Source organism: Haematobia irritans, chromosome 2 (genome assembly GCF_050003625.1).
Source record: "Haematobia irritans isolate KBUSLIRL chromosome 2, ASM5000362v1, whole genome shotgun sequence".
NCBI classification, from domain to species: Eukaryota; Metazoa; Arthropoda; class Insecta; order Diptera; family Muscidae; genus Haematobia; species Haematobia irritans.
In genome coordinates, this window is record NC_134398.1 from 128,989,595 (window position 1) to 129,099,810 (window position 110,216).

General features: G+C 33.8%; 5 protein-coding genes and 2 long non-coding RNA genes across 7 annotated transcripts; 2 read left to right on the forward strand and 5 right to left on the reverse strand.

The window, feature by feature from the left end:
• Nucleotides 1–21,605: 21,605 nt before the first annotated feature.
• LOC142224004 (uncharacterized) lies at nucleotides 21,606–75,320 on the reverse strand. Its single transcript, XR_012718995.1, has 3 exons — nucleotides 75,236–75,320; nucleotides 29,550–29,838; nucleotides 21,606–22,402 (listed from the first exon to the last, which is right to left on the reverse strand). It is a non-coding gene; the product is annotated as an uncharacterized LOC142224004 (long non-coding RNA).
• A 10,512-nt stretch (nucleotides 75,321–85,832) lies between these two features.
• LOC142224005 (uncharacterized) lies at nucleotides 85,833–86,794 on the reverse strand. The gene is made up of 3 exons (XR_012718996.1): nucleotides 86,730–86,794; nucleotides 86,305–86,679; nucleotides 85,833–85,988 (listed from the first exon to the last, which is right to left on the reverse strand). It is a non-coding gene; the product is annotated as an uncharacterized LOC142224005 (long non-coding RNA).
• Nucleotides 86,795–91,478: 4,684 nt separating this feature from the next.
• On the reverse strand, nucleotides 91,479–94,664 carry morgue (modifier of rpr and grim, ubiquitously expressed). Its single transcript, XM_075296138.1, has 6 exons — nucleotides 94,341–94,664; nucleotides 94,075–94,260; nucleotides 93,035–93,187; nucleotides 92,373–92,962; nucleotides 92,139–92,310; nucleotides 91,479–92,074 (listed from the first exon to the last, which is right to left on the reverse strand). The coding sequence occupies exons 1-6, from the start codon at nucleotides 94,470–94,472 to the stop codon at nucleotides 91,958–91,960; spliced, it is 1,350 nt and encodes a 449-aa protein (XP_075152253.1). The 5' UTR covers nucleotides 94,473–94,664; the 3' UTR covers nucleotides 91,479–91,957.
• Nucleotides 94,665–98,081: 3,417 nt separating this feature from the next.
• LOC142226243 (elongator complex protein 3) lies at nucleotides 98,082–100,378 on the forward strand. Its single transcript, XM_075296140.1, has 6 exons — nucleotides 98,082–98,241; nucleotides 98,295–98,536; nucleotides 98,596–99,243; nucleotides 99,303–99,520; nucleotides 99,586–99,949; nucleotides 100,008–100,378. The coding sequence occupies exons 1-6, from the start codon at nucleotides 98,220–98,222 to the stop codon at nucleotides 100,164–100,166; spliced, it is 1,653 nt and encodes a 550-aa protein (XP_075152255.1). The 5' UTR covers nucleotides 98,082–98,219; the 3' UTR covers nucleotides 100,167–100,378.
• Nucleotides 100,170–101,343, reverse strand: LOC142225066 (voltage-gated purine nucleotide uniporter SLC17A9-like). The gene is made up of 3 exons (XM_075294840.1): nucleotides 101,264–101,343; nucleotides 100,734–101,197; nucleotides 100,170–100,673 (listed from the first exon to the last, which is right to left on the reverse strand). The coding sequence occupies exons 1-3, from the start codon at nucleotides 101,341–101,343 to the stop codon at nucleotides 100,426–100,428; spliced, it is 792 nt and encodes a 263-aa protein (XP_075150955.1). The 3' UTR covers nucleotides 100,170–100,425.
• A 734-nt stretch (nucleotides 101,344–102,077) lies between these two features.
• LOC142226242 (elongator complex protein 3) lies at nucleotides 102,078–104,374 on the forward strand. Its single transcript, XM_075296139.1, has 6 exons — nucleotides 102,078–102,237; nucleotides 102,291–102,532; nucleotides 102,592–103,239; nucleotides 103,299–103,516; nucleotides 103,582–103,945; nucleotides 104,004–104,374. The coding sequence occupies exons 1-6, from the start codon at nucleotides 102,216–102,218 to the stop codon at nucleotides 104,160–104,162; spliced, it is 1,653 nt and encodes a 550-aa protein (XP_075152254.1). The 5' UTR covers nucleotides 102,078–102,215; the 3' UTR covers nucleotides 104,163–104,374.
• LOC142226244 (voltage-gated purine nucleotide uniporter SLC17A9-like) lies at nucleotides 104,166–106,808 on the reverse strand. The gene is made up of 5 exons (XM_075296141.1): nucleotides 106,410–106,808; nucleotides 106,175–106,346; nucleotides 105,544–105,759; nucleotides 104,730–105,339; nucleotides 104,166–104,669 (listed from the first exon to the last, which is right to left on the reverse strand). The coding sequence occupies exons 1-5, from the start codon at nucleotides 106,475–106,477 to the stop codon at nucleotides 104,422–104,424; spliced, it is 1,314 nt and encodes a 437-aa protein (XP_075152256.1). The 5' UTR covers nucleotides 106,478–106,808; the 3' UTR covers nucleotides 104,166–104,421.
• Nucleotides 106,809–110,216: the final 3,408 nt, after the last annotated feature.

Sequence of the window (110,216 nt, forward strand, 5' to 3'; positions counted from 1 at the left end):
TTATCACTCCTGATATCTGCAAAAATGAGTCCTTACCTTACGTAGATAAAAAAGGCAAATTTGCATAAAATTCTCTTAAAATATAATTCCTGATTATCCATAAGTTCATGTATTCATGTATTTAATGTGATGTTCTACTTATAAAACGAATGAGCTCTCTGTGAGATTTGATTAATCCACCGAATATATATTATGCCACAATTATACTGAACATGTTATTGATTTTCCATGCATTCCATTACCAGTTTGTCAAGGATTAGCATTTGATTAATCTCGCTCTAATCTCACTGTGAAGTTGTCAGCGGAAATTAAACAAATAATTCCTCAACAATCGCTTATTCGACCATGATTCCATTAATTCTTAAGCCCATTAATTAAACCACAATTTCAGCAGCTCAGGATATAACAACTGGTTGATAAATTTAATGAATATTCAGTAGCATCATTAAAGCGCAACCAATAGAGAAACTCAATGTGAAATTGAAATATTAAACCAAATATTGGAGGGAAGAAAATGGGGAAACTATATTGATCAAAGCACAAAATCTATGCCCTCATTTATGGAGATGTAAACAAAAAAAAATGGACAAAAAAAGAAATATTAATGAATTTTATGAAATACACAGTAGATAGGGTCGCGAAAAAAAGTTCATGCAGTCACCCCCCCGTTTTGTAGCATAGTTGAAGACAATTTCAGAACACTAAAAGTTTTTTTTTTCCGTGCACCCTACGACCCCCCGAAATGCAATTTACTGTACTGTGACGTCATTTGAAGTCCGATCGAAAAGAAACGCATATCGTTGTTCATGGTTGATCAGGGGCTATATTTCGTGCATTGGTCATTTTTGACTCCGACGTCAAATTTGAATTTTAATTTTTTTATTTCGCTTCGTATACCCCTATGATGCCCATTTCTTATAACCATTATAAAGATCTTATCAAAATATGAAACTTTTGCTTTGGAAGTATTTAATTATATTCATAAACAAAAAAGTTACAGAGATTTTAAAAAGTCAATAGGTCACCCTACACCATCAAATAGCTTTTGCTGTGTTGTCATGATATCCGATCGAAACCACATGCACATCGTTATTCACATCTACGAAATTAATTTGAAAGGTATTTAATATACACAAACTGTTTATCTGTAAATTTCTAACCGTATCATTGTATACATACTCGTTGTGTGCACTACGGCATTTTCTGCGTTATGCAAAGTTCTTGTGTTTTTGCTTGAACAACTTGAGAGCCTACTGTTTTAAAATCTAACAATCAATCTAACAATAAAAGTAAGTGGTAACGGAATTGTGGAAAATTACGAAGATCGTTATGCTGCTTACACATTGGTTAAATTTCTGCCTTTCAACATCTGACTACGCCGTATTTTTTTTTTTTTGCGTTTTCTTGTCATTTTCACAATGGTGAGCAATGTTGTCACATGAGTAAATACTTTAAACAAGAAAATATTAGATTAGATTTGAATTTGATTTGAGTACATTTCATGTTTATTAATTGTACAATTTTATTATGCGGCTAACAACTTTTTAGAATTAATTTATAACAAATCCTGTCTAGAATCAAGTTTACTATGTTGTTGGCGACTTTTAATTTTGGATATTATATAACCCAATCGTTTATCGTCTGTAACATGACTAGTAGATTCATTTTTAACACTTGCGGTGCCTGCTTTCTTTAAATATAAAAGGAATTCAATAACTTGATGATTTGTTGGTAATTTAGTTTTGTCGATAACCCGAGCTTCGAATTTCATTTTGTTTTCACTTTTTTCAAATACTATCAACAGCCTTCTCTCACAAAAATATGGACAGACTTAAGAAATCATGTAGCGAAAGTGTTTGTTAGATTTTTTGCTAGAAGAATTTGAGAGCCTACTGTTCTCAAATTGTTCTAGCAAAAACACATGCACTTTGCATAACGCAGAAAATGCCGTAGTGCACACAACGAGTATGTATACAATGATACGGTTAGAAATTTACAGATAAACAGTTTGTGTGTATTAAATACCTTTCAAATTAATTTCGTAGATGTGAATAACGATGTGCATGTGGTTTCGATCGGATATCATGACAACACAGCAAAAGCTATTTGATGGTGTAGGGTGACCTATTGACTTTTTAAAATCTCTGTAACTTTTTTGTTTATGAATATAATTAAATACTTCCAAAGCAAAAGTTTCATATTTTGATAAGATCTTTATAATGGTTATAAGAAATGGGCATCATAGGGGTATACGAAGCGAAATAAAAAAATTAAAAATCAAATTTGACGTCGGAGTCAAAAATGACCAATGCACGAAATATAGCCCCTGATCAACCATGAACAACGATATGCGTTTCTTTTCGATCGGACTTCAAATGACGACACAGCACAGTAAATTGTATTTCGGGGGGTCGTAGGGTGCACGGAAAAAAAAAAGTTTTCGTGTTCTGAAATTGTCTTCAAATATGCTACAAAACTGGGGGGTGACTGCATCAACTTTTTTTTTTGCCTTAGGCCGTGACCCTACCTAATACACAGCATTCCTTTTTTTGAAAGACTCTAATAAGAAAAGGATTTTTTTTTTATTCAAAGGCTACGTATATGATTGGATGGAATTCGTTTAATGACTTCCTGAATCATTTTGGAACATGTCTACTCTTATTTTGTTGGTCTGCACGACAACTTTTGAAACAGTTCAACCATGTTTAGGTAAGTGTGTGTGAAAAATGAAATCACTTCGTGATATTCGTGAAATAATTCTGGAATATCAGGCACACGATGAAACTTACGTTCACAAAAACACGTCTATTATTTGAATACTCAAGATATATTTTTACACTAAATTATCCATTCTGAATTATTCTTTAAAAATATCATAAAAATTAGTAGATACAATTTTACTTATAAGTAAGAGCTACCGTGGTGCAATGGTTAACATGCCCGCCTTGCATACACAAGGTCGTGGGTTCGATTCCTGCTATGACCGAACACAAAAAAGTTTTTCAGCGGTGGATTATCCCACCTCAGTAATGCTGGTGACATTTCTGAGGGTTTCCACTTCTCTAAGTGGTTTCACTCGAATGTGGAACGCCGTTCGGACTCGGCTATAAAAAGGAGGTCCCTTGTCATTGAGTTTAACATGGAATCGGGCAGCACTCAGTGGTAAGAGAGAAGTTCACCACTGTGGTATCACAATGGACTGAATAGTCTAAGTGAGCCTGATACATCGGGCTGCCACATAACCTAAACTAACCTAAGATGGCAACCCAGAAGTATTTCTGAATATTGTCTTAGATGTTTGTCCTTGCTAATTTAGCAAACACACACAAAAATTTTGTTCTGATTCAATCGCGAAATTAAGTGATCAATCACGAAAATGATAGTATCAATCACAGTTTTAATTGGGCATAAAAAAATATTTGATAAAAAATTAATTTATTTGATTTGAAAATTTCAATTAATTTCTTAATTGATTCAATTAAAAATTTAATTGATGTTGATGGCAAAACTCAATTAATTTCTTGAATTAAAAACGTGACTATTTTCAAGTACTTTCTTATCTGACTTTGCGTTTTTAGTATACTTAAAAAATGTATTGTTTTAAATATTTTTTTATTTAAAAATTAAAAAATTTCCATCACCTTTTTAAGTGACTTAGTCTTCCGAGTTTGATTAAAAAGTTAATTTATCAATTAATTTTTTAATTAAAATACAAAAATTTTCAGTCATTGACTTAATTAATTTAATGCTTCTATCTTGATTAAAAAGTTAATTGTATCAGTTGAAAAATTTTTCAACTTCAATCAACTTTTCAATTGGAAATATTTTGGTGATATTATTTTCTAGGTCGCAGTTATAGTCCAATTGACTTCAAATTTGCCAGAAGTATATGTTTTAAGTCAGATTAAAACCGTATTGATTTTGGAGGATATCAGTTCAGATTTAGATATAGCTTCTATATATGTATATCTTTCGCCCGATATGCACTTATATGGAAACCAGAGTTTTACTCTGATTGGCTTCAAATTTTGTACAATTTTGATAGTATCGTCAATTGTGACAAATTTGGTTAAAATCGGTTTAGATTTAGATATAGCTCCTGTATATATAATTCGTCTGATTTACACTCATATGACCACAGAGAGTTTTAATTCGATTTACGTGAGACTTTGCACATAGAGTACACTGAATAAAATGTTTACGTGATATTAAAAACAAAATTTTAGGATGCGCAATTTACAAAATATTAAGGACAAATTTCTTTAAAATAATGAAATTTTATTTAAACTAAAGTTTATAATATTTGCTTCTAATATTTTTATACCCAACACCATCCCAGCAAAAAAAGCGTCGGCAAAAAAGTAATGAAAATGTTCTTTTTGGATCCGGAAGTGGTGCAAAATTGACGCAGAAGCAATGAATTTAACATGGGCTTGTCATAGGACGGAAATTCTCCATTTCAGCAGCCGTTGCACTGAATTTGCATCACTTCTTTAGGTGTGATCCGAATTCAATGCTTTGGATGCAAATTAACAAATTCTGTGATATTTTGTCAAATAAATAATTTTTATAATTTTCAATGGATTCTAACGCTTGTCGGAAACGTTTAACCTCAAATATTTTGAAAAATTCACAATTTTTTCAGATTGGATTTTGTATTTTTTTCGAAAAAAAAATTAAATGATTTGTACCATTTTATGAATTCTTACTCTGTTTGCGACCTATTTGAAACAACAAAAGTTAAAATTACCCATTAAAAGTATGAAAAAACCAAGTTATACAAAATTGAATTAAAAGAACTTCCTGGGTAGTTCAAATAAAGAACATCATTGGGAGTACATCTTCTGGAAGTGTTTTTAAAGTTGTGCCTTTGGAAGAACTTCCAAATTTTTTTGCTGGGCATAGAATGGTATATTTGTCATTCCGTTTGTAACACATCGAAATTTTTATTTCCGACTATTAAAGTATATATATTCTTGATCAGGAGAAATTCTAATACAATATAATCATGTCCCTCTGTCTGTTGTAATGAATATTTTGACGAGATATTTATAATTCCTTTAAAACTCAAAACAAATCTAGAATCGGATGTACCATCCATATATAGAAACTCTAAATTTAACTTTCGGAAGATTACCATTTGTTAGGGAGAATATCTGTCATCAAATCCACCTGAAATTCTATATAGGTTCAATTAACTTAGCTACGTTGATGGAGTTTTCAAAGGAAACTATTCAATTTTATTCATGGTGGTGGGTATTTAAGATTCGGCCAGCCGAATTTAATGACTTTTTTAACAATGCCAGGGCATTAGCCGGTCTAAATTTTAAGACTAAAAATTTTTTTAGAAGTATGTACGAGGTCGGTTCGGAAACTTTTTAGCCTATCAATGAAAGAGAATAGTTAATCAAAAATATTTTTATTTTTCAATATAATCTCCTGAAACTTCAATACACTTAGTCCAACGCTTTTCTAGCAATTCTATCCTTTGATTAAAATAGTTTTCCTCAAGGTCTTCAAAATAGTGGTTTTCAACTGTAGTTGCATCTTCATTTGAGGTAAAACGCTTGCCAGCAAGGAATTTTTTTATATTTCGGAACAAGTAAAAGTCACTAGGAGCTAAATCAGGAGAATAAGGTGGGTGGTCATGCAACTCGTACTTTAATTCGTTGATTTTAGCCATTGTTAAAACACTCTTGTGCGCTGATGCGTTGTCTTGATGAAAAATTAATTTTTTATGTTGTAACCCAGGACGTTTTTCTCGAATTTGTATATTTAATTGATCCAAAAGGTTGCATTAGTACTCTGAATTTATTGTTTTACCCTTTTGCAGATAGTCAATCAATAAAATACCTTTGAAGTCCCAAAAAACCGTTGCCATAACTTTACCAGCCGATTGAATTGTTGTTGCCTTCTTTGGGGCACTTTCTCCAGCTACAGTCCATTGTTTGGATTGTTCTTTTGTCTCTGGAGTATAGTGGTGGATCCATGTCTCATCAACAGTTATGAAACGACGCTTAAAATCCATTTTATTTCGCTTAAAACGATCCAAACAAGCTTGGGAAATGTTCATTCTTATGCGTTTTTAATCGACTCTTAACACATGCGGCACCCTTCTTGCAGAAATATTTTTCATCTGTAGTTCTTCATGCAAAATTAAATGGACTCTATCATTTGAGATGCCCATGATATTAGCAATTTCACGCACTTTTATTCGTCGATCATTTAATACCATATTATGCACTTTGGCTACAATTTCTGTTATTGTTGCTGTTTTTGGACGTCCACTACGTGGTTCATCTTCAATGCTTGTACGACCACGTTTAAATTCAGCAACCCAATTTTTTACTGTTGCATACAAAGGAGCACTTTCACTTAACGCATTCACCAAATCATTATGAATTTCTTGTCCCGATAATCCTTTTTTATGTAAATATTTAATGACAGAACGCATTTCTAATTTTTCCATTGTAAACAAATTGCGGATGCGTCTTGTTTGAATACCTGTTTCTATATGAAGGAGTTGCCAGATCGAAACAAAATTTAACATGTGTTCATAACAGAGATGGAAGTTTCCAAAACACTTAACTTTTTCTGTTTATACCGCGCTTTTTGTGCTAGGCTAAGAAGTTTCCAAACTGCCCTCGTATATGGGAACATAAACCTTTATATATTGCACCCAAAAAAATTGGAAGAAAGAAGACTTTTGATTAATTTTAGAAAATTTTGAATATTTTTAGAAAATTTTAACTATACAGTATTACAAGCGCTGGCATCACGCCGATATCACAAAAATAAGTAAATATTTTTCGACAAATTCAAGAAAATTTATTAGACATAAATAATTTTTTTCACTTGTTAAAGAAAATTTTGTAGTTTGAAGTAAAAACTTGGAGTTCAAAATTGCAAGAATGTCTTTAGTGACATACGAAGTTCATGATGGACGCTTTTGTAGTAATATTTACAAATTTGGAAAATTATTATTATTATTAGTTTATTTAAAATCATAATAAATTATGAAAATAAATACAAAAAAATGAAGGTACTAACAACTAAGGTTTTCGAAAAATAATGAACTATTTTGTGAGAAATACGAATTTAGTAAATCTCTATGCTTAGTTTGTGTATAATTTTTTCCGTCGTTTAGTTCATTTAACTAACGTACGCAAAAAAATTATTATAGTAAATGAAACTTTCTCCAAATATAATAATTTCATGAACTAGATAGAGTTAAATTCGCTTTAGTGAATTAGAGAATTCACTCCTTTTTGAGTGTAGTCTCCTAAATGTAGATCTACAGAGTAGTGCAGGCTTTAATATAGTCGGACCCGCCCGATTTTAGACTTTCCTTAATTGTTTTAAAATAGAGCAAACTAAAATTAAATTTATTTATATAATTAGAGGAAATGTAATTAGAGGATTTTCCAATGAAAACGCTAGTCCAACTCTCTATCAAATCAAGTTTTATTCCAATGTGTATGTTTAATATTGTGAACAAACGTGCAAAGAAAAGAAGAAAAAAATATATATAAAAATAATTTATTATTATTTTTAAAGCAAATAAAAGTCAGCATAACACCATACCAGCCCATGCAAAATAATAATAAAAAAAAGAACAAACACATTCAACTCACACTGTAAGAATATGGGATGGCTACAAAGCCAAAGCACCGGGGAAAATGTATAAAGAAAATGAAATACTGATTGTAAATATAAATCATATATAGAAATAAATTTCATTCCATTTCAGGGTGTTCTTTTGTTACCCAAACGACGTGATGTTAGTATGGTTGTACTTTGCTGTGCCCATTGTATACGTTGCGATGTAATTGAAATATTCTTTGAAATGGGCTGCTGAAACACCAGTACGAAAAGCGAATGGAAAATGTGAAGATCTCACAATTTATGATAGTTTTGTCTAATTAGTTTTGGCTAATTATTCTACTTGATTAAGCTTTAGAAACCACCTAAACATTTTGGTGTGGAATTTAAGAGTCATTGATTAATTTTACTCCATATCAGTGGGCTCAAGATTGATTTTCAAAAGGATGATTTGTTGCTATGAAGGCTATGGGTAATTCATCGTTAATTTCGATATTAGTGACATTAATTAATGGTTGCAAATACAAATGACAATCCTTAGAATAGATACACGCAAAAAAATTATTTATTTTCTGGGACACGAAATTGTAGACCTTGAAGTTTACTGTTATTGTAAAAGTTATTTCTCCCAAAAAAATGGTAGTTGGGGACAAACGTAACCACGAGTACCATAGACAATGATATATTTGCCTTTAAAGTGATAACTTTACAAAGAAAAGAAAACGTTTTTCTACAATTTCATTTCGGAGAAAGGAATTATCCTTTTGCGTGTGATTGTAAAATCGAATGTGTGATTTGTAAAAATCAAATTGTTACATTATCCAGACTTAGGTTGAAATAAATTTCAATCATAATTTCATAACTTTTGTGAAGAAGCTTTTACGAATTTATGAATAATTATGAATTTTTAAGCTGAAATCAAAACAACAAATATGATTGAAGAACAAACCAACAATAAAACAAGTAAAGGGTGATTTGTTAAGAGCTTGATAACTTTTTTTAAAAAAAAAACGCATAAAATTTGCAAAATCTCATCGGTTCTTTATTTGAAACGTTAGATTGGTCCATGACATTTACTTTTTGAAGATAATTTCATTTAAATGTTGACCGCGGCTGCGTCTTAGGTGGTCCATTCGGAAAGTCCAATTTTGGGCAACTTTTTCGAGCATTTCGGCCGGAATAGCCCGAATTTCTTCGGAAATGTTGTCTTCCAAAGCTGGAATAGTTGCTGGCTTATTTCTGTAGACTTTAGACTTGACGTAGCCCCACAAAAAATAGTCTAAAGGCGTCAAATCGCATGATCTTGGTGGCCAACTTACCGGTCCATTTCTTGAGATGAATTGTTCTCCGAAGTTTTCCCTCAAAATGGCCATAGAATCGCGAGCTGTGTGGCATGTAGCGCCATCTTGTTGAAACCACATGTCAACCAAGTTCAGTTCTTCCATTTTTGGCAACAAAAAGTTTGTTAGCATCGAACGATAGCGATCGCCATTCACCGTAACGTTGCGTCCAACAGCATCTTTGAAAAAATACGGTCCAATGATTCCACCAGCGTACAAACCACACCAAACAGTGCATTTTTCGGGATGCATGGGCAGTTCTTGAACGGCTTCTGGTTGCTCTTCACTCCAAATGCGGCAATTTTGCTTATTTACGTAGCCATTCAACCAGAAATGAGCCTCATCGCTGAACAAAATTTGTCGATAAAAAAGCGGATTTTCTGCCAACTTTTCTAGGGCCCATTCACTGAAAATTCGACGTTGTGGCAGATCGTAAGTCTATTCATGATGAAATGTCAAAGCATCTTTCTCTTTGACACCATGTCTGAAATCCCACGTGATCTGTCAAATACTAATGCATGAAAATCCTAACCTCAAAAGAATCACCCTTTATATACGGCCGTAAGTTCGGCCAGGCCGAAGCTTATGTACCCTCCATCATGGATTGCGTAGAATCTTCTTCTAAACACTGCCATCCACAATCGAATTACTTAAGTTGCGGTAACGCTTGCCGATGGCAAGGTATCTTAAAACCTCCTAACACCATCTTCTAAATTGTATGTAAGTCCATACGTGGTATATATTAAATCAAAAAAGATCGATCCAATACGTATATAATTCAGTTTGACAAAGTAGACATACAATTTTGACAAAATTTTCTACAGAAATAAAATTTTAACAAAATTTTCTATAGAAATAAAATTTTCACAAAATTTTCTACAGAAATAAAATTTTAACAAAATTTTCTATAGAAATAAAATTTTCACAAAATTTTCTATAGAAATAAAAATTTTGACAAAATATTCTATAGAAAGAAAATTTTGACAAAAATTTCTACAGAAATAAAATTTTAACAAAATTTTCTATAGAAATAAAATCTTGGTAGATTATTTGTGGCTCGAGTGGCAACCATGATTATGAACCGAATAAAACTTGAACAAAATTTTCTATAGAAATAAAATTTTGACAAAATTTTCTATAGAAATAAAATTTTGAAAATGATGAAAATTTTATTATGAACCGAATAAAATTTTAACAAAATTTTCTCTAGAAATAAAATTTTTACAGAATTTTCTATAGAAATAAAATTTTGACAAAATTTTCTATAGAAATAAAATTTTGGTAGATTATTTTTGGCTCTAGTGGCAACCATGATTATGAACCGATATGGACCAATTTTTATGTGATTGGACCAATTTTGGTATGGTTGTTAGCGACCATATACTAATACCACGTTCCTAATTTGAACCGGATTGGATGAATTTTGCTCCTCCAAGAGGCTCCGGAGGTCAAATCTGGAGAACGTTTTATATGGGGGCTATATATAATTATGGACCGATATGGACCAATTCTGGCACGGTTGTTAAAGATCATATACTAACACCATGTTCCAAATTACAACCTGCTTGGATGAAATTTGCTTCTCTTGGAGACTTCGCAAGCCAAATCTGGGGATCGGTTTATATGGGGGCTATATATAATTATGAACCGACGTAGACCAATTTTTGCATGGTTGTTAGAGACCATATACCAACACCATGTACCAAATTTCAGCCGGATCGGATGAAATATGCTTCTGTTAGAGGCTCCACAAGCCAAATCTGGGGATCGGTTTATATGGGGGGCTATATATAATTAAGGACCGATATGGACCAATTTTTGCATGGTTGTTAAAGACCATATACCAACACCATGTACCAAATTTCAGCCGCATCGGATGAAATATGCTTCTCTTAGAGGCTCCACAAGCCAAATCTGGGGATCGGTTTATATGGGGGCTATATATAATTAAGGACCGATATGGACCAATTTTTGCATGGTTGTTAAAGACCATATACCAACATCATGTACCAAATTTCAGCCGGATCGGATGAAATTTTCTTCTCTGTGAGGCTCCGCAAGCAAAATCTGGGGATCGGTTTATATGGGGGCTATATATAATTATGGACCGATGTGGACCAATTTTTGCATGGTTATTAGAGACCATATACCAACACCATGTACCAAATTTCAGCAGGATCGGATGAAATTTGCTTCTCTTTTAGGCTCCGCAAGCCAAATCTAGGGATCGGTTTATATGGGGGCTATATATAATTATGGACCGATGTGAACCAATTTTTGCATGGTTGTTAGGGACCATATACCAACACTACGTACCAAATTTCAGCAGGATCGGATGAAATTTGCTTCTCTTTTAGGCTCCGCAAGCCAAATCTGGGGATCGGTTTATATGGGGGCTATATATAATTATGGACCGATGTGGACCAATTTTTGCATGGTTGTTAAAGACCATATACCAACACCATGAACCAAATTTCAGCCGGATCGGATGAAATATGCTTCTGTTAGAGGCTCCACAAGCCAAATCTGAGGGTCCCTTTATATGGGGGCTATACGTAAAAGTGGACCGATATGACCCATTTTCAATACCATCCGACCTACGTCGATAACAACTACTTGTGCCAAGTTTCAAGTCGATAGCTTGTTTCGTTCGGAAGTTAGCGTGATTTCAACAGACGGACGGACGGACGGACATGCTTAGATCGACTCAGAATTTCACCACGACCCAGAATATATATACTTTATGGGGTCTTAGAGCAATATTTCGATGTGTTACAAACGGAATGACAAAGTTAATATACCCCCATCCTATGATGGAGGGTATAAAAACAGATGAAGAAAGAAAGAGTAAGCACGCTTAAAATAAACCCAGCCAACTGCACTAAATTGATGATTTGACTTGGGCAAAGGAAAAGCGAATATTTGTATAAAATTTATTTTAGGCAAACCCGTCTCTCGAAAATTTTTTTCGGGAGGTTCGAGTGTAAATTACATTGGGTTTGGTGAATTATCCGAATTTATTCTGATAATTGGTTGATAGTTTTGCTACAAGCAGAGGATACTGATGAGGAATGTGGTAATTCCGAAACGGCTGTCCATCCAACAATCTTGCAGTCTATAGGGTTTTGCCCAAATAAATTTGATAAATATACTTTTCCTCTGTTGGTTAAGCTACTCTTGTGGTTTAGTCAATGCAATGGTTTTAAGCTGAAATCAAAACAAAACAATGTTTGAAAAACAATCCAGCAATAAAAACAACAAAACGAATTTATGAATATTTTACGAAACATTCTGCGTTAAAATTTCTTCATAAAAAGCACGAAACATTTTCTTTGGAATAACGAAGAAGTTTCACTGAAGTTGTAAAATGTTCGTTCGCGATATAAAATTGTCATGGATAATGTACTTGAGTGTCCATTAGCATAGACATGCATTCAATTTTAGAATGCATGTCTATGCCACTTCTCATTTGGGTGAAAGCAGGCTATGAATAAAAGTGAAGCAATCAAACTAAAAATTTTCCAAAAACTTAAGATGTAAAGTAGTGATGACATTCTTCAAACTTTTTACCACAACCAAATGCACTTTGGACTATACAATTTCTTTTCTAAAGGTTCGATAATTTTTCACAAAAAGTACGGAAGTTTTTCTTTAAAAGTACAAAATTGTTTCATTAAAAGTACGTAACAATTTCATAAAAAGTATGAAAATTGTTCGTAAAAAGTACAAAACAATTGCATAAAAAGAACGAAATTGTTTCATAAAAAGTATTAAAACTTGGTCATAAATAGTACGAAGTTGTTTCTTACAAACTACGAAAAATTTGCAAGAACATTTCTTCGTAAAAAGAACGAAATATTTCGTACTTTTAATGAAAAGTTTCTTTGGTTGTAAAACAATGACAAATTTCGTAGTTTTAACGAAATTTTTTCGTTCTTTTTACGAAGAAAATTCTTTCGGTGCGCAAGAAAGTATGTTTTCGTTGGGTTTTCTAAATGAATTTCCTCTTCATTGTTTGACCAATACAACTAATCTAAAAATATGCAAATGTCAATAAGGACCTTTCAAAAATGTGATTTCGATCCGAAATAGTGCGCTCAAAAACAAGCAAAATGTTTGCAAAACCTGTGCTGCAAACGTTGTTCTTTTGTTATAGGTTTTTCATCTCACTAACCAAACCTAACCTTTCTTTTCTGACTTTATGTCTTAAATAACACACATTTTGAGATTTCGTAGTAAATATTTTATATTATATATTAGTATATAACGGCCAATATAATTTCAAAATCTTGCAAAAAATGTTGGGATAAAGGGTGATACGGACAAAATTTGGTCAATATAAACTTGACGTATTTCTTTCAATTTTGCATTTAAAAAACCTGAACACCCCTCATTTTGAAGGTGTGTGTGTAGAATGTTGCTCCTATTTTGATTTTGGAATTCACTCTTCAGTTGTCAAAATGCCGTCCAAGCAAGAAGAGCAGCGTATCAAAATTTTGCTCGCGTATCGCGAAAATCCCAGCTACTCGCACGCAAAGCTGGCAAAATCGCTAAAAGTTGCCAAATCAACCGTTACAAATGTAATTAAAGTGTTTGGGGAACGTTTGTCGACAGCCAGGAAGTCTGGATCGGGGGGAAATCGAAAACCGGAAGCCGCTGAGACGACAAAGAGAGTTGCAGGTAGTTTCAAGCGAAACCCTAACCTCTCTCTCCGAGATGCCGCAAATAAGCTGGGTGTATCGTCTACAACCGTGCATCGAGCCAAAAAACGAGCCGGACTATCGACTTACAAGAAGGTAGTGTCTCCAAATCGCGATGATAAACAAAATACGACGGCCAAAGCGCGATCCCGGAGGCTGTACACGACGATGCTGACGAAGTTTGACTGCGTGGTAATGGACGACGAAACCTACGTCAAAGCCGACTAAAGCAGCTTCCGGGACAGGAGTTTTATACGGCAAAAGGAAGGGGAAAGGTAGCAGATATTTTCAAGCACATAAAACTGTCAAAGTTCGCAAAGAAATATCTGGTTTGGCAAGCCATCTGTACCTGTGGCTTGAAAAGCAGCATTTTCATAGCTTCCGGGACTGTCAACCAAGAAATTTACGTGAAAGAGTGTTTGAATAAACGTCTGCTGCCTTTCCTGAAGAAACACGGTTATTCCGTACTGTTTTGACCGGATTTGGCATCTTGCCATTACGGTAAAAAGGCCATGGAGTGGTACGCCGCCAACAACGTGCAGGTGGTTCCCAAGGACAAGAACCCTCCCAACACGCCAGAGCTCCGCCCAATTGAGAAATACTGGGCTATGGTTAAGCGGAACCTAAAGAAGACCAAAAAACTGCTAAGGACGAGCAGCAGTTCAAGGCAAACTGGCTTTCTGCGGCGAAGAAGGTGGACAAGGTGGCTGTACAAAATCTGATGGCAGGTGTCAAGCGTGAGGCCCGGCAATTCGGATTTGGAAAAGCGAAAGCCTAACTGAATATTTTTCCTGAATTTTATACTAATTGAACTTGAAAAAGAAATTTAATTTGATTTTTTAAATAAACGATTTCACTGATTTACACGCGTTTTCCCTTGACCAAATTTTGACCGTATCACCCTTTATATATAAAATTATTTCCAAAGTAGTATTTGGTAAGAAATGGTCTGTCGATATCTGTGACGTATTTTACTATGCGTAGAAAACGTAGTAACCCTATGTAAAACACTTAGTTTTTTACACATATAAATTTTAATTCAATTTTAGCAATTTTTGAATTTATGAATGACTTAATATGAGAAACAAAAAGAGCAAGAAAAAAATTAAATGTTGTCCAGATCCGACTTTATTGAAATCTACAAGTGCAATATTGGCGTTTGACATTTCGCGCTGTCATGAAAACGAGTTGAATTAATTTATAAAAAACAAGTAAGGAAAGTCTAAAGTCGGGCGGGGCCGACTCAGGGATGGAAAATACAATTTTTAAGAAAGTACATAAAAGGCATTTTTTTGAGCGAAAAAGTACTTTTCACTAAATTTCAACAAAAAATCCATTAGAAGATTATTGTCAAGATCTCCTTTAGACTGAATTTTAAAGAAAAAAAAAGAATTTTGTTTGTCAACTCCTCATTTTTAAATACTTTTTCTTGTTTAGTTTCATATCCGCTTACAAATTTTCTGTAGATAAATGAAAATAAATTTTTGACAAAATTTTCTATAGATATAAAATTTTGACAAAATTGTTTATAGATATAAAATATTGACAAAATTGTCTAGAGAAATAAAATTTTGACAAAATTTTCTGTAGAAATAAAATTTTCTACAGAAATAAAATTTTGACAAAATTTTTTTCCGAAATAAAATTTTGACAAAATTTTCTATAAAAATAAAATTTTACCAAATTTTTTTATAGAAATAAAAAATACAACATTTTTTATAGAAAACAAAAAAATAAAGTAAAATTTTGACAAAATTTTCCAAAAGAAAACATTTTGACAAAATTTTCTGTTGAAATAAAATTTTGAGAAAACAAATTGAATGAAGAAACAAATTTTCTTAAAATATTAAAATATTTTGTCAAAACTATTGTACCATAAATCTGATATCGGCTCAAAAATGTACACAAAAGGTACTAAATCATTCGCGGGGGTACTACGGTACTGACCAGGGTGAAAAAGTATTGAAAAAAGTACTATAGTACTGCATTTTCCATCCCTGGGCCGACTATATTATACCCTGCACCACTTTTTAAATCCACGTTTTCGATAGTATATCAAATCCGTCAAATGTGTTGGGTGCTATATATAAATGTTTTTGTCCCAAATACATACATTTAAATCTGACTCCATCTGAACAAAATTTATAGTCTATAGACTTAAAATTTAAGTCGGCTAATGCCCTGGGATGGTACACTATGTTAGTAAAAAAATATGGGAAACATTTTAATCTGAATCAATTTTGAGGCAACTTCGCAAAAGTGTATTTAAAAGATTTATCGGTCGATAGATATGTATTAGAAATAAAGGAAGTTTTACAAGTTTTCGACTTAGCAGCAAAATGTGGGTATTTTTGCCCAAGTCGGAAAAAAATATATATATGAAAGCTATATAGAAATGTGAACCGATTTCAACCAAATTTAACATGCATATTTAGTATTTTAATTCTACTCCCTGTGCAAAATTTCACATAAATCGGACTACAACTTTAACCTCTGTGGTCATATGCCGGAAAATCGGGCGAAAGATATATATGGGAGCTATATCGAAATCTGAACCGATTTCAATAAAATTTAGCACACTCGACTAAACTACTAATTGTCCTCCTGGTGCAAAATTTCAAGCAAATTAGGGTAAAACTCCGGCTTCTGGGGCCATATAAGTCCATATCGGGAGAAAGACCCAAAGCAGGAACTTGTGCCAAATTTGAAGGCGATTGGACTTAAACTGCGACCTAGACTTTGATCACAAAAATTTGTTCAATTTGTTCGAATAGAACAGTGCTTTGAGGATTTATGACATAAATTACTTTTTTTACTTTTTATACATGTATATGAGATTTACGACGTTTACAACTTGAATAACGCTGAGATAATTTTTTAGTGGACTGTATTTATTCAATTCAGGTTATTGAAGGTTTGTTATCTTTCCTTGGTGCATCTCCATGGCATTAGAGGTTTACACCTCAGGTATATAAAACTCGTAAATATCTTTGCGCAAATTTTTCTTTATTTATTTGTGTTATTGTTGAATCTAATGACAACTAAGTTTCTACTGACATGAAATCACCTGTTTGCTTTCATTCACAGTAATACATTTGGTGTGTTTAGTTTGATTTGACGTTGAGTATGGTGCATTTAGGGGTTTAAGAGAAGTCGCTTAAACACAACTTTTTAACTATCGTTTGTAAGAAAAAACCAACTAATGTGGTTTGTTTACTTTAAACAAAGTTTCTTTACATCGGCTTGTGCGTGGTCAGCAATGTGGTCTATAAATAAAACTGCTTGACTGCATGGGTTGTTTGTTCGTTGACGGCTATAGTGATAGTTGTCTGTTCATGACACTTTGCAAATATACTTTTTGTTATCTTACAAATTAAACACATCGGCCCAATCGCCCATTACCAAGTCTTATTTTTTCATTCAATCAACTTCAAATGTAATACCATCAGCTGGTTTATATATTAACCTACCAAAGCTTGTGTTAATTGGATGTTATGGATATGTATATACACAGACGAAAAAGACTGTTTTTCATATGTTTGGGTATAAAAATTATATGTTTGGAACTCAAATTTTTTAACACTAATATTTTTAAATGCAAGCATATAATGTTCATAATCTAGCATAACATGTTTGGTACATATATGTTAATATCTTAGAACATACTATGTTTGGGACATAAAATGTTTGTAAATATAATATGCTTATATGCACACATATATTAATTTAGAAATAGCCTATAAACATATATGTGTTTAGAAAGAGAGACCTAGAGAGTATGCTGCAAGTACAATAATGGAAGTAACCAATTGGCGCCTTAAAAAAATATCCACACAAAGAAAATTTCATTAAAATTTTTTTCTTCCAGTGTATGCCTAAGGTGAAACATAATATGTTTTAATAATACAAACAATATTTTGGACCAATCCTGAAAATATATAAATGCCCCATTTTAATATTATTATTATTATTATTATTATTATTATTATTATTATTTTTATTATTGTTATTACTAATTTTAATATTATTTTTACCTCTATATTACCACAATCACTAAATCAAAGCAAAGTCTCAGTTTTAATATATATTAACAATCGATATGATTTTATCAAATAACAACAATGGTAGTTCCTCAGTCAACACGTACAGTATGATAAGGATCTTGTCAAAAGTACACAAAGGGCTAAAGATTGTTCATTTGAATGCTCAAAGTTTATTGAAGAAAATCGACGAATTTCGATATATTTTTGCTGACTCTAAAATAGACGTGATATGCGTATCGGAAACGTGGTTTCGGAGAGATTTGCCTGATAGATTTGTTCGACTCGATGGCTATAATATCTATCGGGCTGACAGGCAGGAACATGCAGGCGGAGTAGCTATGTATATAAGAAAGGGGTTGGACGTTAAAGTCGTATGCTCTTCTCTACCAGGGAGCTCAATGGAATATCTTTTTCTGAGTTTGACTAGTAGGGTATACAAGATTTTACTTGGGACAATGTATCGACCCAATAAGCGCGTTGATATTGACACACTAATGAGTGATTTGAGGCCAATCTCCCTATCCTTTGAGGAAATTATTATTACCGGCGACTTTAACTCAAACCTTTTTGTTGACAGGAGTATGATCAGCGAATTCAATGCATTAGGTATGTACTCCGTTAATGAACACATACCCACTCATTATGGCAACACATGTAATACATTACTGGATTTATTTATTGTGACATCCCTCCAGAAATGCGAACACTATGATCAGCTGACATCGTCTACATTTTCAAGACACGATCTAATTTTTCTTGCGTATGACTTCTCGACACATACTGCGTCACAGACCTTCAGTTTTAGAGATTTCAGAAACATTGATCAACATGATCTCATTGCCGATTTCTTTAACATTTCTTGGAATGATATTTATTTCTTCACTGACATTGATGAAAAGATTAAGTTTATGGAGGATAAATTAGTGGATTTGTATGAGAATCATGTACCATTGAGAACTAGGGTGAGAAAGTCTCAGAACCAACCGTGGTTCAACACTGATATAAAAAGATTGATAGCAACGAGAGATGATGCTTATAGGCGATGGAGGCGATTTAAGACATCCAGGCTTAGGGATGAGTTCAAAGTGTTAAGGCGCGAAGTGGTCAATAAAGTAAGGGAAGCAAAGATACGTTATTATGATGAGAGATTTAGTAGTGCACTTGGCAGCAGGCAGAAATGGCAGGAATTGAGAAACATTGTCGTTGGTGTCACTAGCAACGACAACCAGTGTGATGTAGATCCGGATGAATTGAACAGACGTTTCGTTAACAATGACATACCTCTTGCGAATGTACAAGCGTTATCTCATGTTTTGTCCTCTGATTGTGAATCAATTTTTAATTTCAAATGCATCTCGGCACATGACACATTACGATCGATATTGAGCATCAAATCATCTGCCACAGGATTGGACAATTTACATCCCAAATTTCTTAAGTTGATGATATATCCACTACTTCCCATTATAACACACATTTTTAACCACATTCTTACTGTGTCAAAGTTTCCTACAAGCTGGAAAATGTCTAGGATAATCCCTATTCCTAAATCAGGAGGGGAATTTAGACCAATAGCGATCTTGCCGTTTCTGTCAAAGGCTTTAGAAAACGTTATGTATGAACAGATTAATTATTTTATTACCCATAACCACTTGCTAACTGACAGGCAATCGGGATTTCGTTCAGGCCGTAGCTGTACGACTGTTCTAGTCGATGTTGCTGAGGGAATTAGGCAGAACATTGACAGGAACAGGTATTGCTTTTTACTTCTGCTGGATCATTCGAAGGCCTTTGACTCGGTATGTCATGAGATATTGTTGACGAAACTTAGGAGGTATTTTAAATTTGACGATACCGCTAACTCACTTTTATCATCCTACTTGGAAGGAAGAAAACAAGTTGTGTTTTCCAGAGGAAATAATTCGCAACCAATGGCTTTATCAAGAGGAGTACCCCAGGGATCAGTCTTAGGTCCTTTGCTCTTCTCACTATATATAAACGATATAGTTAATGTTCCATATGGTTGCGATATTCATGTGTATGCTGACGATGTACAGCTATGCTTTTCTTGCAATATCTCTGACACTCCGGCATGTATTGACGACATCAACATCAATATGGAAAGGATTAACGTATGGGCTGCGAACAATGGACTTCAGTTGAACTCCAATAAGACAAAGTGCCTCGTTATATCTAGGAATGGTTGCGATCTGAATTCACTTCGTCCGATAACACTTAAAGGTTGTGATATTGAATATACTTCATTCGCTAGGAATCTGGGTATAGTATTTGACAAGACACTTTCTTGGAATAGGCATATAGATAGCACTGTAGGTATGGTATATGGGATGCTTCGCTGCTTATGGTCAATTCAAGCCTACATCCCAATAGAGGTACGTCGAATGATTGCCAATGCGCATTTAGTTTCCCGAATTTTATACGGCTGCGAGATCTACGCAAATTGTGATGTGGAGCATATGAGAAAAATTAGGACGGTAACAAACGATATAGCCAGATTTGTTTTTGGTGTAAACAGATTTGAAAGTATCTCAAGTCATGCGAAAGAATTATATGGGATGCCGTTTAATAGACTGATGGAATTCCGCTGCTTACTCCTTCTACATAAGATAATTCATAACCACGAACCCAAGTACCTTTTTGACCGACTTTCTTTCCCTCGTTCGTCGCGTTTAAGTTGTGTCACTCCATTTAGATCACGATATTTAGTCTCCGATAGACAATTTTTTATTCATGCAATACGACTGTGGAACAACCTACCATCTAATCTGAGAAACATTTTTAATTTTGTTCAATTTAAGCGAATTTTGAAATCACACTTTGCTTTGATTGATTAATACATAATCCAATAAATCAAAAAATCTAAAACTATTGAAAATTATATATTTGCTATAATATGCTTTATACATTTAGAATTGATTTTTTTTCTTCTGTTTTGTTTTCATCATTGTCTTTAAAATTTAATTAAACTCAATAAATTTTTTTATGTGATGTTATAATTGTAATAATGACGATTTTGTTTATAGATGTTATGATTGCATAATTGTTTAATATTAAATACTACTGTTTTTACACAATTGTTAAATTATTTCTATGTAAATGTAGTACAGTTTATAAGTTCATACTTTTTGTACTACTATGTCAATAAATACAAATACAAATACAAATATATGCTTGAAGCAAAATGTGTTTGGGACATATGTTACAGAAGCGATTTTTTTGGGTGTACTATTTTGGATGGTATATACTTTTTGCGATAAACGTTGATTCTTTTACAGTATGTAAAAACAATTTCATAAGGACTAATTCAACATTTTTAAGATTATTTATTTAAATCAAAACTGGTTTTGTTTACATTAAGAAAATTTCTCCTCACTTCAAAGACGACTTTAACGCAGGGATGCAAATTTCAAAAATAATGAAAACATTTTTTAAAGCAAACATTATTAACTCCCTTTTAATAAAAAATTCTTTATTCTAATGAAAATTGTTATCAATATTTTGTAAATTGCGTATTCAGAAATTTAAATTGTATAATTCTCCATATTAGGTCATTATTATTTTCTTCTTTTGTTTTTTCAATGTAAATTTTTATTTTTCCATCACTCCAATTTTGAATCTACTATATCTTAATTTACATAGATACTGAAACAAATATTAAGAAAATGTCTTAATTTAAGTAAACTTTTGGTCATGTATATTTTTTGGATTTCCAAAATAAAATTAATACAATAGAACATATCCCTTGAGATGAGGTGCAATCTAAGTTGCAAATTTCATTTCATTGTTTGCAAACATAGTAAAAATCTAGAATGTATCCAATTCAGACATTCAGTCAGAATGATTCTGCAGAACAAATACTAAGAACTTTGCAAAAAGAAAAACAAGAATACGCAACTTACCTTATGCCTTTCGTTTGGAATTTTTGTTGTTATAGCTGTTGTTGATTTTGATGCTGTTGCTGTTGCTTTTGTTGTTGTTATTGTTGTTGGTATTGTTTGCACTTGTTCTTCAACAAACTTAACACATAAAGGAGTACTGTTTTGTTTTTGTTTGCTCCGTGCGAACGTGTGTTCTTCAATGGGAATATGTAATGGCGTTCGGGAGTGCAGTACAATAACAAACAAAAAAATAATCAGAGGTAAAACTTTTTCACTGATTAAGAGAAGAGAACAAAACGGAGAAGTTTATTTTTCTTTGAGTGTAGTTGTGAAGTTGTATGGCATACATTCATCCATCCATCTACCCACTTAGAAACACACTTACTCTAAACAAAGGAATTCCACGAAACCGGAAACAAAACACGTGTGTATTTGTATGTGTGAATGTATGGGATTTCACTTTTATGTATGAGGAGATGTGAACGTTTTCACTTTGGATTGAATATATTTGGTAAGTTGTTTTTTGTTTTATATTTAAACAAATGAATTTAGCTGTTAAACAAATGTGGGCTTTGTTGTGTTCTTTTTCACTTTTGTTGGATTTTTCCTTCTCACTGTAACCAGAATTGTTATGTTGTGTATATGCATGAAGAAGATCTGATTTTTTTCTGGCTTTATGGTGTTTTCATTTTATATTAAGTCAGGTTTTCTTTTCAATTGTATATGTTTTCACTTTTCTAAATGAGATTTTGTTTTTTCATCTTTTAAATTACACTATGGTATATATCAGTGGACCAGATTTATATTGTCTTTGCAACCTGTTAATAAATAAACAATTTTTTTGAAATTTAAAATGGTTATTTTGAAATTTAAAATGGTTATATAGGTCTTATTGTTTCTTTACACAAAGAGGAAGATCTCAGAAATTAATACAAGTATATACGGCCGTAAGTTCGGCCAGGCCGAATCGTATGTACCCTCCACCATGGATTGCGTAGAAACTTCTACGAAAGACTGTCACTTGGGTTGTGGTATCTCAAAACTTCTTAACATCGTTTTCTAAATTGTGAGTTAGTCCATACGTTGTATGTATTAGACAATACGTAGAGAGCCAGAATTGAAATATGGGGGTCGCTTATATGGGGGCTATATACAATTATGAACTTGATATGGACCAATTTTTGTGTGATTAGTGATCGATTTATCTGATGGCTATATATAACTATAGACCGATATGGACCTAGTTAGGCATGGTTGTTAACGGCCATATACTAGCACAATGTACCAAATTTCAACTGACTCAGATGAAATTTGCTCCTCCAAGAGGCTCCAAAACCAAATCTCGGGTTCGGTTTATTTGGGGGCTATATATGATTATGGACTGATATGGACCACTTTTGGCATAGTTGTTAAATATCATATACTACCACCACGTACCAAATTTCAACCAGGTCGGATGAATTTTGCTTCTCCAAAAGGCAACGGAGGTCAAATCTGGAGATCGGTTTATATGGGGGCTATATATAATTATGGACTGATATGAACCAATTCCTGCATTGTTGTTGGATACCATATACTAACTTCAGGTACCAAATTTCAACCGAATTGGATGAATTTTGCACTTCCAAGAGGCTCCGGAGGTCAAATCTGGGGATCGGTTTATATGGGGCATATATATAATTATGGACCTACTTCGACCACTTTTTGAATGGGTGTTTGAGGCCATATATTAACACCACGTACCAAATTTCAACTGAATTAAATGAATTTTGGTCTTCCAAGAGGCTCCGGAGTTCAAATCTGGTGATCGGTTTATATGGGGGCTATATATAATTATGGACCGATGTGGACCAATTTTTGCATGGTCATTAGAGACCATATATTAACACCATGTACCAAATTTCAGCCGGATCGGATGAAATTTGCTTCTTTTAGAGGCTCCGCAAGCCAAATCGGGGGATCGGTTTATATGGGGGATATATATAATTATGGACCGATGTGGACCAATTTTTGCATGGTTGTTAGAGACCATATACTAACACCATGTACCAAATTTCAGCCGGATCGGATGAAATTTGCTTCTCTTAGAGGATTCGCAAGCCAAATTTGGGGTCCGTTTATATGGGGGCTATACGTAAAAGTGGACCGATATAGCCCGTTTGCAATACCATCCGACCTACATCAATAACAACTACTTGTGCAAAGTTTCAAGTCGATAGCTTGTTTCGTTCGGAAGTTAGTGTGATTTCAACAGACGGGCGGACGGACGGACGGCTCAGATCGACTCAGAATTTCACCACGACCCAGCATATATATATATATATATATATATATATATATATATATATATATATATATATATATATATATATATATATATATATATATATATATATATATATATATATATATATATATATATATATATATATATATATATATATATATACTTTATAGGGTCTTAGAGCAATATTTCGATGTGTTACAAACGGAATGACAAAGTTAATATACCCCCCATCCTATGGTAGAGGGTATAACAAGTAAGGTCCGTCCGTCTGTCTGTAGTTGTTCTTTCTTATAAATCGGTACTTTCCACCGGACTATACACAGAAACCAACATAAATAAAATTTTTAATTAATATAATACTAATTAAAATAAAAATCTATCACGTAAATTAATTGGGGCAATTACATTAATTTTGCTAGATTGGATGCCGTTCGTTTTTTATGAGCCACTATAGTTTTTTCGCTAAATTCGATTTTGAGCACTTTTTGCAATTTTTTCAATTTTTTGCATGGTCATAGCTTGAAAAATTCATTAGTTCTTGACTCGGCCAACAGAAATCGGAAGGTGGAAAATTTCCATCTTCATGGTCAAAACTTCAAAAAATGGCGAAAAATTGACCATACTTTTTACCAAACAATCAAGGGAGGAAATGTAACCTATAAAATTATAAACAACTTTCTAGTACATACCAACTTCATATGACCACTCCCTGACAAACATTTTTCCAAAATTTATTTTGTGCACCTCCTCCTCCTAGAGAAAAATATTATTTATGGATGGGAAGACAACATTTTTGCCGCAAAAATGTTGTTTTCTGCCCAAACATAATGTTCGAGAAACTAACAGTGTTGTGACAAACGTTTTACATGTTCACCGTCCAAAACTAACATTTTACTCTAGGAGGTGGTCATATTCCTTCTTTGGTGTACAATTTAGTTGACATTTTCTAACTTTTTTCCTGGTAGGTTCTTTCTTTTTCTTTTGAGTCCCGCACACAGTGATAATTCCCCAGTATTAAAGGTATTAAATGAAAAATTTGAGCCATGGTGGTGCAATGGTTAACACGCCCGTCTTGAACACAAATGGTTATGGGTTCAATCGAGCAGTACTCATGATTCACCATTTATGGTATCACAATGGAATAGTCTAAGAGAGCCTAAAATAACGGGATGCCACGATATCTAACCTAACTTAAATTAAACATAGTATTGGGTGCACAAAGTAGAAAATCGGGATTGACAACAGACTATACATAAACTATACTCTTGTCATAACCTCATTCCATAGCTTGCGTTTTTAGTATGTGTCATTGCCCGAAGTGGAAAATTCATAATTTTATGGCTTTCAGTATGTTTCTTGCACACAAAACAGCATTTGCGAACAACTGCTCCAAAGCCAACAAAGGAAAGAGTTTTTGCATTGCATCGTTACTGGTGACGAAAAATGGATCCACTACGACAATCCTAAGAGAAAAATTCTATGGTTACATCGGTCATGAGTCAACCTCAAAGCCGAATAGCCATGGAAAGAAGCATATGAAGTCTATTTGGTGAGACCTGCTATACCCAAAGAAGGAAGAGTTGCCTTTTATATTTTGGGATTAGGCAAGTCTAGTCTTACATTCAACCAACTGACAGCCCTATCAAAAAGCTTGATATATTTGAGGTTATACGTACTCAGAACATTTTGACATGGGAACGTGTTGTTTACAGCAACTTAAAGATTCATCTCGCCCAAAAAAAGGAGTTAAATCATGAACATTGTCGTATGATTACTTGTTAGACGTTTCGACGTAGATTGACTCAACAACAGTACATCGATTAAATTATTTAAATTTTTGGCTATGAAGCTTCGTCAAGGACTAGAGTTTGTCGATGGTATGGTGAATTCAACCGAATCCAAGTTCACTCCAAGCCCAAAATCATTTGTTCTTTTGGAAACCATTGATGCTGTATACCAACTGATGTTGCAAGATCGTCATATGACCTATAGTAAAATTGAGACAAACTTAGGCCCAGCATACATTTCATATTGCATGCAAATTTGATGGGAAAAAATTTGTTCCCGCCTCATTTCTCAATCGCTCAAAAAGGCTCGCAATGATTGGTCGAAAGAAATGTCCAAAAATGCGATCGCAGTGCTTCGAAACAAATCTATGACATCGCGATAGGTGATAGGTTAGGTGGCAGCCTGATAATCAGGCTCACTTAGCCTATTCAGTCCATTGTGATACCACAGTGGTGAACTTCTCTGCTGCCCGATTCCATGTTAAGCTCAATGACAAGGGACCTCCTTTTTATAGCCTAGTCCGAACGGCGTTTCACATTGCTGTGAAACCATTTAGAGAAGCTTTGATGAATCGTGGATTTAAGCGTATGAGTCCGAAAATAAACAGCAGTTGACTGTATAGGTGTTTCTAAATCCATCAAAAATTGCTCGCGCACGAAACACTTCCAAGCAAATGATTGCCTATGTTTTCGTAAAAATTGAGCAATCGTATCTCTAGAAAAACGTAGATCAGTCCATTCTGGGTGGTACACAATCATTTGTTTGACTTCGCACGGAATGACATCTGTTTATCCCCGTACCAGTGTTGCCAGTTTGGGGGTTTCCCCCAAAATGTAGGGGGGTTTTTTACACGTTTTGGGGGATTTTTAGAGGTAACATTTATTTGGGGGGATTTTTGGGTGTAAAAAAAATCTTAGACCTTATAAAGTGGAGCAATTCTCGACAAAATTTGGAACAATTCTGGCATGCATTTTGAGAAAAAAATAAGGGAAGTCAACCCATGTTCCTAAATACAAGCAAGTATGCATTGACATTCTTTTTTAAACGCATCTGTTGAAGGGACATTTTTAATATTTGACACAATTAAAAATGGTGATGAAAAATGGATCCACTACGACAATCCCAAGCGAAAAAAAATCTATGGTTACATCGGTCATGAGTCAACCTCAAAGCCGAATATCCATGGAAGCATATGAAGTCTATTTGGTGAAACCTGCTACACCCAAAGAAGGAAGGCTGATGTTGCAAGATCGTCATATGACCTATAGTGAAATTGAGACAACCTTAGGTCCAACATACATTTAATATTGCATGAAAATTTGATCGGAAAAAAAATTGTTCCCGCCTCATTTCTCAATCGCTCAAAAAGGCTCGTAATGATTGGTCGAAAGAAATGTCCAAAAATGCGATCGCAGTACTTGATATATCAGGCTCACTTAGCCTATTCAGTCCATTGTGATACCACAGTGATGAACTTCTCTGCTGCCCGATTCCATGTTAAGCTCAATGACAAGGGACCTCCTTTTTATAGCCGAGTCCGAACGGCGTTTCACATTGCTTACGAATTTTAAATGAGAGGTTTTACTGGAAAAGTTGATACACCTCTGCCTTGGCGAACACCCCTTTTGATATAACTTTAAAAATTTGCTTGCTCTAGAGTGCCTACTGAAACAAAGCATGCCCAGTTCCGAAAAAAAACATTACCGAAAACGTTTTTCTTTTGTTAGTGTTTTTAAATCTCTAGGAAATTTTCAAATTTTTATCACCAACAAAAATTTTTGATTACAAAATTTTTATTTTGCAATAAAAAAAATCATTTTTTATCTCAAAACACAGTCCATTTCGCTTATATCAAGCACTGATCTCTTCTGACTTTAATTCTTTAATAATAAAAATGAAGTTACATAGTAAAAAATTAATATAATAGCATATAATTTCGTTCATTTGTGAAATATATGTAAAAAACCCTTTTTGGTGTACCGTCGAAGCAGTGACTAAACCCACGACCATTTGTATGCTAGGCGGACATGCTATTTTTACATCGGTTCGTGGGCGCCCAAAACTATGCTATACAAATATAACTGTTTGACTGTTTGCGTTATTTGTTGTTGTTGCGTTGATGAAAGTTTTTCAGCGGTGGATTATCCCATCTCAGTAATGCTGGTGACATTTCTGAGGGTTTCAAAACTTCTCTAAGTGGTTTCACTGCAATGTGGAACGCCGTTCGGACTCGGCTATAAAAAGGAGGTACCTTGTCATTGAGCTTAACACGGAATCGGGCAGCACTCAGTGATAAGAGAGAAGTTCACCAATGTGGTATCACAATAGACTGAATAGTCTTAGTGAGCCTGATACATCGGGCTGCCACCTAACCTAACCTAACCTTGCGTTGATGACTATAGCGATAATTGTCTGTTTATGACAATAACATCTACGTTGCCCAGTGGATAGTGTGTTGGTTTACAAACTCTATGGTCAGCGATTCGATTGTCCGTCCAGGCGAAAGGTAAAATTTTATAATTAAACAAATACTGTAAAATGAGGTGTTGGAAAACATGTTCTAATTTATAACGCTTTTTTGCTTTGTTGTCAAGATACAAAAATTCAACAAGTTGAAAGAAAATTTCATTAATTTTGAAGAATTTTTCAAAATTATTAAAGCCACACAGAAAAAAATTTCCGTAGTTAAACTAACGCTAAATTTAACTTATTTTTATTGGAAAAAAATTATTTGCTTGTAGTTAAATTTTATTATTTTTATCGAAATTTTCCACAGCTTAATGAAATCTTACTTTTTTTAAGTATGTCCCAAAAATTTTATGAACTAAACGTGAGTATACAGTTCAATGACCGGACACATAAGTTCAATATGAACTACAACAAATGAAAATTTTCGTACGATTCCCAAAAATAGTAAGAATGAACTACTGTATAGTTAAAATGGTCATGATTTGGCGCCAATGATTTTCTTCTTTACTTTTAGTTAATTTTTTCTTGTATGAGATGATGTAATTTCGTGAACTGCAGTTAAAAAGTACAACATGGCATTAAAATTTCCTGGTTTTAACAATTCTTTGTGGAAATCTCAAAATGTGGAGTAAAATTTAGTTCAATTTTCGTGCGTGGTAGTTCATTCTTCCTATAAAACAGATCACTTTTTTTCGGTGCAAGTTGACATTAGTCAAACAACATTTTCTTTCGTGTTAAGATACCCAAGTCGAATCACAACTATAAGGACAAAACGGCGTCATTGAAAGGCTTATTGACTTTGTGCCCAGGAAAAAATTTTTATTTCAGAGAAATGCGTCTTCTAGGCTAAGCAAAATTCGCTTTCGTATTTTAGGGACATGAAATCTTTGGCCTCGCGACAATTTTGTTTTTTAGGTGTGATCAAAATCGTTTTACCGAATTTCCCTTACAATACATAACCATTTTGGTTATATGTTCTTCAAACAAACGGATAGATACTTATATTTGTAAACCAGTGACGTTAGGGGCTTACTTCAACATTCCCATTCGTGTTTGATGTCGTGCTTCGATGATTTTGAATGTAAATGTAAATAACTTCACACGCACATGAGAGAATTGAATTTTAAGATACGATACGAAAAAAAGGTATCAAAAATTATGCCACCAACGTACACCATCCAGTAACACCCTGGAGAAGCATCATCAATAAAATAAGTAGGGAAAAGAGCTTAGTCTTACGCCCAAAAAAAACGTACACTAATACAAACACATTCACGAATTCAAACACACATACTCGTACACTGGTCTACACACAAGATTTCAAATATATCACCAAATACATATGTTGTTGTCGTTGTTGTTATATCGCCCTTTCACAATACACAATAGTCTTTATTCATACACACACTTGAGCGACTCACCAATACCACTCTCTCTCTCTACCAAAAGTCGATTTTCGGCAGACGTGTTTCTTTTCTCCAAAGCCTTAATAACGCTCGTTTCTGTGGATATTGTTGGTGTCACTTTTATTATATTTTTTATGTATTTTTAACACTCTTTTATATTTTTGTAACTGTAGTTGTTGCTTTTTGGTTGGTTGATTTTTCTATTGACTCTGCTGCGGTTTGTTTTTAGATTCTTAGTATGTTTCTGTAATGCTGTTGTTGTTGTTGGTGTTGTTACCGTTTAAAGTTTAAGGTAGCAAATTTCCTGAAATTATAAGAAACAAGAAAAATAAACACACGCATCAAAGAAAATTCAATTTACATAACAAATTCAATGAAATAGGTGTATAAAATCAATATTTGTGAAATAAATGTATGTATGAGAGAGAGAACGACTCTTAAGTTTAATCCTTATAAGGTGCTTAATTGTTTTCTTTTTTTTATACCCACCACCATAGAATGGTGACGGGGGTATAATAAGTTTGTCATTCCGTTTGTAACATATCGAAATATCGATTTCCGACTACATAAAGTATATATATTCTTGATCAGGGAGAAATTCTAAGACGATATAACGATGTCCGTCTGTCCGTCTGTCTGTCTGGCTGTCTGTTGTAATCACGCTACAGTAATGAAACAATCGTGCTGAAATTTTGCACAAACTCGTCTTTTGTCTGCAGGCAGGTCAAGTTCGAAGATGGGCTATATCGGTCCAGGTTTTGATATAGTCCCCATATAAACCGACCTCCCGATTTGAGGTCTTGGGCTTATAGAAATCGTATTTTTTATCCAATTTGCCTGAAATTTAAAATCTAGAGGTATTTTATGACCATAAAGAGGTTTGCCAAAAATGGCGAGTATCGGTCCATATTTTGGTATAGCCCCCATATAGACCGATCTCCCGATTTTATTTCTTGGGCTTATAGAAACCACAGTTTTTATCCAATTTACCTGAAATTGGAAATCGAGAGGTACTTTGGAACCGCAAAGAGGTGTGCCAAAAATGGTGAGCATCGGTCCATGTTTTGGTATGGTCCCCATATAAACCGACCTCCTGATTTGGGGTCTTGGGCTTATAGAAAACGTAGTTTTTATCCAATTTGGCTGAAATTGAAAATCTAGAGGTACTTGAGGACCATCAAAAGGTGCGCCAACTTGGGCTTCTAGAATACGAAGTTTTTATGCAATTTGCCTGAAATTGGAAATCTAGAGGTATTTTCGGGCCATAAAGAGGTGTGCCGAAAACGGTGAGTATCGGTCCATATTTTAGTATAGCCCCCATAATAACGATCTCCCGATTTAACTCCTTGGGTTTCTAGAAACCGTAGTTTTATCCGATTTGCCTGAAATCGGTCCATTTGGTAATGCCTCCATATAGACCGATTTCACTTCTTGAGGGTATAGAAGGCGCACTGATCATGAAAATTGCTTGAAACTCAGTGTAAAATTTCCAGCTTTTCTCGGGTGAAAATCAAGATTTCAAATCAAGACGTTATTTTATTATTTTCGTGCACACTTACGAGAGATGATTCCACTAAAACTCAAACAAAAATGGTTCTTGTAAATCCAGAATCTGATATGGTCCTCATAGGTGAAATCTTTAAATTTATCTTCGGGAAGTGTCCTCAAGTCCTCAAGCCCTCCTGAAATTTCAAAGAAATCCTAATATTTGGTTCATGGTGCTGGGTATTTAAGATTCGGCCCGGCCGAACTTACTGCTGTATATACTTGTTCTTATTATTCTTATGCTATGGTCACACTAGGCAAATATTTGACAGAAATCAAAAAAGAATGCGTCGCCACAGCCAAACCAGCTAACATTTTTCGCTCATATTAGATATGTAACGTCATGGCAGTATTATTTTCCAAAACCGGTAACCAGATATTCGGAAAATGATTCTGGAAAAATGTTTGACACTCATTTTGGTCAAATATTTGCCTAATGTGACCATAGCCTTAGATACACAGAAAACACTTTTTTCTGATTCAATCACGAAATCAATTGATCCAATTAATTTTTTAATTGTAATTGCTTCAATCAATAATGATAGTATCAATCACAGTATTAATTAGAAATTAAAAATATTCTTGGTTAAACAATTAATTGATTTATTCGACAATTTTACACTTTGCCAAAAAAATCCATTTTTGAAATGAGATACTAAATTATATGCTTAGTAATAATTCTTATATCTTTACTTGTAAAAACTATTTTATCTTTTTACCACAAAATACAATTAATCTTTTAAATGAGATAATCTATCAAATATTTTTTAATTTAATTTAATTTTTTATTGGGATAATTAACATTTGAATTAAAAAAGCAACAAATGTTCAATCATTTTCTTAATTGACTTTATATGTTAATTTGGTTAAAAAGTTAATTGTATCAGTTATTTGTATACCACCATAGGATGGGGGTTATATGAACTTTGCCATTCCGTTTGTAACACATCGGAATATTGCTCTAAGACCCCATAAAGTATAAATTCTGGGTCGTGGTGAAATTCCGAGTCGATCTAGCGATGTCCGTCCGGTTGTTGAAATCACGCTAACTTCCGAACAAAACAAGCTATCGACTTGAAACATGGCACAAGTAATTGTTATTGATGTAGGTCAGATGGTATTGCAAATGGGCCATATCGGATCAAGTTTACTTAGAGCCCCATATAAACGGACCCTCAGATTTGGCTTGCGAAGCTTTTTAGAGAAGCAAATTCCATCCGATTCGGTTTAAATTTTGTACGTTGTGTTAGTGTATGCACCCTCAAAAAAATCGCTTCTGTAACATATACCCCAAACACAGTTTGCTTCAAGCATATATATTCAGGATTGGTCCAAACAAAGTATTGTTTGTATTGTTCAAACATATTATGTTTCACCTTAGGGCATACACAGGTAGTATAAAATTTTAATGAATTTTTTTTTGTGTGGATATATTTTTAAGGCGCCAATTGGTTAGTTCCATTCTTTTACATGCAGCATACTCTCTAGGTATCTCTTTCTAAACACATATATGTTTATAAGCATATTATACTTACAAACATTTTATGTCCCAAACATAATATGTTCTAAGATATTAACATTTTTGCTTGTTTATGAACATTGTTAAAAATTTGAGTTCCAAACATATAATTTTTACACCCAAACATATGAAAAACAGTCTTTTTCGTCCGTGTGGTCTTTTACAACCATGCAAAAATATATATAGGCTCCATATAAACCATATAAACTCCTGGCGCTCTAATTACCTCGCGATCTGCCATTTTTGTCCGGCATATAGCCCATATGTACCTTCTTACAATTTAGAAGACGATGTTAAGATGTTACCTTGCCATCGGCAAATGTTATCACAACCCAAGTAACCGATTGTGGATTACAGCTTTTAGTAGAAGTTACAACACAATTCTAGTGGAGGGTACATATGGTTCGGCCTGACCGACTGACCGGCCGTATATACGAGGGCAGTTCGGAAACTTCTTAGCCTAGCACAAAAAGCGCGGTGTAAACAGAAAAAAGTTAGGTGTTTTGGAAACTACCATCTGTCTGTGTGGCAACTCCTTCATATAGAAACAGGAGTTCAAAAAACGCATCCGCATTTTTTTACAATGGAAAAATTAGAAATGCGTGCTGTCATTATATATTTACATAAAAAAGGTTTATCGTGACAAGAAATTCATAATGATATGGTGTATGTGTTAGGTGAAAGTGCTCCTTCATATGCAACAGTAAAAAATTGGGTTGCTGAATTTCAACGTGGTCGTACAAGCATTGAAGACGAACCACGTAGTGGACGTCCAAAAACAGCTATAACAACAAAAATTTTAGGCAAAGTACATGATATGGTATTAAATGATCGACGAATAAAAGTGCGTAAAATTGCTAATATCATGGGCATCTCAAATGATCGAGTCCATTTAATTTTGCATGAAGAACTACAGATGAAAAAGCTTTCTGCAAGATGGGTGCCACATTTGTTAACAGTCGATCAAAAACGCATAAGAATGAACATTTCTGAAGCTTTTTTGGATCGTTTTAAGCGAAATAAAATGGATTTTAAGCGTCGTTTCATAATTGTTGATGACACATGGATCCACCACTATAATCCAGAGATAAAAGAACAATCCAAACAATGGACTGAAGCTGGAGGAAGTGCCCCAAAGAAGGCAAAAATAATTCAAGCTGGTAAGGTTATGGTAACGGTTTTTTGGGACTTCAAAGGTATTTTATTGATTGAATATCTGCAAAAGGGTAAAACAATAAATTCAGAGTACTACTGCAACCTTTTGGATCAATTAAATTTACAAATTCGAGAAAAACGTCCTGGCTTACAACACAAAAAAATAATTTTTCATGAAGACAACGCACCAGCGCACAAGAGGGTTTTAACAGTGGCAATCAACGAATTAAAGTACGAGTTGCTTGACCACACCCTCAAAAAAAATCGCTTCTTTAACATATGTTCCAAACATATTTTGCAGGAAGCACATATATTATTGGATACTGCCGAAACATTAATATGTTTGTTTTATGTGAACATATTATATGTTTGGAAGTATTTTGAGCCCACAAATATTATATGCTTGGAAGAATTTTCCCCAAAGACGATTGTGCTCATTGCCTAACATACTCGTAATTTTCACTTCCACGAAATATTTTAGTTCTTGGCACCTTTTTCTGTAATACAAATAATGTTGAAGAAATTATTCACTTTTATACATTTTCTAAATTTTACCTTTGTCTGCACGGAGAATCGAACCGAGGACCATACAGTTTATAAGCCAACACACTATCCACTGGACTACGTAGCTGTTATAGTCACCAGTAGATAATTATCGTTATAAGTTACATTTATATAGCATAGTTTGCAGCGCCCACGGGCCCATGCAAACATAACATTATTTAACAGAAACATATATTTGTTTGCAACGTAGAGCAGTGGTTAGCATGTCTGCCTTGCATGCAAAGGGTCGTGGTTTCAATCCCTGCTCCGACCGAACATTTTTTTTAATTTACACATTTATATTTATATTTATGCTTGATATAAACGAAATTGACTGATTTTTGGATAAAATATTATTTCTTTATTGCAAAAATAACAATTTTGTAACAAAAAACTGTTTTTGGTACAAAACTTTAAAATTTGGAAGGAATTCAAAAACTCTAACAAATGAAGAACGTGGAGTCGAGTATAAACATACATAAATAATTTTATAATATAAACATAAATTTATTTAGGCGTGAACAGTTTTTTACTAGCATTTAACACCATCGCTCTAAAATGCCTTTTATTTTTCTTTAATAATTCATTTTAAAGAAAATAAACTTTTTAAATTGTTTTAGCTGCAAAACTCGAACTTAATGCCCGCTTTTATAGTTGAAGGTTTCCGCAAACTCCACGTGGACTACTTATTAATAAAGAGGAACTAAACTTTGTTTTTATACATTTTACTGTGTAATTTTTCACTATTTTCTCCTTATTTAATTTTACTGCCCAACTCAAAAGAGTATAGTGCCCATTCGCTATTTTTATGAAGACCCCTGATTTCTTTTAACGAACCAAGAAAAAAATTGTGCCCATAATGCCAAAATGATAAACAAAACACATGTCCACACATACATAAAATGCTGCTCTCAAGGCGAAAACATATGCTGTTTGTTTTTCAAATGTCTATTTTCTTGGTTCCGAATGTCTATTCTCTTTATTCAAATTAAATAATATTTAGACTTAAGCATATCAAATTTTTGGCCTTATCATAAAACAGTTTTCCGAAACAACATACAAGCGGTTTCACAGAAATTGTTTTCTTTTGATTCTTTCGCTGTGTTATGTTGATATCTTTCGTCAACTCTCCCGGTTTCCATCTCTATTTCTTTCTCTACACACTCTCTGTCGCTTTGAATAAAATAAAAAAAATCCTTGCTGACAAGCGTTTTACCTCAAATGGAGATGCAGTTAGAGTTGTAAACCACTATTTTGAAGACCTTGAGGAAAACTATTTTAATCAAGGGATAGAATTGCTAGAAAAGCGTTGGACTAAGTGTATTGAAGATTCTAAACTAAATATTCTCTTTCATTGATAGGCTAAGAAGTTTCCGAACCGCCCTCGTACTTGTTTACGTTTTCAACTTCAATCAAATGTTTAATTGGAAAATTTTTGTTGTTATTTTTCTCTATGTATAGGGAACGTTTGATTTGACACGAACATAAAATATAGCAAAAATATTTCGAAACTCAATTCATGACTATCTGTCCGTCCGTTGGTCTCCATGAATGTTCAAGAACCCATATTAGATCATTAATCTAATATGAAGGATTATGCAACCAAATTTTTAGGAAACGCAATTTACACAATACTTAAGACAAATTTCATTAAAACAATTTAAAAAACAAAATATTTTCATTAAATTTAGGGCACGCATCGTAGAAATTTGCGTCCTTTCGCCAATGTTGTATCTCTTTGAACTACGGAAAATTTTCCTTAAAGTCAAGGAAGACATTTTTGATTTAAAAAAGTCATCATTAAACTCACTGATATATTGAATCTTTAGATTTAAGATAAAAACACAAGTTAGTCAAATAAAAATCTAAGACCTATTTTGAGGATTTGCATCTTTGGTTTAAAGTTTTTTTCTGGAATTAAGAAATCATTTTTTACTTTGAAGTAACATATTCGTTATTTGGAGTTTTAAACTGACATTTGTTTGTACGTGAATAGCATTATTAATAGATCGCAAAAACAGAATGAAAATTCGATAGATGAGATTAGAGGTGTGCACGTGACACGAAATTTTCGTGACTCACGAAAATATTCGTAACTCACGCGTGAGTCATGAGTCACGCTCATGTCAACGGCGTGAGCGTGATTAACAAACCAAAATGTCGTGCGTGAGTCGCGAAAACAATATCTTCGTGAGTGTGCGTGAGTAACGAATTACGCTCACGAAAGTAATCCCGCTCTCCAATATAAAACGCTTAAAAGTTAAATTCATTTGTAATTTTAGTGACACCTAGGATGTTAAGAGTTTAATAACGCTCTCGATTTTAATCGTGCTCATGATTGCAGACAGGTCCACAGGTAAATTACTCATAAAATTATTCGTGAGTTTCGACATATTTCGTGAGTCACGATATTTTTCGTGAGTCACGACATTTTCGTGCGTGAGTAAAAGTTTTCTTTTCGTGAGTGTGCGTGAGCGTGAGACCTACCAAAGAATGTCGTCCGTGAGTGTGCGTGAGTAAGATTTTTCCGTCGTGAGTGTGAGAAAAATATTACTCACGTGCACACCTCTTGATGAGATCTGTATCCTGATTTTAATTTTATTGATCCTAGATGTAAAGCTACAAATTCCTTTATTTTAAAGACGTCACATCTTTGGCTCGGAATCAATACCAAAATCCTTAAGGGGAGGTCAAACTCCAAGTAAACTTTTTATACCCTCCACCATAGGATGGGGGTATATTAACTTTGTCATTCCGTTTGTAACACATCGAAATATTGCTCTAAGACCCCATAAAGTATATATATTCTGGGTCGTGGTGAAATTCTGAGTCGATCTAAGCATGTCCGTCTGTCCGGCTGTCCGTCCGTCTGTGGAAATCACGCTAACTTCCGAACGAAACAAGCTATCGACTTGAAACTTGGCACAAGTAGTTGTTATTGATGTAGGTCGGATGGTATTGAAAATGGGCCATATCGGACCACGTTTACGTATAGCCCCCATATAAACCGATCTCCAAATTTGGCTTGGGGAGCCTCCCGGAGCAGCAAAATTCATCCGATCCGGTTGAAATTTGGTAAGTGGTCTTAGCATACGGTCTCTAACAACCATGCAAAAATTGGTCCATATCGGTCCATAATTATATATAGCCCCCATATAAACCAATCCCCAGATTTGACCTCCGGAGCCTCTTGGAGGGGCAAAATTCATCCGATACGGTTGAAATTTGGTACATTTTGTCAATATATGGCCTCTAACAGCCATGTAAAAATTGGCCCATATCGGTCTTTAGTTATATATAACCGATGACTTATTACACAAAAATTGGTCCATATCGCCAAAAATAATCTACCAAAACTTTATTTCCATAGAAAATTTTGTCAAATTTTATTACTATAGAAAGTTTTGTCAAAATTTCATTTCTATATAAAGTTTTGTCAAAAGTTTATTTCTATACAAATGTTTGTCAAAATTTTATTTCCATAGAAAATTTTGTCAAAATTTTATTTCTATAGAAAATTTTGTAATCTACCAAAATTTTATTTCCATAGAAAATTTTGTCAAATTTTATTACTATAGAAAGTTTTGTTAAAATTTCATTTCTATAGAAAGTTTTGTCAAAAGTTTATTTCTATAGAAATGTTTGTCAAAATTTTTCTATAGAAAATTTTGTAAATAATTTATTTCTGTAGAAAATTTTGTCAACATTTTATTTCTATACAAAATTTTGTCAACATTTTATTTCTATAGAAATTTTTGTCAATATTGTATTGCTATAGAAAATTTTGTCAACATTTTACTTCCATAGAAAATTTTGTCAACATTTTATTTCTATAGAAAATTTTGTCAAGTTTTTATTTCTTTAGAAAATGTTGTCAAATTTTTATTTCTATAGAAAATTTTGTCAAAATTTTATTTCTATAGAAAATTTTGTCAAGGTTTCATTTCTATAGAAAATTTTGTCAAACTAGATTATATACGTATTTAATCGGCTTTTTTTGTTTAATATATACCCCGTATGGGCTAACTTACAATTTAGAAGACAGTGTTAAAAAGTTTTACGATACCTTGCCATCGGCAAGTGTTATCGCAACCCAAGTAATTCGATTGTGGATGACAGCCTTTAGTAGAAGTTCCTACGCAATCCATGGTGGAGGGTACATAAGATTCGGCCTGGCCGAACTTACGGCCGTATATAAAGGGTGATTCTTTTGAGGTTAGGATTTTCATGCATTAGTATTTGACAGATCACGTGGGATTTCAGACATGGTGTCAAAGAGAAAGATGCTCAGTATGCTTTGACATTTCATCATGAATAGACTTACTAACGAGCCACAACGTCGAATTTTCAGTGAATGGGCCCTAGAAAAGTTGGCAGAAAATCCGCTTTTTATCGACAAATTTTGTTCAGCGATGAGGCTCATTTCTGGTTGAATGGCTACGTAAATAAGCAAAATTGCCGCATTTGGAGTGAAGAGCAACCAGAAGCCGTTCAAGAACTGCCCATGCATCCCGAAAAATGCACTGTTTGGTGTGGTTTGTACGCTGGTGGAATCATTGGACCGTATTTTTTCAAAGATGCTGTTGGACGCAACGTTACGGTGAATGGCGATCGCTATCGTTCGATGCTAACAAACTTTTTGTTGCCAAAAATGGAAGAACTGAACTTGGTTGACATGTGGTTTCAACAAGATGGCGCTACATGCCACACAGCTCGCGATTCTATGGCCATTTTGAGGGAAAACTTCGGAGAACAATTCATCTCAAGAAATGGACCGGTAAGTTGGCCACCAAGATCATGCGATTTGACGCCTTTAGACTATTTTTTGTGGGGCTACGTCAAGTCTAAAGTCTACAGAAATAAGCCAGCAACTATTCCAGCTTTGGAAGACAACATTTCCGAAGAAATTCGGGCTATTCCGGCCGAAATGCTCGAAAAAGTTGCCCAAAATTGGACTTTCCGAATGGACCACCTAAGACGCAGCCGCGGTCAACATTTAAATGAAATTATCTTCAAAAAGTAAATGTCATGGACCAATCTAACGTTTCAAATAAAGAACCGATGAGATTTTGCAAATTTTATGCGTTTTTTTTAAAAAAAAAGTTATCAAGCTCTTAACAAATCACCCTTTACTTGTTTTTTATTAGATTAGTATTGAATTTGAAGTTGGCCCATATCGAACATTTTGTTCTGGCACTTCTCTTTAATAATAGTAAAAATTTGCTGCAATAAAATATTGATCTTGGGCTCTATGCCGAAAGTTCGGCTAATATTATATATCCTCCACACTGAAAAACAAAACATGGTCGGTTCCAAAGATTTTGTCTTTACTTTAAAAATGTTGGTATTGATTCCGAGCCAAGAAGCGGAGAATACAAATAAGGTTCCTTTTAAGACACAATTTTCTTTTAAATTTAGGTTTTGTGTACTTGCTTCTAGAAAGTAAATTTTAATATTTAGGGGTTTCAGCTTGTTTTCTTCATATGCTATCAAAATTCTTTAAAAACGAGTTAACGACAACTTTGTTTTCCAATTACAGACTCGACTTCCATAATTTCTACTATGCTATGTTTCAAGTAAAAAACGTCTTTAAAATAAAGTGTTGAAAAACATGTCCTATTTTTTAACGATTTTTTGCTTTGTAGTCAAGATGCAAAAAGACAACAAATATAAAGACACACGGATGAAAAAGGCTGTTTTTCATATGTTTGGCTAGAAACATTATATGTTTGGAACACAAATTTTTAAACACAATATTTTTGAGTGCAAGCATATAATGTTCATAAACCAGCATAACATGTTTGGGACATATATGTTAATATGTTAGAACATATTATGTTTGGGACATAAAATGTTTGTAAATATAATATGCTTGGATGCAAACATATATTAATTTAGAAATAGCCTATAAACATATATGTATTTAGTAGCTTGGAGCGCTATTTAACAGGGAGCGATATTGAATTAAGTTGGTGGTTGTTGCTTGTTATTACAAAATAAACATTTTATTTTTCCTTGGCAATTGATCAGCTACTTCTTTGATCCTTACAAACTGTGTGGTCCGCTGTTCGAATCCCCGTCCGGCAAAAGGTAAAATTAAAATAAAATAAAAAATCATACAATTGAATAATTTCTTCTACAATGTTTGTATTACAGAAAAAGGTGCTAAGAACTAAAAAATCTCGTGGAAGTGAGAAAGATGTGGGGGAATATACAATTGGGCAGAAACAAAATTTTGAGCATTCAGGTCGAAAACCTATGTTGTTAGCACCTATATTACTTGTTTGTTTTCATAATTCGTTATGATTGTAAATATATAAATAAATAAATAAAATTTTGAGCACAATATTGTTTGGGAGAATTTTTTTAAGCATATAATATTTTTGGGTGCAAAATGCTTCCAAACATATTATATGTTCACATAATAACATATTGTTTTTTGGAAGACAACATTATTGAATTTGGATGCAAAAATACAAAATGTTTGGAACGTAGACTACCCAAACATATATTGTTTAGACTAATATGCTTTCAAACATATTATATATTGGAAGAGATCAAACATATAAATGTTTGGGCAATACCCAAAAATGTATATGCTTGAAGCAAAATATGTTTGGGAGTATATGTTACAGAAGCGATTTTTTGTGAGCGTGCAATTTCATTATTTTTAAAGAAATTTTCTGAACTATTAAAGTCAAGTTGACCTTACCCCAAAACAATTTTCTTTCATGTTATGACACCCATTTTTAAGTCAAATCACTTAATTATAAGGATTGAAAAGTTTATCGACTTTTGGACATGGAACAAAACTTTATATTAGAGAAATGCGTCTACTATTTATGGTAAGCAAAATTTACATTCGTATTATAAGGATATGAAATCTTTGGCCTCATGACAATATTTTTTCCAGTGTGGACTGATTGATTTGAAACCCCCTTCCCTAGCATAGGATAACACAGTCTAACTAACTTATGACCTCGTGACCATATTGTCATATTAACTAAACGTGATCAGGTCAATAGGAGATTTTCGGCAGTCAATTTTCATCTACGATTTGAATAACACACAGTCCAAGGATATGGTTACAACTTGAATGCAGTTAATTTCAATATTATGTACATTTTTTTCAGTGTAGAAAAGTTTTCTTTTTTTCACTCTATAGTGGTAAATGCACGGATGAAAAAGACTGTTTTTCATATGTTTGGCTATAAACATTATATGTTTGGAACACAAATTTTTAAACACAATATTTTTGAGTGCAAGCATATAATGTTCATAAACTAGCATAACATGTTTGGGACATATATGTTAATATGTTAGAACATATTATGTTTGGGACATAAAATGTTTTTAAATATAATATGCTTGGATGCAAACATATATTAATTTAGAAATAGCCTATAAACATATATGTGTTTAGTAGCTTGGAGCGCTATTTAACAGGGAGCGATATTGAATTAAGTTGGTGGTTGTTGCTTGTTATTACAAAATTAACATTTTATTTTTCCTTGGGCAATTGATCAGCTACTTCTTTGATCCTTACAAACTGTGTGGTCCGCTGTTCGAATCCCCGTCCGGCAAAAGGTAAAATTATAATAAAATAAAAATCATAAAATTGAATAATTTCTTCTACAATGTTTGTAATACAGAAAAAGGTGCTAAGAACTAAAAAATCTCGTGGAAGTGAGAAAGATGTGGGGGAATATACAATTTGGCAGAAACAAAATTTTGAGCATTCAGGTCGAAAACCTATGTTGTTAGCACCTATATTACCTGTTTATTTTCATAATTTATTATGATTGTAAATATATAAATAAATAAATAAAATTTTGAGCACAATATTGTTTGGGAGAATTTTTTTAAGCATATAATATTTTTGGGTGCAAAATGCTTCCAAACATATTATATGTTCACATAATAACATATTGTTTTTAGAAGACAACATTATTGAATTTGGATGCAAAAATACAAAATGTTTGGAACTTAGACTACCCAAACATATATTGCTTAGACCAATATGCTTTCAAACATATTATATATTGGAAGAGATCAAACATATAAATGTTTGGGCAATAGCCAAAAATGTATATGCTTGAAGCAAAATAGGTTTGGGAGTATATGTTACAGAAGCGATTTTTTGTGAGCGTGTATGAACTACAAAATATGCATTGTGCATTGTTTGTGACAACACAATAGAAAATATTTTCAAATTATGCCTAATTATGATATTCCCTTAATTAATGTTGACTTTACACAAATGAATACATTTATTTTTTTTTTATTAGCTTTTATTTTTTCGCCTTTGTTCTTTGTTTAATTATTAATAATTTTCTCCTTTTTGCATATACGTACAATATGTCTATTTAAAATGCATAGTAATTGAAAATACTCGTATGGCAACTGGCTGGTATTTGATGTTTAGATACGTAATAGTTTTTATGATTTTATTTTATTTTGCCCTTTGATGTTTTACACGATTTAACTAACTCAGCAATTTTTTACAAGCAAGTTAAGGCAAAATTAAAAGATTATTTTGTACTTTTTGAATCCATTTGTAAAGCACAGAAAATAAGCTCTAAAGCCCACAAAAAGAATAATCTCTGAAAATGAAAGGATACAACATTTAGGTTAAATGTGTTCTTTCCTATCAAGTTCCCAGCAAAAAAAGAGCTTCAAAAAAAGTAGTTTGGATCCCCAATCTGTGATCCGGAAGTAGTGCAAACTTGGATCATCTCCAATGAATTTTACATGGGCTTGTCATAGGACGGAAGTACCCCCTTTTTGGATCCTTTGCATTGCTTTAGAAGTTGTGCCCTGGAAGTTAATTTGAATGAAGAAAAAAAAATTTTTTCAACCAATTTCACTTTTTTTTTTCATCCATATGTTTTATTACACAATTATTTTCCTATTATCTAATTTTTACAAACTTTTTCGCTCCGACCAGGGGTTGAACCTGGGTTTGCTGGCACCATAACAGAACGCCTTAGCACACTCAGCCACAAACGCCATTGAACATAAAGCGTCGAAAGGTCAATTCAAATGTTTGTGATATGATCGTAATACGACACCAAGGAATAACATTTTAATTGCTTCTCGAGATGTTATTTATTAGTATGAACGAAAAAATAAGAAACACAGGTTCAAATATCACCAGCGGCAATTTTTTTTATCAAATATTTTTCTAAAAAATTATTTTTTATGTCATGCATGAGTTTTTATTTTTTATTTCCGGCATATATTTTCGTATAAAAATATTTTTTCCAATAAAAATCAACAAAAAAATTAAAAATTCTCGTAATTTGCAAAACCTTCTCAAAAGAACTTCCATGGAAGCGAAAAAGTCAAACGGCACAGGTTCAAATCCCAGCGGGGATGAAATTTATTTTTATTTTTTGTTTATTATTTTTTTACTTTTTTTTATTAATTTCTAATTTTTTTTTAGTTTTTTTATTAGTTTTCTATTTTTTTGTAAATTTTAATTGTACAAAATTTGCACTTAAAATAGCCTGATTGCGTTCTTTCTAATACCTGTCCACAAGGACTGCATCGGAAGTAGAAAAAAATCATTGGGGGATCCCAAGATGCGCTTTAGAAGAAATGTTTGTGCACTTGTCCAAAAGGACTGCATCGGAAGTGGAAAAAATTATTGGGGGATCCCACGATGCGCTTTAGAAGAAATGTTTGTGCACTTGTCCAAAACAACTGCATCGGAAGTTGAAAAAACTCGATGGGGGATTCTGGGATGGGCTTTAAAAGAAATGTTTGTGGAACAACTTCCAATTTTTTTGCTGGGTTATAATAAAATTTGCATCAAAATTTTATAACATTTTTATTCGAGTAGCCGCTAAGGCTAAACTCGAACAGACCCGACAATCTTGACGTTAGACATTTCACGCTGTCATGAAAACTCTTTATGTGCGACCAGGTTTCAACAATTTGAAAACAAGTTGAGTTAACACGTTTTCCAAGTGTATGTTTCTATTTAAAAAAATCTTGTAAGAAAAGTTGCAAAGTATTAATATTAGGTTAGGTTAGGTTAAAGTGGCAGCCCGATTAAGATTCAGGCTCACTTAGACTATTCAGTCCATTGTGATACCACATTAACTAAAAGTACCTATTACATATGGGCACTTCTAGTTTTAACCGCTGAACCTTCTTGATTATTTTTCTTTGTTGAACCAACCAGATTGTTCCAAAAATATTAGCAGACTGCTTAAGTTAACGTTTTCCAGATCCGCCAGTAATCTGAAGCTATATGCTCCTAAAAGTTGCTTGCGCTTTACACAAAATGCAGGACACTCACACAAGAGGTGTTTAATTGATTCTTTTTCCTCCGCATCATGACAGCTCATACAATAGTCATTATACTTCGCGCCAATAGTTTTTGCAAATTCGCCTATCAGGCAGCGACCCGTTATAGCAGATATCAGGAGTGATATCTGACGTCTCGAGAACATTAGCATATCTAGTGTGCGGTTTAAGTTGAAATGGGGCCATATTTGCTTGGTGTCGTTACAACCCTTGCAATTCTCCCATCGAACATTTGCCATCATAACAGCCTTCTCACGCAGCATGATCTTGCAGGTAGCTAGGGGCATACCAACAAATTCTAGTTCCCCTGGAATATGTAAGGTAGTCCCTAGCCTTGCCAACTCATCCGCTTCGCAGTTCCCCGGTATGTTCCTATGGCCAGGCACCCATATTAGGTGAATATTGTACTGCTCAGCCATCTCATTGAGAGATTTGCGGCAATCGATGGCCGTTTTCGAGTTGAGGAACACAGAGTCCAAGGATTTTATTGCAGGTTGACTGTCTGAGTATATATTAATGCCCACATTTTTTGGAACATTACTTCTCAGCCAATTCGCCACCTCTCTTATTGCTAATATTTCAGCCTGAAAAACACTACAGTGATTAGGTAATCTTTTCGCTATTTGAAGTTCCAGATCATTAGAATATACTCCGAAACCCACTTGTCCATCCAATTTGGAGCCATCAGTGTAGAAATCTATATATTCTTTATTCCCCGGGGTCTGTGTGCACCACGCCTCACTGTTGGGGATTAGAGTCTCAAACTTTTTGTCGAAAAGTGGACTCGCCAAAGTGTAATCCACTACTTTAGGCACATCTGACATTATTTTGAGGACAGAACTGTGACCGTAACCATTTTCCGACCACAGCGATAGTTCGCGCAACCGCACAGCCGTTGTTGCAGCTGACTGTTTGGCCAAAATGTCTAAAGGCAATAGATGCAGCATGACATTAAGGGAATTTGTTCCTGTCTTGCTGAATGCGCCTGAAATACACAAACACGCCATACGCTGAACTTTATCTAAACCAGTCGGTTTCTTAAGTGCCGGCCACCAGACTACAACACCATATAGCATTATAGGTCTAACCACTGCCGTGTATAGCCAATGCACAATTTTTGGTTTTAGTCCCCACTTTTTTCCTATTGCCTTTTTGCACGAGTACAAAGCTATAGTTGCCTTCCTCGCCCTTTCTTCAATATTAAGCTTAAAGTTCAGCTTCCTGTCCAAAATAACGCCAAGGTATTTTGCACAATCACCAAAGGGAATTTCAATACCCCCTAAGGAAATAGGCCTAACCGTGGGAGTTTTGCGATCTTTGCAGTACATGACTAATTCTGTCTTTGCAGGATTTACCCCAAGACCATTGTCTTTCGCCCATTGTTCAGTCATCCGGAGGGCCCTCTGAATAATATCTTTGATTGTGGATGGGAATTTTCCCCTGACTGCCAGAGCTACATCATCTGCGTATGCCACCACTTTTATCCTTTCTTTTTCTAGAGTAACCAGAAGGCTATTTATAGCAACATTCCAAAGAAGAGGTGATAGAACTCCTCCTTGGGGAGTGCCTCTGTTCACATACTTTTGTATGTTTGCTTGTCCTAGTGTGGCTGAAATACGTCTCTTCATTAGCAGTTCGTCTAACAGCCTGAGTATACATGGATCAACATTCAGAGTTGTCAGTCCATTTAATATCGAGCTCGGATGGACATTATTGAACGCCCCTTCGATGTCTAGAAACGCCACGATTGTGTATTCTTTGACAGATAGTGAGCTTTCAATAAAGCTGACTAGTTCATGTAGTGCGGTCTCAGTAGACCTGCCCTTCGAGTATGCATGCTGTCGTTTCGAGAACAAACTTGAATCGATGCTAGTTCTAAGATAAATATCTATCATCCTCTCCAGGGTCTTAAGTAGGAATGAGGATAAGCTGATTGGTCGGAAATCCTTCGTCCTCGAGTGAGAGGCTTTTCCCGCTTTAGGTATGAAAACGACTTTTGTTTCCCTCCACTTTCCTGGGATATATGATAAGTTGATACATCCTTTATATATCACCGACAACCAGGGGATAATTTTGTCAGTTACAGCTTGTAACTCCGCCGGAGTAATTCCATCAGGTCCAGGGGATTTGAATGGTCCAAAGCTATTTAGCGCCCATCTTATTCTAGTTTCCGATACAATTTCCTCGACAGGAAACGACCGCTGAGCAACTGTGGCACCGCCAGTACATGGTTCAACCGTCTGATTTCCAGGAAAATGTGTGTCCAATAGTACCTCCAGCGTCTCCTCACTGGACGTTGTCCAATTGCCCTCCGATGTTTTAATGAAACCTGGAGCGGAGTTGGTGGATGCTAGAACCTTCCGTAGTCTGGAAGCCTCGGATGTATTCTCAATACTGCTGCAGTAAGCATTCCAAGAGTTATGCTGAGCCTTTCTCAGTTCTCGCTTGTATCCTCTCAGATTCTTCTTGTAAGCGTCCCAGTCCTCAGGGGCTCTGGTGGACTTTGCCTTGTTAAAGAGCTTCCTGCAGGATTTCCTCATATTACTTATTTCCGTAGACCACCATGGTGGTCGATGTTTCCCCCTTGGCTTTCCTCTAGGGCATGCAGCTTTCAGTGAGATGTTGAAGGCCTTAGTAATCCGCTCCACTGCGTGTTCGATATCTTGTACATTTCTCATATTTGTCTCTGTTATTTCCGGTATCATCATATTGAACGATTCCCTATACCTATTCCAGTCAGCTTTCCTAACATTTGGCGGAAATATGATCTTGGTGATATGAACATCAAATTTGAAACTGATGTAGCGATGATCTGAGAAGCTGTGTTCACTTAAAACCTGCCAATCAGATATCATTTCATTCAGTTCTTGCGAGGCCAAGGTGATGTCCAAATCCTCTTGCCTGTTTTTAGTGACAAAGGTTGGGACATCTCCCTTGTTGCAAACTACCAGATTAGTACGCAAAATAAACTCTATTAGCGACTCTCCCCTTGCATTAGTATCACTACTTCCCCATATACTATGATGTGCATTCGCATCGCATCCCATAATGAGTTTCGTCTTTGTTTTCAGTGACTCCTCCACTAAGGTCTTAACGGCATATGGAGGCATCTCCCTGTCATGTCCCATGTAGACCGAAGATACCCAATATTTGCATTTGGCTATTTCTAAACTTGCAACGACAGTGTCTGTATTGCACATTGAAGGAAGCAGAAACAAGTTGAGCTCGTTTTTAGCAATTATACAGGCTCGATTTACACCATTACCAGTATACTGCAATAGTTTGAACCCCGGAGTACTTAATTCACATATTTTGTTTTTATAAACATATGGTTCTTGAATAAGAACTATATCTATGTCCCCTTTCATCAGGAGAACTTTTAAGGCAGCACATGCAGCCTTACAATGATGAAGATTTATCTGGAGGATCCGTAGGACCATCGAGATTTTCAACAACCGTCACATCAGCCGCTTCAATCGAGTCATCAAGAATGTCCTCGTCAGAGATATCGGTGACTCTCGCAATAACCATAGGTTCAACTTTGGTGAGTTCTGAGGCAGTAGAAGCCTCCTCACGCATACGGTATCTATCCATGTCTTCAAATGTCTTGGTATCCCCCTCGACTTCGCAAGAGGATCCGCTTACTTCTGATTCAGACAGAGGCTTGTCCATTTCTGAATCCTTTAGCTGATCGTTTTTATACACCTTCATTTGGATATAATGAAAGCCATAACATACACGGCCCTGGGACTTTGCTAGATGTGGCAAAGACTGAGTGTTCAATATAAACACTGCATGCCGTCTTGGCCCATCCACTTCATCCAAACGGCCAACCTTCCAATCAGCTGTTGGAAGATCTGGATTGCATTGTTTCAGTCTATTTAAAATAGATTCAGGGTCAGGAGGGTTTGCAGGTATCCACGCATGTGCTCTTGGTCTAGCCGGTATGTCTTTCTTCTCGACTAACTCTAGAGCAGCTCCTTCCCAAACTTCACCAATTAGTATCAGAGCAGCTTTAAAACATTCTATAGACCTCTGGTCCTCAAATGCGACTAGCTTAAATCGTCCTTGATACCAACCAGCCTCTTGGTGTCGAGGATCTGGGCCGGGAAACTTTTCCAGCACCTGTGAGTAGACGCCAGACAAAGCATTCTCAATTTCCCCCCATTTTTGCTTTGGAACCATACCGTCCAATGCTCCTTTATTTATGATAGCCATCACAAGGCTGTCTTTAGCAACTGAGGCAAACGATCGTTGATCCCTTTTGGAGGATGGCAGCTCATCCGGTGATCGTTCCCTTTTTCCAGCCTCAAGAATTCCTTGAGCCCATTTTAAGGAATCGCTTTGTTTAGCCGACAACGTGCTTGGGTCGACTGATCCTAATTTCTTTAGGATAAACAAAGCATTTCTGCGTTCTTTGAATCTCTTTCGTGAGGGATTACCTCCTTTTGATGCCGTTACCTTGGAAAAGGTCCGACTTGTCAAATTGTCGCCACCTGTCGACCCGTCTACAGGTCGACTAATTGGGCCTAACTCTTGGTCATTGCCCAAATTTATAACTCCAGTCGATACCCGTCCACTGGGCCCTGAAGTTAGCAACCCAGTGGATGTCTTTGAATTTCTCTGCATGGTGGCCTAATATCCCACCACACTTGAAATTCGTAGTAGGTACTTATTACGATGATTTTATCCGCTGTTAAAAAACACGTCCGTTCCGTTCGACGGTTGAAATATATTATAGTATTAATATTAAAACAAATTAAAAATTCATAAATATGTACGAATATTGAAAAACTAATTTAAACCCAATTTAAGAATGACATGAAGGTTTTTGAAATTTACATTTTTTTCCGATTTATACAAAAATCTTTGCACTTGTCTTTATTTATAAAGAAATTTATTTATTTTGGAGTTCACGTGGAATGAACTATGATTGTATCTTATTGGATGGAAACCCGAAATTGGCTATTGTAAGTCATCTCCAAGACCTCCAAGCGAAAACAAGTAAGGAATGTCTAAAAAGGTCGGCGGGGCCGGCTATAATATACCCTGTACTTAAAATTGAAGATGACTAATGCCTTGAGTTGGAACAAAATTTTAGTAAAAAATATGGCAAATATTTAGACAACTTCACAGAATTACATTTCTGGTTTATGGGTCGATAATATGTAGTAGAGTTATAGAAAGATTTGAGTAATTATAAAAATATGACACACATTGCTAAAATGTTTATTGTACTGTCTGTGAAAAATTTCAAATAAATCCGAGTGAAATTATGAACTACGATGGTCATATGTGGTTCATCCATTTCCCGTAGGGTGTATATCGAACAAAAGATATATATGGGAGCTATATTTAACTTTGAACCGATTTCAACCAAATTTGACATGCACAGTAAAAATGTTAATTCTACTCCATGAGCAAAAATTTACGTTCATCTGAGTAAAACTTTGTCGTCTGGAGCCATATAAGTGCATATCGAGCGATATATCTAAATCTGAACCGACTTCTTCCAAAATCAAAAGGGGTCTTATTCTGGCCCAACACACATGCTTGTGTCAAGTTTGAAATCAGTTGGACTGAAACTGCGACCTAGACTTTGATCACAAAAATGTGAACACATGACGGACATGACTAGATCGACACCGGAACCGACCCTGTGTATTATTGCCACAGGGTCCTTCTGGGTGTTGCAAACATATGCACTGTTCCAGAGTGTGGGGCAGGGTATATATAGAAGTGTCATAATTTTCAGAACATCATGTTATCTGACAAAAAATTAAAATTGACCAATACGTCAGCTTCTAAAGTGAGGATGTTTACATTCCCAAAAAGTTTGGAATTAATTTTCGAGCCAAAAATACTGATTCTTTAAAATAGCTACCTTCTTTTAGGGAGCTACCTAGGTTTCCAAACATTAAACAAAGATGCAAAATCTTTCAAATAAATATTAGGTCATTTTTGAAGCTTTTATACCCTCCACCACAGGATGGGGGTATATTAACTTTGTCATTCCGTTTGTAACACATCGAAATATTGCTCTAAATGGGGTCTTTGAGTATATATATATATATATATATATATATATATATATATATATATATATATATATATATATATATATATATATATATATATATATATATATATATATATATATATATATATATATATATATATATATATATATATATATATATATATATATATATATATATATATATATATATATATATATATATATATATATATATATATATATATATATATATATATATATATATATATATATATATATATATATATATATATATATATATATATATATATATATATATATATATATATATATATATATATATATATATATATATATATATATATATATATATATATATATTCTGGGTCGTGGTGAAATTCTGAGTCGATCTGAGTATGTCCGTCCATCTGTTGAAATCACGCTAACTTCCGAACGAAACAAGCTATCGACTTGAAACTTGGCACAAGTAGTTTTTATTGATGTAGGTCGGATGGTATTGCAAATGGCCCATATCAGTCCACTTTTACGTATAGCCCCCACATAAACGGACCCCCAAATTTGGCTTGCGGATCCTCTAAGAGAATCAAATTTCATACGATCCGGCTGAAATTTGGTACATGGTGTTAGTATATGGTATCTAACAACCACGCAAAAATTGGTCCACATCAGTCCATAATTATATATATAGCCCCCATATAAACCGATCCCCAGATTTGGCTTGCGGAGACTCTAAGAGAAGCAAATTTCATCCGATCCGGCTGAAATTTGGTACATGGTGTCAGCATATGATCTCTAACAACCATGCAAAAATTGGTCCACATCGACACGTAATTATATATAGCACCCATATAAACCGATCCCCCGATTTGGCTTGCGGAGCCTCTAAGAGAAGCAAATTTCATCCGATCCGGCTGAAATTTGGTACATGGTGTTAGTATATGGTCCCTAACAATCATGCAAAAATTGGTACACATCGATTCATAATTATATATAGCCCCCATATAAACCGATCCCCCGATTTGGCTTGCGGAGCCTCTAAGAGAAACAAATTTCATCCGATCCGGCTGAAATTTGGTACATGGTGTTAGTATATGGTCTCTAATGAGCATGCAAAAATTGGTATACATCGGTCCATAATTATGACCTCCGGAGCAGTGCTGCCGCTACTACTTCAATCGAAGTATTTTGCTTCATTTTCACTAAATTTACTTCGTCACTCCTTCTTCCAAAAATTTGCTTCACTTTTTGTTCTGCTTCAAATTTTTAAATTTTTCCCCATATTACCTAATTGTTTTTCCTATTCCTTTAATTACGATGAACATAGCGGTTTTAATCATTGAATTATTAACCGATGTGGGCCAATTTTTGCATAGGTGTTAGAGACCATATACTTACACCATGTACACCCAGAAAAAAGTGCCTTCGAAACTAAAGGAAAAATTTTTCATCAATATAGTTTATCCATTTTATTTCCATTAAGGTAAATTTTTGTGAGAAATAATAAAATTTACTCGTTTCAGTAAAAAAATCCTAAACTGTAAGCAGTTAGGTATAGTTCATTAACTAGAATAAGGCATGGAATTTTACTCATCTGTTTTCTTCGCTGGGTATAAGAATTTACTACTGAACAAGAAAATTTTATTAACCGATAACAAAGCATTCGTAAAAATAAACAAAGTCCGAACTAAAACCAAGTTTCCTCAAAATTAGTACAATTTCTTATAAAATGATAATTGCGACTTCCTTTATAATAAAAAGTTTTTCATACATACGAACAACACTTGGCATAGAAAAATATTTTAGTTCATTCGTGCTAAGAAGTATGCAATGCTTTCAAAACTTAAGGAAACACACTTGTTAGAATATAGGAAATTTTCCTATATTTCTATTGTCTACCTGTAATCGATACCTGTCATCGTAATCGGTGTGTTTGCGCGTGGGTGTAATCGATATAGTTGGAATCGCGTTGTTGTGGTAGACAGAGAGATTGTTAAAAAATTATATGGTAAAATAATGTAATAAATAACAAATAAAATATATAAAATATTTGTTATTTTAAATTAGTGAGAAAAATTTTCGTTTTTTAAATAAATCTATCAATGTTCGTGATAGTGTATAAAGAAAGAAAACACCAGCAGAATAACAACCCTTTCATTTGTCTTCATTTTGGAATCTTCAATTATCAGGTAATATTCAGTGACGCTAACCTTTTGCAACAAAAATGTTTTATGATTTTTTATATTTGTAGGTATTGAAATTGTAAAAGGAGGACAAAATCGTTAGGTAGCAACTTATTAAAAGTGAAAAGTACAAGAAGAAGAAAAAGTGCGTTTTACAGTTGATAATATCACACGGAAATTGGAAATAGTGGAATAATACACTAATATTTCAAGGACAGTCGATGCGGTTGATTCTTAATAAATATATTCAATATATTAATAAAACATTTCTTTTATTGAAGATAAAATTGCTTATATAAATAAATAAAATTGTATTTAAAAACGAAGGTAAGCAGTTCTAACTATGAAGTAAAAGTTTTACCACAAATATGTAAGATTTGTCCAAATGAATGAAAAAATTTCAATAAAATCATTCCATATATGAATTCAAATGAGTTAATTTTTTTCATTCTGTAGTATAGTGGTACATAAATATAGGAAAATGTTAACTAATATATGGAATGCATTCTACCTAATTTCTACGAAAATCACATCGTTCAAACAAATAAAAATGTCTTTGGCGCTATACGAAGTTCAACTTTCTTCACAATGAGTTCATTTTAACTTAAAGAAGCGGTCACTTTTTTCTGGGTGTACCAAATTTCAGCCGGATCGGATGAAATTTGGTTCTCTTAGAAGCTCCGCAAGCCAAATCGGGGGATCAGTTTATATGGGGGCTATATATAATTATGGACCGATGTGGACCAATTTTTGCATGGTTGTTAGAGATCATATGCTGAAACCATGTACCAAATTTCAGCTGGGTCGGATGAAATTTGCTTCTCTTAGAGTCCCCGCAAGCCAAATTTGGGGGTCCGTTTATATGAGGGCTATACGTAAAAGTGGACCGATATAGCCCATTTGCAATATCATCCGACCTACATCAATAACAACTACTTGTGCCAAGTTTCAAGTCGATAGCTTCTTTCGTTCGGAAGTTAGCGTGATATCAACAGACGCACGGACGGACATGCTCAGATCGACTCAGAATTTCACCACGACCCAGAATATATATACTTTATGGAGTCTTAGAGCAATATTTCGATGTATTACAAACGGAATGACAATTTCTATGGTGGAGGGTATAATAAAATGAATTCGGAGCCCCTTGGAAGAGCAAAATTCATCCGATTCGGTTGAAATTTGGTACGTTATTATATGGTATGTTAGTATATGGTATCCAACAACCATGCAGGAATTGGTTCATATCAGTCCATAATTATATATATAGCCCCAATATACACCGATCCCCAGATTAGACCTCCGGTACCTTTTGGAGAAGCAAAATTCATCCGATCTGGTTGAAATTTGGTACGTGGTGGTAGTATATGATATTTAACAACCATGCCAAAAGTGGCCCATATCAGTCCATAATCATATATGGCCCCCATATAAACCTATGCCGAGATTTAGTTTTGGAGCCTCTTGGAGGAGCAAATTTCATCCGAGTTAATTGAAATTTGGTACATTGTGCTAGTATATGGCCGTTAACAACTATGCCTGACTAGGTCCATATCGGTCTATAGTTATATATAACCCTCAGATAGATCGATCCCCAATCACAAAAAAATTTGTCCATATCAATTTCATAATTTCAATTCTGGCTCTCTACGTACCAGCAACCAGACTAATGCGAATCAAAATGTAAATTTTTCAAAATTTGGATAAGACGATTTTGGCACATTTAACATAAAACATTCAAAAATTGTCTATTTTTTACTTTCGCGATTTTGGACATTTGCTCTATTATGAAAGATTACGCAACTTGAATTTTTAGTACACATATTAAGGAAACATTTCTTTTAATTAAAGAAAATTTAAAGAAATTTTAATTAAGAGAATTCATAATTTTTGATTTCGTATTTTTTCTTATTGAATTTAGGACATGCATTTTTGAAATTTTGAAAGTCGTATGTTTTTGAAGTAAGACAACTTTTCCTTAAAATAAAAAAAAAAACTTTTTTAATATATAATAAAAATATAAGGAAATGAATGATTTTTGTATTCCAATTTTAGTTTCAGAGATCTTAGAAAGCTTTCTAAGATATATATTTATAATTTCAAAGAAACATCATTGTTGACTCGAAATCAATATTAAAATCCTTAAAGGAAGGTAAAAATCGTTGGATCAAAGTTAAATTTTTGAAAATAGTTGATTTTCGTCACTAGTCAATTTTGGCCAACTTGAAAAGTCGATTCGGTTGGATTTTCAAAAAATGTATGCAGCTCTTTTAGATATTTCTGCCTTAGAAACGCCACAACAATCAGGAAACCCGTGATCTACGAGTTCTTTTGAGCATAAACAAAAATCTACTTTCCCCATCAAGTTTGGATCCATAGTTTGTATCATGCCCTATGGATGTTTCTGATTAATAATTCATAAATTCATGGTAGCTTAGTGCTATTGTTTTCAGTTACCCCCTTTTTCCGATTCAATGAAAGTCGCAACTAATTGTTGGCAAATATTATGTAAAAGAAGATAAATAAAAATACACCTCACTTCAATTAAAATCTTCTTTCATTCAATAGTAATTATAGCGAATTACTTGCTTATATGCACATTATTCTAATAAATAATAAAGTTCATTGATGTGTGAATGATATTCAGCACTTGCCTTTTGTCTTAGGCGTATATGGTAAAAAAAAAACTAAATGCTATAGATATAATGTAGACAATCGATTAAAAATAGATTTTGGTCAATTTCACAAAAAGATGAGTCGATTTTGGTTAACATGGAAAAGTCAATTTTTGGAATTTGCAGATTACTTTGCTTTTTTTTTAGACCAAACAAGGATCAGGCAATCAATTTTAGTCTATTATCTGATTTACATCCTAATTTACATTCAAAACAAGTTTATTGGATCGAAATATTTTAAACTTCATTTAAAGAGTTAGTTATGGGTTCAAAGTCAATGAAATTCAAAGCCAAAGAAATGCCACATTAAAAATAACATAACAGTTACATTAAAGTAAAAAATGTTTGCTTAATTAAAAAAAAACCTTTAGTAGAATTTCGTAAACAATCCATGGTTCACTGAAAAAATATTGACTTAATATGAAAAATTATGCAACCCAAATTTTAGGACATGTCCTTTACATAATATTAAAGACAAATTTCTTTAAAATAAATACATTTTATTTAAAATAAAGTTCGTAATCTTTGCATTAACTTTTTATAAGAAAACAAGTATATACGGCCGTAAGTTCGGCCAGGCCGAATCTTATGTACCCTCCACCATGGATTGCGTAGAAAATTCTACGAAAGACTGTCATCCACAATCGAATTACTTGGGTTGTGGTATCTTAAAACTTCTTAACGTCGTTTTCCAAATTGTGAGTTAGACCATACGTGGTATATATTAGACAACAAAGTTATGTATAGGTAAGTCTTACAAATAATTACGAATCGATATGGACTTTTGCACGGTACGTAGAGAGCTAGAATTGAAATATGGGGGTCGCTTATATGGGGGTTATATACAATTATGAACTTGATATGGACCAATTTTCGTGTGATTGGGGATCGATTTATCTGAGGGCTACATATAACTATATACCGATATGTTAGGCATGGTTGTTAACGGCCATTTACTATTAAAATGTACCAAATTTCAACTGACTCGGATGAAATTTGCTCCTCCAAGAGGCTCCAAAACAAAATCTCAGGATCGGTTTATATGGAGGCTATATATGATTATGAACTCACATTGACCACTTTTGGCATGGTTGTCAACTACCACCACGTACCAAATTTCAACCAGATCGGATGAATTTTGCTTCTCCAAAAGGCACCGGAGGTCAAATCTGGGGATCGCTTTATATGGGGGCTATATATATAATTATGGACTGATATGAACCAATTCCTGCATTGTTGTTGGATACCATATACTAAAATCACGTACCAAATTTCAACTGAATCGGATGAATTTTGCTCTTCCAAGGGTCTCCGGAAGTCAAATCTGGTGATCGGTTTATATGGGGCCTATATATAATTATGGACCGATTTCGACCAATTTTTTCATGGGTGTTTGAGGCCATATAAAGGGTGATTTGTTAAGAGCTTGATAACTTTTTTTTAAAAAAAACGCATAAAATTTGCAAAATCTCATCGGTTCTTTATTTGAAACGTTAGATTGGTCCATGACATTTACTTTTTGAAGATAATTTCATTTAAATGTTGACCGCGGCTGCGTCTTAGGTGGTCCATTCGGAAAGTCCAATTTTGGGCAACTTTTTCGAGCATTTCGGCCGGAATAGCCCGAATTTCTTCGGAAATGTTGTCTTCCAAAGCTGGAATAGTTGCTGGCTTATTTCTGTAGACTTTAGACTTGACGTAGCCCCACAAAAAATAGTCTAAAGGCGTCAAATCGCATGATCTTGGTGGCCAACTTACCGGTCCATTTCTTGAGATGAATTGTTCTCCGAAGTTTTCCCTCAAAATGGCCATAGAATCGCGAGCTGTGTGGCATGTAGCGCCATATTGTTGAAACCACATGTCAACCAAGTTCAGTTCTTCCATTTTTGGCAACAAAAAGTTTGTTAGCATCGAACGATAGCGATCGCCATTCACCGTAACGTTTCGTCCAACAGCATCTTTGAAAAAATACGGTCCAATGATTCCACCAGCGTACAAACCACACCAAACAGTGCATTTTTCGGGATGCATGGGCAGTTCTTGAACGGCTTCTGGTTGCTCTTCACTCCAAATGCGGCAATTTTGCTTATTTACGTAGCCATTCAACCAGAAATGAGCCTCATCGCTGAACAAAATTTATCGATAAAAAAGCGGATTTTCTGCCACTGATTTTGGTAATAAAATTCAATGATTTGCAAGCGTTGCTCGTTAGTAAGTCTATTCATGATGAAATGTCAAAGCATACTGAGCATCTTTCTCTTTGACACCATGTCTGAAATCCCACGTGATCTGTCAAATACTAATGCATGAAAATCCTAACCTCAAAAGAATCACCCTTTATTAACACCACGTACCAAATTTCAACTGAATCAGATGCATTTTGGTCTTCCAAGAGGCTCCGGAGGTCAAATCTGTTGATCGGTTTATATGGGGGCTATATATAATTATTGACCTAACAGGTTGGCTGATAAGTCCCCGGTCTGACACATAGATGGCGTCGCTAGTATTAAACGCATATTATTTTTATATAGTACCAACCTTCAAATGATTCGTGTCAAAATTTGTGAGATAGAGCTTCTTTTGTGAAGCAACTTTTATTCTTGTGAAAAAAATGGAAAAAAAGGAATTTCGTGTTTTGATAAAATACTGTTTTCTGAAAGGAAAACCTACGGTGGAAGCAAAAACTTGGCTTTTAATGAGTTTCCGGACTCTGCCCCAGGGAAATCAACAATAATTGATTGGTATGCAAAATTCAAGCGTGGTGAAATGAGCACGGAGGACGGTGAACGCAGTGGACGCCCGAAAGAGGTGGTTACCGACGAAAACATCAAAATTGATTTTGAATGACCGTAAAATGAAGTTGATCGAGATAGCAGAGGCCTTAAAGATATCAAAGGAACGTGTTGGTCATATCATTCATCAATATTTGGATATGCGGAAGCTCTGTGCAAAATGGATGCCGCGCTAGCTCACATTTGACCAAAAACAATAACGTGTTGATGATTCTGAGCGGTGTTTGCAGCTGTTAACTCGTAATACATCCGAGTTTTTCCGTCGATATGTGACAATGAATGAAACATGGCTGCATCACTACACTCCTGAGTCCAATCAACAGTCGGCTGAGTGGACAGCGACCGGTGAACCGTCTCCGAAGCGTGGAATAGCTTAAAAGTCCGCTGGCAAAGTAATGGCCTCTGTTTTTTGGGATGCACATGGAATAATTTTTCTCGATTATCGTGATAAGGGAAAACCCATCAACAGTGATTGGAGCGTTTGAAGGTTGATATCGCGGCAAAACGGTCCCATATGAAGAAGAAAAAAGTGTTGTTCCACCAAGACAACGCACCGTGCCACAAGTCATTGAGAACGATGGCAAAAATTCATGAATTGGGCTTCGAATTGCTTCCCCACCCACCGTATTCTCCAGATCTGGCCCCAGCGACTTTTTCTTTTTCTCAGACCTCAAAAGGATGCTCACAGGGAAAAAATTTGGCTGCAATGAAGACGTGATCGCCGAAACTGAGGCCTATTTTGAGGCAAAACCGAAGGACTACTACCAAAATGGTATCAAAAAATTGGAAGGTCCTTATAATCGTTGTATCGCTCTTGAAGGGAACTATGTTGAACGATTTTTGACAAAAAATGTGTTTTTCTTTATTAGACCGGGAACTTATCAGCCAACGTGTTAAGTAATCATTCCATATTTACACCCAGAAAAAAGTGCCTTCGAAACTAAAGGAAAAAATTTTCATCAATATAGTTTATCCATTTTATTTCCATTAAGGTAAATTTTTGTGAAAAATAATAAAATTTACTCGTTTCAGTAAAAAAATCCTAAACTGTAAGCAGTTAGGAATAGTTCATTAACTAGAATAAGGCATGGAATTTTACTCATACTATTTTCTTCGCTGGGTATAAGAATGTACTACTGAAAAAGAAAATTTTATTCACCGATAACAAAGCATTCGTAAAAATAAACAAAAACCGAACTAAAACCAAGTTTCTTCAAAATTAGTAAAATTTCTTATAAAATGATAATTGCGACTTCCTTTATAATAGAAAGTTTTTCATACATACGAACAACACTTGGCATAGAAAATATTTTAGTTCATTCGTACTAAGAAGTATGCAATCCTTTCAAAACTTAAGGAAACACACTTGTTAGAATATAGGAAATTTTCCTAAATTTCTATTGTCTACCTGTAATCGATACCTGTCATCGTAATCGATGTGTTTGCGCGTGGGTGTAATCGATATATTTGCGCGTCGGTTGTTTTTTTAGTTGGAATCGCGTTGTTTTGGTATACGGAGAGATTGTTAAAAAATAATATGGTAAAATAATATAATAAATAACAAATAAAATATATAAAATATTTGTTATTTTAAATTAGTGAGAAAAATTTTCGTTTTTTTAAATAAATCTATCAATGTTCGTGATAGTGTATAAAGAAAGAAAACACCAGCAGAATAACAACCCTTTCATTTGTCTTCATTTTGGAATCTTCAATTATCAGGTAATATTCAGTGACGCTAACCTTTTGCAACAAAAATGTTTTATGATTTTTTATATTTGTAGGTATTGAAATTGTAAAAGGAGGACAACATCGTTAGGCAGCAACTTATTAAAAGTGAAAAGTACAAGAAGAGGAAAAAGTGCGTTTTACAGTTGATAATATCACACGGAAATTGGAAATAGTGGAATAATAAACTAATATTTCAAAGAGATTCGATGCTGTTGATTCTTAATAAATATATTCAATATATTAATAAAACATGTCTTTTATTGAAGATAAAATTGCTTATAGAAATAAATAAAATTGTATTTAAAAACGAAGGTAAGCAGTTCTAATTATGAAGTAAAAGTTTTATCACAAATGTGTAAGATTTGTCGAAATGAATGAAAAAATTTCAATAAAATCATTCCATATATGAATTCAAATTAGTTAAATTTTTTCATTCTGTAGTATAGTGGTATATAAATATAGGAAAATGTAAACTAATATATGGAATGCATTATTCCTAATTTCTACGAAAATCACATCGTTCAAACAAATAAAAATGTCTTTGGCGCTATACGAAGTTCAACTTTCTTCACAATGAGTTCATTTTAACTTAAAGAAGGGGTCACTTTTTTCTGGGTGTACTTCGTGTCCATCAAATGTATAAACACAGCCATCATGTAACTGCAAATAACAATAAAAGATACCATACAACAAAATGCAGAACAAACAACAGGTACATTTTTGCAATTACACTTCCCTTTTTTGTGTTCACATAAAACCACGTGCAACTTCTGACACAAAACACAGTATTTCCGTATTCTCCGTCCATTCCAAGCAACAATCAACACACGACTGACGTGCAAAATGAAATTCGTGTGTATCTGCTCAATGTTTTTATAAAATACTTTTCGCTGAAAAAAAATTAAATGGCCACGAAAAAAATTGTAACATACATGGTCCTTATGACCTATAAAATACTATAAAAATACTTTTTTTCCTTGGAAAAGAGTCAAAAAATGTAATGGTCATGTACATGATTTTGCCGACCATTTAATGGTCTCAAATTCTATCATTTAAATAATAGAACATGTTGGCGGCATTTGAGAACCATTTAAATGCTTATTGCGGCAACCATGTCCAAACATGTTTTTTCTGTGCGTATAGGTAATGTTGACTAAGAGATGGTTCGAATGACGATTTTTTAGGTTTTCGACAATCAAAAAGTTGTAAACATCGAAAATGTCATATACCTGTATAAAACGTAGTAAATTTAATAAGCCCTCAGGGTATGCTTAACTTCGATTTTAAATTATTTTGAAAGTATTAAATTATTTTTTTTTTTCAAATTTGTAAATTTTTTACAATCGTTATTCTGAAACTTTTTCTCTTAAGAAAATTTTAATGTTTTTATAATAGAAGCATACACTTTAGAAACTTTTGAATTCAACTCGTTTTCAAATAGTTGAAACCGGTCGATCATAAGGAGTTTTCACGACAGCGTGAAATGTCTGTCTCAAATACGTCACTGTTTTCGACAGACTATCTCTGATGTTGAATTTATAAAAATGAATAAATTTACATTATTCTTTATTTAATTATGAAAAATCACCAAAAAAGTATTAACCTATATTTTATGTTTAATTTAACAACTTCGACAGTCAAAAAGTTGTAAACATCGAAAATGTCATATACCTGTATAAAACGTAGTAAATTTCATAGCGGGATTCTTAACTTCGATTTTAAATTATATTTAAATTATTAAATTATTATTTTTTTTTTTAATTTGTAAATTTTTTACAATCGTTATTCTGAAACTTTTTCTCTTAAGAAAATTTTAATGTTTTTATAATAGAAGCATATACTTTAGAAACTTTTGAATTCAACTCGTTTTCAAATAGATCATAAGGAGTTTTAACGACAGCGTGAAATGCCAGACTCAAATACGTCACTGTTTTCGACAGACTATCTCTGATGTTTTATTTATACAAATGAATAAATTTACATTATTCTTTATTTAACCCTGCTATTATGTTGGGGTCATTTGATGACCCAAATCGAATTTATTATTACCCCATTTCTTTGTGGTGGAATATAATTAAAAGATCTTACTACTCAGTGCATGAATTGGTGAAATGTACTTAATTCAATAGGGTTTGTTAAAATTTTATGTTCGTAGGGCTTTTTATTCTTGGTGTATACACATAACAGGTTGGGGTCATTTTATGACCCCATATATTACACAGGGGAACAAACACGAACTTTTTTGTGTTGATTTGAAATTTATAGCAAATTTTAGTAATTTGAGGTCGCTGAATCCAAATATACACTTGGTTTTTATCCATCAGTTTGACTTTTCGAGATATACCGTTATTTTCATAATTAAGGCACTTCACTACATATATTGGAAAAATTTGAAAACGGTTCACCATTTTAAATAAAAACAAACCGAAAATCCCAAAGAATATCATCTTTAAGCCGTCTTTACATTGCTTTTCAATTTTCTAAGTAGTTTTAGAGATATCGTTTAAGTTTTGAAAAAAAAAATTGAAATTTTTAACAAAAAAAAATTTGTTCTTTAAAAATTCCTACAAAATAAAAATGGGTCGAAAATCACAGTTTTGGTTCAGAAATAGTTAGTTTAATATATTTCGAATAAAATGAGCTTTATTTCATTACAATCGGTGCACGACTTTTAATATTGTTCACGATTTACTGAATTGATATAAATCGCGATTTCCGTATAAAAATTACATTTTCTAATGGGTGAATGTTTGTATGTAATAAGTTAGTTTTTTTTATGGTTCTGTTGATGAAGAACTGAATATTGTTTTTATAGTTATTTGGGACGATGAATCCAAATCTGCACGTGGTTCCACATTTCGGTGAAACCACATAGAGAAGCTTTGAAACTCAGAAATGTCACCAGCAGAAGATATATTATTCCACCCGCTGAAAAAATACTTTGGTGTTTGGTCGAAACTGGGGTTGAACCCATGACCCTTTGTAAAACGGGCATGCTAACCATTGCGCCACGGTAGCTCCCATTACCACCTACATACAACTTTTTTACAACCAAAAGGCGCGAGTAAATTAAAAAAGTGTAAATTTTTTCATTAAAGAAAAACTTTCAATAAAAGCATAACTGGCAAAATAAACGGTATGTTCGTCTCAACGACAGAAAATTCCAGTAACAACAACCTATTCCGATGATCCCGAACTATAAAAAAAACCTTTTAATTAGATACACATTCCATTTTATTTTACAAAATTAAGTGTGGGTCATGATATGACCCCAACATAAAATCTGTAAGTTTTTTCTAACATAGTAGCAGGGTTAATTATGAAAAATCACCAAAAAAGTATTAACCTATATTTTATGTTTAATTTAACAATTTCGACAGTCAAAATGTCATATAACATACCTGTATAAAACGTAAAAAACGTAGTAAATTTAATAAACCCTCAGGGGATTCTTAACTTCGATTTTAAATTATTTTTAAATTATTAAATTATTATTATTATTTTTTCAAATTTGTAATCGTTATTCTGAAACTATTTTTCTTAAGAAAATTTTAATGTTTTTATAATAGAAGCATACACTTTAGAAACTTTTGAATTCAACTCGTTTTCAAATAGTTGAAACCGGTCGATCATAAGAAGTTTTCACCACAGCGTGAAATATCTGACTCAAATACGTCACTGTTTTCGACAGACTATCTCTGATGTTGAATTTATAAAAATGAATAAATTTACATTATTCTTTATTTAATTATGAAAAATCACCAAAAAAGTATTAACCTATATTTTATGTTTAATTTAACAACTTCGACAGTCAAAAAGTTGTAAACATCGAAAATGTCATATACCTGTATAAAACGTAGTAAATCTCATCGCGGGATTCTTAACTTCGATTTTAAATTATATTTAAATTTTTAAATTATTATTTTTTTTTTCAAATTTGTAAATTTTTTACAATCGTTATTCTGAAACTTTTTCTCTTAAGAAAATTTTAATGTTTTTATAATAGAAGCATATACTTTAGAAACTTTTGAATTCAACTCGTTTTCAAATAGATCATAAGGAGTTTTAACGACAGCGTGAAATGTCAGACTCAAATACGTCACTGTTTTCGACAGACTATCTCTGATGTTTTATTTATACAAATGAATACATTTACATTATTCTTTATTTAATTATGAAAAATCACCAAAAAAGTATTAACCTATATTTTATGTTTAATTTAACAATTTCGACAGTCAAAAAGTTGAAAACATCGAAAATGTCATATAACATACCTGTATAAAACGTAAAAAACGTAGTAAATTTAATAAACCCCCAGGGGATTCTTAACTTCGATTTTAAATTATTTTTAAATTATTAAATTATTATTATTATTATTATTATTTCAAATTTGTAATCGTTATTCTGAAACTATTTCTCTTAAGAAAATTTTAATGTTTTTATAATAGAAGCATACACTTTAGAAACTTTTGAATTCAACTCGTTTTTAAATAGTTGAAACCGGTCGATCATAAGTTTTCACGACAGCGTGAAATATCTGACTCAAATACGTCACTGTTTTCGACAGACTATCTCTGATGTTGAATTTATAAAAATGAATAAATTTACATTATTCTTTATTTAATTATGAAAAATCACCAAAAAAAGTATTAGCCTATATTTTATGTTTAATTTAACAATTTCAAAAATTTCAGTTAACTTAGAGATTATGTCTTTAAATCACAAATGTTTTTCTTTTCCACAAGGCAAATAAGCCTTACTTCTAAGACATATGATTTTAACGAAAGGACGCAAATTTCAAAAATTGATGTCCCAAATGTAATGGAACAAATGTTTATTATAAACATTTTTTAATAAAAGTTTAATTATTTTAAAGAAATTTGTACTTCAACAGCTTTAACGATAAGACTCAAAGACACTCAATATCAAATATTGGTCTCGAAAATTAATGAATTATTTTGACCTTTTTTGCGACCCTTCGGACTATCATTCTATCTTCCTTCTGTTTGTTGTTTGGGTCATGTACTTATCTTTTAGGATGGCCAACCCGAATCAAGAACTCTCTTAACATTATGCATAGCCGAGTACTAGAAGATAACCAAGTTCAACAGGATAACAGATCGTTTGTAATAGCATCCGTCTACGCATTCATATTTTCGATTATACGAGGGCAGTTCGGAAACTTCGCGGTTTAAACATAAAAACAGTTAAGTGTTGTGTAAACTTCCATCTCTGTTATGAACACATGGTAAATTTTGTTTCAGATCGCCAGCTCCTTCAGTAAAAAATTGGGTTGCTAAATTTAAACGTGCTCGTACAAGCATTGAAGATGAACCACGTAGTGGACGTCCAAAAACAGCAACAACAACAGAAATTGTAGGCAAAGTGCATGATATGGTATTAAATGATCGACAAATATAAGTGCGTGAAATTGCTAATATCATGGGCATCTCAAATGATCGAGTCCATTTAATTTTGCATGAAGAACTACAGATGAATAGGCTTTCCGCAAGATGGATGCCGCATTTGGTAACAGTCGCAACAGTAAGAATGAACATTTCTCAAGCTTGTTTGGATCGTTTTAAGCGAAATAAAATGGATTTTAAGCGTCGTTTCATAACTGTTGATGAGACATGGATCCACCACTATACTCCAAAAACAAAAGAACAATCCAAACAATGGACTGAAGCTGGAGGAAGTGCCCCAAAGAAGGCAAAAACAATTCAATCGGCTGGTAAGGTTATGGCAACGGTTTTTTGGGACTTCAAAGGTGTTTTATTGATTGGCTATCTGCAAAAGGGTAAAACAATAAATTCGGAGTACTATTGCAACCTTTTGGATCAATTAAATGTACAAATTCGAGAAAAACGTCCTGGCTTACAGCACAAAAAATAATTTTTCATCAAGACAACGCACCAGCGCACAAGAGTGTTTTAACAATGGCTAAAAGCAACGAATTAAAGTACGAGTTGCTTGACCACCCACCTTATTCTCCTGATTTAGCTCCCAGTGACTTTTACTTGTTCCCAAATCTAAAAAAAATTCCTTGCTGGCAAGCGTTTTACCTCAAATGAAGATGCAATTACAGTTGTAAACCACTATTTTGAAGACCTTGAGGAAAACTATTTTAATCAAAGGATAGAATAGCTAGAAAAGCGTTGGACTAAGTGTATTGAAGTTTCAGGAAATCATATTGAAAAATAAAAATATTTTTGAAAAACTAACTATTCTCTTTCATTGATAGGCTAAGAAGTTTCCGAACTGCCCTCGTATGCCTTGCTTTTTAAAATAACCCTGATATAAAAGTCAATCGATTGACTTGAATCGATTTTCTACACTGAAAAAACAGTGAACCCACCAGGAAAGATAACTTTCGATTAATTTTAGAAAATTTGGAACTTTTTTAGAAAATTTTAATTAAACGGTATTACAAGCGCTGGCATCACTCCGATATGGCAAAAATAAGTAAATATTTTTCGACAAATTCAAGAAAATTTATTAGACATAGCTACATTTTTTCAGTAGTTAAAGAAGATTTTGTAGTTTTAAGAGAAATCTTGGAGTTCAAAATTGCAAGAATGTTTTTAGTGACATACGAAGTTCACGATGGCAACATTTTTAGTAAAATTTACAAATTTAAAGAAATAATGAACTATTTTGTAAGAAATACGAAATTAGGAAATCTTTATGCTTTATTTGTGTATAACCTTTTCCCGTTTTTTAGTTCATTTAACTAACATACGCAAAAAATTATTTGACTAAAATAAACTTTTTCCAAACATAATGATTCTATGAACTAATATAAAGTTAATATGGCTTTAGTGAAATAAAGAGTTCACTTTTTTTGAGTGTAAGAAATCAAAAAAAAAAACGCTATAGTCAATTGGTCAAATTGGCCTATGAATTGTTGTCTCATATAATGTATTTACCAAATTTGTACCAAATTTATAAAAGTGGACGGGTCGAAGTATATCAGGTATATTTATTGCTTAATTTATTATAATTGCAAATTATAATTAACTTATTTATACGGGCACTAGCAACTAGAGATAATTGGCCTAAATATCAAGTTAATAGGAGATTATGTTGAAAACAATATCACTACTTTTCCAGTATGTTTGCTCTTTTTATGCACTTATCGGACAACACTCATAACAATTTTATATATTATTGTTGTTGGCATAGCAAATTTCTATATCAATTTTATAGATTTATAATTTTTAATTGAAAATGGAACCATATCAAATCCATTGTCATCTGGCAATCTCACTTATATGCAATTGTCATATTTCAACATATTTAATTTAATACATTTTATAATTAAATTAAAAATTTGTACAAATACATACATATACGTATGAGTATAAATAAAAAATTGCACACACATACAGAATATATATGCGTGTGATCTACTTAATGACATTTGCATAAACATACACAATACAAGCAATTTGAATAGTATTTATTTACCTACACAAACATACACACGCCTATACATGCCAGTGGCATTAATACTTTTTTATGATATTTTGGGATATGGAAATTTTTGATCAAAACTCCCAAATCATCATCTTTTCCATATTGTGCGTACGTGTTTGTTTGGTTTTCTATGTATTCCTAGTATTGGGTATCAAGGATATTGGAATAGATTGTATTGTGAGATAGCCAATACAATACTCATCCTCAATCAACTTCAATATATGAGGTCACGTATTCATATGAACAATATATGGCTAAGTAAAATTGTTTCTTCATAAATACTGAATACAGGATACTATATGGGAATATAATTTAATATTATTCTGAAAACCCCGTAAATAAAATCGAAATTCGGGAGATATCGACTATATTATACCCTTCACCAAACCCTATGGAAATATTTTTTATGGCTTTAACTGTTTGATGGAGTCCAAGTTATAGCAATAAATCTATAATGGTAAATGTTAAAGTAATATGCGTTATTCTAAACCAACTAAAATAAAATTTGTCATTAGTAAAAAACCACCAACTCGTGTCAAAAAGAAAACAGGTCGAATTTGTGCTTATTATGATTGTATTTTCAAATTCCCAGTGATATATATTTATCGCTCGACAATAAATATCTAAATATCAACTAAGAAGGATTTTACTCGACCGCAGTAGTTTCATTTAAATTGGTTTAAATTTAGTTTCCAACTACATTTCAACTACTATTTAAAAAACGAAATCGTAACTTTTTTTATTATACGACACTGAAGAAAAAATCGAGCTAATATGATAATTAATATATGGGACACGCTATTTACCCAATATTAATTTTAATTGAAAGAGAGTCTATAATTTTTTCATTAAATTAAGGACACGAATCTTGGAAATTTGCGTCCCTCCGTCAAAATTGTATGTCTTTGAACTAGAGTAAATTTCCTTTAAAATAAAGAAAAACATTTTTATTTTAAAGAAATCGTCTGATATTTGTATCCTTAGATTTAAGATTAAAACGCCTCAAATATAGACTTAGAATGGTTTTAAAGATTTGGCGTCTTTTGTTTAAAGTTTTTTTTTTTTTTTTTTTTTGAAGATACTTTGAAGTATTTGTTATTTAATTTGATTTTTAAAGTGGCATTTACTTGAACCTGAATGGGTTTATTAATAAATTAGGTTAGGTGGCAACCTAACTCACTAAACTATTCAGTCCATTGAGATACCACAGTGGTGAACTTCTCTCTTATCACTGAGTGCTGCGATTCCATGTTAAGCTCAATGACAAACGACCTCCTTTTTATAGCCGAGTCCGAAAAATATCTATGGCTACGAATTAATACCAAAATCCTTAAGATAAGGTCACGATTAGATTGCTGCACCGAAAAAATGTCTGTACTAACGCTAATTATAACTTACTAATTATATATTAAAAATAATATTAGTTAAATTTTATTATTTTTGCGAAATTTTCACAGCCCAATAAATTTTTCCTTTTCTTAAGTATGTCTCAAACATTTTATGAACTAAGCGTGGGTATAAAGTTCAATTACCGTACACATAAGATCAATATAACCTAAGGAAAAAAAAATTCTTGGTTTTAACAACGCTTTGTAGAGATCTGAAAATGTAAAATGAATTTTCGCAGTAGGTAGTTTATTGTAGTTTGCTTAAAGATTTCTTGTGTTTAAAATATGAATGCGAATTTTGATGAGCATAGGAGATGCATTTTTCGAATAAAAAGTTTTATATAAAAGAAAATTCTTTTGATCTGAGCTCAACTTGTCCTAAACAGCTATAACAAATTTTCAATATTACTGAAATCATTCTTAAATTCGAAGATGTTTTGTTGAACTTGACTAAACATATATTTTTATTATTATTTTTTTTTAATTTTAGTTTTCAAAAGCAAAAAATGTCGGAGATATCATCAAATTTTAAAATCGGCTGAGATTTGTTCAAATTGGCTACCTATGACCATAAGCGTAGGAAGGCCCCTGGGAAGGGGGCTTAGACCCCCCAGAAAAATTTTAGCCCCCCCCCCCCAGAATTTGAAAACCTATTTACGATTTTCCATTTTTATAAAAAATAAACAATCCCAGCCAAAAAAGTAATGAAAATGATCTTTTTGGATCCGGAAGTGGTGCAAAATTGGGCTTGTCATAGGACGGAAGTCCTCCATTTCAACAGCCGTTGCACTGAATTTGCATCACTTCTTTAGGTGTGATCCGAATTCAATGTTTTGAATGTAAATTAAAAAATTCTGTTATATTTTGTCAAATAAATAATTTTTATAAATTTAATGGATTCTAATGCTTGTCGGAAACGTTTGACCTCAAATATTTTCAAAAATTCACAAGTTTTTCAGATTGGATTTAGAATTTTTTTCGACTAAATTTAAATTATTTGTACCATTTTATGAATTCTTACTTCGTTTTTAAGGCATTTGAAACAAAAAACTTAAATTTCCCATTAAAAGTATGAAAAAACCGCGTTAAAAAAATTTAATTTAAAGAACTTCCTGAGTAGTTAAAATAAAGAACATCATTGGGAGTACATCTTCTGGAAGTGCTTTTAAAGTTGTGCCTTTGGAAGAACTTCCAAATTTTTTTTGGAACTACTTTTAGTTGCTTTATTATAAATTAATTTTCGAGTTATTTTGATGTCTAATTTTTTTTATTCATTTTTATGAAATAAAACAATAATTGAAATATAAATAAATGAAATATAAATTTTTAGCTAGGGGGGCTATAGCCCCCCCTAGGAAAATTGTCTAGCTACGCTAATGCCTATGACACGAGTTATGGCCTTCAAATAGTCGACGAATCCATCACATGCTGCACTGTAAAAAAAATATTGTCGGTCAAAGATTTCATTCATATAGACGCTTTTCTCTGATATGATTTTTTTCATGTTTAAAAGGCGATAAACTTTTCAATGAAGTCGTTTTGTCCTTATACACGAAAAAAAAACAGTGAACCAACCAGGAAGAAAAATTTTCGGTAATTTTAGAAAATTTCTATTACTTTTAGAAAATTTTAATCAAAGAGTATTACAAACACCGATATCACAAAAATAAGAAATATTTTTCGACAAATTTAAGAAAATTTATTACACATAATTCATTTCTTCTCGTCACTCGTTAAAGAAAATTTTGTAGTTTGAAGAAAAAATTGGAGTTCAAAATTGCAAGAATGTCTTTAGTACCATACGATGTTAACCCTTTCGACCTAACATAAAGTTGCCTGTGGGAAACTTTTTATATTTTGTCGTGAATCACGCCAATTGTCTTGTTCCGAAAATTTTCCTGAGTCACGAGATTTGTTGTGAGTTACGAACATTGTGGTGAATCATACAGGAACGTGAGGCATAAACTTTGTTCGTGTGTGAGCGTGCACGAGTATAACTTTCCACTTCGTGAATTTGCGTGAACGTGAATTCCTACCCACATGGCGTGCGTGAGTACAAATATTTCTTCGTGAATGCGCGTGAGCGTAAGTGAAATTTCACTAACGCGCACACCTAATATATATATATATATATATATATATATATATATATATATATATATATATATATATATATATATATATATATATATATATATATATATATATATATATATATATATATATATATATATATATATATATATATATATATATATATATATATATATATATTTACTGTAATAATAACAAAAAATTTAAAAAAAAATCAACAAAACGTAATACATCTACATTCTCTACCGCCCAAACGAATGGGCGTGGCGACCCGAAATTTTAGCTAGTCGCTTCTTAAATAGCTTAACATAAGAGAATAAAAAATTTTTTAGCGATATCTATAAAAATTCGGGGTCGAAAGGGTTAATGATGGGCGCATTTGTAGCGAAATTTACAAATTTAAAGAAAAAATGACCTATTTTGTGAGAAGTACGAATTTAGTAAATCTTTATGCTTCTTTTGTGTATATTTTCCCGTTTTTTAGTTCATTTAACTAACAACTTTCTCCAAACGTATTAATTCCATGAACTAAAATAAATTTAAATTGGATTTAGCGAAATAGAGGGTTAATTTTTTTGAGTGTAGTCAATAATACTGGCTTCAATAATACTGAAAAATTCTTCAAGATTAAATTATGAAATCTTCTTTAAATTTGCTGATTTTTTGTATGTTTACTATAAACCAAAATAGCGTTTAAAATAGGAAATGCTTTTCAATACTTTATTTTAAAGACATAGTTAAACATGTTTCTACTTAAAGCCGGGTCTCAATTTGGAAATTTAAGTTGCCGATAACACCTTTTTAAATGACTTTGATAAATGAAAAAAGAAATTGAAAAAAATCTAATAATTTAAAATTTGTTTCATAGAATCAAGTGCGCAAACTTAAAAGAGAGTTGTGTCTGAATCTTGGCCTCACGACAATATTTTTTCAGTGGACATTCGAAGAATATGAGCGGGGAGCAAACACTACTGCAACACGGAAATGAGCAATAGTACAAGAAACAAAACATTAAAGCACATATAAATACTTTAACGATAGCCACTTGTAGTTTTCCAGCCAAATTTAAAGCAATCAGCATATCACGCTTGTATTCCATTGCGAATAATTTTATTTCTGAATACAATAGATCAAGATGTTTTTGTAAGCTTATAAGCAATAGAAAGAACTGTCACTGGAATAAATCTGTCAGCTATCAGACGAGCGATTTAGAAATGATAACAACCTGAGGTTGGTTGCAATCATATCTGTCACTCCGTACACCCAAAGAAGGAATGTGATCACCGCCTAGAGCTAAATGTTATTTTAGGACGTAGAACATAACAGGTTGGCTGATAAGTCCCCGGTCTGACACATAGATGGCGTCGCTAGTATTAAATGCATATTATTTTTATATAGTACCAACCTTCAAATGATTCGTGTCAAAATTTGACGTCTGTAAGTCAATTAGTTTGTGAGATAGAGCGTCTTTTCTGAAGCAGCTTTTGTTATTGTGAAAAAAAATGGAAAAAAAAGGAATTTCGTGTTTTGATAAAATACTGTTTTCTGAAGGGAAAAAATACGGTGGAAGCAAACACTTGGCTTGATAATGAGTGTCCGGACTCTGCCGCAGGGAAATCAACAATAATTGATTTGTATGCAAAATTCAAGCGTGGTGAAATGAGCACGGAGGACGGTGAACGCAGTGGACGCCCGAAAGAGGTGGTTACCAACGAAAACATAAAAAAACACAAAATGATCTTGAATTACCGTAAAATGAAGTTGATCGAGATAGCAGAGGCCTTAAAGATATCAAAGGAACGTGTTGGTCATATCATTCATCAATATTTGGATATGCGGAAGCTCTGTGCAAAATGGGTGCCGCGCGAGCTCATATTTGACCAAAAACAACAACGTGTTGATGATTCTGAGCGGTGTTTGCAGCTGTTAACTCGTAATACACCCGAGTTTTTCCCTCGATATGTGACAATGGACGAAACATGGCTCCATAACTATACTCCTGAGTCCAATCGACAGTGGACAGCGACTGGTGAACCGTCTCCGAAGCCTCCGTTTTTTGGGATGCGCATGGAATAATTTTTATCGATTATCTTGAGAAGGGAAAAACCATCAACAGTGACTATTATATGGCGTTATTGGAGCGTTTGAAGGTCGTAATCGTGGCAAAACGGCCCCATATGAAGAAGAAAAAAGTGTTGTTCCACCAAGACAACGCACCGTGCCACAATTCATTGAGAACGATGGCAAAAATTCATGAATTGGGCATCGAATTACTTCCCCACCCACCGTATTCTCCAGATCTGGCCCCCAGCGACTTTTTCTTGTTCTCAGACCTCAAAAGGATGCTCGCAGGGAAAAAATTTGGCTGCAATGAAGAGGTGATCGCCGAAACTGAGGCCTATTTTGAGGCAAAAGTACTACCAAAATGGTATCAAACAATTGGAAGGTCGTTAAAATCGTTGTATCGCTCTTGAAGGGAACTATGTTGAATAATAAAAACGAATTTTGACAAAAAAATGTGTTTTTCTTTGTTAGACCGGGGACTTATCAGCCAGCCTGTTATAACATGTTTTTTTCGCAACCATGCTATTTTCTCGAACATTATCCACCCTGTTCCGAATTGACAAAACGCAAAATTTTGAGGTATTTATTTTCTGAACCATAGTTCTTATGGATAAGAAATTTAATTGGAAGAAATTTCATGACAAGACATGGAATAGTTCAAAAGTTATAGACAATTTAAAATTTTGCGTTTTGCGAATTTCTAAACCAGAACATGGGGGTATACTGTATTTAACATCAATTTTATGCTTGGCGCGAAAACACATTTTTGATTTCCATCCAAATTTTTTTTCTGTATTTCCGAAGAAGCTTAACTCATTCCCTGCCATTGTTCTTGCTTGAGTACAGAAAATTGGCAACATTTAATCTTGCAGAACTTTGTTTTTAAATGAAATTAGGCAATGTTGCTTTTTGATTAAGTCTATTTGATTAAATTTCGATTAGTCTATTTTAATTACTATAAAAAGTCGATTTGATATGAATTAAAAATATGAATCAATTAGCCAAATTTTATTTTCGACTTTTTATCCTTAAAGTTGATTACAAGGCACTAATTCAACTTATCTTCTTTAACTTCCTTCCATTTATAAAAAAAATTGGTTAATTTCCAAAGTCGATTAGTAGAGTTTTGTCTATTGATATTTATTTTTTATTAAAAAATCGTTTAGTTGAAAACTCTCTATAGTCGACTTAACATACTCTGTATTTATAGGTAACGGTATATACTAAGAATAATTGTAGTTGCTTATTTAGCTCACATAATGACACATATATGTACATATGAAAACTAACATGACTTCAAGGGAAAGAAAAACAAAAGAATAAACGAAGGAAAAGAAAACATAAACGACAGCAACGAAAGGAAATCTTCTATTATTCAGAGAAAAATATACATTTATGAATATAAATTCAAATGTATTACAATAGAAAGTGGTTATGTTTGTAAGTTAATGTATACGTATGTGCCTACGTAAGCGAATGCAACAATTGAACATATTCAAAACAATGGGAAAAAACGCTCACCCACACACACACGCATGTACGCAACTCTGGAGCAAGCCATGTTTGTGTCTGCATACAACAAGTATGACATTGTGCATGGTAAAGTTGTTTTTTGTATAGGTGACCTCTTCGTATTCACTACATATTTGACGACGACGACGACAACAGCACGATGACAGCAAACGGGAATAAGTGGATTCGTATGTATGGCTATGCATACAATTGTTGTGAGGCAAAAAAAAAAAACAGAAAACACGTACACACATGGACAAGAAAACTACAAGCCAATGTACACACACTTGTATGCTTAGTTGAAAAGCCCCGAATCACACACTACGGGGTTTCGCCAAAGTCCTTGTCCTGTAAGTGAGCCCATTTCGAAGGAAATTTAAAAAAAAAACCCAATGAGAAACTACTCAGAGCAAGAGAAAACTATTAAGGTGAACATAACCACAGAGAGAGAGAGAGGGAGAGATGGAGAGAAAACTCTAAACTTTTTCCTTATAAACAAAAGCTTTATAGTATGAAATATCTTTACTTGTTGTTGAGAATGCAAGTCACAGATGCTATCGATAATAAAAAGCAAAACTTTTAGTGAGATAAGTTTTGTGATACGTTTAATTACATATGCATGCCTGTGGAAAATATTAAAGAGAATAAACGAGAGAGAGTCAGAACATACCATAGAGCAAATCAGGAGTTAAATTCAAATAACTGTTGAATAAATTAATTATTATAGAAAATGTTAAGGTTGTATCTAGTTTAGCAATTTTTCTTTTAACTCAGAATTTATTTTCATAATTTTCTAAATACAGACATTTAACCATTTTTTACTATTATTATTATTTTTTATATATATATTTCAAATTTGTAGGTTAATTAGTATAAGTTTTTATTTAACATTTAATATTTTGCCCATACGCACAAACACACACACATACGAATTCTCAAAGGGCACGTACACTGCTAAACATCACTCACAAACACCATAAACGTAAGCACATCAACACATTTACAACTTAACTAGCGATGAGGAATGAGAGTGCTATTGAGGGTTGGAAGGCAGCGGGTTTACATCAAAAAATCATAATTCAGTGTGGTGAATTTTCATTAGCCCGAGCGCAACAAGAGAAGTAATTTTTCACCTTTGCCTTTTAAAAAAAAAGGTACCAACTGAAGCAAAATGCTTTATCAAAATTTTCTTTCTTGGAAATTTTCAATTTTATTCTTAATTATTAAACAAGCGCCCGTTTGCCTTTAAACATAACACATTTTGTTATTATAGCATAATTTTATCATATTAGAAAAATTATATTCTTTAAATTACTAGCTCATAGGTTTTACATTTAAATTTTCATTTCAGTTACACTTGATTTTTTTCATAAAATTTGACGTTGACGTTTTAGGTTTGATTCGTTTAACCCACACGACGTTATTCCATGTAAGTTCAAATTCGTACTGATTATGCTTATTTTGTTTTCATGTCTATCTACCTGTGTATTTTTTCTCCTATTACTTTGGCTTTGTTGTGTGTGTGCGTGTATTCTTATTTGTATAAAGTGGCATCATGATTTTTCAGGAGAGAGATGGAGAGAGAGAGAGCGCAAATTTCCCAGCTGCTGTTTTATGTGGCCCACGAGTATGTAACGAAAACACAGAGAGAGCTTTTAATTTATTACTTTGAAAGTTTGAAGGCTTTCTTCAAAAGCTTCTTTCAGTTAGCAGCAGGTGTTTTTAATTACAGTTCGTAGTCTGTGAATTATAACCATATAAAATCATAGCATATATGTATATTACGGCAAATCATATGAGCATGGGAGCGTATGGTTAATAAATTTATATAAATCATACACACCCTTGCACTGTGGGATTTGTTTGGACCTTAGTTGTAGGTAGGTACCCTGTCGTGCATGCACTAATAAAAGCTAACTTTTTTCACGTAGTGGTGGTTAACACTTGGATTGCTTTTATATTAAATTAACTAATGTTTAGCTTACTACAAATTTTTATATTTTCATAAAACAAAACTTTATTCATATAAAAATTAAATAAGACACTTCAACTTCAAAATATAACAATGCGGTTTTCTGCAATACAGGGCCCTTTCTCTTTTAAAAAGCCATCTCAAAAGTCTTGATAACACCCTTCATGTTCTTTTGTAAGAAACATTATTTTTTAAAACACTTTTATTCTTCTTATTTGACGCTAGCAAAGTGTTGTATAAACATTTGCATTGTATAGTAGTTAGCTTAAAGTTTGTCTATACAAGCGAACTTAAAGTTAGTGTTTTTTAGTCAGCTACTAGTTGTCCGGATGTCCATCCGTCTGCTTAAATCACGCTAACTTCCGAACGAAACAAGCTATCCATTTGAAATTAGGACAAGTAGTTGTTATTGATGTAGGTCGGTATTGCAAATGGCCCATATCGGACCACTTTTAGGCGTAGCCCCCATATAAAACGACCCCAATATTTGGCTTGCGGAGCCCCTTGGTTGAAATTTGGTACGTGGTGTTAGTATATGCACTCTAACAACTGTACAAAAATTGGTTCATATTCAAGAAAATACAATTGTTAAGAAAGTTCAAAAAAGATATCTTTTGAGCGAAAAAGTACTAAATTTCGGTTTTTTTCAACTAAATTATACTACGACCATGAGTTCGTCAAATTCATTTCGAATGAGGCTGATATTCTGCAAAAATTACTAACGGCATTATGATTTTATTGGGTTAACACTTTTAACCCTTATACTACGTTGGGTATTAGGTCGTATTTTTCATCACCGAATTTTTTACTGTTGGATTATAATTGAAAGTTCTTACTACTCAGCATGAATTCAGCATATTTCACCAATTCATGCACTGAGTGATAGACATTTTTAATTATATTCGAACAGTAAGAAATGCGGTGATGAAAAATACGACATGGGTCATCAAATGACCCTAACGTAGTATAAGGGTTAAATTGAAACAAGTGAGTAAAGCAGAAAGTCGGGCCGGGCCGACTATATCATACCCTAAACCACCCCTACTTAATTAGTAAACATTGTTTGTGGGGTATCAATGGTGTAAGTTTGGGGGTACATGGGAGATTTTTCACAATCTGAACAGAAATGTCTGATATTAGAAGCTATAGTTGATTCTGAAGCTACAGAGTTAGTATGCCATTAATATTGAGTCCATTATTAAACAAGTATATACGGCCGTAAGTTCGGTCATGTACCCTCCTTATGTACCCTCCACCATGGATTGCGTAGAAACTTCTTCTGAAGACTGTCATCCACAATCGAATTACTTGGGTTGCGGTAACACTTGTCGAGGGCAAGGTATCTTAAAACTTCCTAACACCGTAATATATAACACATAGTCCATACTAAACTAAAAAAGGCCGATTAAATACGTATATAATTAAGTTTAAAGTTTCTATAGAAATAAAATTTTGACAAAATAAAATGTTGACAACATTTTCTATAGAAGTAAAATTTGGAAAAAATTTTCAATAGAAATAAAATTTGGAAAAAATTTTCTATAGAAATAAAATTTTTACAAAATTTTCCATAGAAATAAAATTTTGACAAAATTTTCTATAGAAATAAAATTTTGACAAAATTTTCTATAGAAATAAAATTTTTACAAAATTTTCTATAACATAGAAATTACATTTTGACAATGTTTTCTATAAAATTAAAATTTTGGTAGATTATTTTTGGGTCGAGTGGCAACCATGATTATGAACCGATATGGACCAATTTTTGTGTGATTGAGGATCGGCTATATATAACTATAGACCGATATGGACCAATTTTGGCATGGTTATTAGCGGCCTTATACTAACACCACGTTGCAAATTTCAACCGGATCGGATGAATTTTGCTCCTCCAAGAGGCTCCGGAGATCAAATCTTGGGAACGGTTTAATGGGGGCTATATATAATTATGGACCGATATGGACCAATTCTTGCGTGTTTGTTAGAGACCACATTCTTACACCATGTTCCAAATTTCAACCGGATCGGATGAATTTTGCTCCTCCAAGAGGCTCCGGAGGACAAATCTGGGGATCGATTTATATGGAGACTATATATAATTATGGACCGATATGGACCAATTCTTGCATGGTTGTTAGATACCATATACTAACACCACGTACCAAATTTCAACCGGATCGGATCAATTTTACTCCTATAAGAGGCTCCGGAGGTCAAATCTGGGGATCGGCTTATTTGGGGTCTATATATAATTATGGACCGATATGGATCAATTTTGGCATGATTGTTAGAGACAATATACTAACACCACGTACCAAATTTCAATCGGATCGGATGACTTTTGCTCCTCTAATGGACCAATTTCTGCATGGTTGTTAGCAGGGCTGTGGAGTCGGGCCAATTTTGCTCGACTCCGACTCCGACTCCGACTCCAGCATTTTTCATCAGCTCGACTCCGACTCCGACTCCGGAGTCGACTCCGGGTAATATAACTAAATCTCATTTTAATACCACTAATTTGTAGTTCTATTGTGGGGGTACCGTAAGTGGATCGATATAAAGTATCGTATTTATTTATATGTGCAAAAAAAGGTCTTAATTTCACATTAGATGCCAATTGAACTCTATATTTCAAATTTAGGGCAATGTTTAATAAATAAAATAATGATATAAATACCCATCATAATATGAGAAGATACCAACAGTATATGTATTTGTGGACCAAAATTATTGATATCATCTCAAATCCTTTAAATTTGTTGCGAGCTATATAAACGTTTATATTCCCATATGCATGAATTTGAATCTGAATCGATTTAGACAAAATTGTATAAACTTCTATAAAATCTAAGTACTTAAAATTTAAATCTAACGTATGGGACGTAACACAATTTTAACAAAAAATAAAAATGCAAGGAAAGTCTAAAGTCGGGCGGGCCGATTATAATATACTCTGCACAACTTTGTATTTAGATCTACATTTTGATAAAATCTCAAATCAGACTTCTACAAAATCTCGGGCAATATTTGGAAAATCTTTATAATTGTTCATACAATTTCGCAAAAATGTATTTATGATTCATTCATTGAAAAATTTGAAAATTTGAGTCATTTCTACAAGTTTTCGACTTAGCAGTGAGTATCAGTGAGCATACAATTATGGAAAAATTTCTATAAAAAAGTTTTCTATAGAAATAAAAAATTTTTTGCAAAATTTTGTATAGAACTAAAATTTTGCAAAATATTCTATAGAAACAAAATTTTGACTAAATTTTCTATAGAAATAAAATTTTGACTAAATTTTATAGACAAAAAAATATTTCAATAGTAATAAAATTTTGAATACATTTTTTATAGTAGTGAGTATCAGTGAGCATCAGTAATAAAAAAAAATTTGAGAAAATTTTCTATAGAAATAAAATTTTGATAAAATTTTCTATAGAAATAAATTTTTGACCAAATTTTCTAATAAAAAAATCTATTACTATAAAATTTTGGCAAAATTTTCTATAGAAATAAAATTTTGACTTAAATTTTTATAGAAATAAAATTATCAATAGAAATAAAATTTTGATTCAATTTTATATAGAAATAAAATTTTGACTAAATTTTCTATAGAAAAAAATATTTTATTTTATTACTATAGAATTTCGAATAAATTTTTTATAGAAATAAAATTTTGACAAACTTTGCTATAGAAATACAATTTTGACAAAACTTTTTATAGAAATAACATTTTGACAAAATTTTCTATAAAAAACAACTTTGAAAAAATTTGTCTGCCAATATTCCACATATGTATATGGCCTTAAAATAAAATTTAAAAAAAATAATTTCGATTGTTCGAAATATTTCAAATAAATTGATGTGGGCATTAAAATGGATCGATCCAGCCCATCTGCTAGTCTAACATTCTAGGAAACATGAAAAGATAGCCGTAATTGGAAGTTGATTTTCATTTACAATCATGCTGTACATTGATCGAATGAATAACGCAATGGAAATTAATTTGCGTAAAAACTTGCTTAGTTACAAAAATGTGAAGTGTTTTAAAAAATTTAGTTTAGCCGGAGTCGGAGTCGAGCAAAATTTTTACGACTCCGACTCCGACTCCGACTCCAGCAAAATCTTCAGACTCCGACTCCAAGACTCCGACTCCGACTCCGGCTCCACAGCCCTGGTTGTTAGAGACCATATACTAACACTTTGTACCAAATTTCAGCCGGATCGGATGAAATTTGCAAGCCAAATTTGGGGGTCCGTTTATATGGGGGCTATACGTAAAAGTGGACCGATATGGACCAATTTTTGCATGGTTGTGAGAGACCATATACTAACACCATGTACCAAATTTCAGCCGGATCGGATGAAATTTGCTTCTCTTAGAGCAATCGCAAGCCAAATTTGGGGGTCGGTTTTTATGGGGGGTGATTTCAATAGACGGATGGACATGCTCACGACGAATATATATAATTTATGGGGTCTTAGAGCAATATTTCGATGTATGTATATATATATATATATATATATATATATATATATATATATATATATATATATATATATATATATATATATATATATATATATATATATATATATATATATATATATATATATATATATATATATATATATATATATATATATATATATATATATATATATATATATATATATATATATATATATATATATATATATATATATATATATATATATATACCCTCATAGCATAATTTCTGACCTTATTTACATTTGAGTCAGATCGGTTGATAAATAATGGACTTATGGCCAAATTTGTCCTCGTACCAAAAAAACGACACATACCAAATTTTATCAAAATCGGTAATAATTACGACCGGAATCCTGCGAACAAAAATACATGGACGGACAGACGGACGGACACCAAGCGGTATATCGACTCAGGAGGTGATGCTGAGTCGATCGGTATATATTTTAAGGTCTTTAAGGTCTAAACTCAATATTTCTGGTAGGCACATTTATTGGCAGATCTAAGTTATTATACCCTCACCACTATGTGGTTTAGGGTATAAACACATATATTTCCATTTTTTCTCTCGCCAGAAAATAATTTAGTTAAACGAGGAATTGTGTTGTTTAACTTTTCTGATACTGTATTTTCTAGTGAAAAATCATCTTATTTGAACTTTTGGTTTCAAAGAAATTTCCATACATTCTTATTTCAATAGTTCAGTATCCCAACAAAAATTCTATTGGAACATTATGGTTAACCTTTTCACTACCGATGTCCACTACAGAGGACATTCGAAAACGACTCCAAGCTCTAACTCCCCACTTAGTTTCGATTTATTTCTCGATGATATTTTAAAGTAGAGGCTCTTATCTAAATAACCTATAAATATTTTCAATATTGCTGGGCACTAAAATGTATTTTCATAACATTTCTTAGCAATAAACGAAAAATACACAATTTTGAGACAATTTTTCTATTGTACGTCTCTAGTAATTGGATATTCATATAAAAATTATAGCCGATATTATTTCAGATTCTTTTTTGATTTTTTCCAACACTTCAAGAGATATTACAGGCCAAATAGCGTTTAGTTTCGTATGACCATTTGGTCACAATTCAAGAATTAAATTTTCAGAAAAAACACATGTAGCTTTATAAATAATTGAAGTAGGACTTCCAAATTGCAATATTTTTTCTACATGCTGTTAGTACAAGTAGAAACAGAGGAAAAATGAAAGTTTTTAACATTAGGTTTAATTCGGTAGTGAAAGGGTTAAGAGCTCCTTAAAACTGCATTCCAATGTTAACACTGTTCGCAAGCTTAAAAAATATAATCAAATTTTGTTTATCAACTCCTCAATTTTCAATTAATATTTTTAGTTTTACCATATATCCGTTGACAAAGATTACCGATTGATAACTTTGTAATATAGAATCACATGTATTTCCGGCCCAAAATATTCTTGAAAGAAAATTGAGTTTTGGACTGGGGCTTTTACGAAATCAAGAAAAAGTATTGAAAAAGGTGCTATAGTATTGCATTTTCCATCCCTGGTCGATATAGGTCAATAATTAGTTAGAGCCAAAATTAGACCTCTGGAGCCTCTTGGAAGATCGAACCGGTTAAAATTTAGTACGTGTTGTTAGCATATGCCCTCTCACAACCATGCACAATGTGGTCCACATAATTATTGTGGACCATAATTATATGGAGCATCTGCACTTTACTGGCACCTCACCAAATCGCTTAAATTTCAAGCATGTTACGTAGTTTGGTATTCTGATTCTAACAAAGTAAAAATTTTGGCCCGGAAGTACCCGGGTCTTAAGAAATAACCTCGTAAAAGTCACTCAAAATTTTGCTATAACTCAGTCATTTTTGTTTCAATTTGAACAAACTTGGTGTCGTTGTAAAGCTGATCCCAAAAAACTTTACGTAAATAAAGGGTGATACGGTCAAAATTTGGTCAAGGGAAAACGCGTGTAAATCGGTGAAATCGTTTATTTAAAAAATCAAATTAAATTTCTTTTTCAAGTTCAATTAGTATAAAATTCAGGAAAAATATTCAGTTAGGCTTTCGCTTTTCCAAATTCGAATTGCCGGGCCTCACGCTTGACACCTGCCATCAGATTTTGTACAGCCACCTTGTCCACCTTCTTCGCCACAGAAAGCCAGTTTGCCTTGAACTGCTGCTCGTCCTTAGCAGTTTTTTTTTGGTCTTCTTTAGGTTCCGCTTGACAATAGCCCAGTATTTCTCAATTGGGCGGGGCTCTGGCGTGTTGGGAGGGTTCTTGTCCTTGGGAACCACCTGCATGTTGTTGGCGGCGTACCACTCCATGGCCTTTTTACCGTAATGGCAAGATGCCAAATCCGGCCAAAACAGTACGGAACAACCGTGTTTCTTCAGGAAAGGCAACAGACGTTTATTCAAACACTCTTTCACGTAAATTTCTTGGTTGACAGTCCCGGAAGCTATGAAAATGCAGCTTTTCAAGCCACAGGTACAGATGGCTTGCCAAACCAGATATTTCTTTGCGAACTTTGACAGTTTTATGTGCTTGAAAATATCTGCTACCTTTCCCCTTCCTTTTGCCGTATAAAACTCCTGTCCCGGAAGCTGCTTGTAGTCGGCTTTGACGTAGGTTTCGTCGTCCATTACCACGCAGTCAAACTTCGTCAGCATCGTCGTGTACAGCCTCCGGGATCGCGCTTTGGCCGTCGTATTTTGTTTATCATCGCGATTTCGAGTCACTACCTTCTTGTAAGTCGATAGTCCGGCTCGTTTTTTGGCTCGATGCACGGTTGTAGACGACACACCCAGCTTATTTGCGGCATCTCGGAGAGAGAGTTTAGGGTTTCGCTTGAAACTACCGGCAACTCTCTTTGTCGTCTCAGCGGCTTCCGGTCCACACACACCTTCAAAATGAGGGGTGTTCAGGTTTTTTAAATGCAAAATTGAAAGAAATACGTCAAGTTTATTTTGACCCTTTATCTACTAAAGTTTATGAGATATAACAACAAATTTAAAATGTTATTAGGGTCAACATTTTAAATTTGTTGTTATTGTGAAAAATCGTATGTAACTTAAAAGTCCTTCGATTAATACCTATACTTTTTCCTCCTGTATTCTGCATATATGCAAAAAATTTTGATTTTAGGCCCAATGTTGAACAGAATGCAATGTGGGCTAATGCGTCGGTAAAGTGAAATGGGTGAACGGCCTGTGGCCGGGGTTTGAGATTTCCTCCTATGCACTGAAAAAAATATTGTCGTGAGGTCAAAGATTTCATGTCTTTAAAATACGAATGCAAATTTTGCTTAGCATAGAAGACGCATTTCTCTAATATAAAGTTTTTTTCCTTGTCCAAAAGTCGATAAACTTTTCAATGAAGTCGTATTGTCCTTACAATTAAGTGATATCACATAAAAATTTGTATCATAATATGAAAGAAAAAATGTTTGGGCTAAGGTCAACTTGACTTTAATAAATAAGAAAAATTCTTTAAATTTAATGAAATTGTCTTTAAATTTGTTGTTGTATTTTTGCATCTTGACTACAAAGCAAAAATTCGTTCAAATATAGGACATGTTTTTCAACACTTTATTTTAAAGACGTTTTTTACATGAAACATAGCATAATTTCTACTGGAAGTCGAGTCTTAAATTAGAAAATAAAGTTGTTGTTAGCTCATTTTTAAAGGACTTTGATAGCATATGAAGAAAAATAGCTCAGAAAGTGAAAAATTAAAATGTACTTCCTAGAAGCAAGTACACAAAACCCAAATTTAAAAAAGAATTGTGTATTAAAAGTATCCTTACTTGTATTCTCCGCTTCTTTGGCTCGGAATCAATACCAAAAATTTTAAAGTAAAGACAAAATCTTTGGAACCGGGCATGCTTTTTTTCAGTGTGGACAGCATCCAAAGGGGGGCGAAGGTAAAGTGAAATGGGTGACCGGCTTGCGGCCGAGGTTTGAGACTTTCTCCTATGGACAGAGTCCAAAGTGCGATAACGCGAAGGTAAATTAACATGGGTGGCCGGCCTTCGGCCGCGGGTTGCAACTTTCTCTTATGGACAGAGTCCAAAGTGGGCTAACGCGAAGGAAACATGACATGGGTGGCCGGCCTTCGGCCGGGTTCTGCACTTTTCTCCTATGGACAGAATCCAAAGTGGGCTAACGCGAAAATAGAGACATGGAAGGTCTTCGGCCGGGGATCAGAACTTTCTCCTATGGACAGTTTGAAATGGACTGACAAAAGCCCATGTTCGAATGAGTGGACAGTCTATATGTAGCATTGAAATATATGGTTGCATTAAAATTAGTAAATAACACAAATAAGTGCCCACAACATTGTATATAATTTTCTCAACGGGCCAAATATATATATTTGTTAGTATATATATGTGGAATAAAACCTTGATAACTTTGCTAAAGAGCAGAAGACTTTTAAGTTACATACACCCAAAAAATTCTGTTACTCATAATAGCAAAAATGTTAGCTAAAACAGCAGTTTTTATTTGCTGAAAAAGGGACAGCAGTAGCATGTAGATGTTTCAGCAAACATTCGTTAGTTGAAACAGCAATCATTTTTTACAGCTACAATAGCAAAAAAATGCTGCTGAATTAGCTAACGTGTTTGCAAAAAGTTTTTGACAAACATCTCTGCTAAAATAGCAAACTACGTTAGTTGAAATAGCTAAAATTTTTACTGCTATAACAACTACAAATGTTTGTTGTCCCAGCAACAAAATTTGACGTTTTTTAACCATATGTTGAAATGAAACCCGTAAATAATTTAATACTATAACTTCTACATTTATTAAATGTGTGAAATAAATTGAATTCCATCAAAGTATTGGGAGTTGAGTTGGATTGTTGTCCAGGATTTATATACTTTGTTTTTTCTTCTTTGGCCTTATACACGCTGATAAAACATAATGTTAAGACAATCTGTAATGAAAAGTAATAAAACAAAAAACAATTCGTAATTACACTAGTTTACACTAAAATTTATATTTGAAGAGAGTTTGCTTTTTAGGTATTTTCATCTCCTGAATTCGAAAATAGAGGTTAAATTTTTTTTAATAAAGCAGTTTCTGAGATATCCTTATATTGAACGATGTCGTCAAAGTTGACCAATAGAATAGGTGCTTTTAGCAAAATATCAAATTGATTTATACTAAAAGCATACATTATTCTTTTAAGGCCGTGGCATTATTTAGCTAAACTAGCAACGTTGTTTTGTTATCCTGGTCTTAATACTCACATTTAAGGTGAACTTTGCCAATTGTGATACATTCGGGTACAGTTTAGGTTAGCTATAGCGGCAGCCCGTTATTTCAGGTTCCCTTTGATTATTTAGTCCATTATGATAGAGCAGTGTTAAACTTCTTTCTTGTCACTGTGTGCCACCCGATTCCATGTAAGAAGCTCAAAGACAAGGAATCTCCTTTTTATAGCCGAGCCTGAACATAATTACCCATTGCGATGAAAAACACTCAGAAATGTCACCAGCATTACAAAACTTTATGGTGTTTGGTCGAAACTAGGATTGCTAATAACAGTTTGTCTGCACAGCGGGTATGAACCATTTGTACGACGGTTGCTCCCATATATCAATGTATAATAGTAATTTTCCAATCTAAAAAAGGACTTTACAAGGAATACAATATTATACAATACAATACTTACCAAATATAATAAAAAAATTTGGAAAATATATTCCAAAACAACACAAAATAATTTTTCCGTTGTCTCGTGTTTTCGTTTAAAAGTGATGCTTTGACGGCGTTGGCGTTTGACATATCGACGTTGACATTTGTCAAAACCAACAATAGGTCTGTTCGCGTGCTTTTCTAGCAATAACAATAACAAACAACAAATGAGGCTCATTTCCACCTTGGCGTATATGTCAAAATGCAAAAAATGAGGGTCCTCTATTCAAGTGGCCTTGCGGAGTTACTTGATTTTTGTCCACAAATGAACTTGTTTTAAGTTTGGAGCTGGTTGGTGTTGAACTGGACAACACTAACTTTTAACAGTTACGTGTCACACAAGCAACTCTTTTGCAGGATAGGTTTCCAAGCTGGGCAATCATAATAAACCACCAAGATATTGCGACTTTAAAACCTTCCCGTCGGATGAAAGAATGCTATCAACCCAGCGCCGAATCACAGCCTCAACGATAGAATTCACATGAATATATTTGGTTGAAATTGCTTTTCATTGTCAACTGCATACTTTTCGCTTTATTATGAAATAAACATCCGAACATTTATCTCAAAACATTACATTTTTCTTCGAATACGAAAATACGAGCTCTTATTGGAAAATACTTTACAAAAATATAGAGTCCTTTTAGAAGATCTTCATCAAGTTGAGTTTTTCTGCGGCTGTTTTGTTAAAATTGTAGAACAGCCATATATCGACTATCGAAGACATTGACATGTTAGATTTGTCGTTCGGGACAAATATTTATGTTAGCCACATATTCATAGAAGTTAAGCGTATACAAATCCCATTTAATAAAGAAAATGTAATTAACTAAAAAGCATAGTTTGTTCACAAATGTTATTGCATAATCAAAAAATACGAATTGTTTTTAATTTTTGATGTTATATAATGTGTACCATTTTACTATTGTCCATTTGACCGGAGTGAATCTATAATTTTATTCGGATCAGCAGGAAATTTCAGCAAACAACTGACTTTCCTGCAGTATGTTTGCTGTTCCAAAATAACAGATTGTTTACTGTTTTAGCAAACAAAAAAATGTTAAAACAGCAGCATTTTGTTTGCTGAAAAACAGCAGACAGCGGTTGCTATTAACAACAGACTTTTTTCTATTAGTGTACAATTTTTCACAAAATTAGGGTCAACATTTTAAATTTGTTGTTATATCTCATAAACTTTAGTGGATATTTACGTACAGTTTTTTGTGGTTAATAGCACTTTACAATGGCAACAAGTTTGTTCAAATTGAAACATAAATGACTGAGATATAGCAACATTTTGAGTGACTTTTACGAAGTTTTTTTCTCAAGACCCGGGTACTTCCGGACCAAAATGTTTACTTTGTTAGAATCAGAACACCACGTAAAATACTTAAATTCAAGCGATTTGGCGAGGTGCCAGTAAAGTGCAGTTAAGCCAAACCCTTAACCCTCTAATGCCCCAATTATTTTCCCAGCTGATTAAATATTCAAGGTTAACGACACAAAAGCAAGAAAACTAAACAAGACAAATTTATACGGTAAAATTCAGTATATGCTGCAAAGCCGCTTGAACAGTTTTAACTAAGGTTTCTTTTTATTTTACCCATGTTTGTTGTCTTAAGGTGTGTTTTACTAAAAGCTTCCTGATTTAACGAAGCCCGCCTAAAGGCGTGATTGGACATTAAAGGGTTAAGGGAAAATCAAAATTTGGATTCAAATATTTTGATTTATTGCGCAAAAAATACGATTTCTAATTTATTTAAGAAGTGGGTCAGATTTATTAAAGCTAAGTTAACTTTATATCATCATAATTTTATTTTATTTCATCGGTGGTTTATCTCCTCTCAGTAATTCTGGTGATATTTATGAGTATTTCATAGCATCTATACACACAGAGAAAAAAAGTCTGCTAAAAATAGCAGTCGATGTCTGCTGTTATATTTATAAGTATTATATTTTAGTGCATATGTTTGTAACACCCAGAAGGAGACGAGATAGACACATGGTGTGTTTGGCAATAATGCTCAGGGTGGGTCCCTGAGTCGATATAACTATGTTCGTCTGTCCGTCCGTCCATCCGTCTGTCTGTGAACACATTTTTGTGATCAAAGTCTAGGTTGCAATTTAAGTCCAATCGCCTTCAAATTTGGCACATGTTCCTAATTTGGGTCAGAATAGAACCCTATTGATTTTGGAAGAAATCGGTTTACATTTAGATATAGCTCCCATATATATCTTTCGCCCGATATGCACTAATATGGACCCAGCAGCCAGAGTTTTATACCGATTTGCTTGAAATTTTGTACAAACATAACACTTAGTCGTATAGTCAAGTGTGCAAAATTAGATTGAAATCGGTTCAGATTTATATATAGCTCCCATATATATCTTTCGCCCGATATGGAGTTATATGGCCCCAGAAGCCAGGTTTTTGGCCGAATTTGGTTGAAATTTTGCACTAGGAGTACAATTAGTAGCATAGTCAAGTGTGCAAAATTTGATTGAAATCGGTTCAGATTTAGATATAGCTCCCATATATATATTTCGCCCGATATGGACTAATATGGTCCTAAAAGCCAGAGTTTTGGCCCAATTTGGTTGAAATTGTGCACAGGGAGTAGATTTAGCATTGTAGCTTTGCGTGCCAAATTTGGTTTAAATCGATTCAGATTTAGATATAGCTCCCATATATATCTTTCGCCCGATATGGACTAATATGGTCCTAGAAGCCAGATTTTTGGGCCAATTTGTTTGAAATTTTGCACTAGGAGTACAATTAGTAGTGCAGTTAAGTGTGCAAAATTTGATTGAAATCGGTTCAGATTTAGATATAGCTCCCATATATATCTTTCGCCCGATATGGACTAATATGGTTCTAATAGCCAGAGTTTTGGCCCAATTTGGTTGAAATTTTGCACAGGGAGTAGAATTAGCATTGTAGCTATGCGTGCCCAATTTGGTTGGAATCGGTTCAGATTTAGATATAGCTCCCATATATATGTTTTTCTGATTTCGACAAAAATGGTCAAAATACCAACATTTTCCCTTTTAAAATGTCCTCTGCTTAGTCGAAAACTTGTAAAAAGGACTGTAATTTTCCTTATTATCAAATACATATATATCGAGCGATAATCATAAAAAACTTTTGGGAAGTTTCCTTAAAATTGCTTCAGATTTAAATGTTTCCCATATTTTTTTACTACCATTGTGTTCCACCCTAGTGCATTCGCCGACTTAAATTTTGAGTCTATAGATTTTGTAGAAGTCTATCAAATTCTGTCCAGATCGAGTGATATTTAAATGTATGCATTTGGGGCAAACCTTTATATATAGCCCCCAACACATTTGACGGATGTCATATGGTATCGAAAATTTAGATCTACAAAGTAGTGCAGGGTATAATATAGTCGGCCCCGCCCGACTTTAGATTTTCCTTACTTGTTGTTTACTAACATTGTGTTCCACCCTAGTGCATTAGCCGACTTAAATTTTGAGTCTATAGATTTTGTGGAAATCTATCAAATTCTGTCCAGATCGAGTGATATTTAAATGTATGTATTTGGGACAAACCTTTATATATAGCCCCCAATACGGATGTGATATGGTATCGAAAATGTAGATCTACAAAGTGGTGCAAGGTATAATATAGTCGGCCCCGCCCGACTTTAGACTTTTCTTACTTCTTTTTTTTACTTTAGGGTCTAACGAACAACAAATTATAAAAGTTTTAGGTTATACATTTTCCCCAAAGGATATTTAAGAACCAAAAATAGTATTTGGTTTATTTTTGCAATGTAATATCCTTATAAGCTCCTAAATGTGATCAGCAAATATTTTGTTTGCTGCTGTGCCTCAATTTGATAAATATTCAGATTTTTGGGCAAATACTATAGAAGTTCTTAAAATATTGTTTTAATTGTGCTACGATAGCCCCTACGTTGACATTTTTATTTGTTTCAACCAAACTAAAATATGTTTTAGTGTAATCGAGCTTAAAGATGACAGACAATGTTTGCTATTTCAGCAAACAGTGTCTGCTTTCCCTTTCTTAGCAGACTTTTTGCTGTTTTAGCAGACTTTTCTGTACTTTCGGTTTCGCATTGCAAACAGAAGCCAATGCATCCTGAATAAGAGACAGTTGGTGCGATTTATGGACTAGTTGGATGCACTTCTGCAAAGATGATGCTAATCGGAAGATAACTGTGAATGGTGATGCAAAGAGTTTGACTGGTATGACATGTGGTTGTCGAGTTATTAAGGAACGGGTACGGTGAACATTTTATTTCACGTTTGGGACAGGTCAATTGGCCGACTATATGGTGCGATTTAACGCTTTTAGACTATTTTTATGGGCTATGTCTATACAGACAAGCCCGATTCAATTGACGCATTGGAAGACAACATTGAAGCATATTCGTAAGATACGCCAAAGAGTACGCCAAAATTGGACTAAGCGGTTGGACCATTTGAAGCGCAGTCGCGGCTCAAACATTAATTTATATGGAGCGTACTATTTATTCAAATAAAGATTTCCTGAATTTTATGTTTCTTAATTTTCCAAATAATGTAAAGGAATGTAAGATAAAACATTTTTTTGTATAATAATATTTTAAATTCTTCATTTACAACTGCGATATTTTCTATATGAAATTACTTACTTTACATTCTTACAGAATGCAGTGTTTTTGTAATTATAAGAAATATGTTCAATAAAAACACATGTTGATTTTTAAATATATTTGTATATGTGTTAATTATACATATTTGAGATATTTTATTGTGCAAAATTATTTTTGTTATTTTCATCATTCTTATAATTATGTTAAATTTTGTTTTAGTTTCGAATTTTGTATTAATTTGGAAATAAATGAACAAAATGACATTTCACTATTGTAAAATAATATAAGGACCAATATAAAACCGAAATGAATGGCACAACTTAAAACGAAAGATGAAGAACATAACTACAGTACTACATACATTAAACATAAATGCATACTAAATATAATAGTAACTACTTAGCCATAGGTAAAAGTTTCACTTTCAATCAATTACGATAATTTAAGGAAACTTGTTTATAGTTAATTCGTTAGAAAAAAAATAGAAATTAATAATAATTATTTGTATGTACTTTTAAAGCTCAAGGAATATAAACAAAATGGAGGAATAAATGTCCAGGAGAGTATAAATTTATAATACAGTTTATTAGCGGGGTGGAATCAGTTCGAACATGGCATATTTCCAAGTCCATGAGCGGGCCAGAGATTCAAAGCGGCAGCGGTTATGTTCGTACATGTACCCCAAGTCCGGTTCCATACATACCTATTAATTATGGAATTTAAATACCAATTTTGATCAAGGTATATTTAAGGTATAAAACAATTACCTCTGTGTAAGGATCAGTAAGCAAACTTTGTACGGATAATAAAACTTTGGAAACATTTAGGGCCAAAGACCAATTGTGTTGAAATATATCGATGCCAACGTCTCCATGGCGTGAAACATTCGGATGTAAAATTTTCGTAAGAAAACGAACTGTCGGTGGAATCATTGGATATCTAAAAAACAAACAGCATGTAAATCAAACATTCAATGTAAGTTTCCCAATAAAGATACGTACCTTTCTGGAAAAAATATTACAATAAAAAATTTCCCACCCTCATATGGACTTCCTGGAGGTCCTTGTATACTGGCCTGCCAGTATGTATTCTGTTTATCCAATGGTATAGCTTCAATGCCTTCTGTGGCATAACTGTTGAGCAGGCGAAAGTCATTACTTAAAAAGTTGGCTCGTATAACATTTTGACGTCTTGGTGGTGTCTTTAGGGCCATTTGTAAAAGGCATGTTCGGCAAAAGCACGAACTCATTAAAGCTCCATACAATTTCATCCAATTCGTTACTTCTGCCAAATTTTGAAACAAAGGCCAACGTTCTTTGAAATATTTACGCCACATTTGTTGTGATGTATTTTGAGCTATTATATCGTGCCACTGTTTACAAACTTCACTGGCCTTCCACATAGACATATCATCCAAATATGAGAATATAATAACCATTATTTCCACCGGAAATGATAAAATATGATTTGGTCTCATAGACGGTCTTAGAGCGCCTATACCGACTTCATTTGCATTGGCACGAGCCTCACACAGTAATTCCATTAACTGTGGAAGGGATCGTGGTGCAGAGGGTCTGGGTCGTTCCAGTGCCTGTGAAAAATGAAGACAGTTAGTTTCTTTAGTTTTGCCATTTAATTATGTTGTTGTTTTATCAATATTTACCATAGGTCTCTCTGGGGCTTCATGTTCTGCTTGCAATGCCGGTTGATCTTCAGGCAAATCATTGTCCACCTCTAATTCTACATCATCTACTTCATCCTCCACAACGTCATCATTTTGATCTTCTTCCATTGTAGGTTCTGGCGTAGGATCGTCCTGTAATTACATACAAAGAGAATATATCAATAAAACTGAAGGAGATGGACTCTCTACAATATAGTATTCTAATGTAACACATTTCATGTAGCGAATGGTATTTGGTATTTAACATAGTGACTTACTCATCCAAAATCACACACCTCAATAAACTTAAAAGTTAAAAATCGATTTTTGTAAATAAAAAGTTAAGTCGAAGTTTTTAAAGTGTTTTTTATTTTAAGTAGTTGTCTTTTTAAAGTTTGGAAAAATGAGATTTTCCAAAAGTCTATTTTGTTTTATGTAGGTTGAAATGAATCTCGTCTTCTCAGTTATTTTGCCGACACTTTTCTATAATTCGTACATGATTGGATTTTTTAAAAAGTTAAATATATCCGATTTCTTAATATCTATAAAATCTTGAATATGAAAACAGGATTCACAAGAATTTGTCTGTAATTACGAAATTAACTGGCCCAATTAATGTTTAAATGATTTTATTTTTCTCAATCACAGAAATGATAGATAATATCTTAAATTAATATTTAAATGCCCAAAAATCCTTTAATTATATAATATAATAATTTTTCCCACATTCGATATGTGGCCTATTTTAAAAGTTTCATTATTGCATACACAAGGAGCTTTCTGTTGTATTTCATATTTCTAAAGTGCTGTTTTTATTATGGGAAAAGCCACCTATCATAGGTATTAAATATGATATTTTCTGGATAATACAGGTCGTCAATAGTAGAAAAACAAATGGTATATTTTAATAACCGTTTAGAATACTCAGAAAATCGCGAGTACGAAACTATGCTTAATAGTATTTGGTATTACAGACATGTTAAAAGTAGTACGAAGAGAAAGCAACATTAAATCATTCATTATCCAAAAATGATACCTACATCATCATCTTCTGTTTTATCTTTGAAAGGCGGCTCATCATTGCCCGAGTCCTCATCGTCTGATATGGTAGTTTCTAGTTCTTCTGCGTGTTCAGTATTATAAAGAAAAGCATGACACGTACTACATAATGGTTCATCAAAATTAGGTCCATAGTAACCATTACACACCCAACATGTGGAACTATTCTGTATTATGGAAGAACAAACAAAGCACCGAAATGAATTATATCCAATTAGCCGATAAGTGTATTAAAATAAATCTTTACCGGAAAATTGAAATGGTCTTCATGTAATTGATTTTGCTCTTCTGACTTCACCTCAAAATTCATATCATCATCGGAAATGTCCATCATATCCATATTTCCATCGTGTACACCATCCATGCAAGATGATGCCATTTTCAGCTGTTGTATTGTTTTTCAAATTTGTTATATATTCGACAACAAGCACAGATTTTCGCATTAACTGTTATTGTATATTTAGCTCATCTTTTATTTTTTGCCGCTTAACTTAAATTCTATTATAAGAAATACTTTTTTTACTTCGTGATAAAACGCAAAATTACTAATGTTAAGTTACATTTATTTAGAATGACAGAATGGGGGATGGCAAAGAATAAATGTCAAAATAAATAATGGTTAAAAATAGACAAAGAGGCAAAACATAATGGAAGAGTTCATAACGTGATTTAATAATAAGGTGGCATTGCTCAAACAACTGACAGTAAATTTGTTTGCGAAAAGTTATGACGAAGTTTCACTCACTACTTAAAACCCCCACCACCTCAGAAACAGTCGTATACATTATCTAATGTGCCGTACAGACTATAAGTTTATACGGACGACAATGGTCCTGTCGAACATATCCCATATATTGACCACATTATAAGTTAAGTCCGAAGGCATAATCGATACTGCTGCATGTTTATGGGATCGATAACACATTTACCGATTATTTAGTCATCATGACAATTCGTATCAATTCGACACACTGTAATATTCTTTACAAACACAGACATTACGTCCGGAAAAACATATGGTCTGTAGGACGCATAAATCTTATTAAAAAGCATAATTGCATATAGATTGTATAATGCCAAAGGCTTATTCGATGTTGGCATTTGTTAAACGGAATTCTAAGGAATTCGTAGATCCATATACAAGAAAAATACTTTACACTAGCTTTGTGAGATCTAGGCTGGAATATGCTGCCATTGTTTGGAATCCCATATATACTGTCCATTGCGATCGAATTGAAAAATTGCAGAAAAAGTTTATAAAGTTTGCATTATTGTCTGTGCCTTTTACTGATCCTTTGCCTTCATATGAAGCTAGGTGTAGGCTAATTCATTTGGATTCTCTTCAATCGCGTAGATTAAAGTTTTCAGTTTTGTTTATTTATAAAATAATTAATGGATTTATAGATTGTCCGTCTCTTTTAGAGTTGATTGGTTTTAATGTACCAATACATTGTTTGCGAAAGCATGATTATTTTGCAATTCCTGCTCATAGAACAAACTATGGATCTTCGGAACCTATTTTAAGATCTCTTAAAGAATTTAATAATTTAAATAATAACTTTGATTTAGATTTTTCAATTTCCCTAAATAGTTGTAATTCTATTTTAGACTTAATTTATTTTAAGAATTGCTAGTCTGTAAGGAATGTATTCCATAGACTGAATAAAAAAAAATAAATAAATAAATAAATAAATCGCCACTGCTTAGTCGCAAAGTTGTAAAATGACTCTAATTTTCCTAAACTTCTAATACATATATATATCGAGCGATAAATCATAAATAAACTTTTGCAAAGTTTCCTTAAAATTGCTTCAGATTTAAATGTTTCCCATATTTATACCATTCACCACTACTGTGGTACAGGGTATAATAAGTTTGTTTTTTACTAACATTGTGTTCCACCCTAGTGCATTAGCCGACTTAAATTTTGAGTCTATAGATTTTGTAGAAGTCTATCAAATTCTTCCAGATCGAGTAATGTGATATGGTATCGAAAATTTAGATCTACAAAGTGGTGCAGGGTATAATATAGTCGGCCCCGCCCGACTTTAGACTTTCCTTACTGGTTTTATTTCTTGCAATTGACCACGAACTTCGTTGCACAAATAAGTATTGAAAACCACATGGATTTTTCGTTGCATTTTAGGGTAGTGTTTTGTCAAAGTTTTCTCATATTATCTTCAACAACTTTTCAAAGATTTCGTCAACATTTTGGCAAATTGAAAGTAATTCGCAAACAATTTGAAGATTTATTGAACATGAGCTATTTCAAGTCAAGTTGAATTTATGTTGAAAATTATATTTACCCTCAAACTGAAAAGTTGTTGCATTTGAAAAACGCTCATCCTGTGTTTATTGGGTAATGTGCTTAACATTAGGGCTGTTTCTTTTTGCACTGGATACAACATTTGTATGGGCTATCCAGAACATCGTTGCACTGGTGTTCTATCCAAAACATCTCATCAGTGCAAGTCGCGCCGATCTTGCCAGATTGTGTTTTGATAAAGTGACGCTTCATCGATTCACAATATTGTGACTAATTTATCGAAAAACATGAAATTCAAAGTGGCATAGTATCATAAATAATCGCAGCAGTAAATATTTATTACTAATTGGGGCATTTCATACATTAAAAATGCAAGATTTCACTTCTTTTCTGTGATTGTTTTTGAACAGCTGATGACAGTGTTGCATATTTTTGGAGATGTCCTGGATAAACGAGTACTCTGTTTTCTTTTAGTCCTTCACGGCTTAGGGTATCCAGTGCTAAAAGAAAACAGCCCTTATGTTTTCAGCACTTCATTATCGCGATTTTATCGCGGGATAAGAAACAGGATCACATCTAAACAAGTCAAATAAGGATCGCCTACAAAACCAAATCAAGAATCTTTCCAAAGAAATTCAAACTCCATTGATCTGACCCAGCATCAAGAAAAAGATCCAAAAAAGACATCAACCCTTCCGATCCAATAATGAGGCTTGCTGGGTAATATAGCAAAGTTATCCGACCGATCAACAAACTCCTTAATGAATGCCCTAGGAGGCCAAAAATCACGATTACACAGCGTATCGAAGAGATCAGCGTCAACAATAATCTTAAATGAAGACCTATTCTCAGAGAACTAAGACTTCAACCTAATAGTCCTAAAACCCGATATACCATCGACCCTAGACCTAATATAATAATCAACGTCCTCAGCCGTCGTCTCCGGGGAAAACCGAGAAACAAAAGCTACCTTCTTTGCGGCAGCCATATTGATTTTCTTCGAGGTTTTCCCCTTCGGTTGAGTCTGAGGGCAATCCGACAAAGTAGGCGTCGCGAACTTGACCACAATGATTCTTTCACAACTATCTTAAAATGCACTTTTTCTAATAGTTTGAAGGGGCCATTGTTGGCGTCGTTTTAAATGTATCTAAAAAGACACCTAATAATTCCACTCATGCAAAGTCTTTTTGTAGTAACTTGGCGTGGTACAACTTCTGAATAGTGACGGCGCTTTTCCGAAGTATTTTGGATATCGTATACGACAGTTTTAGACGTGGTGGGGATTCTCAGAAGCGCCGTCACATTCAAAAAATGTTGGTAGGATTGTATCACGCTAAGTTACTTAGTTAAAGCCAATTTTGTCCCCAACGCGTAATTTAGAGACTTTTTATAATAGTGGATTTGATATCCACTCTAACTAGATTTTAGCCGCTAAAATCAAAACTAAAGGTCGGTACTAAGTTCGGATCGATACGACTTGTCGGCGATGACTAAATAATCGGTAAATGTGTTATCAATCCCATGAACATGCAGCAGTATCGATTATGCCTTCGGACTTAACTTATAATGTGCACATGTTCGACACGAGCACTGTCGTCCGGAATAACTGATAATCTGTAAAGCGCATTACCATAACATTTCACCGTTCACAATGAAGTCCCGCGGCGTTGTCATTTTTGCACCTCGGTTGATATAATTTGATAGGCTTCGGATTGCTGTACTTCGAACTCTGTAAGCAACAGCTGATCTCAATCAAAATAAACTTATAAATCCGTCTTTTACACGTGTGACATGTTTTGTTGAATATTTTGTGCGATTTTCATTGAAGTAATTGCGCAAAAATCAACAGTTTCCATCAATATGAAACAAAAAAAGAAATTAGGTAAGTTTTTCTTGATAGTTTCGTTTTTATTTACATTAATTTGCATTTTATAGGTGTGGGACTAAGTCGAGAAGAACGCCAGGTCATTGTAATAGGTGAGATCATTCAGGAACTTTTACAGGCTCATGAAGAGAAAAAAGATGTTAATCTCAACAGGATGAAATCCCGCATTTCTTCCAAATACGGTTTGGAAAGCTCACCACGTTTGGTGGATATAATAGCGGCAGTGCCGCAAGATGCTAAAAAAATTCTCTTACCGAAATTAAGAGCAAAGCCTATAAGAACAGCTAGTGGAGTAAGTAAAATCTGTTTTATGGAAATGCGTGATGGTTTTTTAAATACCATATACTTTAGATAGCAGTTGTTGCGGTCATGTGCAAACCACATCGTTGTCCACACATTAACATGACTGGTAATATCTGCGTTTACTGTCCCGGCGGACCGGATAGTGATTTTGAATATTCTACTCAGTCCTACACTGGATATGAACCTACATCGATGCGTGCTATACGGGCACGTTACAATCCATTTTTACAAACACGTCATCGCGTGGAACAACTTAAACAATTGGGTCATTCGGTGGATAAAGTGGAATTTATTGTTATGGGTGGTACATTTATGTGCCTACCCGAAGATTACCGCGATTATTTCATAAGGAACTTGCATGATGCTCTTTCGGGCCATACCAGTGCAAACGTTGCTGAGGCAGTGCGTTACTCGGAGAAATCTCGCACAAAGTGCATAGGTATTACAATTGAGACCAGACCTGATTATTGTCTAAAACGTCATATCTCGGATATGTTATCGTATGGATGCACTCGCTTAGAAATAGGAGTGCAATCGGTGTATGAAGATGTGGCTAGAGATACTAATCGTGGTCACACGGTCAAGGCGGTATGTGAAAGTTTCCATCTGGGCAAGGATGCAGGTTATAAAATTGTTACCCACATGATGCCGGATTTGCCAAATGTTGACTTTGAAAGGGACATTGAACAGTTTATAGTAAGTATCTAGAAAACTTTTGTAAAGACATTTTCATCTAACTATTTTTCTTAATTAAGGAATATTTTGAAAATCCAGCTTTCCGTTCAGATGGTTTAAAGATTTATCCCACTTTGGTTATACGTGGCACGGGTTTGTACGAACTTTGGAAGACAGGTCGTTACAAATCCTACCCGCCATCGATGTTGGTCGACTTGGTGGCGAAAATATTAGCTTTGGTACCACCATGGACACGTGTTTATAGAGTACAACGCGATATACCAATGCCGCTTGTCAGGTTATAATAAAGCCCTCTACATATAAGTTGCATTAATTTTTAATTGTAAAATGTTTTTCTTTTAGCTCCGGTGTAGAACATGGCAATCTTCGAGAACTAGCTTTAGCTCGTATGAAAGATCTTGGTACAGAATGTCGAGATGTCCGTACACGAGAAGTTGGTATCCAAGAAATACACAACAAAATTCGACCATATGAAATAGAATTGATACGCCGTGATTATGTTGCCAATGGAGGTTGGGAAACATTTCTGTCATATGAAGATCCTTCTCAAGATATTCTCGTGGGACTCTTACGTTTACGTAAATGTTCACCTGAAACTTTTAGACCGGAATTGAAAGATGGACAGTGTTCTATTGTTCGAGAGCTACATGTTTATGGATCAGTGGTGCCCGTCAATGCTCGAGATCCCACTAAATTCCAGCATCAGGTATACTACTTCCTTCCTTCTCTGCTTATGACACAAATGATTTTCGCATTGTTTTCAGGGTTTCGGAATGTTGCTGATGGAAGAAGCCGAGCGAATCGCTCGTGAAGAGCATGGCAGTACTAAACTTGCTGTTATTTCCGGTGTTGGAACAAGAAATTACTATCGTAAAATGGGCTATGATTTGGATGGACCCTATATGTCAAAAAAAATTGCTTAAAGCTTTTAAGTTATTATTTTTTTATTAAACTACTTAAAATGGAAAATTACATATTTTGCACAGTATACTATATCGAGAGAGTCGAAAAATAACTAAAGATTCATTAGTAGATCTGCTATTGACATTCAAAAAAAGCCTATTCCGTTACTCATATTATAAATACTATTTTACATAATAAACGATGGAGTAGTATCCCCACTTTATGATGAATACATGATGTAGTGGAACGTTTTTCTGAGAAGTAACTATTTAAATAAAATCACACTATAGGCTCAGCAGAGCCAAATACCACAAAAATGATCCAACCTATGAGGTTTATGCCGGCCGCAGCACTAAATACCATAGGCCAGCTTTGGGTGGCTTCTAAAATATGACCAGCTAAATAGACGCCCAAGAATCCTGGTATAGCACCGACAGTATTCATTAAGCCGAACACACTGCCAGAATGTGATGGGGCTAAGTCTTGGGGATTTACAGTAACAGCGTTATTATGAAAACCTGTACCTCCTAGGAAAATTAAAAAAAAAAGTTTAATCAATACGATTTTCAATTGGGGAAGATACTTACCAATAATCACAGTCATACATATCAAAGCTGTATGAAAGTCTGTTGTTCTGCTCATTATGAATAGAGCTAAATTTTGTGCAGCAAAGCAACAGCTTTGTACGATTTTTCTTACTGAAGACATAGACCATTCTCGAGCTTGCAATTTTCCGGTTAGATATTTGGCAAAAAATGTACTCGGCGGTAAGGCTAACCAGGGTATCATATTAACAACCCAACCTTTTGCATGTGGGAATAAGTCATGGAAATATGTAGGCAGCCAGGATAGTAGAACGAAGAAACAATTCATTTCACAAGCATGCGCCAGAACACAGGCCCTTCCGATCCAATAATGAGGCTTGCTGGGTAATATAGCAAAGTTATCCGACCGATCAACAAACTCCTTAATGAATGCCCTAGGAGGCCAAAAATCACGATTACACAGCGTATCGAAGAGATCAGCGTCAACAATAATCTTAAATGAAGACCTATTCTCAGAGAACTAAGACTTCAACCTAATAGTCCTAAAACCCGATATACCATCGACCCTAGACCTAATATAATAATCAACGTCCTCAGCCGTCGTCTCCGGGGAAAACCGAGAAACAAAAGCTACCTTCTTTGCGGCAGCCATATTGATTTTCTTCGAGGTTTTCCCCTTCGGTTGAGTCTGAGGGCAATCCGACAAAGTAGGCGTCGCGAACTTGACCACAATGATTCTTTCACAACTATCTTAAAATGCACTTTTTCTAATAGTTTGAAGGGGCCATTGTTGGCGTCGTTTTAAATGTATCTAAAAAGACACCTAATAATTCCACTCATGCAAAGTCTTTTTGTAGTAACTTGGCGTGGTACAACTTCTGAATAGTGACGGCGCTTTTCCGAAGTATTTTGGATATCGTATACGACAGTTTTAGACGTGGTGGGGATTCTCAGAAGCGCCGTCACATTCAAAAAATGTTGGTAGGATTGTATCACGCTAAGTTACTTAGTTAAAGCCAATTTTGTCCCCAACGCGTAATTTAGAGACTTTTTATAATAGTGGATTTGATATCCACTCTAACTAGATTTTAGCCGCTAAAATCAAAACTAAAGGTCGGTACTAAGTTCGGATCGATACGACTTGTCGGCGATGACTAAATAATCGGTAAATGTGTTATCAATCCCATGAACATGCAGCAGTATCGATTATGCCTTCGGACTTAACTTATAATGTGCACATGTTCGACACGAGCACTGTCGTCCGGAATAACTGATAATCTGTAAAGCGCATTACCATAACATTTCACCGTTCACAATGAAGTCCCGCGGCGTTGTCATTTTTGCACCTCGGTTGATATAATTTGATAGGCTTCGGATTGCTGTACTTCGAACTCTGTAAGCAACAGCTGATCTCAATCAAAATAAACTTATAAATCCGTCTTTTACACGTGTGACATGTTTTGTTGAATATTTTGTGCGATTTTCATTGAAGTAATTGCGCAAAAATCAACAGTTTCCATCAATATGAAACAAAAAAAGAAATTAGGTAAGTTTTTCTTGATAGTTTCGTTTTTATTTACATTAATTTGCATTTTATAGGTGTGGGACTAAGTCGAGAAGAACGCCAGGTCATTGTAATAGGTGAGATCATTCAGGAACTTTTACAGGCTCATGAAGAGAAAAAAGATGTTAATCTCAACAGGATGAAATCCCGCATTTCTTCCAAATACGGTTTGGAAAGCTCACCACGTTTGGTGGATATAATAGCGGCAGTGCCGCAAGATGCTAAAAAAATTCTCTTACCGAAATTAAGAGCAAAGCCTATAAGAACAGCTAGTGGAGTAAGTAAAATCTGTTTTATGGAAATGCGTGATGGTTTTTTAAATACCATATACTTTAGATAGCAGTTGTTGCGGTCATGTGCAAACCACATCGTTGTCCACACATTAACATGACTGGTAATATCTGCGTTTACTGTCCCGGCGGACCGGATAGTGATTTTGAATATTCTACTCAGTCCTACACTGGATATGAACCTACATCGATGCGTGCTATACGGGCACGTTACAATCCATTTTTACAAACACGTCATCGCGTGGAACAACTTAAACAATTGGGTCATTCGGTGGATAAAGTGGAATTTATTGTTATGGGTGGTACATTTATGTGCCTACCCGAAGATTACCGCGATTATTTCATAAGGAACTTGCATGATGCTCTTTCGGGCCATACCAGTGCAAACGTTGCTGAGGCAGTGCGTTACTCGGAGAAATCTCGCACAAAGTGCATAGGTATTACAATTGAGACCAGACCTGATTATTGTCTAAAACGTCATATCTCGGATATGTTATCGTATGGATGCACTCGCTTAGAAATAGGAGTGCAATCGGTGTATGAAGATGTGGCTAGAGATACTAATCGTGGTCACACGGTCAAGGCGGTATGTGAAAGTTTCCATCTGGGCAAGGATGCAGGTTATAAAATTGTTACCCACATGATGCCGGATTTGCCAAATGTTGACTTTGAAAGGGACATTGAACAGTTTATAGTAAGTATCTAGAAAACTTTTGTAAAGACATTTTCATCTAACTATTTTTCTTAATTAAGGAATATTTTGAAAATCCAGCTTTCCGTTCAGATGGTTTAAAGATTTATCCCACTTTGGTTATACGTGGCACGGGTTTGTACGAACTTTGGAAGACAGGTCGTTACAAATCCTACCCGCCATCGATGTTGGTCGACTTGGTGGCGAAAATATTAGCTTTGGTACCACCATGGACACGTGTTTATAGAGTACAACGCGATATACCAATGCCGCTTGTCAGGTTATAATAAAGCCCTCTACATATAAGTTGCATTAATTTTTAATTGTAAAATGTTTTTCTTTTAGCTCCGGTGTAGAACATGGCAATCTTCGAGAACTAGCTTTAGCTCGTATGAAAGATCTTGGTACAGAATGTCGAGATGTCCGTACACGAGAAGTTGGTATCCAAGAAATACACAACAAAATTCGACCATATGAAATAGAATTGATACGCCGTGATTATGTTGCCAATGGAGGTTGGGAAACATTTCTGTCATATGAAGATCCTTCTCAAGATATTCTCGTGGGACTCTTACGTTTACGTAAATGTTCACCTGAAACTTTTAGACCGGAATTGAAAGATGGACAGTGTTCTATTGTTCGAGAGCTACATGTTTATGGATCAGTGGTGCCCGTCAATGCTCGAGATCCCACTAAATTCCAGCATCAGGTATACTACTTCCTTCCTTCTCTGCTTATGACACAAATGATTTTCGCATTGTTTTCAGGGTTTCGGAATGTTGCTGATGGAAGAAGCCGAGCGAATCGCTCGTGAAGAGCATGGCAGTACTAAACTTGCTGTTATTTCCGGTGTTGGAACAAGAAATTACTATCGTAAAATGGGCTATGATTTGGATGGACCCTATATGTCAAAAAAAATTGCTTAAAGCTTTTAAGTTATTATTTTTTTATTAAACTACTTAAAATGGAAAATTACATATTTTGCACAGTATACTATATCGAGAGAGTCGAAAAATAACTAAAGATTCATTAGTAGATCTGCTATTGACATTCAAAAAAAGCCTATTCCGTTACTCATATTATAAATACTATTTTACATAATAAACGATGGAGTAGTATCCCCACTTTATGATGAATACATGATGTAGTGGAACGTTTTTCTGAGAAGTAACTATTTAAATAAAATCACACTATAGGCTCAGCAGAGCCAAATACCACAAAAATGATCCAACCTATGAGGTTTATGCCGGCCGCAGCACTAAATACCATAGGCCAGCTTTGGGTGGCTTCTAAAATATGACCAGCTAAATAGACGCCCAAGAATCCTGGTATAGCACCGACAGTATTCATTAAGCCGAACACACTGCCAGAATGTGATGGGGCTAAGTCTTGGGGATTTACAGTAACAGCGTTATTATGAAAACCTGTACCTCCTAGGAAAATTAAAAAAAAAAGTTTAATCAATACGATTTTCAATTGGGGAAGATACTTACCAATAATCACAGTCATACATATCAAAGCTGTATGAAAGTCTGTTGTTCTGCTCATTATGAATAGAGCTAAATTTTGTGCAGCAAAGCAACAGCTTTGTACGATTTTTCTTACTGAAGACATAGACCATTCTCGAGCTTGCAATTTTCCGGTTAGATATTTGGCAAAAAATGTACTCGGCGGTAAGGCTAACCAGGGTATCATATTAACAACCCAACCTTTTGCATGTGGGAATAAGTCATGGAAATATGTAGGCAGCCAGGATAGTAGAACGAAGAAACAATTCATTTCACAAGCATGCGCCAGAACACAGGCCCAAAATGAAAATTTACTGAAATATTTTAGCCATGGTACATTTTCAACACTTGCTTTGTTAATGCACAATCTCGATGGTAAGGATACATTAATTATACGATTGCGTTCGCCAGACATGGCATAATATCTTAATATTAAAGCCCATGAAATTCCCATGAATCCAATTACGCGAAACACGTATGACCATCCAAAATAATCTAACATGAATGATCCTAAGATACCCGTTAGTAATGTTCCAATTGCTGAACCGGCAGTGAGTAGACCAAAAAAGCTTGTGCGTTCATTTGAACATAGATTCTAGAAGCAATAACATGTTTAGTATCAGCATTTCAATACAACTATGATTTTCTAAGGAAGCCCTTTAAACTAAATTGGAACCTTTGCAGTTGATTACCATAGTTTTTATGTAATGTACGGTACACGACTAATTTCCGGCATTCTGAACATCACAAATTTAGTAGTTTCCGTAGAAAACCTCAGATTTATAATATCTCAACATACCTGGCTTGTTAAGCTTATCATACTTGGAAAATGTACTCCTTGAAAAGCGCCATTTATTATCCTTATAGTTACTATGAATGGGATGGCATAGCTTTTAGCATTCGGCGCCCACCATATTATATTCGGCATTAGGAATGTTATAAAAGACCATCCTATTGCTGCAAATAATATTACTCTTTGGCCACCAAACCGATCACTGAAATAACCACCAACAACCTGAAATATGGATGGAAATATTTTGTTGAGGTTTTTTGTAATTTGGCTGATAAAGATCTAGTTATCAAAAGCATTTGCGTCCCTACACCCTATCGGTTAGTATGCATTCCGTTTCAGTTCAAACAATGGTAGGACTGTAAGGATTTTTGGAGCGGATGTTAGATTATGTTATAGTGACATGTAATAAAATTTTTACATATAATTGATCTCTTTTGTGATAAACAAGTAGAAAACATATACCATAGGTATGGTCAGGTATAGTGACTTTTAGAAGCCACATATATAACAAAAAATCCATTGTGATACAAGTCATGAACATTTTCCCAAGCCCGATTTTATTTCTAGTTCATTCCGTTTGTACATGATTTCAGCATACGTCATATTTTCAGTTTCAGTCCTGTATATGGGTACTTACTTGAGTCAATGTATATCCCCAAAAAAAGGAACTTAGTACGGTCCCTGAATCAGTTTTACTCCACTTCATTTCCGCCGCAACAGCCGGCACAAGTAAAGGCATGGTTGTTCGGGTAGAATATAGCATACACGTTCCCGTAATTAAAGTTATGAACCAAATGCGTTTTTCATGCCTAAATCAGGAGATTATATACAATAGATTAAAATTTTAAATGTCAGAGTTCAAACCCGCTTACCGTGTCCATAGACTGTCCACTAATTCATTTCTCAATAGAGAATACTTAAGCTTCTCCTCCATACTCATAATTGAAACGTAATCCGAAACAGCCTTTGGAGCTGTAACTATTCTTGATTCCAAGGGTGTTTGAAGTGGTTTTGGACACGTAAATATAAAATCAGTCGTCAGCTTCGAGGATACATTTTATCCAGAATAGTAGAGATCTATCCAAATGAATTATTATGACAATTTTCTCTGGATTGCAGTAATTTGGTTCGTGTAAAACAAGATCTATAACTTATAATTCCACTAATAATTTTATTCAGCAATATATTTATCTCGGCAAACTAAAAAATGTTCAATATTTCTTTGCCACGAACTACACACATCATTCGTGGTTTGTTATTGAACAGCTGTTGTCGTGAATATACAGTAAAACCTATAAAATTTCTTTCTGAGCATCGTTTTGCATATTAAGATGGGTAATATGTTTGGTTTTCGAGTTGAAAATCACTTTATTTTTACGATTAATTCTTCTGAAATAATCAAAATTATAAATGAAAGCAAACATATTACCGTAAAGTCTTTCAGAAATCTAGTGGAAAATAAACTGTGCATCAATTGAGGTAAATTATCTGCTTTGTATTGAACTGTTCTAATAAAGTAACCGCGAAAAACGAACATAGTACTGACTTTTAAGGCTGGTACTGCGTTCCTTTTTCGCGGTTAAGCCTTGTACTAAGATCACGTTTTCGCACGAAAAACTGTTGTACTCCATATAAAAAAAAAAAAACGTTAGCGCGGAATAAATGCGAAATCTTTGTATTGAGCATTTTTAAACACATATTTATACAACCATGGATTTTTCGCACGAAAAAATAGGCAGGCATATTAATTCGCATAATTAAGGTAACATCCGTGCCTTTCAGACCCTATTTACGGAGATAGATGAAGATATTCGTTTTTCGCAGAAACGAACTTAGTACTAAGCATTAAGGTGTGTACTAAGTTCGAGTTTAACCGCTAAAATCAAAAATAAATTAGTAAAAGTAAAAAATTAAGTCTTTGATGCAAATTTTAATATAACTTGATGGGGAATAGCCCAAAGTAATTTCCTATAAATTTTATACTCTTTAAAATGTATTAATTGTTGTATGCATGCATGGGTGGTCAACACATTACGGTCGGTCAATTCTATATGGCTACCTGATGGCCATTCGTGGTACGGTAAGTTTTCATTCTGAGCGTCAGTCGTCGTGGTATCTTTGCTCGTCAAGTGCCATGAACCACTCCAAACAACAAAGAAATCGGAAATGCGTACACCCAGAGAAATGGTTGGTTGCAATTCGATAATTACAATGAGGAAATGATGCCAGTAACTTATTTTTTGTTACAAGAACAATGTTTTGATTATTTTCCCCATTATACATCCAACACGACCATAAAAAAGTTCACACACGACCATAAAAAAGTTCAAACCGAAATTCCCATAACCATTCAATTGGTTACAATAACCAATGCCGATAAATTTGGTTTTATGCTGCATAAAATTGTTGAGCTAACCACCAGCATAGTGAAACCTACATCATGGGAATCAACAAATGGCTGGTACAACCAAATGTTGAGTATACTAATAGAATCTTATGGTGTTTTCTTTTCTGAAAAAAGTGCTTTGCCGTCATTTTGTCTGTACAGAATGCGCATTTTTAAAATGTTACCAGCAATCTAAAAAAATGCTATCATTTCAGCGGGCAGAAAAGAATTCAAAGAAGGAAACAAGGCAATCGCAGCACTCTCGTTTGTTGGCAGTGCTGAAAATGCCCGTAATTTGCCTCTATGCGTGGCACTATTTTCACAACAGAATTCGAAGCCTTTTCGCACTTTTGCCTGTTTTTTTTAGAAAAGAACCTAAAAAGTACATTTTCCGGCCAAAATGCAAAAAAAGTGCGCATTTTTCATAAGAAAAGAAAACGCCATTAGTTCAATTATAGGACGGGCGTAAGGTAGTTGTTGCAACAAATAAATATTTATATCAACATCGACATGGTAAATGGTATGACGCTACAAAATTTGCAAAACGGGGAACAGCATTTACTTGATAATAGTCCGCAATACATTGAATAAAGTTTATCCTATAGAAAAGAAGATGCCTTCAGGTAAATATCGCACCGATTTATAAAAAAGGAATATTACAAATGTTTCCATAAAAATTGCAGGCTTCATACACCAACAAACACAAATACTTTTTACGGCTAGCGAGTTTTTTTATTGTATTAAGAATACAGGACGAGTCTAAGTCGATTTGTATTTATATCTAGAGGCTTAAGGAAGAAATGTCTGGTTAGTATATATTGAATTAGGTTCTGTAGTTCGACCACATAAATGCAACCTAATAACCATCTGTCATTGGTACACAAACATTTCCTATAAAAAATTGTAAATTGTAATGTAAATTGATCTCACATATATGTAGACCAAAAGCCTTTGTTGTTAGCACCTTTTGTATTTATTTTCGTAGTTTGTTATTATTGTAAATCTTGTAATAAATTAATAAAATCTCAATATAATCTGCCCTTTCATTCGATATTGGAATTTGGTTAGGATAACAGTAAAGAAAATCGAGGGCGGTTGCACCAACAAACAAAACAATAAATATGAAATTGCGACAACCAATGCAAAGTTGATCCAACATAAATACTACCATGTAGTTACAATTGCCAAATGTTAGTTGTGCTGACAGATATCATTGATAGTTGATGGAACCACCTGCTTTCGGTTGGCAAATAATTCGGTTAAGGCAACGAATTTGTTTTCTAGGTGTACCACTTCGGTACCCGTATACTTTGGAAACAGTGATGCGAACTTCACTTTTGACTTTTTGACCTTTGAGTTTTTCCCGCTCTACATTACCTTAAGGTTATTTCACTCAGAAACCATAATCAGAAAACTTAAATTTCAATTCGTCAGAATTTATTTATTTCAGGACACAAGTCCACCATTAATCTTAGAAATTAACAATAAGAAAATAGAGAGTTTAATACTATGAGAGATCTGAGGATGTACATGGCGAATAGAAATCTATCGCACTGTAGGACATGGAAATTCTATTCATCCAAAGGAATTATATTAAATTATTTTATAGGCTTTAAACGCCCGAAAATAGTAGCGTTTTTATGAATTGTCAGCAAGTGAATTTGATTTCTAGACGCGTGAATATGTAGATAAAATGTAGTCAATATTAACGAAAAATATAAATTTATAATGTTCGCAATATATGATATTTCAACATAGAATGTAGAATAATGTATCAGAATACCTAGACTTAATATTACTGTTTTACTATCCGACGATATATTTGTTTACCTTCGTGTAAATATAATATGTTTTTTTTTATACATAAATTAAGAAGATTGTATCACTTTGGATTCTTGCCAGGATCAAAAACAAACAACAATAGGCAAATCACGAACAATTCGTTTTGTTCAACCCTTAACTCATTCAAACCTAAAATCGATCGACTTTAACGGAATAGAGTCTAACCTAAAGATTTTGTAAAATGTGGTTGTTCTATTTTGGTATCCCTATAAGTGCCCTTCAAAAATATTACTTGGTAGAATTCATTAAAGCTTTCCTTTTAAAGTTTTCTTAAATCTCTTACGCTTTTGAAAGGTATACATACATATAATACTTTTTCCAGATCCTTAAATTAATTAATAGACAATATAAAGGTATATGTAAAATAAATTTTACTAAATTATGATGATTAATAAAAAAAACGGTGGCTTCTCTTGCGTTTAGAAGTTCAAATAAAAGATTCTTTAAATAT

Excerpts from the sequence above, each read along its gene's own strand:
- morgue (XM_075296138.1), bottom strand. The coding sequence starts at position 94,472 with ATGGCATCATCTTGCATGGATGGTGTACACGATGGAAATATGGATATG. Across the intron at positions 93,188-94,074 it reads ATAAAACAGAAGATGATGAT|GACGATCCTACGCCAGAACC; the intron begins GTAGGTATCATT and ends ATGTAATTACAG. Across the intron at positions 92,963-93,034 it reads AAGCCCCAGAGAGACCTATG|GCACTGGAACGACCCAGACC; the intron begins GTAAATATTGAT and ends CATTTTTCACAG.
- LOC142226243 (XM_075296140.1), top strand. The coding sequence starts at position 98,220 with ATGAAACAAAAAAAGAAATTAG. Across the intron at positions 98,242-98,294 it reads GAAACAAAAAAAGAAATTAG|GTGTGGGACTAAGTCGAGAA; the intron begins GTAAGTTTTTCT and ends TGCATTTTATAG. Across the intron at positions 99,244-99,302 it reads GGGACATTGAACAGTTTATA|GAATATTTTGAAAATCCAGC; the intron begins GTAAGTATCTAG and ends TTCTTAATTAAG.
- LOC142225066 (XM_075294840.1), bottom strand. The coding sequence starts at position 101,343 with ATGGCTGCCGCAAAGAAGGTAGCTTTTGTTTCTCGGTTTTCCCCGGAG. Across the intron at positions 101,198-101,263 it reads GACGTTGATTATTATATTAG|GTCTTCATTTAAGATTATTG; the intron begins GTCTAGGGTCGA and ends CTCTGAGAATAG. Across the intron at positions 100,674-100,733 it reads ATGTATGACTGTGATTATTG|GAGGTACAGGTTTTCATAAT; the intron begins GTAAGTATCTTC and ends TAATTTTCCTAG.
- LOC142226242 (XM_075296139.1), top strand. The coding sequence starts at position 102,216 with ATGAAACAAAAAAAGAAATTAG. Across the intron at positions 103,240-103,298 it reads GGGACATTGAACAGTTTATA|GAATATTTTGAAAATCCAGC; the intron begins GTAAGTATCTAG and ends TTCTTAATTAAG. Across the intron at positions 103,517-103,581 it reads ATACCAATGCCGCTTGTCAG|CTCCGGTGTAGAACATGGCA; the intron begins GTTATAATAAAG and ends TTTTTCTTTTAG.
- LOC142226244 (XM_075296141.1), bottom strand. The coding sequence starts at position 106,477 with ATGAGTATGGAGGAGAAGCTTAAGTATTCTCTATTGAGAAATGAATTA. Across the intron at positions 105,760-106,174 it reads GGGGATATACATTGACTCAA|GTTGTTGGTGGTTATTTCAG; the intron begins GTAAGTACCCAT and ends TCCATATTTCAG. Across the intron at positions 104,670-104,729 it reads ATGTATGACTGTGATTATTG|GAGGTACAGGTTTTCATAAT; the intron begins GTAAGTATCTTC and ends TAATTTTCCTAG.